The 142,417-nt window shown below is 41.9% G+C and overlaps 11 protein-coding genes and 1 pseudogene across 12 annotated transcripts; 5 read left to right on the top strand and 7 right to left on the bottom strand.

Annotated features, from left to right (window-relative positions):
- The first annotated feature begins 2,333 nt into the window (after window positions 1–2,333).
- On the top strand, window positions 2,334–6,227 carry fbxo28 (F-box protein 28). The gene is made up of 5 exons (XM_033979819.2): window positions 2,334–2,827; window positions 3,310–3,419; window positions 3,945–4,083; window positions 4,296–4,491; window positions 4,654–6,227. The coding sequence occupies exons 1-5, from the start codon at window positions 2,639–2,641 to the stop codon at window positions 5,133–5,135; spliced, it is 1,116 nt and encodes a 371-aa protein (XP_033835710.1). The 5' UTR covers window positions 2,334–2,638; the 3' UTR covers window positions 5,136–6,227.
- An 876-nt stretch (window positions 6,228–7,103) lies between these two features.
- On the top strand, window positions 7,104–11,908 carry degs1 (delta(4)-desaturase, sphingolipid 1). The gene is made up of 3 exons (XM_033979724.2): window positions 7,104–7,328; window positions 8,842–9,584; window positions 9,754–11,908. Exons 1-3 carry the CDS (start codon window positions 7,247–7,249, stop codon window positions 9,898–9,900), a joined length of 972 nt encoding a protein of 323 aa, XP_033835615.1. The 5' UTR covers window positions 7,104–7,246; the 3' UTR covers window positions 9,901–11,908.
- Window positions 11,909–11,955: 47 nt separating this feature from the next.
- nvl (nuclear VCP like) lies at window positions 11,956–25,439 on the bottom strand. Its single transcript, XM_033979871.2, has 24 exons — window positions 25,364–25,439; window positions 24,461–24,536; window positions 24,210–24,280; window positions 22,986–23,038; window positions 22,687–22,777; window positions 22,532–22,592; window positions 22,150–22,323; window positions 21,973–22,063; window positions 21,837–21,910; window positions 17,261–17,395; window positions 17,091–17,192; window positions 16,881–16,998; window positions 16,665–16,809; window positions 16,230–16,494; window positions 14,519–14,740; window positions 14,169–14,273; window positions 13,976–14,038; window positions 13,782–13,901; window positions 13,261–13,360; window positions 13,007–13,113; window positions 12,611–12,687; window positions 12,452–12,543; window positions 12,225–12,310; window positions 11,956–12,069 (listed from the first exon to the last, which is right to left on the bottom strand). The coding sequence occupies exons 2-24, from the start codon at window positions 24,515–24,517 to the stop codon at window positions 12,025–12,027; spliced, it is 2,454 nt and encodes an 817-aa protein (XP_033835762.1). The 5' UTR covers window positions 24,518–24,536; window positions 25,364–25,439; the 3' UTR covers window positions 11,956–12,024.
- An 18,747-nt stretch (window positions 25,440–44,186) lies between these two features.
- On the bottom strand, window positions 44,187–45,088 carry LOC117382852 (uncharacterized; annotated as a pseudogene).
- An 8,044-nt stretch (window positions 45,089–53,132) lies between these two features.
- On the bottom strand, window positions 53,133–63,565 carry LOC117382460 (zinc finger protein 432-like). The gene is made up of 12 exons (XM_033979644.2): window positions 63,486–63,565; window positions 61,568–61,764; window positions 61,442–61,501; window positions 60,470–60,544; window positions 60,265–60,363; window positions 60,073–60,187; window positions 59,270–59,988; window positions 58,895–59,182; window positions 57,279–57,417; window positions 56,790–57,158; window positions 56,007–56,090; window positions 53,133–54,251 (listed from the first exon to the last, which is right to left on the bottom strand). Exons 1-12 carry the CDS (start codon window positions 63,487–63,489, stop codon window positions 54,079–54,081), a joined length of 2,322 nt encoding a protein of 773 aa, XP_033835535.1. The 5' UTR covers window positions 63,490–63,565; the 3' UTR covers window positions 53,133–54,078.
- Window positions 63,566–65,111: 1,546 nt separating this feature from the next.
- Window positions 65,112–67,216, top strand: LOC117382851 (uncharacterized). Its single transcript, XM_033980091.2, has 4 exons — window positions 65,112–65,354; window positions 65,534–65,836; window positions 65,963–66,058; window positions 66,820–67,216. The coding sequence occupies exons 1-4, from the start codon at window positions 65,112–65,114 to the stop codon at window positions 66,922–66,924; spliced, it is 747 nt and encodes a 248-aa protein (XP_033835982.1). The 3' UTR covers window positions 66,925–67,216.
- A 638-nt stretch (window positions 67,217–67,854) lies between these two features.
- On the bottom strand, window positions 67,855–76,425 carry LOC117382464 (tetraspanin-7-like). Its single transcript, XM_033979647.2, has 8 exons — window positions 76,345–76,425; window positions 74,176–74,364; window positions 72,051–72,125; window positions 71,571–71,666; window positions 71,076–71,231; window positions 68,172–68,255; window positions 67,993–68,062; window positions 67,855–67,895 (listed from the first exon to the last, which is right to left on the bottom strand). Exons 1-7 carry the CDS (start codon window positions 76,423–76,425, stop codon window positions 67,994–67,996), a joined length of 750 nt encoding a protein of 249 aa, XP_033835538.2. The 3' UTR covers window positions 67,855–67,895; window position 67,993.
- A 9,436-nt stretch (window positions 76,426–85,861) lies between these two features.
- creg1 (cellular repressor of E1A-stimulated genes 1) lies at window positions 85,862–91,651 on the bottom strand. Its single transcript, XM_033979646.2, has 5 exons — window positions 91,323–91,651; window positions 90,407–90,598; window positions 86,978–87,097; window positions 86,674–86,787; window positions 85,862–86,546 (listed from the first exon to the last, which is right to left on the bottom strand). The coding sequence occupies exons 1-5, from the start codon at window positions 91,437–91,439 to the stop codon at window positions 86,391–86,393; spliced, it is 699 nt and encodes a 232-aa protein (XP_033835537.1). The 5' UTR covers window positions 91,440–91,651; the 3' UTR covers window positions 85,862–86,390.
- A 521-nt stretch (window positions 91,652–92,172) lies between these two features.
- Window positions 92,173–106,437, bottom strand: setdb2 (SET domain bifurcated histone lysine methyltransferase 2). 2 transcript variants are annotated; one of them, XM_033979645.2, is made up of 11 exons: window positions 106,175–106,437; window positions 105,463–105,576; window positions 105,179–105,265; window positions 105,040–105,116; window positions 104,514–104,747; window positions 104,091–104,410; window positions 93,897–94,129; window positions 93,565–93,752; window positions 93,032–93,139; window positions 92,502–92,590; window positions 92,173–92,421 (listed from the first exon to the last, which is right to left on the bottom strand). In XM_033979645.2, the coding sequence occupies exons 1-11, from the start codon at window positions 106,206–106,208 to the stop codon at window positions 92,214–92,216; spliced, it is 1,692 nt and encodes a 563-aa protein (XP_033835536.1). In that variant the 5' UTR covers window positions 106,209–106,437; the 3' UTR covers window positions 92,173–92,213. The 2 variants fall into 2 exon arrangements, with proteins under 2 accessions (XP_033835536.1, XP_055083348.1); XM_055227373.1 differs by having other exon boundaries at window positions 105,040–105,098.
- Window positions 106,438–110,105: 3,668 nt separating this feature from the next.
- Window positions 110,106–120,154, top strand: LOC117382730 (uncharacterized). The gene is made up of 7 exons (XM_033979961.2): window positions 110,106–110,187; window positions 110,357–110,589; window positions 110,726–110,860; window positions 110,946–111,133; window positions 111,219–111,298; window positions 111,381–111,464; window positions 120,003–120,154. Exons 2-7 carry the CDS (start codon window positions 110,491–110,493, stop codon window positions 120,152–120,154), a joined length of 738 nt encoding a protein of 245 aa, XP_033835852.2. The 5' UTR covers window positions 110,106–110,187; window positions 110,357–110,490.
- Window positions 120,155–129,702: 9,548 nt separating this feature from the next.
- f7l (coagulation factor VII, like) lies at window positions 129,703–139,208 on the top strand. The gene is made up of 9 exons (XM_055227250.1): window positions 129,703–129,788; window positions 130,991–131,184; window positions 132,434–132,458; window positions 133,393–133,506; window positions 135,747–135,887; window positions 136,835–136,923; window positions 137,202–137,322; window positions 137,605–137,906; window positions 138,023–139,208. The coding sequence occupies exons 1-9, from the start codon at window positions 129,722–129,724 to the stop codon at window positions 138,287–138,289; spliced, it is 1,320 nt and encodes a 439-aa protein (XP_055083225.1). The 5' UTR covers window positions 129,703–129,721; the 3' UTR covers window positions 138,290–139,208.
- Window positions 139,209–141,065: 1,857 nt separating this feature from the next.
- LOC117382849 (putative claudin-24) lies at window positions 141,066–141,950 on the bottom strand. Its single transcript, XM_033980089.1, has 2 exons — window positions 141,573–141,950; window positions 141,066–141,392 (listed from the first exon to the last, which is right to left on the bottom strand). Exons 1-2 carry the CDS (start codon window positions 141,948–141,950, stop codon window positions 141,066–141,068), a joined length of 705 nt encoding a protein of 234 aa, XP_033835980.1.
- Between the last annotated feature and the right edge of the window lie 467 nt (window positions 141,951–142,417).

Below are 142,417 nucleotides of genomic sequence, written 5' to 3'. Positions count from 1 at the left end.
ATGACACATGAGTGATGTGAAATGGAGCTGTGTAGATCAATGCCTGTGCGTGCCAGACATTTTTCAATGATTTTTTTGGCATCAGTGCGCCCCCTGTGGCCAACTGTGAAAAATGACCCATGTCCGTAATAATTTTTTTTGCTTCGGATGCTTCCAATTTGTTCCCTAAATTTCGTAGGATTCCGATAATGTTGACATTTCATGTTTATGGTAGGGGGCGCTATAGTGTTCATTTTGATTAGACTTTATAGTGCATTCCATACCCCCATCATGCATATGTGATGTGAATGTGGGTTCTGTAGAACAATGCCTGTGGTCGTGAGATGACATAGAAAAAATAGGAAACAAAGGCGTTTTTGGCGGCAGCATACAGACGAACGGCGTGGAATTAGCCAAAAACGTGGATATCGTATGAAACCCCATGTGTGTAGATGTGGCATGTGAAATCTGAGCTCATGTAGACCAAAAACCTGGGACTAGATATGCTTTGAAAACACATGGCAAAAAATGGCCGACTTCCCGTCCGTCATAGAACAGTACTTCAATTCATTGTTATGCTTATTTCACCGTGTTGTATCACTGTTCCGATTTTTGTGCATGTATTCCAAAATTTACCAGCCTCTCCCATAGGTGTCAACTTCTAGGCGGTGCCATCGAGTCGGAGCCCATGGGACATTTTTTTGTCAAAACAATGAGGATAAGTGTAGTATTTACTGTTACATATAAATTAAAAATCCCAGTTTTATTATAGGTTTTCAATTTTAGCATTATCAAAATAGTAAGGGACAGTTTCAGAAATATTTTGCTGTACTTTGTCATGTCTAAGAATCATTCAGGATCCAGTTGGTTTTCTTGTTTTGGGATTTACTTTGAGATAATTTAATGGAAATGGGGATACCTTTGTGAACGGAGTGAGGGAGAAGATCAATTCTTAACATCTTCTCTATCTAGATTCTAGACAATCAGACACCAGTCAGTAGTCAATTTGTAACTGCTTGGAACCACTATTGTTACTCTATTTAAAAACAGATTGTTTGGAATTTCTCTCTCCAAAAGTATATAACTAAAACATTGCATAATTACATATATATTTTTTATTATAGCCACATGAGCTTTATTTCTATTCTATAATAATCATAACTGGATAAGACACTCCCCCTCTGTCCCGGGGCGAGATCGACTAGTGGCCAATCCAGGTACTGCAGTTCCCAGGAGCTTAGGCCCAGACATAATTCTTCCATAGAGCACAATGCATTTTTGGGGAATTCACCCTGCCAGAATTCGGCTGTCAGGGCATCCGCAGCTTTCACAAAGGTCTAATTTTGTAGGTATTCTTCTCTATCTTCACAGTATGAACATTAAAAATATTTAAATCCCCAAAGCGCCTAAAAGTTAGCTTTGTAAGATTCAGCCTTGCCCACTATGAGCCCGCACTAGCCCGTACTGAGGAAGTAATGCCCAAGAGAGAATTATTTTGGGGACCATGCGGCAATGAGTACAGGCCATTAAAAACAATACGACACCATCTTGGGTTCACCTTCCAGATTTTATACTTCCATGATCTGTGTGGTATCTGGCCTGCCATTTGTTATCAGGTCCATGTTCCCCTTCCTATCTTTTGTAAGGGTTAAGGCACAGAGGTGACAAAGGTCATAGGCTCACACTGAGAGGTATGGGTGCAATATATTGGAATTGCTAAGTCTTGGGACCTAACGCCTGAAAAAAAACATCATGTGTCAAGGGGCCGTCCTATAGTTCTATGGTTCTGTAGACAATAAATATAGGTGAGTTTCTTTGTTCGTGGTCTTTCTCACATTGGCTCAGAGAATACCCACACTCTGTCTGTAATTGGCATATACTCTGTAATAAATAGCATTACAGTATCAGAGCTTGTCTTTTGGGTCATTTCCTGAATATATCCCACTCCGGACCACCGGGCTACTACTAAATGTGAGCTGCGGTATGCAAATTAAACTACATCTGCATCCACAACTTTGTACGATGGATCTATTCAGATATCTGGACAAGGTACTACTGCTTAGAACTGTCTCGAGTTGGACTAGTGGCCACTCTTTGGTACTACAACGAAAAACTTCCTGCTCAGAAGTGATTTTTCTCATAGAGCGCACACTGCTCCTGTTCGGCTGACAGGGCACCTATGACTTTCAAAAAGGTCGAATTTTGTGGCGATTTTGACCTTTTTTCAGATCATAATATTTTACTTAGCTCAAAATCCTTTAGGTGTCTTAAAAACAGCTTTTTAACCGTGAGCTTCGGCCTCGCGTTCCTCCGCTCTAGCCACTCACTCTGATTGGCCACAGCTGTCACATGGTGCGAGGACCCGTGGTCCTTGTGTGCGTTAGCCTGCGTTCGCTTGGTCGGTGGGTAGGAAAGCCACAGGACGTACCTAGCTGCTAAAGGCTAATCTAGAGACATGCGCCATTGAGCTCGACCATGGTTCTGCTCGGCACCTTGACTTGAATGGGCAGCCATATTTAGGCCCTTGGGCCTGGTCTGTACCTGGGAGTACACGAGTACAGATCTATGGTTCAGTGTCTGCATAATGGGAATTGAAAAACGGCCATTGATCAGGCCCCCCAGTTAAACGTCACTTCCGCCACCCCCTTAACAAACCAAGATGGCGGCTGTGGTGGAGAGAGTTGATGGATGTGTTGGGTCGTTGGATTCGAACACGATTGCGCCCAGACAGTCGGGTTCTCCCGCGGACCCATCCCACCAAAATAACCCGCTGTTGGGATTACCTATTGTGGCAATAGAGACGATTCTCAACTTTCTTTCTTACGATGAAATCAGCCTTCTGCGTTCGGTAGGTGACAAAAACAATCCAGATGCAGGAACAAAGTTAATGCTAATTACAAGCATGTTAGTATTTTATACTGCGCACCATAGACATAGCCCTAAATAAGATGAAAATGTATGCAGCGCACTGTGTTAGTGTGAGTGCTCGTCAGTGAGCGTTGTGTCATGGCAAATAAGTGTGGTGCCAAAGTTCCCCAATGCTGCTCACGACTCCTGACTCCAGGGTTCTCGTGATGAAAAATAGCGCTTGTTGGGATTCAAGAACTCATGGTGATACTGTACTGGTTCTCTGAGAAATCGGCTTCACATTTTCTCCCCGAAAAGTTTCGGAAATTTGATCTGCTTGCTCGACATTCCCACTTATGTCGGTTCCGTCTGAATGATAATTGCTATTTGGGGTTCTTAACTCACCTCAGTTTAGACGGCGTGTATACATGCAGTACGTCTGCTCTGGTTGAATGTTTTGGTGTTTGTCTGCCCCTTCGCCAGGTGTGTAAACGCTTGGACATGATCTGCCAGCGTTTGCTGAACCAGGGCTTCCTGAAGGTGGAGAGGTACCACAGTCTCTGCCAAAGGCAGGTCAAAGCCCAGTTGCCCAGGTCAGTTACTGCACTTATATTTGACCAGTATGGGGGCATGATTAAATTACTTTTTGAGTTTTTTTGTTTATTTGTTCATGGTCAATGGTATAAGGATCTCTATGTTTTTGGGTTTTTTTTAGAATAGCTAGCGTCAATAACCAAGGTAGTTGAGACCTAAAAGAGAGCAAAAATAGTCAGCTGTATTCAACTTAAACAGACTACAAGACCATAAGAGCAGAACATGCAGAATGTTGATGTCTTGTCTTGGGATTAGGAATGAAATCATGAAGTCTTTGCTCTACTTTTGTGGATAAAGTGAAATTTTCAGATGTTTTGGATATAAAGTTATAAGTGTTACACTCAAACTATATATAAACATGTCTCCTTTACTATGTAATTATCTACTGATTAATTCAAATGTGAAATTTGCAACTGTTATTGATAAGGTTATAATGGTCTTTATGTTTATGTTTAACCCATTTAATAAAGATAATCTACATGCTTACGCAATTTAATGATGAAATGCTTTTTGATTTCTTGCAGACGAGAGTCAGAGAGGAGGAACCATTCTTTGGCCCGTCATGCAGACATCCTGGCTGCAGTGGAGACTCGGCTCTCTCTTCTCAACATGACCTTCATGAAATATGTTGACTCCAACTTGTGCTGCTTCATACCTGGAAAGGTCAATTCCTTGTTTGTGAAATTCCTACAGCACAGTTGTTGAAAATAAGTCCAACATCACAAATTATATCATTCACTATTTTCATAAAATAAATGACTTGCAAGAAAAAAAGAACCAAGAATGGCTTTCAGAATAATTTTATATATCACTCTGCTTAGCGGGATAGTCGGAATCAAAACTTCTGTTCATTTTGTTCTGCACTTTACCAACAGGTCATTGATGAGATTTACCGTGTGCTGAGGTACGTAAACTCTACTCGTGCTCCTCAGCGGGCACATGAGGTGCTACAAGAGCTGCGAGACATCTCCTCCATGGCCATGGAGTACTTTGATGAGAAGATTGTTCCCATCTTAAAGAAGAAGCTGCCAGGAGCTGAACTCACTGGTCGTATAATTGGCACTGTGCAAGGTAAACTAAGACTTACAATATTTTTTATTGAAAATTGTCATTATTGTAATATTGCTTGTGTTTTTCTATTGTATTATTTACTTAATCAATTCCTAGTATCATTCCGTGTATCTATAAGGTTTGTCCAAGTTTGATTTCATCCTAATCGAATGTTCATTTCAGTGGCTGGTCCTTCCACCTCCCTGACTACCATGTCTCTTCTGGCCAAAAATACGCCATCCCGCTCAGAGATGACCAAAGTGCAACAACAGGTGAAAGTGAATGGTGCGTCCATGACCGCTCTGCGCAGAGAGATGCAAGAGATCCGTGTGAAACAGCTGGAGCAACAGAAACAGCTGCAAGACCAGGAGCAGAAACTCCTGGAGCAGAGTCAGGTGATGGCAGAGCAGAATGCACGGCTTGCAGAGCTGGAACACAAGCTCCGAGAGCTGCTGGACAGTAGTGCAGCTGCAATGGGGGGGTCTCAGCCTGCCTCTGCTGCCCCCTCCACATCCACCTCCTCCCCTGCAGGTAACGTGGCCACTGTAATATTGGCAGGAAATGCCAGTCCATCTGTGGCCACAGACCAGGATAGACCCCTCAAACGCACACGTAAAGGCTCAGAGCTGCCCCGGCACTCGAAACGCCTGCGCAACAAAAAATAATAATAAAAAAACAAAGCCGTTGGACTGATCACTCGTGTACTCGACACATCCCCCACCCTCAGAAGTCATAAGTCCCCCCCTCCCAAGTCAATGTTCTGTCATATTTTCCTGACCACTTCTTATCGTTTTTGTATGTGTTTTTTTTCTTTTTGATAATTTGGATGAAATGTCATAGATTGGCATTTTGCAACTTGTCTTTTGCCATGTGCAGAAAAGCACAACTAATCTCTTTTCATGATATTGAAAGAACAACTGCAGCACTGTTGAGAGTACTATCCTTCACGGTGGTGTGCTTGGGCCACGCGTGAACACGACGGCATACTCTATACAGCCACTCTTGGTCTCAAAATAGTGAACCAAGAATTCAGTAAATACAACTAAATTTTGGGCATACTGAGGCTGTTCTGTGGAGATGTCTGTGTAATCAAGCAGTTGTCAAGGTCTGATCCATAGTAAAAGCCAAAGTTAGAGTTTCACTCATACAACATTTTGTCCAGTTGACAGAATTAACTTTGGCTTTTACTATGTTCTGTGGAGCGCACCAACTATGTGTGGGACTACCCTAAGAGTCACCCAGCGTTTTGTGCATGGTCTGTGTCCAGTACCTAAAACCTAAAATTGACTGAATAAAAAGGTTACTGCCTATAGTTCAAATATGGTCCCTCTGTACAGCAGCACTACATCACCTGAATATCATATGTCATAGACTTGTTGCCGGTGGGATTACTTTAGAAGGGTCAAATTTCTCTTCAGTCTAATAATTAATTTTTTTATTTTTTTTTATTTAGAAGGCTTTACTGGCATGGTCATTTTGTGAAAAAGGTTGAGAAGCAGTTGACATAAATGTGTGAAAACACAGTATGCAGTCATATATATAATCTAGTGTCTTATTTTGAGACTGCGTCTCAGTTTAGAAAACTGTACTGTAATCTCTGTAATTTAAAACTGTAGATTGTGAATGATCTCATTTATGTATACCAAGAAGAAGTATCTTCAAAGTTTGCCTATTTGTGGCCAACTGTGATTTTGTTGCACACTATTGTTAAAATGTACAAATGGGAAAAAACAAATAAAACAACTCATCAATTGATAGTCTCTATTTACTATATTTGTTAAGCTTTTAGAGCCTTGACCTATTTTGATGAACAAATCGAGTCAAATGTATTTATAAAGCACATTTAAAAACAATCACTGCTACCCAAAGTATAGAACTTTGGGCAGCAGTGGTTGCCCAAAGTGCTATACAATATAAAGTACAAACTTACACATCAAAACATGAACAGGGTTGTGAAATATACAGTTGAGCCCTTTTTAAACATTTTTGGAGATTTTCATATTTAGATGGTTTGGACACATAGGCCTAAAAAAAGTGTTTTGTTTTTTTTTTTGTTAGAGCCAAGTGTCTGAAGACAAAAAAACAGATGTCACAAGAGGGCATCTGAACTGCCAATGGTTAGGACTGGAGCAGTCTATAAGCCAATAACAGATGGGGTCAGCCCAAATTATTATTGTTAAATGCAGATTTTTGCTGAAATATAGTGAGTTGTAGGGTCTACTCACATTGCATGTGTGTGTACATGTGAGTGAAACAGTGAGACTGCATGTGTCTGTGTGTAGGTTGTATGGTTGGGGTGGTTGGGTAGAAAGGCAGGTGGGGCTGTTTAATGACTGTAAAGCACGTTGTTACATTTTTGTATGAAAAGCGCTTTATAAATAAAGTTTGGTTTGATAACCACGTTTAACAATAGTCTACATGTTAATGTATATTTTTGGATATTGCTTTGAAAGTAGAAATATAATAATTAAAGGAAAACTTTGTTCCCCATTATCTCGTATGACATCTAAAAGAGAAATGCTATAAAGAAGCCTCTTGGTCTTTATTTCTAAATAAATGGAATGCTTTTCATAACTACAGTACTGCGAAGTGCGGGAGGCCTCGCCCTCTTCAGGCGGGGGCGGTCCCAGGCGCCGCCGCTCCGAGCAGCAGCGACACGAATTACACGGGAACGGAGACGTGTTCAGGGTACAATCAATGGTGAGAAGACACGCAAACACCTAAAATTCTCGGCCAACAGCTATTTACCTGGAAAAATACTTAACCGAACACCGCCATGGGTAACCGTGTTCCGCGTGAGGACTACGAATGGGTGTACACAGACCAGCCTCACGCCGACAGGAGGAAACAGATCCTCGGTAAGCTAACTTTAGCTTCGCCTTTAGCAAGGTTCACATAAACTGGAAATATAATATTAATATGTATATTAATACAGAAGTAGCGGCACAATTGACTTTGTACGCGTAACTAGGTAGAACATTGGGAACTAAATATATTGTTGCGTGAATTTGTTTGATTATTGACTGCAGTTATGGAGTACTAGTGCTAGCTAACGGTTTTTTTAAGCAAGACAGGAAAATAAATATGTCAACGAGGTCAGTAAAACAGAACTTTTATGCACTGGATTAGTTTAGGGTATATGTCACACATAGAGATTTACACTGGCCTTTAATATTGAGTATTAAAATGCACATTTTCTGCGTTGTTTGAAGATTTGACGTGCAGTTGCCACTCCCTGAAGCAGCGCCCTGTTACGTGACTGCACGTGCACTTAACGGACTTCAACCACTTACACTACACTGACTTTCATGCAGACTTTTACGCAGAAATGTGTGGTTTTTAGTTATTTTTGTTGTATATCTAACTCACCATGTATTGTAAGAAATTAACTGACCTTTCTGCTCTACGATTGAATAACCCAACTGTACCGAAACAGGGTTTAGTGCGGACCAAGCATTAGAGTTAAATTATTGACTGTGACACTGGCGGAACAGTGTGTGGATTGAGTGGGGCCTGATATCTGTATTTGCGTGTTTAGCAGTAGTCACATGGCACTCTGCTTTTGAGGGCCTGCTGGGCCTTGTGTGACTGCCTGTTTAACATGAGTAAATACAACAAAATGTCACTGATTACCCCGCCACAGGACTATGTTTATGTGAGAAGGAGTCAGCAGTTCTCTATAAACCAGAAGTCTCAAACTCGCGGCCGGAGAGACGATATTTTGTGGCCCACAGGACAATATTTAGTTTAATGTTAGTGTAGCATTACCATGTTGCATGTAGAAAGTGCCATCAAATCAGTAAACTCCAAACACACGTATCACTCGCACTGTGTCCTCCCGTCACAAAAGACTCAATAACAATGTATATCCATAAAATCCACAAGAATTAGCATATTCCCTCATGTATGTTAAAAGCAGCGATGATGTTTGAGAAGATTTTAACTAACATTTTTATTGTGGAATACCAGATGTGGCCCAGCGTCACCCAAACTCCGGCTCCTGCGGCCCCCAGATAATTTGAGTTTGAGACCCCTGTTCTAAACGTATTATTTTTTAATTACATTGTTTTGCTAAACTATCAGCTAACGTGTGTAATCAGTCAGTTCTTGCTGCGCTGTGTTGACTTGTACCAAGGTCATCTGGAATGGCCTACCTGTTGACTTTCCACCAGTCAACCTGTTGTAACAAATAATAAAGTGTAGATAAAGCTGTGTTTTCATGCACACTGACCTCTAGAACACCTGTCTCCAACATGAAGAACTTGATTTTGGAGATTTGTACCTCCCAACCATTTCTTCTTCATGATGACGCTATATTTGTTATAAAAAAAATGAAAATATCTGAAAACTAACCTTTTTTTTTTTTCACAGCCAAATATCCAGAGATCAAGTCACTGATGGGCCCTGACCCAAGGCTCAAATGGATTGTGTGTTTGATGGTTGCCATCCAGTTTCTAGCCTTCTATCTGATCAAAGACCTGGACTGGAAGTGGGTCTTGTTCTGGACTTATACATTTGGAAGCTGTGTCAACCACTCTATGACACTTGCTATTCATGAAATCTCTCATAACACAGCTTTTGGAAACAACAAGGCAATGTGGAATCGTTACTTTGCTATGTTTGCAAACCTGCCTATTGGCCTGCCATATTCAGCCTCTTTCAAGCGCTACCACCTGGACCATCATCGCTACCTGGGTGGAGATGGGGTGGATGTGGACATCCCCACAGAGTTTGAAGGCTGGTTCTTCTGCACCCGTTTTCGCAAGTTCATCTGGATCATTCTGCAGCCACTTTTCTATGCCGTACGGCCACTGTGCATCAACCCCAAGCCCATCTCTCAACTGGAGATTACCAACCTACTCATCCAGACCAGCTTCAATGTTCTACTGTTCTGGCTGTGGGGGGCTAAGCCTGTGGTCTACATGCTTGCTGGCTCATTGTTGGGGATGGGCCTGCACCCCATCTCTGGTCATTTCATTGCAGAGCACTACATGTTCCTTAAAGGCCATGAGACCTACTCATATTATGGGTCACTCAACCTGCTGACGTTCAATGTGGGCTACCATAACGAGCACCACGACTTCCCAAGCATCCCCGGACGCAGGCTGCCCATGGTAAGTGCATGATGCGAGTATCTGACCCTAGTCACTTTCCAACCCATCCTCTTAATCTTTTTCATATGCCATTAAACTATCTCTAATGCAGTGGTTTTATGGCCAATAGTTAGTGCAACACAGCAGTATTAGCCTCTCAGTGTTGCATGTTTGTTACATTTGTTCCCAGGTAAAGAAGATTGCTGCAGAGTACTATGAAGGCCTGCCCCAGTATACGTCGTGGGTCAGAGTTCTGTACGACTTTATCATGGATGACACACTTAGTCCATACTCCCGCGTCAAGAGAAAACTCAAAGGAGACGTTAAACAGGAGTAAACCGAAAAAATACCAACCCTCCTCCTCTTACAGCTCTGTTCTGCCACAGTCTCACAGAACCTGGCAGACTTGAACTGTATAAAGCAGGCTGAGTGCAACATCTAGGGTACAAGCCTGAGTGACACAATTGCAGGACTAAAGTCAATTCTATTCTGGGACTAATTTATTGCTTTCACTTTTTTTTTTTGACACTTACTAAAATATATGATGTAACTAGAGCATTTAATCTTTAACATGTTTGCTGCCATCCATTTGTCGACATGTTTTGACAAATTTAGATAAATTAAGATTAATTAGAATGTTTTAAAGGCAAAAAGTTAAGTAGCCCAAACACCTGTTGAACTTTGAACTTGTGTCCATTGCTGCCACAGCTGTTTTGAAAGATAAACTGAGTGGACTCTTGCTGATTGTTTGAGCTGTTTTGATGACCCCATGCACATGTCCAGGTGTTACTGATTAAGTGCCTTCTGTTCATTCCTCAGATGTATGTATTAAAAAGATTTAAAGTCGCATGTACGAGTTATGTTGTTCAGAAGCATTTGTTCCACTTTAATTTAGTTTAAATTTAAACATACCCAGCAATTTAAATCTATATCTTTAAATAATTTGTCTCTCAGTCTCACTTGAACAACTTAGTTGGATGTAAAAATTTTATTCTATGTAAACTAATAAAATTATATTTATTTTACTTTAGATGCATTTGTCAATATGCCAGGTACAAAACAAAATTTATATGCCTAATCCCTTTTCAACTAAAATATGTTCACAGCTTCAGAAGCCTCCTGTTCCACTTGTAAGGATGTTTTCTCCCTCGTGTATGCTCTTGTTTGTTGTGAAGACCAGCTGATGCAAACTGCTCTTGATGTTTAAGACTAGTCATAACTTAAATCAATCGTGAGAAGACACGCAAACTCATCCACTTGAATCTTGAGCCCTCTGCACTAATAACTTTTGTGCCCAGTGTGGAGCAGGCATAATCCTGGGACAGCATTATAAACAAGTGGACCGTTAGATGCTTTAGGGTAGTATTGTGAACAGCTTTGTGAATGAGCAGCTTTTATGCAACCATCAATCTTCTTCTGCTTATCCTGTGCTGGGTCACAGGGGTAGCAGTCTAAGCAGGGACTCCCAGACTTCCTCCACCCCAGACATGTCCTCCAGCTCTTCCGGTAGGACCCCAAGGTGTTTCCAGGCCAGCTGAGAGACAGTCCCTCCAGCGTGTCCTGGGTGTTCCCCGGGGCCTGCTCCTGGTGGGACATGCCCAGAACACCTTCCTAGGGAGGCATCCTGAGCAGATGCCCGAGCCACCTCAGCTGGCTCCTCTCGACTTGTAGGAGCAGCGTCTCTACTCCAGGCTCCTCAACCTATATCTAAGGAAGCACCCAGCCACTCTGCGGAGGAGCTCTGGGTAGTGTCCTTTCGGTCATTACCCAGAGCTCATGACCATAGGTGAGGGTAGGAATGTAGATTGACTGGTAAATCGAGAGCTTTGCCTTTTATGCAACCTTTTGTTAAAATTACTGTAGATCAGAGTCAGATTGAGCTGATACTAGGAGGAACGAGAAGAGGCCTGCACTCTGATACAGTGCTAGTGCATGGGCATCTGTTAGACCCAGCATTGTAGCCTTGTGAATGAGCAGCTTTTGCACCAATCCTGATCTGTTCCAAACTGTAGCAGTCAGACAGAGCTGAAGGGGAGGGGTGCGCGAGAGCCTGGGAGTGCATCCGGATTGTGTGGCAACAGTGGCAGGTACTGTTGTGACTTGAATGAGAATGAATGAACATCCCGTTCCGATGTATAAGCACACACTCAAAAATACCTTTTATATGGTTTAGAATTGATCAAGTTTGTCAACTACATTGTATTTTCGCATTTGAGTGCTTGTATGCAACTATTATGTGGGTTCTGCCAAAGTGACTTTGTCCCAAACCCACCTATTATTTCAGCAACGTCTGACTTACAAATTAAACACTGTTAAACACTCAGGGATTGTGCATGTCTGGGCTGTTTTTAGTTTCTGTTAAACAGACTTGAGACACATAAAAAGTACAAACAAAACTTGTTATGGCTTATTTTAATAAAAAAATATTGAAGTTTGCCTTGTGGAGTAGGAGATCTGGGTCTTATGTGCTGAGAGACTCCTGGAGCCGCTCATACATCTGACGATCCTGCACACAGCACATTTATAAATCTAGGTTAGAAAATGCAGACGAATGATGACTCGACCCACCACATCACCACTACTCCCTGAAGTAAAAAAATAAAATGATCAGAAGCACAAGTCAGGCCAAAGGTCACAAGAAAAAAAGATAGAAAAACTTACCTTTTTAGACACCGAGGGACGAACTTTCTTGAACGCATTTTCAAAATTCTGCTTATTCACTTTGATGTTAACTACATGGTTCTGACCTGAGAACAAGAGATACTGATCAGTATGCTTGATTTTATTAGTCCTTTACTTAACCACAAATGTTCCTCTGAGATTTACATGCACCTAAGTGCAATTTTCCACTTAGTCTTAGATTGAGAATAAAGCCAGCCCATACTCACCATCTGTGAGCAATGAAGAATTGTGGGCCTTGAGATAGGTATTTAGAGCATTGACAGACGCCTCTCTCACTAAAGCGGTAAGGTCGGCTCCACTAGAACACAAATACTCGCTTATTTATGTTCATCAAACCTATCATGGGTCACTTAGGGCACACTCACGTGAAGCAGTCACAGCGCTCGTCAAATGCTATGTCTTCCAAGTTGACGTCTTGGTCCAGCTCAGGCCGGGTCCCCCCCTGAAAACACAGCAGACCAACAAGAAGGTCTTCAATAAATTATATTTTTTGGTGTTTTTTATCAAATGTAGAAAATTGCACGTGAAGCAGATTTTTTTTAGCGTAGTGATTATTCCTCTTAAATATATATGCTTTGGTTCAGCAGATGAGTGGAAAGAGGAGTGTAGAGCATAATAGATGGAAAAGTGATGATTATGAGAAAACAGTCAACTATGATTGAATGCAGCACAGAATGTGGAGCAGTTGGGAGGCAGACCCACAGGCAGAAAGATTAATCAAATGATCTTTTTTTCAAAAGGGAGTGTCATATTTAATGTACCTTGGTAACAGTAAGGAGAATGGCATGCCGATCAGTTGCCGGTGGCAGACCCACGTACAGAGTTTTATCAAGACGACCAGGTCTGAGTATGGCTGGGTCAATAATATCTTAAAAAACAAAACAGTCTTTTCAGGCCTATTATACAGGGATTAAATTAAAGACATTCCAAATGTTTGGATGACCCACCCCAAAAAACAGTCCTAATTTAAAGTAGATCTGCAGCCACACAGATGTGCCCAGAACACATAACCCACCTGGTCTATTAGTGGCAGCCATGATGTACACTTGCCGCCGTGTTTCCAAACCATCCATCTCAGTCAGCAGCTGGTTGACCACACGCACACTTGCCCCGGACTAAGAAATATGAACAAAAAATTAAATCATAAAACAGAATTCATTACCTTGTAATTCTGTTCAGAATTTATACAAGACGCTCAATTATCATGAAAAATATAAAATCTGTTAACTGGACAAAATGTAGGAGTGAAGACGTTTCGCTTCTCATCCAAGCCGCTTCTTCAGTTCTGGTCAGATTACTGGTGAACACGGCCTTATAATTACCTAAATGGAGGCGCTAACTACATTGAAACTGAAAACACCCATTGTTTACAGTTTGTTTGTAGGCTAGGTTACAGTTTGTTTGTAGGCTAGGGAACTGTAAACATAGTTTTATAGTATCTTTTATGTGTCAAAATTCTACAAAACTCACTTGCCATTTTCCCATATGCAGTATATATATATATATCACAAAATGTATCCAGTTATGGATGTGTACCTCGTTTCCGGATCGTCGAGGGCATAAAGCATCAATCTCATCAAAGAAGATGACACATGGAGCGGAGTTACGTCCCCTCTGAAAGACCTGCCTGACAGCGCGCTCGCTCTCTCCCACATACTGCATATACACAGACAGAGCCCACTGAGTCACAGCACACAGGCACACCGATGTCAGACAGCACTGTGACTTACCATGTTCAGCAGCTCTGGGCCCTTGACAGAAATGAAGTTCAAGCCTGACTCATTGGCCAGAGCCTGTTTCAGGACAGGAGAGCACAATTAAACTATTGGCTTCAGCCTTGTACATAATCCCACTTCTCCAAAAACAGTTGCTATAAATTATGAGTAACCATGTTTAAAACTTTACAGTGTGCATAGGTTTCACCTTAGCAAGTAATGTCTTGCCACATCCTGGTGGTCCAGCCAGCAGTACTCCTGAAGGAGCACTAAGCCCCAAGGCCTTGAACTGTTCTGGGGAGCGAACAGGGGCCTGTCAAGTACACATATATAAAATGAGTTCATGTTTTATATATTAAAATTTTATTAATTGTAACTGAATATTTATGGAGGAGGGCAGGAGGCAAATCCAACCAGTGAGGTGCTTGTTGAAACATCTAATAAGCAGCCCAAAACACTAATATTTAAATTATTTGACATAATCTGTCTATATTCTGTTTGCGGTGTGCATTGTAAAGTTGTTACAATGTAACTTGTAAGTGTAATTTTGCATCTCACCAATATGGCCATGGTGAGTTCGTCTCGGACATCCCTTAATGCCCCAATGTCATCCCACGTCACATCGGGGACAGTGGCGAAGCCCTCCCTTTTGGCCGAGGGCTGGACACTGGGAAGTGAAGACTTAAAGTCTGACATGATGATGGACAGTCCAGATAGCTCCTCTTCTGACAACCGCTCTGAATTCTTCAGGAGCTGCAACAAGTGGCAGAGCTCCCCCTGCTAATAATAATGATTATTATGACATTAGACTTGTAACACCCAGCTACACCCATCAGGGTGGATGTTCACACTGCATGATCACTATCTGATCATTACTTTGTTAAATGTATACACACACACATATATACACACACGGACAAAAATTATTAGTAGCCTTTGGTTAATGAAGAAAAACTCACAATGGTCACAGAAATAACTTGAATCTGACAAAAGTAATAATGATTAAAATTTTTATGAAATTTAACTAGTTGCTTTTCAAGACATTGCTTTTCAACAATGCTTCAACAGAAAATTAACTCATGAAACAGGCCTGAACAAAAATGATGGTACCCCTAGAAAAGACTGAAAATAATGTGACCAAAGGGACATATTAATCCAAGATGTGTCCACTAATTAGCATCACAGGTGTCTACAATCTTGTAATCAGTCAGTGGGCCTATAAATAGGGCTACATGAAGTCACTGTGCTGTTTGCTTCCTCTGCTGACATGGCGTGTACCACACTCATCATGGACCAAAGGAAAGAGTTGTCTCAGGAGATCAGAAAGAAAATTATAGACAAGCATGTTAAAGGTAAAGGCTATAAGACCCTGTCCAAGCAGCTTGATGTTTCTGTGACTACAGTTTCACATATTATTCAGACATTTAAGATCCATGGGACTGTAGCCAACCTCCCTGGACATGGCTGCAGGAGGAAAATTTATGACAAATCAAAGATACGAATGGTAACAAAGGAGCCGGGAAAAACCTCTAAAGAGATAAAAGGCGAACTTTAAAGTACAAGGAACAACGGTGTCAGGTTGCTCCATCATTGTTTAAGCCAAAGTGGAGTTAACGGGAGATGACCAGGGAGGACACCATTGTTGAAAACAAGTCATTAAAAAAAGACAGATTGGATTTTGCCAAACTACATGTTGACAAGCCACAAAGCTTCTGGGAGAATGTCCTATGGACAGATGAGACAAAAATGGAACTTTTTGCCAAGGCACATCAGCTCTATGTTCACAGATGGAAAAATGAAGCATATCAAGAAAGAACACTGTCCCTACTGTGAAACATGGATGAGGCTCTGTTATGGTTCTGGGGCTGCTTTGCTGCATCTGATACAGGGTGTGCCTTGAATCTGTGCAGGGTACAATGAAATCTCAAAACTATCAAGGGATTCTAGAGAGAAATGTTAAGAAAAGTTAAGGGTACCATAATTTTTGTCCAGGCCTGTTTCCTGAGTTAATTTTTTTAAATTATTCTGTTGAAGCATGGTTGAAAAGCAATGTCTGACTTTCATTGGTTAAATTTTATTTGTTATTACTTTAGCCAGATTCAAGTTATTTCTGTGAGTTTGTCTTTCATTAACTGACAGTTGCCAATAATTTTGTCCACATGTATATGGACAAAACACACACACACCCACATTATTTTTAAAGATCTGTGGCCTTTTGAGTTCTCAATTTGTTATGTAGTGTCCCATAAATCTAATGCTGGCAATCTACCTGTGCAGGTGTAGGCTTGACATCAGTCGACACAGTGGAATCTGAGGGGCACTCCCGTGATTTCTGACTGTTGTCTGTCGACTCCTCTTGAGTCTGGGCTTCCCTTGAGTGAGTGTCCAGGAAAGCTCTGTTGACAGCGCACATGGCTGCTTCTCGACACAGTGCCATCAGGTCTGCCCCAACATACCCTGGAGTGAGCCGCGCCAGCTGCCCATAATCAATATCCTCAGACAGCCTCAACTTTCGACACAATGTCTTCAGAATTCTGAAGCACAGTACGTTACAGATGCTGATCAAAAGATCCATATACTGCGGGTAGTATGCTAGACATTTTAAGTATATTTGTATCATAAACTATACTATATATGCTACTTGTCCCACTGTTGTAAACTCATTTAATTCTGTGTCTATCCTACACCTAAGAGTGTGTCTAACCTGAAGCGTGCAGATTCGTTCGGGATACCGAGGCAGATCTCTCTGTCGAAGCGCCCTGCTCTGCGTAATGCAGGGTCCAGAGAGTCAGGACGATTAGTAGCTCCAATCACCAGTATCTGGGCTGTTACTGTTAAACTGTTCAGGTCTAGATATAACAACAAATAACTTAGTTACAGCTCAATCTCAATATTATGATGTCTATAAAAATCAGCATACCATCCATGCAGGTGAGGAGCTGAGCCACAATTCTCCTCTCCATGTCTTTGGAGGCCACCTCCCTTTTGGGAGTGATGGCATCAATCTCGTCAATGAAGAGGATGCACGGAGAGGCACTCTGTGTGAAACCAAACAAGCTGCAGTTGAAAGAAAACCCAACAATACTATTAAAAATAATACTTAAAAAACTATTACGGAAGACAGACTGACCACTGCATTGTCAAAGAGCTCCCTCATCTTCTGTTCTGACTCTCCTGACACTCCTGACACCAGCTCTGGAGCAGACACTTTTAGCAGGGGCAGCCCAAGCTCCTAATGGTAGTAGACAGATATTACTTTTATCCCATATCTCAATAAGTAAGTAGTTGCAGTTTACTCACGCCTGCAACAGCCTGAGCCAGCAGAGTCTTTCCACAGCCTGGGGGCCCATGGAGCAGGAAGCCCCTGGGAGGAACCATTCCCAGCTGCTGGTACAGCTCTGGGTGTCGCATGTGAAGGAGCAGCTTACACACATCCTGTAACGTGGAAAACATTCAAAAGCAGGTAGTATGCAAAAGATTAGAATACAGTGTAAAAATACACATCAGTGTTTTAGTATCATGTCATGGCTGTGGAAAAATCACTGAACCCCTCCAAAAAGACGAAATTTAAGTCGTGAGACCTAATAAAAATGCGTATGACAAAATGATGCACACATTGCATGAACAGAGGAGACAAGTTCAGGAAACAGAGCAGAATTATGTTTGTGCAGTGGATATAGACACAACAATTAGTGACTTGGATAGTGACTTGGATAAATTAAAATGAATGTGAAATCTTCAACAATTAATATACTACATGACTGGGTCAAATAATAACTCATTCTTTGACACGGAGGATGGGATTTGGGAACAAAATGACAATGACTGTACCCATAATATACTGAATGAGACTGACCCTGACAATAACCTCTTCAGTGCACTGACAGGAAACTGTAAATATCATGACTTGAAAGAAAGTATCCTGCCTTATAAAGATAATCTATAATACATTTTAATAGTCGGAGTTTAAACGCACATTTCCTTGAAATACAAAATTATCTCCAGCAACTAAATGTATCATTTGACATTATTGCTATTTCTGAAACATGGCTGCGAGATTAATCAAATAATGAATTTATTTTGGACAATTACATAATATATAACACTAAAAGGAAACATAAAAGTGGTGGGGGTGTGGCCATTTATGTCCATCAAAGTCTTAAAAGCAAACAGATTGACAACATGTCAGTAGCAATTGACAACCTTTTCGAATGTATCACTGTTGAAATTGAAATGTGCAAAACTAAGAATTTACGGGTGAGTTGCATTTATAGGGCTCCTGATTCAAATATAGACCTTTTTACTGAAACAGTTGAAAAGTTATTTTCAAATCCTTATGAGAAAGATCTAATTCTCTGTGGGGACTTCAACATTGATGTGTTGAAAGCGAACTCTCAGAGCCTAATTGAACATTTTGTTAATACAATGTATAGTATGATGCTGCACCCGAAAATAACCAGACCAACGAGAGTGACTGTACACAGTGCTACATTAATTGATAATTTTTTCACAAATATCATCAATGAAAATGACTAGTGGAATATTAATCAATGATATTACTGACCACCTACCGATTTTTATGCTTTTTGAGGTTAACATCAAAAAAACATTCCAGTATGATACAAACACAGGTAATTATAGAAGGAAAGTGTCAAGTGAATCCATAAATGCTCTCAAGCAAAGTCTTAAGTCTCAAAAATGGGGAAAAACTCTAAACGCAAGTGACGTAGACACTGCATATAATAATTTTATAATCGATTTTAAATCATGTCTTGACCTCCATTGTCCTATGTTAAAAACAAAGCATATCAAACAAAAACAATGTAACCCATGGATGACGAGTGGCCTGGTTAACGCCTGTAAAAAGAAAAATATGCTATATAAAAAATTCATTAAGACTAAAACCAAGGAATCTGAAAATAGATACAAAAAGTATAAAAATAAATGAACAGATATAATGAGGAAATGTAAGAAAAACTACTATAGGACTTTGCTTGACAGCAACAAAAACAATATTAAAGGTTTCTGGAAAGTATTAAATGAGATCATTGGTGCAAGGCCAAAAAACAATTGCATTGCTGAATATTATAAACACAATGATAAGACAATCGTAAACATGCAAGAAGTGGCTGAAGGATTCAATAAGTACTTTGTCGAGATTGGGCCAGAACTTGCCAAATCAATTCAACCGCCTAGCAATACCCAGGGTGGACAAGCTGCTTTCTGCAGAAATCTAAACTCGAGTTCCTTTTTCCTCAGCCCTGTCGATGAGCTGGAGATCCTGCAGGTTGTGGGTCAGTTCAAGGGCAAAAAATCACAGGATTGTGATGGCTTGGATATGAGCTTAATTAAACACGTCATACATGAAATTGTTAAACCATTTAAAAACACATTTGTAACTTGTCTTTTGTAACCGCTAGATTCCCATCAAAAATGAAAATTGCAAAAGTACTGCCAATATTTAAAAATGGTGACAAACATTATTTTGTTAATTACAGACCTATCTCTCTGCTACCTCAGCTATCAAAAATTCTTGAAAAACTTTTCAGTGATAGACTCAACAACTATATCAATAAAAACAATCTTCTACACGAAAGCCAATACGGCTTTAGAGAAAACCGTTCCACTTCTCTTGCAATGATCGACTTGGTTGAGGAGGTGAGCAATTGTATAGAAAAAAATAAATATGCTCTTGCAATTTTTATTGACCTAAAAAAGGCATTTGATACGATTGATCACTCGATCTTAATCCATAAATTAGAAAAAAAATTGAATACGTGGCTACCCACTGCATTGGCTCATATCTTATCTATCAAACAGAATGCAATTTGTCCAGATGGGCAAGTATTCTTCCACTCTGAGGCACATCACTTGCGGTGTGCCTCAGGGTTCTATACTTGGCCCAATTCTCTTCCTACTATATATCAATGACCTGTGTTCGATCTCCAAAAAGCTTAAATTGGTGCTCTTTGCCGATGACACTACAATTCTGTGCTCTGGGAAAAACCTGCAACAGTTGATGGAAGAGGTCTCCAGGGAAATGAATAAACTAAAAGAATGGTTTGACTGTAATAAATTGTCGCTAAATTTGAAAAAACTAAATTCATGGTACTAGGTAACAATAAAATTGACACTGAACTCAAGATGACTATAAATAATGAAATCATTGAATGTGTGAGTGAACATAATTTCCTTGGAGTTATTCTTGACCATAAACTTTGCTGGAAGCCTCAATTAACTGCAGTAAAAAACAAGATAGCCAAATCCATCGCAATTATGAGGAAATCTAAATGTTTGCTGGATGAAAGAGCATTTTATACTGTATATTGTACATTAATATTGCCTTATCTTAACTACTGTATAGAGGTGTGGGGAAATACTTATAAAACAAATATTAATATTATATCCATTCTTCAAAAAAAGGCAATACGGATAACTCATAATGCTGGGTACAGGGAACATACAAACCCTCTGTTTCTTAAGTCAAAAATAATTAAATTTGAAGATCTAATCAAATTCAAAACTCTACAAATTGTATATAAAGCACGATACAATCTGCTCCCAAATAATATCCAAGGCATGTTTCAAATTAGAGATAATAAATACAATCTGAGGGGACAAATGAATTTTAAGAAACAGTGTGTTCGTACTACCCTAAAAAGTATGTTCATTACCCGACGTGGAGTTGATCTTTGGAATGAATTGGAAGAAAATTTAAAATGTAGTAACTCTCTAGTAAACTTCAAACGACTGTACAGATTAAACATATTCAAAAACTATGCTACTAAAGAAGGATCATAGTAAAACTATGAATACTCATCAATTTGTTGGTTGTTAACAATTCTCTGTCATTCATTATCTACTGCCGCAATGTACTTTGTATGAACTGCAATTTAGCGAGTCTTTAATCTACGTACACATTATGCGCACACATTACATGCATGCACATGCACACCCGGTGTGCATGTGTTTGAATGATACACACATACACTTTACTTGCATACACATGCACATGCACACCCGGTGTGTGTGGGCATGTGTATGGATGTTATACACATACACACTACATACATACACACACACATACGCACGCACAGATGGTGAAGGAATGTATCTATGTTTGCTACTGCAATGAAATCTCAATGGTGTGACTTAGTTAAATATGGGGGGTAAGCGCTCACAAGTATTTTACTTCTGCTTACTCCTTTTGAGCATTGTACAAAACTTGGGATTTGGGTGTACACTGTTTTGTTTTTGTTTGTTTTTATTATGTCTGCTCAAATAAACAATATTCATTCATTCATTCAACAGAACCAGGGCTCTGCTCACACCAGAGTATCTCAGGTTTTCCATAGGTCTGTACTGATGTATGGTAATTGAATTACAGGTTTTGTTTAAAAATGTCAAATGAAACAAATTAAACTGTATATTCCCAGTTTCCCTTGTTCAAATGTAATTATTGAGAGAAAATATGACTTATTTAGATAGCTCCCAAGTTCAGAAAATGTATGTTCTGAAAAAAAAAAAAAAAAAGGAGTAATTGTAACTGACAGCTTGTTTTATTCAATAGCTCATTCGTTATTAATAATTATTATTGCAAGTGCCAAGTTAAATCATAATTTAACAAATGTTAACTGAGAACTTTTGAGTGAAAAGGTTGTTTTGGGATCTATGTGTGAGAACAGGACATTCCTATCTGAAGGAGTGTGGTTCCATCACACAGCGTCTTATGTGCTGGTATGCGTCTTAATGGGGGACATGAAATGGAAATTACTGCTTGGCAGAAATTACGCATGTTTAATGCATGTGTCCGTCACGCCCCAAAGAGAAGAAATAACATCCTAATTCTACATTTAAAATGTGTTAAGGCATTCACCTTTAATGTTTCTTCATTTCCTCCAACATCTTCAAATGTCAGAGCAGGATACTGCAGTTCAATAGATTTTTTTGCTAAACAGAAACAGGGGTAAGAAAACCACCAGTTGACAAATCATTAAACAGGAGCAGAATACCTTTTTTGTTAACAGGTTGAGAGTCTTCAGATTCAGTAATTGCATTTGTCCTCTTTCTGGACTTCTTCTGAGACTTTCCAGAAACATTCTTCTAGTCACAAATTACAAGGGTTTCTCATACAACAAAAATTCTATGTCAGTTTAAATACATGGGTAATAACAGTTCTGGCTGCTTACCTGAACTGTATCCTCGCCACACAGGTCAATGAGAGATGTGATTTTGTTGGGGTCTTTGTCGATAAACCAGCCCTGGTTGGTGCTCAGTGGGGCTGGGTTGCTACTCGTGCCTTCTGTGGACTCGGCACCTTTTCTGTACAGGCTGGTTAGAGAGCTGTTTATATGGTTGGTTTGCTGTGGGGCAAAACAGAACCCTCAGACTTAGCGTTTCTGACTGATATAATATATATATATATATAAATATCAGAGACTGTAGGCTCTGTTAAGACTGCAGCGTGTTCTCAGCAGCAAATATTTTTAGAAGATTTAGTGTTACTGATTTTTATTAACTCCATTAAAGGCACAGTATCATTATTTCCTTCAATAAGCCATAACTCCTTACCATATTCCCCAGAACAATCTCATCTTCCTCGTCGCTGTCAGACAACATGTTGGAGCTCTCTCTGTGGACACAAAGATTATTTGTATAGTACGTTGTTACCCACACACACACCACAGTAACTGGCACTAGAACTGTGAGTACACTAGCAGCTTTACCCGATGTTGCTCTGGCTGTGCTTGGCTTTTTTAACCAAGTGTTTGCTTTCCAGCTCATTGAGGTCAGAATCCTGAGTAATGGACCGGTACACTGCAAAATACAGAGCACAGTGGTTTTATATTTGTACTGAACATACATCATCTTGTGTAATTACACAGACAAACTCATCTTTTCTTATTGGTTTAGGTTATATCTTACAGGTCTAAGCCTTTGGCTGTTTTTAAGTAAAATAATCAGACTAATATTAGAACAAACTGACCAATACCATTACCATTAGATACCATTAACATATGATTACCTTTTTCCACCTGTATCCTGAAGGCTGTCTTATTTCTTCTGCCATAGTCCATTCTTTGGAAAAAAAATAAACAAAACAACAAACAATAAACTCAAAACTGTGAAATCTAGGTCTATGGGATTAATATATTACACAAGCAAAAGGGTGTGGTTGAATAGGACCACTTATTGTGTATGTGCAGGTTTAAAAGTTTTGTCCAGATATATTTTATTGGATACACATTCTATTTCTAATGCATGCTTAAGGGTCCTGTATTGCACAAAACTAACTCTTGTGAGCTTTAACCCATGTTCTAATGCTCCTCAAAAACATACCTGGAGTTTTGTTTAGTTTCATTCAGACATGTTTGAGTAACTGTTTATTATTAGTCTGTCTACAACTCCAAAGCTTAAAATTCTCTGTTCCATTTCGTGATATCACGTAGCTTACATTTAGTTCACTCAAGATTGGTAATTCCAGGACGGTGGAGCACTTCCTACATTACCACATGACATTAGAAGGTGGAAGAGTGTCTTCTGTTTGAGAGAAGAACTCTAAATGCAGGGTTTGTATGTTAAACATGTGTGAATGAAACAAAACACAACTTCAGGTACGATAATGAGGAAACTTTTTTTTTTTTTAAAGAAAATAGCGTAATATGGGGTGTTTAAGTTGTCTTGGTCTTGTCCTGGTGGACGTTGTTGGAAAGTCAGGAAGGGGTACTTGGTGTGAAAAGTGAGACTTACTGGTGTACGTCAAACAAAAACTAGTATTAATAACCCTAATGGACTGCAATACCCTGAGAGGAATGTGAGGAAGCTGACAATTACTGTTCAGATGCTAAAAAAGAATTGTGGGTGTAATTAAATATTAAACCTTGGATACTGCTCTCAAAGAGAATTACATTATATTTTCTTTTCAGTTTTGAATGTAAGTGGCGACAGTGGCTCAGTGGTTAGAGTGTTGGTCCCCCAACCCGAAGGTCGGAGGATCGAGTCCCGCTCAGACCAAGTTGTGTCCTTAGGCAAGACACTTCACCCACATTGCCTAGTATGAAAGTGGTGTGTGCGTGAATGATAGGTGGTGGTCGGAGGGGCCGATGGCGCAGATTGGCATTATTATTATTAATTTTGGACACCATATTTAGATCTTTATCTCTAGATGGGAAAAAACTAGCCTTCCTGAACAAAGCGGTTTTCCCACAAATTGAAGATAATTTACAAAAGGTTTGACTCTTGCACTTGCCCATATACTTTCTGCAGCTCCTGAGCCACTTGCGACAGATCCACATACTGACTGCTGCTTGATGCCAAGTGCTGAAAGAGTTGAGCATAGCATTACACCTGCTGATATATGGAATCATATATTATTACTAAAAAGAACACTTTAAATTCCCAATTATGTACTACTACTTGCGTCCTGGTGTTAGCTCTTACATGAAGCACTTCAGCTCTGTATTTAGTGAGGCTTTAAACACCCATGACAGCCTATGGTACCTGTTGCAGCCGGTGTCTGAGCCGTGGGTCCACACCTCCTCCGCTCCTGTTCCTCATGAAAGGTGCTTCTCTTCACCTGTAGATGTCCAAATCTCAATTAGTGATGGGACTTTCGGATCTTTTAGGGAATTGAAATATTTTGGATCCATTCATTCAAAGAGCCGTTCAAAAAACTTCTACAATGTATTTATATGACAGAAGCCAAAGTGAGAACTCCTTTTTTAACTACAAAATAATCACTGAGATACACGACCAAGGCTCAGATGTGTTTGAAATGGGTCAAACTGAGAGTGGGAGAGTGTTTACCCTTTGAAATTATGAATAATCTAAATAAATTGCTGCACTACAATAATAATAATAATTTTTAAATCTAACTGATATTATGGTGCCACATATACAGCTCTCACTCGTGTTTCCTCGGCTCATGTGGTGATTCTTGTGATGGTTTAGGGTTAATTAGTAAAAAATACATACAAATTAGAAGGAAAAAGATTCAGTTCTTTAAAAAACTCTGATCCGGAACGGCGGGAAAAAATAAAAATAAAATAAAATCATAACTAGACAGATTACCCAGTACTGGAAGAGGTAAAATGATTGAAAAGCAAAGTAAAGAAGAAATCAGCAGGAGCAAGAGAGGATGCACGCTGCACTCTTCAGAAGTTTTACTCTTTATCTAGACCGAGAACCAAGTGATCTTAGAAAAAGGAAAGCGACGAGTCCAGATGCAGCAGGAACATTCAGACAGTCTCATGTGAACCAGGGGCAAACACACGAGCAAACACACGAGCCAATGAACAAAACAAAACAACTAAACAACAAAGTGTGACCCCGCAGAGCTGCAGGCTGAGCCCGGGCCGAAAACTGTGGCAAAAGCTGCTGCGCTTCAGATGTATAAATGCATACCTGGTGTTTGTAGACACTTTAGAGGCGAGCCTGGTGTGGGATTATCGTAGTGCGAAAACTACAGCACTGCGGAAACAAAAGCCACTACATCCAGGTCCTCATCTTCTTGCGATTCCCCACAGTCTCGAGGCACAGTGCTGCCTTTGCCGGTTGGGAGGGTGCACAACAGCTTTTGTCTACTCGCAAACATTATCATGTGCTTCTGTCCACTGTCTACTCCCCTGGTTAAATACAGAGTATGCCACTGATGATAGCTCAACTGTGAGTAGGTAAGGCTTGGTCACTTAATTTCCATTTAAAAGAAACAAGTAAATGACTTTGTTCACTATCCATTGATCTGGTTTTTGGCCATAAAATCAATAGTCTGCATAGGTTTTATAGTGACAATAGAAACCAGGAGGTTTAATATTAACAGCATTGTGCAAATGCTCTTAATCTCACATATTCTGAGTTTCTTATTAAAGCAGAGATAGGTCACGTCTCATTTCTTTCCTCACCTCATTCTCTCATTGATTCTTCTCCTCAATTCTGCAGGAAATAAGAGAGGAAGTCCCAGCGGAGACACAGCAAGGAGAGAAAAGATGAACAGGAGGAGACCAAAGCTGAGGGTTAATGAGAAAGTCTTTTCTCATGCGCTGGTTTTGTGTGTAGTGTCCAAGTAGCAGTCATCTCTCAGCCAATTATAGGTTTCATGTGGGACTGCTGACTAACTGACAATCCGATTGTGAGACACTATGCAAGTTGGCCTATTGAACTATCTACAAATGGGCCTGAAGCGTGAAGACAGTGCCCAGCCAACATTACATTGTGGGGCCTAGGTAGGTATAATATATGGGGTTACGTGGGCTTCTTAAATGAGCCCCAAGTGGGGCTTATGTGGGCCTCTTCAACCCAGGTATCACCCATACAGGTCCCACTTTACATTGCAAAGGTGAATGCCTCTGGATTATTTGACTTTTATTTATTTATTACAGATTAGTGTATTATTAAGTTGTTAAGCTTTTTTCTAGGGTCTATGGAAGGAAAAAATACATCAGCATACAGCTTCGACAACATTTTAACATACTGCAGTGTTCTGGTGTAAGGAAATGAGCTCCATTTCTTCTGGTTGTTTATTTTCTGCTACTGTAGGCCATAACCGGTGTTGGGCATCTTACTTCAAAAATGTAATTAGTTATAGTTACAAGTTACTTCTCCCAAAAAGTAACTGAGTTAGTAACTCAGTTACTTATTATGTTAAAACAATAAAAACACAACATATGTGAACCTTTACAGATTGCAGAGGCATACATAGAAAAAAAAGAAAAGCTTACACAGTTTCACTGTTACACTGAACAAAGATATTTAAAGACAAACAACCTTCACATATCAATATGGCTTTTTTTATTCAAGCTTTTGGAAATAGTAGATAGTAGCAGAATTCTAATTGCTTAATTAAAACTGAAAAAAGCAAAGATGTATAAGAAAATTTACTTTTGTTAATATAAAATTTGCCAAATATAATAATAACGAATCACGTGAGGTTACACTCAGAGGAGGCGGGGCCTACCGCAAATAACGTGACTGTTACGCTTATAGGAGGCGGGCCTACCTACCGCTAATAACGTAACATTGCACACAGAGGAGGCGGGGCTTGCAGTGAATCATGTTATGTCACATACAGAAGAGGCGGGACTTACAGCAAATAACAGGATGTTACACTCAGAGGAGGCGGGGCCTACAGCAAATAACGCAACATTGCACTAAGAGGACGCGGGCGTACCGCAAATAACATGAGTTACACACAGAGGAAGTGGGGCCCTCAGCAAATAATGTGACATTACACTCAGATGTGTGTAATAACATGCTTCACTGTAGGCCCCGCCTCTTCTGTGTGCAATGTTACGTTATTCGTGGTAGGCCCCGCCTACTCTGAGTGTAAAGTCACGTTATTTGCTCTAAGCCCCGCCTCCTTTGTGTGTAACATCACGCAAGTCGCTATAGGTTGCGCTTTATCTAGCCGTGTCTCAATTCAGGGCTGCATATGTAAAATGTGAACAGGTGGATTACTACTGCCTAAACATTCTTTACTCCATGTAAATGAATTAGTTATTATCAAAAGAGACAAATAACTGTCACATCTCGCAATATATTCAGTATAGATAGAAACAGTAAAACACAAATTATCTCATGGTCATCATGGACAAATTGTGTTTTGGTCTTTAAACATTCTGCTTCTTGTCACACACTTCAAATCAGAAGACTTTTATTGCCATCGTTTATGAACACGGTTCACAAACTAGGAACTCACTTTGGTGATAAAGTGCAAGAGAAAGTGAAAGTGAAATGTGAAGTACATATCTATTCTCTGTAACTGGAACATTACCGTGGTCCACTTCTTCAATGATAAATCGTTTAGGTGTTCTTCAGATAAGATTAAAAGAAACTACCTTTACACTACATTTCAATTAAATATTTTTTAACTTCTGCAAGAAATTAGAAGTGAAACCCAAACTTTATGCACACACTGCCCTATTAGGGCACATAAGGCCATGATGAACCATAGATGCCCCACAGGTCTTCTGCAGGACCACCTTTTCCTCAGTGAGACTCCTCTCTCTGTATGATACATCCCTTGTCAAGGAGGACTTAGCTAGCTCTGTCTGCTGCACAGTGGAATAGTGGGCCTAGTGTTGTCGCTTTAAAGTCCTGCAGAGTCAAACCTGTAATGACAAACACATTAAGAAAGTTACAAAACTATTACAGGTTAGGATGAAATCAGGCACTTCCGTGAAGGTCCACTTTAGGGCACACTTCAGGCAGATCATTCACATAAAGGCAGAAAAGAATTGGCCCCCAGGATTGTTTCCTGTCTTAATTTCACTTGGGGTAGATATTCAATGACCACAAATTGCTCTGTACCATGCAGATATGATTCAAACCAAGAAATCCCCTGATTTGAGAAATTAAAAGACAATCAGTTTGAGTGAAGGTCATAATTTACAGTATCAAATGCATTCTTTAAGCCTAGGAACACTGCACCCACCAAGTTTCTCATTGTTCATCCAAAGGATGAACAATGTTTTTCATTAATGCACAGATGGCCGAAGATTTATTTCCATCCAGTGTTGCATTCATTTTTCACCAAGATCTTGCATTGATAATGGTAGAGTCTGACCACTGCGCAAAGCCTTCTCCAGCACATCCCAAAGATTCAATGGGGTTAAGGTCTGGACTCTGTGATGGCCAATCCATGTGTGAAAATGATGTCTCATGCTCTCTGAACCACTCTTTCACAATATGAGGCTGATGAATCCTGGCATTGTCTTCTTGAAATATGCACGTGTCATCAGGGAAGAAAAAAATTCATTGATGAAATAATCTGGTCATTCAGTATATTCAGGTAGTCATCTTACCTCATTCTTTGAGCATATACTGTTGCTGAACCTAGACATGACCAACTGCAGCAACCCCAACCTATTTGCTTTGTTAAATCCAGGTGGCGACTTTTTTTTTGGCCAGGCAGTGTAAAAACAGTCAAGCTGATGTCACGCAGCCAAATGCTGCTTAAAACCTTACTCTTAACTGTCCCATGCATTTGATCCGTGCATTTGACCTGGTTACGACAGCGTGCAGTGTATAAGCTCTGAGATGAATTTGGCACAACTTTACGGTTCAATTCAAGGGGGCTTTAGCTATAACATGTAGAATTTCATCAAGAGTGCACAGTTTAAACAAGTAAGCTACATGTAGCCGGTTCATATATATGTATAATTACACAAAATGGTACTTTTGTTTATTACAGTTTAGTTCATACCTGACATTCGATTTGATGTGCAGCTTGGTCCTCCAGCTGCTTTTTCTGTGTTTTACTTTCTTCTTTGTGTGACCCTCGCCTTGCCCCTGGTATAAATTTGGGGTTAGACTGAGCCTCTTCTCTTTACAAATCCAGTATTGGGAAGAGGTCAGTCATCTATTGCAATTCCAATACTAAAGTGTCCTTTCATTATTATTTTTGCTTTTACTTACATCTGTAATTATGTATTACTTGTATTTAAGTTAATATTCGGCTCATTTGTTGTTCCGTTGTTTTCATTTATTTATGTGGGCAAGTGCAGAGATGCTAACCTTTGACTATTGTTTTCTCTCATGTAGTGTGGGCTGGACCGACAAATAGCGGTACATGTTCATACAGTTTTGTATTTTTGTGAAACAGGTATGTTGTTGCCCTTTACAAATCCGGTATTGGAAAGAGTGTGGGCTGGACTGACAAGTAGCGGCACATGTTAATACAGTTTTGTATTTTTGCGACACAGATTAAAGGAGAGTGCCTCCAAAAGTTCCTGCTATGTCTGTGGCTCCTTAGCACCTCACAAAACAATACAATGCAGAAGTCCACTTGTCACATATATACTTGGGCTGCAATTATATAGGCTAACTGCAGTTCTACTCTACTGCCTCTTAAAGATGCCTTTTTTGTTTAATCTATTTACAATGTATTAAATTATTAAATATATTATTAAATTATTTTATACATTTCTTGGCCTTAAAAAAACAAAAACTTACTGGTACATATGGGTTAGGAAAAGTTAGTAAAAACAATATTTACTCCTGAATTGGAAATAAACTGCACTAAAGTGTTTGAAAGTAGACTAATTGGCCTTTTACAAATGCATGTGTTTTAGGTTTGTCAGTTGCCTCAAAAGCATTAACAAACCAAAGAAGATTGCAAGAATTTAAAATGTTGGAGATGAAATTGGACTTTCAAAATGAGAAAATTAAGAGTTAAGAGGACATGACCTCTTAAAAGAACAACTGGGAGCAGGTAATCAGCCTTCAAAAAATATGGGGTGGACTTTAATACAATTATTATTACTGCTCCAATTGCCAAATTGTACATAATGTTCTCAGAAAGAAAGATTCAGGGAAGCTAATAACGTTTAAAACTAAATGTATTAATGCTTTAACAATGTACATTATGAAAAGGTAAAACATGTAAAGGTCTGAAAGGTTAAGGAAACTCCCGCACACTGTCTCACTCTTACAACGTTTGTTCGATTTGACCTTTGACCTCAAGTATGAAGACAGCCCCTTCTGCTCCCCTTATATAAGTTAAGGGACCACCTCCTTCAGTTTAATCAACCAATAGCAAACAACGAAGTTAAATCTGTCAACTGGACAAATCTTGTAGGAGTGAAGACGTTTCGCTGCTCATCCAAGCCACTTCTTCAGTTCTGGTCAGAATGCTGGTGGCCACTGCCTTTTAACCCATAAGGATCCACGGTGACAGTGGTGTAATGTCCACTTCACGTGGTCTGGAAACCTTTTTACATTTTTTTTTTTTTTTAATATGTGTAAACTCCCAAAGTGACTCCCAATCAACATATTGTGACATCACAAGATTGATCATGTGATTTTTTTTTGGTCACCACCCCTTTTTCAAGATGGCAGACTAGAAGCAGAACACATGTCCCAAAATTAGGAATTCTCCAAAAGTTGATTTGCATTATTGAAATTAGTTTATTAGAAGTTAGTGAGTACATTTATATCAAAATTAAGTTGAAAAAAATAAATAAATATGCAAAACACATCAAATGAAAAACGTGGTTGCACATATGTCACTTCGGGCCTTAAGTAATAAAAAGGCCACAAAAAAACACATGTTACATATATGTCACATTATCTTTTTTTACCATTAAAATTGAGTATTTCTTAAATATTTATGTTTGAAATAACATGTTATAAATTATATATATATATATATATATATATATATATATATATATATATATATATATATATATATATATATATATATATATACACCAAAAATTCTTTCACCTCTTGAATATTTTTGAAAATTCATTACTCCAGTAATGCTGAGTCTACTTAGGGATGAAACAAATCTGTACAGTGTCCAGAAATCTGATACATATTCCACTGTTAATGCGAATGTTAACGAGCTTGAAATATTGATTGGGATGTACCTGTGGATGGGACTTTGTAAACTTCCAGGAAACAGAGCATACTGGGAAGTTGACACTAGGTGCTCCATGGTGGCTGACAACATCCCACAACGTCCCACAATCGCTTCAAATATTGTTGACCTCCCTTCATTTCACTGATAATGCTGATATTACCAACAGACAAGAAGGGGATAAGTGCTGGAAAATCCGCCCATGGCTTCACATGTTTCGGATACAGTGCTTGGACATTCCACCACCTGAGTTCAACTCTATTGATGAGCAAATGGTGGCTTTTCGAGGAACCCACTGTCCAATAAGACAGTTTGTAAGGGGAAAACCAAACCCTTGGGGGCTGAAAATCTGGGCTCGCTGCACATCTTCAGGAATGCTATGTGATTTTGATGTTTATCAAGGTGGTACAGGACAAAAAACCTTTCTTGGCATTGGGGGTGATGTTGTGGTAAAGTTATGTGAAACACTGCCATCCATCCACAACTACAAAGTATTTGCTGACAACTTCTTTTCCTCAGCACCACTCGTACTCGAGCTTCTGAAGTGGCAGATCTACTTTGTTGGTACAATCCGTAGCAATCGCTTGGCTGGTTGTGAGCTTGAAAATGAAAAAAGTCTGGCCAAGAAAGGAAGAGGATCAGTTGATGAAAGGGTGGAGAAATATGATCGGATGGCAATCATAAAATGGTATGACAATAAATCAGTGACACTGATTTCTTCTTGGTGTGGTGCTGATCTGCCCGACATGGCCCAAAGATGGAGCAAGACAAAAAAGGAGTTTGTGCAAGTGAACAGACCATGGATTGTAAAAGAATACAACACCTTCATGGGTGGTGTAGACCTCCTGGATGACTGTGTGGCAAGATACAAGTACCACATGAGAGTTCGGAGATGGTACCTGTACCTCTTTTGGCAAACCATAACGCTTGCCTTTGTCAATGCATGGCTGCTGTATCAACGTGACTGCAAACTTCTGGGAATCCCAAAGCCACTCAAGCAAAGAAGGTTTCAAGCCAAAGTCGCAACAAGTTTGATTCTCATTCAAGCACAAAGAGGTTAAATTTGTTGATAGAAAACGTTAAAATAAAATGCAAGAGGAATGTTGTTTTATTGGAATATATATGCAGTTTTCTATGATTTCACATTGTGATGCAGAGAATAAAGAACAAGGTGATAATCTTACAAAAAAAGCCACAAAATTTTGTCATAAAACAAAAATAAAATTAAAGTGCACATCTTCTAAAACAATGCTCAAAGGCCCAATGTGACATATGTGTTACATTGGAGATCTCAGACACTAGGGGGCGTTTTTGAAAAAAAAAAATGTCATAAATGTGTTATTTAGCCTCTAATCAGTCTGGGCTATGTCCACCATAATTTTCCTTTAAGGATTTAGGTGTCTGGGTTTTTATGGGTTAAATCTATCTGAGGGGAGGGGCTAACTACACTGAAACTGTAAACAGCTATTGTCTCTAGTTTCAGCTGAAACTACCCTATTCAGCCCTTAACGACCCTGCTATTGTTCTCATTGTTCTGGGTCTGAGGATGGAGTTGTAGATGATGGAGAGATTATGTCTCAGGCCCCCATTTCTGTTTAAGGAAGGATTCTCTTTCCTAACAAAAATGACAGGAGGAAAAGGGATGGACTCAGCCATCCTGGAAACAGGGAATACTGGGTGAAGAATTTGTCAGACCGTGACCTTACCCAGTCAGAGAGAGAGGTACTTTCCAAAGGACTGAACTTCTCTGTAACTTCCAATCAGATCCCCACAGTGGACTACATTACAGCAGCAGAAACAGCCATTAGAAACAATAAGTTTACAGAGGCATAAGCTGGTGACCTGAGACTGAAAGTAACAGCCGCTCTGAGCAGCGCCAAACCTCCTCCCTCCAACATAACATCAGAGGAAAGGAACGCTCTCACTGCTCTAGAAAAGGACCACAGCATCAACATTTTGCCAGCTGACAAAGGGATGCACCGTGATCCTGAACTCAGCTGATTACGAGGCTAAAGTGAACAGCCTCCTCAGTGACACCACCACCTATGAACTGCTGAAACGAGACCCCACCAGTGGGTACAAGAAGAAAATCATAGACTGCTTGCAGAAGCTGGAGAAGGAGGAAGCCACTGATAGACAGCTGTATTACAGACTCTATCCTGGTGATTCCATTCCTTGTATCTATGGCCTCCCTAAGATCCACAAAGAAGGAATACCTCTCAGACCCATTGTATGTAGTGTGGATTCTATCACATACAATGTGGCCAAACATCTGAAGACCATCCTGGCTCCTCTGGTGGGCAACACGGAGCACCATATTGAAAACACAGCTAAATTTGTGAGCAAAATCAAGCATCTTCAATTTTTTTTTTTTTTTTAAATGAATATTTTATTTCAGGAAGAGCACATATTACAGGCACATTTTTCCAGTACAAGTATTGTATAAAACATTATTGATCAAAGCCCCTAAGAAAAGTGCTTGTCAAAACTATACCATAGTCAATTAGTCTCATCCCATTTTAATATAATAAAGGAGTAGAAAGGAAAAAAAAACAAAAAACAAAACAAAAACAAACAAAACAAAAAAAACCGCCAAAAACTATTTACAACAACTGGGGAGCTTACATGGAAAAATAAAGTGTAGTCAAACATTTATATATGCATTATACCATAAGAATATAAATCTTCACCCAAAATGGAGAAGTCACAGAAAGTCTGTTCTAATTGGAGCGATATACTTAATCCACTTGTTCCAAATACAATAAAATTTGTTCCTTTGAATGTTTATTGTGTACGTTAGCCTTTCCATCTTAAATATTTCATTTACTATATCAATCCAGCCATCCACTGAAGGCGGAGCAGAATTTAGCCATTTTTTAGTGATGTTCTTTTTACTTGCTGCCAGGAGGGCTTGCAACAGCTTTTAATCACTTCTCCGTTCCAAAAGAGCAACCCTACCTAAGTACAAAGTTTCAAAGTTGAATGGCATGTTCACTCCAAAAACTAAGTTTAACCGCACATGGATCTCACTCCAATACAGTTTTAATTTGGAGCAAGCCCAAAATATGTGGTAGTGATTCCCCTCCTCAGAACCACACTGTCTCCAGCATGCCGACTTATTGCTCCCCTGTGCCGGAGTTCTAAAATATCTAATAATGTTCTTCCAGTAGTGTTCTCTCCAGGACAGGGATGCCGTCGATGACCACTGGAATGACCAGATGCTGTCCCAGTCCTCCTCAGTAATTTTAATTGTTGCCTCCTTTTCCCATTTCTGTTTCACATATAACGTATTACACTTGTCAGTCACATAAAGTGCATTGTATACTTTAGAAATCATTTTTTGGGTAGATAGCCCATATGCCGATTTCAATATTTTAAAAAAGGCTTCTTCAGATTGTGTAAAATTTGTTATACTGCAATTTGAGTTAAAATAATGTCTGATTTGCAAGTATCTGTAAAAGTCATTTGCCCGCAGATTGTATCCACTTTGCATTGCCTGAAAGCTAAGAAAAGTGTTTCTCTCTGTGAATGACAAGTAGGTGGTCAAACCCCTGTCTATCCAAGATTTAAAAACACAATCGCTTCTGTTTGGGGGAAACTCTGTGTCATAAGTACACCATCTAAATAGAGTTATCATTTTCTGAATTTGAGTTAAATTTACCACCTTTTGCCAGATCTTCAAAGTTAAATTCATGCAACAGTTGCCCATTTCACCCATCTGTGACCATAGATTATTATCACCTATAAAGGCCTGCAAAGGGAACTTTTTTATCATTTTAAATTCCATTTCCTTCCACTTTGCTTTACAATCATCATTGCACCAATAGAGAAGCGGAACCAACTGAGACGCATAGTAATTATATATATTTTTTTCTTATTTTGAAGAACACCCAGTGACATAGAAACACATACAATATTTACAGCTTACTATTTACAGAGAAAGTTGTGTTGATGTGTAAAAGTGTTGGGGGGGGGGGGGGGGGGGGGAAGTACAGTACGGTACCTGCATTATTCTGTCTTGGTTGGTTTTCTTTGTAAATATGTGTGTGTGTGTGTGTGTGTGGGTGTGTGTGTGTGTGTGTGTGAGTGTATGAGTGTGTGTGCGGAGATAAAGAAGTAATACTAATAATATTAATAATAAAAGTAAAGATAACAATAACAGGTTTTATTATTGCTGTCATACTCAGTGTTGGTCAATATTGCTCTATGTTAGTTTTGTGGTCCTAATGGTGGTATTGGTTATTTAGATTTAAATGTAAAATGTGTGTGCATGCGTGTCCTGTACAATGCATTAAAAGAGGCAAGGTTTTGGTGAGCCCGCACTCAAGGAGCAGTACCCCCTAGCAACACGCCCATTTCTTGCTAACCCTAATCTTTTTATGTATTTGTTGTCAATTATTATTATTATTGATTAATAATTAATTTATTATTATTAATAATTGTTATTATTGTGTATTTATATATATATATATATATATATATATATATATATACATACATACATATATATATATATATATACATATTATATATGTGTGTATATTTAAATTATTATTTAATAATTCATGTTCTTTATTTTAATATTTAATATGTGTGTTTATATTCATCCATTTATTTATCTCCATCAGAACCACACATTAATTCAATAAATAAATTAGTTAATGAATAAGGCAATAATAATGACAATAATAGTAGTGACAGCAACAATAGAAACGTGTACATACAATGAAAACAATAACACAACAATAATAGTGGTATACAGCAATAGTGGTGGTATGATTGCAATTATTGTAATAAAGTTTACATAATGTCGTGTGTGTGTGTCTTTGTAGGAATGGGGGTGTGTATAGGAGTGTGCGTGGCATTCTCGTAATTACTATGTTAATGGTGTTATAATAGTCTATTGGTGGAATTTATGTTGTTGATATTGATGACTGATTGAAAACAATATTGAAGTGGTTTATGAATGGTGTCCAGGTTTCCATGAAAGACGGTATGTCATCCTCAAAGTATGCTGTCGTTTGAGAGGTTGAAATGTGATGGATGAGCGAGTTAGACCAGTGTTTGATGTTTATTGACTGTTTTGATTTCCAGTTTTGTAGAATTATTTTCTTGGCGATAGTTAGAGATGTCAACAAACTGTTTTTATATTTAGGTGGTATGGTGAAAGTTGTAATAATGCCAAGTAAACATAGGGATGGGGAGGGAGGAATTCTGCAGCTCAGGATGTCTGTGAGTTTGTGTGTAACTGTGTTCCAAAAACCCTGAACTGGTGAACATTCCCAGAGTGCATGTAAATAAGTGTCTGTGACTCCCATGGTGCATTGTGAACAGGTGTCTGTGTCTGTTAGTCCCATTTTGAATTTCTTGTATTGGGTGATGTGTGTCCTGTGGATAACTTTGTATTGGATAAGTTGTAGATTAGTGTTGGATGTCATTGAGAATGTATTTTTGCAAATTTCTGTCCAGAGTTTGTATGTAGATGGTGTATCTATATCTGTGTTCCATTTGAGTTGTGGTGCATGTATTATATTGTCTGAATGGATAAGTTTGTATAGTTTGGAAATGAGTTTCTTTGGTTTCTTGATATTCTTTATGTTTTCTAATAGTTGAGGGGGATCCAGGGTATTATTAGTTATATTAATCTTGCTTTGGATAATGGATTTGATTTGTAAGTATTGAAAGCGATTATTGTTGTTGATTTCGAACTGTTCCATAAGTTGTGTAAATGTTATGAATTTATTGTTGTGGAATAAGTGGTGAAGGTGAGTGATGCCTTTTTGTTCCCATGTGCGATAGTGAAGTGGGGTATTATTCATGTGAAAGTCAGGGTTGTGCCAGATGGGGGTGTATTTACAAGGTGCCGTGGAAGAATTGGTTAATTTTACAGCTTTCCACCAGGCTGTCAGAGTTGTTGAAATGACTGTGTTCTTGAAGCAGTTATGTTTTTTGAGAGTAGTATTCATTGAGGGTATGTCTGCCAAAGAAAGATTTTTGAAGTATGACTGTTCCAAAGAAATCCATGTGTTATTATTGTATGTTTGTCCTGTCCACTTAACTAGATATTGTAGTTGATTTGCTAAGTGATAGTGGATGAAATTTGGTGCTTCGAGGCCGCCTTGTGCTTTGTTTTTTTGTAATGTTGAGAGTTTGATTTTTGCTTTTTTGTTCTTCCAATAAAAGTGTATCATTAATGAGTCTAGTGTCTGAAACCATTTGTCCAGAGGTGTAGCTGGGATGTTTGCAAATAGGTAATTCAATTTGGGGAGGATTTTCATTTTTACTGATGCTATTCGTCCTATTAGTGAAAGTGGTAAGTTTGTCCATCGTTCAAGGTCGTTTTCTATTGTTTTAAGCAGACGGTTATAATTAAGTGAGAACAACTCTGACAGCCTGGGGGAAATGTTAATGCCTAAATACTTAATGTTACCTGTGTGCATACCAGGGAATGAATCCTGAGCTGCAGAACTTCCTCCTTCATCTGAGAGAGGGAGTATTGTTGATTTGTTCCAGTTGATAGTGTAATCTGATATGGATGAGAATGTATTTATAATTTTGAAAGTTTCGTGTAATGATTGCTGTGGTGTTTGTAGGTACAGTAGAATATCATCTGCATATAGGCTGATTTTATGATGTGTGTCCGAGACGTATATTCCTTGTATGCTGTTATTTTGGCGTATTGCTACTGCAAGCGGTTCAATGAATAAGGTGAACAGCGAGGGAGAGAGCGGGCATCCTTGTCTAGTGCCCCTGTGCAGTGTGAACGAAGGTGAGGTGATACCATTAGTTGTGACTGTGGCTCTAGGTGAGGTATAGAGTGTCTTAATCCAGTGGATAAATGACTCCCCGAAGCCAAATTGATGGAGTGTTTGGAAAAGAAATGTCCAGTTTACCTTATCAAAAGCTTTTTCTGCATCTAATGAGGTTATGATTGTCCTGATATTTGATTGTTGAGCGATATTGATGAGGTTGAATAATCTACGAAGGTTGTCTGAAGAGTTTCTATTTTTGATAAATCCTGTTTGGTCGGGGTGAATTAATAGTGGTGTAACTTTTTCTAGTCGGAGGGCAAGTGCTTTTGTAATGATTTTTAAATCTGTATTAAGTAATGAAAGAGGTCTATAGCTGGTGGGTTGGGTTGGGTCTTTGTCTGGTTTAAGTAATATTGTTATGGCTGCTGCATTCATATGAAGAGGGATTTGAGATGTATTTTTTATTTCAGTCACTGTCCGGTTGAAAAGTGGTGATAGTAAATTCCAAAAGTGCTTATAAAATTCAGGGGGGTATCCGTCGGGACCGGGGGCTTTGTTGTTGGGCATCTGAAGGAGGGCTTTATGGAGATCTTGCAGTGATAATGGTGCATCTAAGAATTCAGCCATATCGGAGGGTAATTGTGGTAGGTTTATGTTTTGGAAAAATAATTTAATTGCTGTTGGATTGGATTCTATTTCTGATGAATATAAGTTCTTGTAGAACATACGGAATGTGTTATTAATTTCTTGTGGATCATGAGTGATTTGATTTTCAAAGGTCTGTATTGATGGAATTATTGATTTGTCTTTTTTTCTTTGAAGTAAGTTTGCAAGATATTTACCAGATATATTATGTTTTTCAATAAGTTCATATTGGAGTTGTTGCATAATAAAGTTGTTTTTTTCCTGTAAAATTGTGTCTAGTTGTAGTTGTGTGTTTCTCAATTCAGGTATATTTCCGTTTTCTGTCAATGTTATTATCTTTTGATGTAATTGTTGTTCTAATTCTATTTGTTTTTTCTTTTTTTTTTTTCTTTTTTTTTTTTTGAGACGCATAGTAATAATGTCTTAAGCAGGGAAGGGCCATGCCTCCTTTTTCTCTTCTTAATTGCATTGTACTATACCGCACCCTAGGTTTCTTACCTTCCCAGATAAAACGTGATATCTGTTTGGCCCACTCCCTGAAATAATTGTCCGGTACTTCCACTGGGAGTGTTCTGAACAAGTATAGCAATTTAGGAAGTACGGACATTTTGATGGAGTTCACTCTAGAGGTCAAACTTTAAAAGGGGATGAGACTCCATCTATACAAATCCTCTTTGATTGCTAATGACAGCGGTTCATAATTTATTTGAAACAGATTTGAAAGATCTTTAGTCATTGTGATACCCAAATATTTCATTCCCGTTGCTTCCCAGTTCAAATTATATCCTTCCTGTAGCTTTACTGAAGCAGTGAAGTTTATGGCCATCACCTGTGTTTTGGCAATATTAAGCCTGTAACCAGATAAATTCCCAAATTCTTTCAACATAATCATCAGCTCATTAAATGACTTCTCAGGATCCTCCATGTAAACTAGTACATCGTCTGCGAACAATGCCACCTTATGTTCGACCCCTGCCATTGTCACCCCTTTGATCTGGGGGCTTTGTCTTATCCATTGTCCAAGAGGCTCAATAAATAAAGAAAATAACAGCGGAGAAATTGGGCAGCCCTGTCTATTTCCCCTTTCCAACTGAAATGAATCTGAGAGATCACCGTTAATTTTTATCTGTGCAGTTGGTTTTGAATATAGAGATTGAATCACTCTGATAAATTTGCCATGAAAAGCAAATCTGTCCATTACTTTATAGAGAAAAAGCCACCTTACAGAGTCAAAGGCCTTTTCTGCATCCAGCCCCACTATTAATGCTTCAGTTTTTTGACGTGTTACGTGTTCTATAATATGTAGTGACTTCCTGATGTTGTCCAATGTTTGTCTTTGATGAATAAATCCTGTCTGGTCTAGATTAATTATCTCTGGCAGAATATTTTCTAATCGACGTGCCAATATGGAAGTAAATAATTTATAATCCACATTGAGGACACTTATAGGTCTATAGTTTCCACATTCTTGTTTGTCTTTATTTTCTTTTGGGATCAGTGATATAATGGCTTCGCACCATGAGGGAGGTATTTCACCTGTTTGTAATACCCAGTTAAATGTCCGCAACAACAGTGGTGCCAGATTTGCTCTCAGGCATTTATACCACTCTCCTGTGTACCCATCAGAGGCTGGGGATTTACCAGACTTCAACTTTGTTATGGCAAGGTTAACTTCTTTAATTGTGATTGGTTTCACTAACATCTCATTTTGTGAATCTTGGATTTTGGGCAGCTCAAGGCCATTCAAAAACCTATCGATACTCTTCTCATTAGCTGCTGGTGGTTGAGTATATAATTCTTGATAGAATTTCCCAAAACATTCTTTAATTTTCTCCCTCGAATCTATCACCTGACCAGTAATAGGATTTTTTATCTTATAAATTGTATTCTCCCTTTGTTGTTTTCGTAGTTTGTAGGCCAAAATTTTTGCCGATCTTGCTCCAACCTCATAGTGTTTCTGTTTCAAAAACGTCAGCTTTCTTTGCACTTCTAAATTATAAATCTCATCTATTTGTTTCTGTACTTTCTTTATTTCAGCTCTCAACTGGACATTGATGTTTTGGCTGTCCCTGTTTTGCATCTGTTTCAATTTTGCCTGTAGATCTGCCAGACTTTGACCCCTAGTTTTTTTCATGAACGCTGTTAGGGAGATAAGTTTCCCTCTTAAAACTGCTTTTAATGCATCCCATAAGATTGTGGGCTTAATTATACCATCATCGTTAAATTCCAGATATTCTTTAATATCTTTTTTAAGTTTCTCTACTGTTGTGGAGTCATTGAGAATATTTGAATTAAGTTTCCACGAGGTTCTCTTTGTATCTTTTTTTAAATCTAGCAGCAGGATTATTGGGCTATGGTCTGATATATCGATCGTTAATATTTGAGAATCCTTTATCTTAAGTCTATCAGAGCTAAAGACAAAGTAATAATCAATCCTTGAGTAAATTGAGTGTGGGCTAGAAAAATGTGTATAATCTCTAGTTATTGGGTGCATATCTCTCCATACATCTATAACACCCAGCTCCTCCATCAAGGATCTAACTTTTTTTGTTAGTGGGTTACTCTGGGTGCTCCTCCGCGATGAGTCCAGGTTTGGGTCTAGCCTGATATTAAAATCTCCGCCACAAATCACCAGACCATGGGACGTGGCCATCAGCTCAAAGATGCTTTTATAGAAGGGCCAATCACTCCCTGGTGGGGCGTGTCAGCTTTTCCCGGAGGCACACCGCAAACAAAAGTCCAGTAGGCTCAAGTAGATCCATAAACCAGGTTCTTTTATTTCGGTACAGGCATCATTCAAACTGATTCAACACCATCTCTCCTCTCCTCTCCTCATTTTACATCTCCAGAGTGGGCTCTATATACTAGTAGTACACGTCACATTCTCTTAATGATTAGCTTAGAATATACAGACATGTACATGTTATCTGGGTTCAATGAAGACAAAGTGTGCAAAACATATATTCTTATCTGATCTTTCTTGGGAAACTTGCATGTGTTAGTACAAAATGCATAGCATAGCACTTCCACGTCCATGTATGTATGAGTACATCATGACATATCCCTGCCACACTGGCACCCCCAAATCATACAGGTCAAAGTATAATATATCAAGTATAATAATATCATGTTACATGAAACATTAATCCCACAATCCCCCCTTTTGATCACATATCACATGTGATCATAAAACCACAATTAAAAACAAAACACTACTTTCACATAATAATGCATTCAACTTAAAGTTCCCCTAATGAGTAAAATATTAGCTTTAGCTTTAATCACCCCAATTACAACACAACCCAGCCCTTAGACTAACATAAAACATAAACCAACACATGACTCTCGGACAGCAAATAAGAAACAAGGAGCACTTATTGGGACTTAGAATTTGTATTTATATCTTTTAAGACAAATGATCAATCTACATAGTTTTATCAAACTTAGTCAATTGATTCGGGACATGAGAATTGAGACCTTACGGATAATAACGAAATTTGTGTTGAGGGAGCTTCTTCATTAGGGCAGTGGCCCTGCCCATGTCTTCGACCTCTACCAGCAATCTAAGACATGGGATGACACAACATCCAATTATGACTAAGATAAGAAACATTTTGTAGAGCCAATTTGACCAAGTGTTTTCAGATACGCCAGAATTTTTAGCAAATTCCATGGACAAAGACTTAAGGTGGTTCAGAGCCTTAGTAATACTCCCATCAGGAGAGGTTTTATTTAGTATATAAGTACAGCATTCTGCTTCAAACTTGATACATATTTATTCTTCTTTGGCAAGTAACATATCTAAGGCAATCCTTTGGGTTTGGGTTTAGATTGATAAGACAACAACCTCTTAAATGCATGATTATTTCTTGAGTTAACTCTGTATGGCAATTTAATTTGTTTTAAATTTAGTGAATTTGCTACACCTTATAGTGAATAGAATAATTAACATAATTGATGCACAAACACCTGACCATGTTTTTGATTGAATGGCATACAAACGTAAATTTGCACATAACCACCAAATATCTGCACAAGCAGTATTATGGCAGAAAAGCAAATTCTCTATAATTATCAGAAGATAAAGTCTAATAACAGAAATCGTCAGTAAAACTTTCCATTTAATTTTTATCATTACTTCTTGTGTCTATATGTATAACTGCATCTTTAAGGAAACAAGTAGCCATTCCCATAGTCCAAGATGGTACATCTTTTAAAGCTACTACTGGTAATTTATTGTGTAAGTGATAGCATCAGTTTTATCAAATGATTTTTAGTGAAGAGGTTAAGTATACAAGTCAGGTCTTTTTCATTAGAATATGGTATTGATGTAGTATTTGAGCAGTATACTGTACCCATTTTAGCCAAGTATTTTCATTCATTTCATGTTTCAGTTTTGTTTGTTTCAATTTGTTTCAATTTTATTTCTCTGGTTAAATCATTTTCTGGAGCAGGTTTATTAGGTTCAAAATTGTTGTTTAGATGTAGTCTTCAAAATTTAACTTTAGTTTTCTATTGCAGGGTACAGTATCAATTTTGGAACACTGGAATCCTATGGAATATTCCAGAGTCATAAAATGTAGGATTTTTAATAGATAATATTAAAGGATTGCATCGTTGAGTAATTGATTTGCTAAGAAGCATAATTTTCCTATTTTTTGTTAAAGTAATTCTCTGTTGTAAGTCAATTTCAAAAGTATCTTTCTCTTTATTATATTGTCCATTGGTACTGGTTATAACTCTGGCGATCTCTATAACTTTATCATCGTAAACATTATTTTTGTCAGACATGTGTCCTTACAGACAATTTGTACATTTATTGCATAATCTATAGCAAGTATATCTCGCACACAGTCTAGCACTTCACATACTGTAGATTGAATAATATGTTGCAAGTTTGTCCCTTATAACAATATTTTACAAGTTTTGGTGTCCCTCTCTTTACTCTTTTCAGTGCCCATTGTCTCTTACCTGTATTATTGGTTGTCAGCTTGGTTTAATCGAGGCTTGCCATTTTGATTGTTGGCTGTCCGAGGCCATTCTCAACACTTCCATGAATAAGGGGAATGTACCACACACTAGAACAACAGAAATTAGCATAATAAAGAATACACATGGAAAATTTTCTAAACATTTTCCAAAAAATATGGCCTATACTCTCCTTTTCCTTCGTCTACGTTCCTTTTCCTTCGTCTTCTTCTCCCCCTTTTCTCCTCCTTCTCCGGAGCCCTAGTGGTAGCAGGTGGTCTGGGTTGCTCCTCAGGATCACCGTGTCCAGTGATGTCCGGATTTGGTCGACTTTCTTCATCCTTCACAAGTGTTCTCTTGACAGTGGCATTTATTTGTTCACAACTCCTTGACTTATGCCTTGTGGAATCCCAAATTGTGGAAAAACATCAGCAGTTAGGTGTTTGACTGCTTTCTTCTTTAAGTTCAGTTTGGTATTTCTGCAATTGTAACTTCACAGTAGTTAGTCCCCCTTTTTTTCCTGTTCTTCAGTCTCCTTCTTTGTGTGAGTTGGTGGTAATGTTTGTTTAGGCTCCTCACTGAAGCAAGGGAGGGGCAGCTCAATCTCCAGGCGGCCATTGCTGGCTTTCACATATCTCTGAGCCTCCTTGGACACTTGTTGCACAGTGCTGTGCACAGTCACATTGAACTGGTCGATGACGTGAATAAACATATCCACAACAGACTCAAAGACAGGGTTCAGCTGTTCCATATCCAGGGTGGACACTCGGTCTGCAATGTCCTTCACAGCGGTCACCACTCATCTGTATGCTGCGTTCACATTGGCCAAAAGACCATCCAGATAGTCAGACTTGATGGAATCGACAAACTCTTGAGTTTTGTCTACAACCGCTTTCAGGGTCTCGCTGATCTTGACCAGCATAGTATCCAGGCTCTCCATGTTGTTCATGAAGTCCACATTTGGTCAGAGATGCCTTTGCCAGTTATTTCGACATTGTCGATGATTTGACCAACGGTCATCACATGTCCGATTGGCATGCGCAGCTCCACAGTGTTAAAAGTGTCCACAAAAGCATTGTAGTAGTACTCCATGTTGTCATAGATAACTTGGATGGTGGTGCAAAGAACAGTAGCAATGCTGGTGGTCAGATCCTTCAGAACAACAGGCAGGGTGGTCATCTCCTCAGAGCCAGGAAGACGGAACTGGGTCTCCCTGAGCACTTTGATGGCAGCATTCAGAAAAGCTTGGACATTTTTCTGGAACTCAACAATGAAGTTGCGGAAAAAGATGAAGAGCTGGACGTCGTAGTTAATGTCAGCGTTGTAGGCCTCATTGATTCTGGCCACAATAGTGTCTCTCCACTCCAGCACATTGCTTATCAGTAGGTTGTTATCAGTGAAGCTTTACAGAGAGGACAGGACAGCGGGGTACTTGAACTCAAACAGCATAGCTTTGGGGCCTCCATGTTGTAGGCCACCTGAAGAGTCATCCTATCACTGTCTTTGGGAGTGGAACGCAGTACCAGGATGTCAACATCAGCATCTGTGTTGTCTTCATTCCAGCTTCGTGACCTTTGCTTTTCTTTGATGTTTTACTGCTAGTTATTTCTAAGAGTTGGATATATTCCCACAACAGGTTCTCTCAGGAGTTCTCCCTTTAAGATCACCCCCTTCTCCTTGTAGTAGTAATCATTTCTTGATTATGCCTTGAATGATGGTCTGGTTTTCTCGAGCCTTCTTTAGATCTGTTTCTTCGTGAAGTGCCTTATTTTTCCAGAACTCTATTAATTGGTTTAACGTGATTTAATTGGGACATTGTGACATTTTAGTATTTTGTTAAACTACCTTCTCAGCTGCTGTATAACAATTTGGATATTGCTTTGATTGTATTCAAGACGTAGAGTCTATGATTTTTATAGAATAAGTCACTATTTAATAAACAGTTTACTTAGATAGCGTGCGAAATCTATCTAGGAGTCAGCATTGCCTTATTATAGTTCTTAATTGAGATTATTTATTTTATTTGTTTAATTATTTTTATTATTATTATTTTTAATTAACAATCTTAGTATTTTCTTAATTTTATTTATGCATTATTATTTATTTTATAAATTTAACAAGCTTAATATTTTCTTAATAACAGTTTTATTTCACATTTATTAAGCAATTATCTATATCTTCTAATAACATCTAATGATATCAGCTGTTTTCTAAATTCTTATTTATTTAGTCAATTTATTTATACTAAATATATATTTGTATACTTTATACGACTATGAATAACACTCTATAATAACTATACCCCATCTGGCCACAACAAGATACAGTCACTAATAAATGCCATCCAATTTTATCCTAATTTAATCATTTCAACTGTCTTCTCTATTTTGTGTTTCAACATCCCAATTTGAGCTAGAAGCTGAAACAGGAGGATTTAAGGTCATGACCTTAGCGTTCCCTGTCAAACGCAAACACAACAATATAGCCATGACCAATATGGATCCTAAAGTTTAGAAGATAGCAATAAATGTAGCCAAAGTGTAAATAACACTTCCCTTCTTCTTTTAGATCTTTTAATATTTTAGTGATATTTGCTAAATTTGACGGACACTGGTTTATATTTCTGGCTTTTTCAATAATTTCTCTCACCATTTCATTCTTTAGTTTTTTAATTATAGCCTCTAATTTTGTTTCTTGTGTGTATTTTGTTTCAGAAACTGCTCCAATAGTAAGCGTAACCTTTTCCATAAGAGTGCCAATTTAGGTTTTTTATCATTTGGACGTCAAACAGACTATTTTCACTAGTATTAATTCATGTCATACCGAGGTAAATAGGCTGCGGTTTAGTTAAATCTGTTAAGCCAATTCCATCTATTAATGTTTCTGTGTTACAGGGCTTGTATATAATGCCAATCTGAATTATTGACCCTTGATCAATTTTACAATGGCAAGATAATTCATGTCCATTCTGGGTGTAATTCATTTGGACAGGTTCGTTTCCTTGAGATCTTATCATGTTGATAAAATTGCTGCTAGCGTTACATATAGTTTTTTGGGTACCACATTTTTATGTAAACTTGATTAAAAGTTTTGTTTTCTTTTTAGTGTAAAGTTTAACCACTAAGTGTATTTTTTATAAAACTTGCTTTTTTTCTCTTTTCGTGCTAAGCCATAAACACGGAAATGATTAACTTTTTTCTAATCACACTTTACCTGATCAAAGTCTAAACTTGCTACTTATTAATTCCAATGCTTTTTTTCTCTCTTCGTGCTAAGCCATAAACATGGAAATGATTAAATTTGTTTCTAATTACACTTTACCTAATCTAAGTGTAAACTTACTACTTATTATTCATTCCAGTGCTTTTTTTCTCTCTTCGTGCTAAGCCATAAACACGGAAATAATTACTAATTTTATATAGTATAACATTATAACAATTAATTGCACAGAATGCCCCAAGAGCACATCACATTAATTTAGCATTAAACCAATTGACAGAAATTCTAAGAAAAAGGCCTCTGTCGTACCGTCTTTCTGGAGATCTCGTTTTTGCGATGTCTTTCTCAGGCGTTCTGTGGAGGAGATGTTTCGCCTGTGCCTCCAGGATTATCACGTCGGGGTCACCAAACTGTCAGCTTTTCCCGGAGGCACACCGCAAACAAAAGTCCAGTAGGCTCAAGTAGATCCATAAACCAGGTTCTTTTATTTCGGTACAGGCATCATTCAAACTGATTCAACACCATCTCTCCTCACCTCTCCTCATTTTACATCTCCAGAGTGGGCTCTATATACTAGTAGTACATGTCACATTCTCTTAATGATTAGCTTAGAATATACAGACATGTACATGTTATCTGGGTTCAATGAAGACAAAGTGTGCAAAACATATATTCTTATCTGATCTTTCTTGGGAAACTTGCATGTGTTAGTACAAAATGCATAGCATAGCACTTCCACGTCCATGTATGTATGAGTACATTATGACATATCCCTGCCACACTGGCACCCACAAAAACATACAGGTCAAAGTATAATATATCAAGTATAATAATATCATGTTACATGAAACATTAATCCCACAGGCGTATACATTTATCAAAGTTATATCAATGCCCTCTAATCTACCAGTAATCTTAATAAATCGTCCTCCCTCATCTATAATCTCAGACCCATGTTCATATGTCAGTTCACTAGATATTAATGTGGCAACTCCTCTTTTATGAGCCTGTTTGTATGATGAGGCAAATACATATTTAAAACCTTGCCTCTGAAGCTTAGCGTGCTCTAACCCAGACATATGTGTTTCCTGGAGAAAAGCTATTTGGGCCTTTTCTTTTTTAAGTTTAGAAAGAATTTTAGATATCTTAATTGGATTTAATACCCCATTCACGTTAAAAGAAATGCATTTCAGTACATCACTATGCATATTTCCTTAGTCTAGTAAAGTAAACAACTCCAATCAGAACTATTGTGTAGCTACCCCTTTTAACAAAACAACAAAGATGAACATAAAAACTACAACTAAACCTTGTAGTAGTTAAAACAATTAAACTGTGAACATTCATACCCACTTCCAAGGATGAGGTCCCAACTCTATTGGACCTCGGCTCCAGAGGATATCCTCTTTGGCCTGCTTGGCGTCAAGGGCCCTCTAAAACAGTCATTTTACTATTGTCCCCGACATTAAATATTTCACGTCCTGCATCCAAGTTCTTAAGTCCTTCTCAAAATATATCCATTCCATACCTGTCCATTATTGCTCCATCAATTGCTGGTACCTTCAGATACTTCCCGCCTGAACACCTGTAGCTTTTCTTTAAAACCCCTTTTACGTCGTCCTGGCGCTGGCATCCAACTGTACCGCTGTAGTTTCTCCAGAGAGGAAACCGGGCGCTCCACCCTCGTTATAGGTAAACCTTTATCAGCCAGATCTGACGCAGCCTCCTCTACTGAATCATATATCTTCGTCTCATCCTTCAGGAAGACCTTGAGTCGAGCTGGATACAGTGTTTGAAATCTTATGCTGTTTGCTTTAAGGACAATCCTGATCTCTCCGTATTCCTTTCTTCTTGCCAAAACATCTGGCGCGTAGTCGTGATCCAGGTTGATTTTGCTCCCCTTCCATGTGAAGCCTTTCCTTTGCCAGGCCGCTCTGAGCACTTCGTCTTTGATCCGGTAACTTTGGAATCTGATGATTATAGATCTGGGCTGGCTGTCCACCGGGGGTCGCGGCGCCAAGGCTCGATGCGCTCTCTCGATTAGCAAATCTTTAGTATTTGGGAGATCCAGGTTTTCACACAGCAACTGCTCCACAAACGGGATAACTGATAGAGCCGTGGACCCCTCAGCCCCCTCCGGTACACCGTAAATTCTTATGTTCTTCCTACGGGAGCGTCCCTCTAAGTCAGATACTTTTAGTTGAAGTTGCACTTGTTGCTTCACTAATTCAGTAATGATGTCCTCCGCCCCCTGCACACGATCATCGATAGTTACAAACCTTTGCTCCACTTCGTCCAATCTCACATTTGTCTGTGCAATATCTTGTTTTAAGTCGCCAAATTGTTTTTTATTCTCCTCTCGCATCTCTCTAATTTCCTTCAGGATTAATGACAGTTTATCCTCGCCGCCGGCCTCACCGCTGCCCTCATCTTGGCTAACAGAGTTAGCGTCTTCATCTTCAAAGTTTTTCTCGTGTAGTGGAGCGTTCCTCCTTTGACTTTTCTTGGATGTCATTTTCTTCCCCTTTTAACACATTCCTAGTGTGGCAGAACACGCTTCATAAGTTCGTTTAGGGGATTTTTTAAATCAATTTGTCGCTGCGGACTTTTCACGCTGCCATCACTGGTGGTGAAGCGATCCGCATCTTCAATTTGATTCAGATGAGACCATGGTTTCTTTTGATGTGACCTCTCTTTTCACTTGTATCCCCACATCAGTAGCGGTGGAGGCAGCAAAGAGGAGACTACTGCAGGATACTAAGCTAGAAGAGAGAACTAAACTCACACCGGACCAAATCTGCAAACTGCTGGAAATTTGTCTCAATACCACATATTTCCAGTTTAGAGGAAACTTCTACAGGCAAATCCACGGCTGTGCCATGGGCTCACCTGTCTCTCCTATCATGGCTAATTTATACATGGAACAATTTGAACAGGAGGCTATGGTCTCATTTCCAGGTACTCCACCCACACATTGGTTTCGATATGTGGATGACAACTGGACCAAAATCAAAATTCAGGATCTGGAGCCTTTTACTGCACATATTAATGCTGTGGATCCTAACATCAAGTTCACACGGGAAGAAGCCAAGGAGAACAAACTGGCCTTTTTAGATTGTGCAGTGGATAGGAGAGGACAGGCGACTCCAGGTAGAAGTTTACAGGAAGCCTACACATACGGACCAATACCTGCTGTTTAATTCACACCATCCACTGCAGCACAAACTCGGAGTGATCCGGACACTACACCACAGAGCTCAAGTGGTGCCTACAAACACAGAGGGAAAAGTAAAGGAGGAGCAACATGTGGAGAAAGCCCTCTCTGCTTGTGGATATCCAAAATGGGCCTTCAATAGATCTAAGAGAGCTAAAAAACAGGACAACAGGGAATCTGAACCTAGAAGGAGAGGTGTTACCATCCCTTACACTGCGGGTGTGTCTGAAAAACTTCAGAAAATCCTCAGACAGTATGAGATTCCTGTCTTTTTCAAACCCACAAACACTTTAAGGCAAAAATTGGTTCACCCTAAGGACAAAATTCTGGGCCATAAACAAAGTAATGTGGTCTACTCCATTCAGTGTAATGAAGAGTGCAGTGAGCGTTACATTGGAGAAACTAAACAGCTGCTCCATGTACCAACACCCACGGGAGAGTTCCTCTGGACCCCAGTCCGCCATGCATCTCCATCTTAAAGCCACTAACCACTCCTTTGAAGATAGTGCAGTTCAGATCTTAGTCAGAGAAAAGAAATGGTTTGAGAGAGGAGTTAAAGAAGCTATTTTTGTTAGGAAAGAGAATCCTTCCTTAAACAGAAATGGGGGCCTGAGACATAATCTCTCCCCCATCTACAACTCCATCCTCAGACCCAGAACAATGAGAACAATAGCAGGGTCGTTAAGGGCTGAATAAGGTAGTTTCAGATGAAACTGGAGACAATAGCTGTTTACAGTTTCAGTATAGTTAGCCCCTCCCCTCAGATAGATTTAAAGGCAGTGGCCACCAGCATTCTGACCAGAACTGAAGAAGTGGCTTGGATGAGCAGCGAAACGTCTTCACTCCTATAAGATTTGTCCAGTTGACAGATTTAACTTCGTTGTTTGCTATGAATCAGACCTGGACGACGGAGGGTCTACACAGACTTAATCAACCAATCACAATGGTGAAAACAGACAGGAACGATTAGACCCGATATACACGCAAAATTGTGCATAATTCATTCAATTGAGTTAAAATGCATAGCTAGAAATATAGCTAGAAAAATATAAAGATTATTATCACTCGGAAAAAGTATCAGTTATGTACCATAAATTTGACATAAAAATAAATAAATAAATGATGCCCACAACAAGTTCACATACATACACAAACAAATAGCACTCTTCATTACATCATAGCATTACATTAAACAATAGTTCATCCTTTAAGCCTTTTGGACTAAGAGTTTGTAAAGTAAAAATCCAATAGGCTTCGCATCTTTTTAACGCACGGACGTGGTCGCCCCCGGAGCAGGCACCTGTTCAATCCCGCAGAGGCGAAGTGACGACACGTCATGTTTAAACAGATTAAAATGAGTGGCAACAGGAGAGTCCGGATCTTGGCGTCTTATTGCGCTTTTGTGCTCACTTATGCAGACTTTGAGTTTTCGTGTGACTTTTCCCCACATATGCAAGGCCGCATGGGCAGCGCAATAGATACACCACATGGGTTGACGCGCATGTGATGACACTCCTGGTGGGAAATTTCTTTCCAGTAAAAAGATGGCAGAAATGAGAAGTCTTGGTGTTATTATGGCACTGTGCGCAACTGCCGCATCTATAATTACCATTAGGAAGAGGGGTAATGAGAGTTTGCGCGTTTCTGCCGTGAGAGAAGTTTGAATGTACCAAGGCGTCTCTCAGATTTCTGCCTCTTCTATACGTGAACATCGGTGGGTCTTTGAATATTTGAGTCAATTCTGGATCAGTCTTTAAAATGTGCCAGTGTCTTGTTTTTAGGAAGACAGGTCTGCCATCTGTCCAGGGACAACAGATGAAAAATAGCCTTTTGGCTAATTCTGGTGCATTTGCAGCAATGCTATTAATGTACACTGTCCCTGTCAAATAAACCAATAAATAAATCCAATGATGCCTATTTTTACACAGATCCATTGCATCTCTTTCAACCAATCTACAAAATGTGTTGATGGAAGAATTTGATACTTGAGGGCAGAAAGTGTTTTTCGGTCTAAAGGGGGTAAGAGATTCTTTTGAAACATTCTGATGTCTGAAGAAATATTTTAACTTTATTTGTCTAAAAAATGTAAATAAATCAATCTGTAAATTGAAAGCATTCACGGGTTTCTGAGGGACAAAGGAGAGAACTTTGGATAGAAGAGAGCTGTTCTTGTGTAAGCTCTTTTTTGGAAATGTTCGTTACGTGTCCTGGTTTGGCTGCGCCTGTCTCGCCACGTTTTACCCGTCACGGCTGTAGAGGTGGGATCCGTGGTATTGGTCCACCATCTCTTTGTTCCAAAGCCACACTAAATGTAGACCTCTCCAACCTTCTAGATGACCTCTCACCTTCTAGACCTCTCACCTACTAGACCCCTCTCACCTTCTAGACGTCTTCTAAGTCAATATTTTCATTCAAGTACAGTCATGTCAGTGTTAGACAGTTTACCTGCAGAAACACACAGCTCCGTCACCTTTGTGTCTCAATTTAATGGGATGACTGGTCGAGAAGGGTCACCAGATCCTGTGTCGGGGAAGTTTGAGGGAAGGGGAGGGGAGCTGTGTCCTGCAGCATCACAGCAGCCTCCAGGAGGACCCAGGTGAACTCTGGAGACACAACAGGAAAGGCTCTTCTAAGCCTCACTCTCACTCTGCTCTGTTGGTATTTCCTCAAAAGGTCCACTACCATATATGTTGTAAAAAGTCTGTAGCATCTCAGAGGTCCATAGGTAGCTCCTTAGCTAGCCTCTTGCATACTGTCCATGGATGCAGGAAAAACTAACAATCCAACAGTTCTTTACTTGTGTTGAACTGCACTGGCTGCAGTTGATATGCTAAAAACTGAGCGTAAAAAGTTTCAAAAACTGCTCAGTGTGTCAGCCAGGTAGCGTCAAGAGCAGCTAACCTCTCCTTTGGTAAGTAAAAAATATTATAGAGCCTTATAATGTCAAAAAATGTATTGTTTCACATGATCAAGATGGCTATTGGCTCTTAACATACACTGCCTGGCCAAAAAACAACAACACAGATGTGCTGGAGAAGGCTTTGCGCAGTGGTCAGACTCTGCCATCTTCAATGCAATATGGTATATGCATGGTGAAAAAAATAAATGCAACACTGGATGGAAATAAATCTTGACATTGCAGAAGCTTATGGAAACAATGCCACAGCGAATGCGTGCCATAATCAAAGCTAAAGGCGGTCCAACAAAATATTAGAGAGAGTGACCTTTTTTTGGGTGGTAAATTTTTGGCCAGGCAGTGTATAAATGTAATGTAACTGTGGTGTCAGTGCATTAGTCTGAAGTCAGGCTAAAATAAAACCATAGAACTTCAACCTGACTCTGTTGTGAGGAGCACACAGCGTGGGCCAATAGTAACAGCTATACAGCTTATCTGAACCGTTATAATCAGATTAGATATACACTCTCACTACAAAACCCAGAGTCTAAACCATCACAAATGTGTTGAAGTCTGTTTGTTGTAAAAAAAACAAAACAAAACACCCAAAACAAAACATTTACACTTTTACATGTTCACATAACATTCTATCACTCAGACAGGTCAGCAGGTCCCTCACACCGGTCTGTGGATTTGCAGGTCCCTCACACAGGTCTGTTGGTCCCTCTACTTATAATTATGTCTATTTATAATTCATTCTATTTTGTACAGTTCATTATACACCCACAGCTTCCAAACCAAAAACAAATGGGTTAGTCCAGGTTGAGTCCAGGTTGAGTCCAGGTTGAGTCCAGGTTGAGTCCAGGTTGAGTCCAGGTTGAGTCCAGGTTGAGTCCGCGATGAGTACAAGATGAGTACAAGATGAGTACAAGATGAGTACAAGATGAGTCCTGGTTGAGTCCTGGTTGAGTCCTGGTTGAGTCCTGGTTGAGTCCTGGTTGAGTCCAGGTTGAGTCCAGGTTGAGTCCAGGTTGAGTCCAGGTTGAGTCCTGGTTTAGCCCTGGTTTAGCCCTGGTGTGTTCTCAGGTGTCTCCTCAGGTGGTTGGTACAGGTGTAGGCTTTTGGGCAGTGAGGGCATTGAAATGGTCGAACATTGAAGTGCAACCGTAGGTGTCGCTTTAACTCAAAATTTCGACTGAACTTCTTCCCACATTCTGGACAAGCGCACGGCTTCTCTCCTGGAACAGAGGTTCACTTGGATCATAATCGGTTTACAGGGGGTCTAAAGGGTCTACATCAGTGGTTCTTAACCTTGTTGGAGTTACTGAACCCCACCGGTTTCATATGCACATTCACCAAACCCTTGTTTATTGAAATTTTATTTTTATATATATATATATATATATATATATATATATATATATATATATATATATATATATATATATATATATATATATTTTAATCTTTTTTATTTTATTTTTCAAATTCAAGACATATGTATGTTTTACTGGTGCACAGAATGAATCGTGCATTAACATCACTGTGTTCAAAGAATAAAACCAATACAATGCATGAACTAACAAATTACATACATACCTTTTTACAAAGACATGACCTTTTTTAATACTACCACACTGAAATTATTTTAATTTTTAACCTTATGTCACTGCATCAAATAGATTTCTGTGACGATTTCCTCTCAGGATTTTCATTATACATCTACGGACAAGCTTATTAGCGCATCTTGAGGGACGGGCGACAGTTTTACATCGGAGAAGATCCACCTGCTGCCCTGTGCACACAGCGTCTGAAAATCAGGGCTGTCTTTATGCAGGACTGTGAGCTGTGTCTGTGTCTGTGAGGCGTGAGCAGTGTTTGTTTTTAACATTGTTCCGCGAGTGTGACGCTTATTTTGATCAACGAAAAATATGAAAATATATTGTAAATATATTGTATTTTAATATTTCAAGATCACAATAATCTTCCAATTTAAACTACAATAAAAAAGAACTAACACAAATAAAATACACTTCAATTAAATACTTGAAATTTATTTTCCCAAGCCATGGAGAGCCACAGTATAAGGATGAAAGAGCCGCATGCGCGGATTGCCGACCCCTGCGCTAATGAATATTTACTGCAAATCAGTGACTTCTGCTGTTGCGTTTGAGAGACCAGGTCAGAAACGCGTGGCTTCACCTTGGCAAGTGCCACTCTCATGTCATTTTCACAGCAAAGTCTGTTCCTTTTCTTCGTTTTTTTATGTCGTTTTATGTTTTTATGCCGTTTAAATGGCTCATTTAAGTTGGGCAGGTACTTCGATAGACACATCCAAGGGTGCATTTGTTGAATTGGGCCAACGTCTGAAGACGCTCGCAGTCCGCGAATCATTTGAGTCGGGTGTGTGTCTTGACCTCCGCCGAACCCCTGAGACTGACTCACCGAACCCCTAGGGTTCGATCGAACCCAGGTTAAGAACCACTGGTCTACATGAATCACAATGACACAGCAGCCTGTGTTAAGTCCATCTGCACACGTCCAGAAACAGAGGCCATCATTTTTAATATATGTATAATATACAGACACATACATATATACATATACACATACAGATCACATCTTAAATAAATGTCCAGGTAACATATGTGACCTCTGACCTCACCTGTGTACTTGTAGCCTCTGACCTCACCTGTGTGCGTGTGCCCTCTGACCTCACCTGTGCACGTGTGACCTCTGGCCTCACCTGTGTGACTTCTGACCTTACCTGTGTGAGTGTGATCTTTGACCTCACCTGAGTGAGTGTGACCTCTGACTTCACCTGTGCACATATGACCTCTGACCACACCTGCGCACATGATCTCTGATCTCACCTGTGTGCGTGTGACCTCACAAGTGTGCGTGAAACATCCAAACTCACCTGTGTGCATGACCTCTGACCTAACCTGTGTGACCTCTGACCTCACCTGTGTGCGTGCGACCTTTGATCTCACCTGTGTGTGTGCGGCGGTGAGCTCTCAGTTGAGTTGAGACAACAAACCTCTTCCCACACTCTCGACAAACATACGGCTTCTCCCCTGAAAAAGATTCACCCGGATCATAACCGGTCTACAGGGGGATCATAAATGGTCTACAGGAGAATCATAACCGGTCTACAGGTGACCTACAGGGGAATCATAACCAGTCTACAGAGCGTCTACGGAGGGATCATAACTGATCTACAGAGGGTCTACAGGGGTATCATAACTGGTCTACAAGGAGTCTACAGGGGGATCATAACCAGTCCATAGAGCGTTTACGGGGGGATCATAACAGGTCTACACAGGGTCTACAGGGGGATCATAACCGGTCTACAGAGGGTCTACAGAGGGTCTACAGGGGGTCTACAGGGGGATCATAACCGGTCTACAGAGGGTTTGCAGGGGGATCATAACTGGTCTAGAGAGGGTCTGTTGTACCATCTCTGTTCCAGTATCTCTGTTCTAGCATTTCTGTTCTAGAGTCTCTATTCTAATGTCTCTGTTGTACCATCTCTGTTTCAGTCTCTGTTCTAGTTTCTGTTATAGCGTCTGTTCTAGAGTCTCTGTTCTAGTATCAGACCTGTGTGTGTGCTGGCATGAGCCTGCAGGTCTCCTTTAGGGGAAAATCCTTTATATATTTCTGTACTCTTCAGTACATCTCAGTATACCAGCTAGTTTTAGCATAATAGCATATATTTTGAATATAATAGTATATATTTTGTATATAACAGCATATATTTTGAATAGCACATATACCTGTGTGCGTGCGGGCGTGCGCCTGCAGGTCTCCTCCGGAGGGAAAGCCTTTGCCACAGACGCTGCAAGTGTAGGGTTTGTCCCCTAGGTGGCGTCGCAAATGAACTTTGAGGCCGGCGTTGAAGGCGAAGCCCCGCCCACAGAGCGTGCATGTATACGGGCGTTCTCCTGTGTGCGTGCGGACATGAGAACGGAGAGCGACGCGGCTTACAAAGCCCCGCCCACATGTGTGGCACAGGAAACGCTTCTCGCCGTGAAGTTTGGTGTGAGCTGTCAGTGCAACTTCTGACGCATAACTCCGCCCACACACATCACACACAAAGGGACGGGGCACGTGAGTGCGCTGGTGTATGCGCAGAAGGGTGGAGCCTAGGACAGAACACAATACACTTAGACTCTCCACCTGTATATGGTGATCCAGGTGTCTGGTACAGGTGTGTGTGTGTGGTACAGATGTGTGGACATTTAGAGACATTAGGGTGGTGCTACCTGTGAAGCTCTGTTCACAGTGGAGGCAGTCATAGCGTGGCTCCTCACCCTTGAGTGCGTGCTGATCCAGGTGAGACAAGAGCAGAGTCTGGTGTTTAAAGCGCTCATCACAGAGACAGCAGCTGAACGAGGGACGCTCCTAAACAAACAGACTCAAGTGACTAACCCGAGTCAGTGACTTACTGTAGCAACAAGCACCAGGTACAAACCAGGTCAGGACCAGGCCAACTCCAAATTAGCTCCCACACCTGTGTTAGACCACTCCCACACCCATGTTAGACCGCTCCCACACCCATGTTAGACCGCTCCCACACCCAAGTTAGACCGCTCCCACACCTGTGTTAGATAAACTGCTGTAACTTGTGCTGTCAGGCTTGTTATTCTGTCCTTAAAATGTTCGTATTAAGCCTCTCTACATGATCCTGGAGTTATTATTTCACTATTTGGTCTGTTATTAATGTTCATATCTTGATTTTGGGACAAATCAGTTGCCTTCTTTCCCCCAAGGTCATTCCCACTAGCATTAGCAACAGCATAACTAATCGCCTGCCCCCTGCCAAACCAGTGGTGTGGGTAGGAAGAAGAGTTACTGTTGCTGTGTTACTTGCGGCCGCTCCAGATTAGCCGTTTTAACTGCTAGCCTTGATGATCTTCATTTGGAGCGAACGCTGTGAATCTATGGTGGACTCACGTCTAGGCCGCCCTGCATTTCTGCAATGTGTTTCCATGTGACAGTGTAACACGAATCTGGCATTGATGTGACGTGTGACACGAAACATTCAAAGGCACTCACAGACCGCACTATATGCCCTGGTATTTTTTATTTTTGTTCGACGTGTATCCACAGCATCCATGACGCATGTCGGAGCCATCTGCCCTCAAATGCAAAGGTGTCACACTAGAGGTGTCCCACTTGAGACATCCCACTAGAGGCGTCTGACTGGAGGCGTTCCACTACAGAGGTCCCACTAGAGACGTCCGACTGGAGGTGTCCCGCTAGAGGTGTCCCGCTAGAGGTGTCCCACTAGAGGCGTTCCACTAGTCCCACTAGAGATGTCCGACTAGAGGTGCTCCACTAGAGGCGTCTTACTGGAGGTGTCAAACTAGAGGCGTCCCACTAGAGGCCTCCGACTGGAGGAGTCCCACTACAGGCGTCCCTCTAGAGGCGTCCGACTGGAGGCGTCCGACTGGAGGCGTCCGACTGGAGGCGTCCGACTGGAGGCGTCCGACTGGAGGCGTCCGACTGGAGGCGTCCGACTGGAGGCGTCCCATTAGAGATATCCCACTAAAGGAGTCCCACTAGAGGCGTCCCATTGGAGACGTCCAATTAGAGGCATCCTGAAAAAGCCGTCTCACTGGATACGTCCCTCTAAAGGCGTCCAACACAATTTGGACATCACGGGCCAAATGCAGCATCACACACAGGCTCCCACACATTGGACAGACATCAAATAGGCACAAATACTATAATAAGCAAACTGCCCTTACATTATTAATCCGTAATGAATCCTTAATGAATCCACCATGTCAGGTTCATCACAACCCTGCTAGTGTTGCTACAGCTACTACTACTACTGCAGTAAATTATAAGTCTAACATTTGAATGTTTAGCTCACCTGTACAGCCTCCTTTACTGCCCCCTGCTGGGTGTCCCCTGTCCTGGCTCTGAGCCCAGTCTTGAGTCCAGTTCCAGTCTTGGATCCAGTCTCGTTCTTGGGTCCGGGTCCAGTCCCAGTCTTGGGTCTGGACTGGCCCAGGGCTGGGAACTGGGCGCGGTGAGTCCTCAGGTGTGTAAGGAGTTCGACTTTGGTCTGAAATGAGGCAGGGCACTGGAAACAATGCAGCGCTCTGATTGGATGAGAGGCGACAGAACATGTGCGGTTGCTCTCCAGATGTTTGAGGACCTGTAGAGGGAAAGACCTGAGTTAGTCCTGGTTCAGGCCTTAGTTTAAGGCCCCCAGTTTAAGACCGGGTTTAGATGTTTTGTTTACCTGATTGCGGTAGAAGAAGCACTTTCCACATTGGGGACATTTCTGAGGCAGACGGCGAGGATTCTGGGACAGTGAGTCCTGAGGAGCCTCTGAGGATGCTGCGTCTGATTGGACAGTCACAGCAGAGGAGGAAGGCGCTGGTTGGTCCTTTGTAGGGGCAGAGGTTAGCTGTGATTGGTCAGTCCTCTGATTAATCACAATCTCCACCTCACAACCAGGATGTGTCTGATTGGTCATAGAAATCTGTTTTCTTTTTTTGGGCTTTGACAATTTGGACTTTGAGGGCTTCCGATTGGTCGGGATAGACCCAGGAGAGCTGTGATTGGTTGGGATGAACACATGAGAGCTGTGATTGGTCGAGACAGACACAGGAGAGCTGTGATTGGTCGGGATGGACACAGAAGAGCTGTGACTGGTCACCTTGGACAAAGGAGTGTTCTTGGTAGGAAAGAGGAAATATGGTGTCTGTTTGAGTACAAGGGGAAAAGCGAAATTCTGGTTCAACAGCGTGACCACCGTTGTTTGATTGGCCGTTGGAAGCACAGGTTTGGGCTCTAAAGACTTCTGATTGGTACAAGTCGTCAAATTTCGTTTCTGATTGGTAGGTTTTAGTGTCTCTTGTTTCTTGTTGGTCGTTTTGGATACCTCATTCATCCTCTGTAAACTCAGTAGCTGTTGCCAAGCAGATTTCAGAACGACCTCAGGCTTGGACTCTGGAGCTGCACACAAAAGAAATTACAAAATCAAACCAGTTAGGATCCTTCTCTAGATTGGTTAGGACCCAATTCTAGACCTGTTCTCACCTGGACAAGTAGGATTGTGTACTGAGCTGTGATTGGCCAGAAACTCCTTGAGCTGCTGACTTTTCACTTCCTGTAAACAGTCTTTGAGCCAGTCATCTTGGAGCATGGAAGAGACCTGCAGAAACAGGAGTCACAGTGATGGTGTTTACCTAAATCAGAATTTGATTAAATGATTGTTTTAAATAAATGTACCTTTGCAAAATCAGGGACAGGAAGTAGCTGCTGGAGGCGGGACAGGAAGTGACATAAAAGCGACTCCAAAGCAGCATCAAACTCACAACCAAAGACTTCCTGTGACCACAACAATAAACGTTTGAACCAAAAACATCAAACTACAGCGACACGGGTTTATACAAACATACAAATATAGATTATGAATCCAGATGTGTGAACTCACTCTGAGCGTCTCTGGATCCAGCCCTTTTGACACAGCGTCCTTCAGAGATGACATGGATCTGTCCCACTCACCATCCTACAGACAGATAGGGTTAGAAATAGAGAAAGTGACAGAGAGACACACAGAGAAAGACACAGAGAGAGAGCCAGAGACACACAGAGACACAGAGAGAGAGAGAGAGAGAGAGAGAGAGAGAGACAAAAGGAGACACAGAGTGAGACAGAGACACAGAGAGAGAGAGACAAAGACACAGAGAGAGAGACAGACATAGAGCAAGAGACAGAGAGAGACAGACGCAGAGAGATAAAGAGACACAAAGACACAGAGATTGACACACAGAGAGACAGAGACACCGAGCGACACATAAAGACAGACACAGACACAGAGACACAAAGAGAGACACAGAGACAGACAGAGAGAGACAGAGACACAAAGAGCGAGAGACACTCAGAGAGACAGAGAGAGAAACAGACAGTGACACAAAGACAGAGAGACACGCATAGACATAGAGAGACAAAGATGGAGAGACACAAAGTGAGAGAGACAGAATGACACAGAAATACACACAAAGACACAGAGAGAGACAAAGAGACAGACACAGAGGGAGAGACAGTGAGACAGAGAAACAGAGAGACAGACAGACACACACACACACACACACACACACACACAGACAGAGAGGCACAGAGAGAGACAGAGACACAGAGAACCATGTAGAGACACTGAGAGAGAAACCCACAGAGGCACAAAGAGACACAGAGAGAAGGAAGCATACAAAGAGACAAGAGAGAGACACACAGAGACAGGGACATGGAGAGACAAAAGGGAGAGAGAGAGAGACACAGAGAGAAACGCAGAGGAGGAGGAGCGGAGGAGGTGCGGAGGAGGAGCGGAGGAGGAGCGGAGGAGGAGCAGAGGAGGAGCAGAGGAGGAGCAGAGGAGGAGCAGAGGAGGAGGAGAGGTCAGACTCACTGTCACAGGAGACACTTTGCTCCGGTCCAAATGAGAAGGGTCTGGATCTGAGAGAAAGATCTGGACAACACGAAAAACAAAACTTGCTTTAGTCCTGGTTTAGTCCCAGTTTAGAACTGGTTTTACCTTGGTCCTTAGAGCCAGCAGCAGGACGGTCTTCTCTTTGATTGACAGTAGATCGGGGACTGACTCTGTTGCTGCAACAACACACTCCTCCAATATCCCATAATGTTCATAGGCCTGTTGCTGGGCAACACGCCACATTGCGCCTAGCAGTAGACGCAGGGGCGGGGCCTGCAGCCGCAAGTGAGACAGGGGCAGAGCTAAAGTACAATAAAAACACATTAGATTCGTAATTACTATATTTTCCGGACTATAAATTACACTTTTTTCACAGTTTGGCCGGAGGTGCAACTTATATGTGAAACTATTAAAATATATAATTTCACATCTTCGTTATTGTCACACTGACAACTGCGCGAGGGTACTCTAGGCTTGTGTAACAGTATGGCAGCCATGCGGAAGCGGAAGTGGCACTTCATCTACTTACGGAGTTGGCAGAGTTGTTCAGAAGTAATACAGAGGATGAAGAATTCAATGGATTTAGTGATGTGGAATGAGATTAAGAGTAAACTTGTTAGCTTGTTTTTATGCTTTAGTTATCTGATTAACTGTTAATATCTTACATTAACATACCAGACACTTATTCAGTTCGCTGTCTATGCTTCATGTAGTGTTTACGTATATGTTAGGTAACAGTTGATTATACATGTTACAGTTCACTTGTTTGACCACTAGATGGCGCTGTTACGTTTGTAATACCTGTAAGAAAATGTACTTGACGTTTTCTTTTATACATTTCATATTTCCCCTTCATTTATAAGACCATAAAGGTGAATTTTTCATTTGGAACAATATTGTAAATGTTTAGTTTATAATAAATCTAGTTTAAGGTCGTGAAAACAACTTCCTGTTTTTCGGTTCATCCTTTTATGCTAATGCAAAGTCTTACACGACAAAGCACTATTTAAGAAACAATTGAAAAGTAAAATATAAAGTTTTCAGTTCACTGGTTTGTTTACTAGCAGGCCAAAGTGGTATGCTTGTTTTTGATGAAGAAGTACGACCACAGTAAACATCAGTAAAAAGAACACTGTGTCTCTCCTGTTTGTGGACATAAACATACAAGACACGTATTCAGTTTGTCTATGTGTTAGCGTTGGCGTGCTGTACTGCTATTCAGCCTTCTTTATTTTATTGTGATTATTCTAACTTGCCTTTAAAGATAAAATGTCTGTTCTTGGTCTCGGATTTTGTAAAAATACATTTCCCCCCAAAAATGTGACTTATAGCCCAGTGTGACTTGTATATTTTTTTCTTCATTATTACAATTTTTTTCGCTGGTGCGACTTATACTCTGAAGCAACATATAGTTCGGAAAATATGATATATTTTTATTACACTATAATCTCAAGGATTCTCTACCCTTAGCACCTCCTCTACCCACACACCCCCTCTACCCCCAGCTTCTCCTCTAGCCCCAGCCCCCAACTAACCCCACACCCCCCTCCTCTCTGTAGTAAAGTTACATGCTGCAGGAGACGACCATTGCTTTCAAATACCTTTATTTTTTTAAGAGTACTTTTGGGCTTCTGTTACTGGACCACATTGAAAGCACATGACACGAGTACACGGTGCCTGCTAAAAGTCTTTCGTCTTTACGTGTGGAAATCTGGTGATAACGTACACTTTATACAGTCTGTGGTTTTATGTACAGTGAGTCTATGGCTAGAATGCAGCAATCCGAGCTGTATGTACCATACACAAACACATTAGAATGTCTATAGTATAATACCTAGACATATAAATCAGAATGCCTAAATACATTAGAATGTCTATGGTATTTACAATAAAACTCTAAAAGGAAGACTCATCAGAAGAGGACTCGGGTCACGCTACGCAAATGTTCGAGTGTCGCTCCCAACTCAGGTTAAAACCGGTCCATTCCGCGCTAAACTACTGTGTAAACCCGTCCCGTACTCACCCATGCCGGACCTGCGGGCCCCGCTCTTTTATTGTTTTCAAAAGAGTTTAAAGATTGGAGGAAATCACCAGAAGGCGCTAGCTAATAGTAAAGCAGGAAGTAACGGACGAAAACAAACGCCTGCGCAGGCGCATCAAAGCCTTCAGGTCATTAGGTCGTCGCCATGGTAACCAATAGAACATGCTGTGAGTGAAGAATCCTGCTCAAGAACTCGGATAAACACATAATTTTAATGTTCCCTTTATACTTTGACTCGACCCAACTAACGTTTTAGGTATTAAAATATACTTTCACCGAAACAGGCGGAAAGTAAACAGAATAATTATCAATGGCTGTGTCCATATGGTGCACTGACACACAACACTATTACATTCTGAGAAAAAGTCCTGACAGAATCAGTCAGACAGAATACTGGATTATTATGACACAAATACACCATTAACCATTAACGTCACTTTAAACACTTTTTTGTGTTATGAGGCGGGGTTGATACAGTCTACATTGACATTCGGTTACATTTAGTGATATTTACACTGCCGCACAGATATTTACACTGCCACACAGTTACATGGCCCTTCATAACGGCCATTTTGCTGATGTGGCCCTCGGTGAAAATGAGTTTGACGCCCCTGCTCTAGACCTTATACACCCCCCCCCCCCCACAATAGTTTCTATCCAAAATTAAGGCGTGTGTATTTAGAGATTATAGTTATTTGTGTAATATAAAATATAATGAAATTATAATCATCTGTATCTGACAGTATAAAACATGCAGGAAATAAACATTCATTTTACTCTGCTGTATTTCATTTATTTTTGTAGTATTTTGCAGCAGTAGTCCTTTTACAGTGGTACTGGTCTTGACATAAGCAATAATCTGGTTATAATCCTGGTCAAATCCTGGTCTAATGGGATTGTGTCCAAGCGAGAGCAGCGACACTCTACAGGTCAACTACAGAGTACCCCGGCACCAGGTCCAATCCGGGACTAAACCAGGACCAAACCAAGACTAAACCAGGACTAAGCCAGGACCACACCGGGATCAAACTATGACCAAACCAGGTCCAACCCAGGATCAAACCAAGACTAAACCAGGAGCTGAGAATAACTCGGAACCAGAATTTCAATCTGATTTAAAGGATCTCATGGATTTTATTTGTGGACATCACAGTGGAATTGGTAATTGTTTAGTTTGAGATGCAAATCAAGTCCAAACTAGGTCTAAATCAGGACCAAACCAAGTCTAAGCCAGGTCCAAACCAGGTCTAAACCAGGTCCAAACCAAGTCTAAGCCAGGTCCAAACCAGAGTCTAAACCAGGGTCTAAACCAGGGTCTAAACCAGGGTCTAAACCAGGGTCTAAACCAGGGTCTAAACCAGGGTCTAAACCAGAATCTTGAACCAAGACTGACCAGGAACAAACCCATCCTGTATTTATTTTTCAGGCTCTTCTTCAGAGGACAGTGTTTTTATCTTTTATAATAATTTCCTTCTTGCAGATGGTCGTGGACTATAGGTCATGACTGAAATAGCTTTAGCTTTAGCCTTTAGCTGCAGTGAGATCATTAGCTCCGAGCTATTTTCTGCTTGGCACTGAGCGGGTTTAGCTTTTTTAATTCTTTTTAAAATGGACCCTGCCAAAGAGGAGGTGTTTTCGGACCCAGAGGAGACATCAGATCAAAGCCAAGACCAGGACTCTGCGGAGGAAGAGGATGAAGATGGCCAAACCTTTAACACCTGGATGCAGCGCTGCAGAGGAGAGACCACAGAGGATGAACCTGTTCAGGAAGTGATTGTGCAAAGAGGAAGTACAACTGGTCTGGACCCTCCCCCTCCACAAATGGGCCGCCGGGCCTCCCTCCCCTGTCCGGTAAGACACAGGTCTAAAGCATGTCTAAAGCAGGTCTAAAGCATGTCTAAAGTGGGTCTAAAGCAGGTCTAAACCAAGTCTAAACCAGCTCTAAAACAACGCTCTAGCGCCTCTCTGTGGTTTTAAATGTTGCTCCATAGCGCCTTTCTGTGGTCATATGTGGTCATGTCTCGTTGCAGTCCACTCTCTCCTCCATGACTCTGTCTCGGCTCCATGTCTCAACTGCGGCTCCAGTAACGGCGAAACTCCTCTTGCGCCGCTCATCTTCTCGTCGTTTGCTGCCATCACCACAGGAAGTCCCGCCCCCTCCAGGAGAGAGAGAGAGGAGGAGTTCGCTAGCCCTGATTCACGCCCCGCCTACCATCCAAGAGAGACCTGCCCCCCTCGACCGGGTATCAATCCCTCAACCCAAACAAAGTTCCGAGAGACCCAGCCTCCTGGAGAGGAGAGGTCACTTTAGGAGGAGGAACGTCATGTCTCTGGTACGGACCACACCAGGATCCTAACCGGATCTGAGAGGAACCTGGACAAGGATCCTGTTCAGATCTGAGAGGGGTCCAGACCGGACGGGGATCCCGACTGGCTCTGAGTTTGTGTTGTTGTTCCAGAGCGATGCAGACAGTGTGTGTTTGATCTGCCACAACGACCTCAAACACGGAACGGGAACCAGAGAACTGCAGTGTGCACACAGCTTCCACAAGGAGGTACTACTACTACTACTACTACTACTACTACTACTACTACTACAAGTGCTAGTACACAAGTACACAAGTACGACAAGTACTACTACACGTACTATAAGTGGGATTACTACTACAAGCACCACTGCAAGTACTACAAGTACCACTACAAGTACTACTACATGTACTGTAAGTGCTACTACTACAGGTAGTAGCACTTATAGTGCTACTGGGGAGCCCCCCTAGGAGTATTACTACAAGCTCAAGTATTACTTGTAGAACTACTTGTGTGTATGTCCCACAATGCACCAAGAGCCAAACATCTACACCAAGAGCCAAACAAGTAATACAAGTAGTACTTGTAATACTATGTGCAGTAGTACATACTACTGCACATACTACAAGTACTACTACTATAAGTATTACAAGTACTACTTCAAGTACTTCTACTACTACTACTACTACTACTACTACTACTACTACTACTACTACTGCTGCTGCTGATACTATTACTATTATTACCTCTATTGCTACTACTACTGCTATTACTACTGCTACTGTTGCCAATGCAGTACTAGTATTTGTCAGTACTCTATGATGTTGTACTAGTATTTAGCAGCACTCTGTGATGCAGTAAAAGTATCTGAAATATTTGTTGTCTTTCAGTGTATAAAGGAGTACCTCTGCAGTAGCAGTAGTAGTAGTATAGTATTTGGCAGTAGTACTTGTATATGTCAGTACTCTGTGATGCAGTAAAAGTATCTTAAGTATTTGTTGCATTTCAGTGTATAGAGGAGTACCTGTGGAGGAAACGGCAGTGTCCCACGTGTCATGTTCAGGTGTCTCTGCCTCAGAATCTGCTCTGGACCTCCACCCTCAAAGTACCCTAAACCCCATGTCCCACAATGCACCAAGAGCCAAACATCTACAGCTTCCAGCATGTATCGGGCACACCAACGGTGATACATTTGGGGAAAAAAAATACAGAAAAAAGGATCTCCAGAATAAAGCTCCTATGGTGCAGTTGGGCCAAAGTACCGTGAACTACAACTCTCAGGATTCAATAGGAGAAAGGTGCATCAGCTTCTAATGATTAAATCTGTTAAAGGCATGCATTTATTTACTGACGTAGGTCTGATTACGGATTATAAATGGACTTAAACTACATGTCCCAGGATTCCTCAGGGCAGTGTTTGAATAAAGTGATTTTCTTGGGTTTGTTTCTTTCACTGTTTTTTATTTATTTACCGGACTATATGTTGCTCTGGGGTATAAGTTGCACCAGAGAAAAAATGCATGATAATGAAGAAAAAAACATATAAATTGCACTGTACTATACATTTTTTGGGGACATTTACTTACTTAAAGGCAAGTATTAATAATAACAATAAAATAGAGAGTGAACAGACTGAATAATAGTACAGCACGCTAACGTAACACATTTATATTTATTCAGCTACATGAAGCATAGACAACGCACTGAATACGTATCTGGTATGTTAACGTAAGATATCAACAGTTAATCAAATAACTAAAGCATAAAAAACAAGTTAACAAGTTTATACTCTTATCTCACTCCAAATCACTAAATCCATTGAATTCTTCATCCTAGATGAAGTGCTACTCCCGCATGGCTGCAAGCCTTGAGTACCCTCGCGCAGTTGTCAATGTGACATTAATGAAGATGTGAAAATATATATTTTAATAATTTCACATATATCGCATCTGAGTATAGGTCGCACCCTCAGACAAACTATGAAAAAAAGTCCAGAATATATACGGTAAATTCATTAAATTTAATCAAATCAATATTACACCAAAACTTCAGAAATCCAGATTCAGTCTTGTCTCCATCACAGATCTGTGGAAGGGAGGAAATATTAATCCTGGTGTAGTACAGGTTTAGTCCTGGTTTAGTCCTGGTTTAGTCCAGGGTTAGTCCAGGTTCTGGGTCTCACCTCAGACCATCTGATACTGGTTTGTGTTGATGAATCTGGACAGACAACAGGCCACAGTGGTTCCAATCAACTGAAAAAACAAAAGCATGTTTATCTGTGTCTATCTGTAATACTGCCGTTGGCCTGTATAGAGAATAGAGAGCTGCTGTTGATCTGCTCGTGACCTGTAGGGGGAGTACCTGAGAGAAGGCGATGCCAAATGTAACGCTGGCAATGATCCCGAGGTTTGTGTCGAAGAATGCAGTCACCAGTTCAAAACAGCCCTGAGACACATGGGCATATATATAGACAGAGTATATAAATATAAACATATTGAACATATATAAAAAATATACACATATATACACATATATGACATATAGCTCACTGGTTAGCTCAACGGTAAGTCACCTAACTTTCACGTGGGTGACCCGGGTTTGAATCACCCCAGGGCGCAATAAGCAATTACCATTTACCAGTGTGGATCTTTAGGCAAGACCCTTCATGCTACTGCCTACCTCATACAATGATGAGTGCAAATGAAACTTACAAGATGCAGGCTCAGACGTTGAACGGCCAAACAAGGCTTCAGGGGAACCAGAGCACCTTGATGCTACTGGAACAAGATGGAAATGGGCGAGATATGAGAACAAGGCTCTGTTGGAATGCTACTACTCCAGTGACCTGAGTCAGTGGTTAACGGGATGTGTGTGAAAAATGGTTACTTGGTTATAATGGTTACAGCTAAGCAAGTAGTAGCTCAGTGTTCCAACATCCACAAACGGCAAATGCTATCACAACTTGAGATTGATAAGGTACAACACAAATGCTACGGCAAGGGGGAGCCAGGACCCCAGGTCAGGGGGGAGTACATCAACTCCTCAACCGGACTGGGACTGGGTACAAAGCCCCAATCACACTGAGCCACACAGCGACTGACCTGAAAGATAAGATCATGGCCAACCCTGATGCCAGTTACGGAGGCCAAGTGAAGGCCATCTGAAAGTCACCTAGAAGATGTGAATGCAACATTGAGAGCGATCCCTACCTCAACCCTCATAGAAACCAATGAGCTCTACATGTAAGATCCATAAGTATATCACCAAAGGATGATGTGCACTAGACAAGATCGAAGGCTAGCACTCCATCTCACTGGATGAAGTACTGGATCTTGGATGTTTCATCCTGGACTGTGGTTCTCACACTCACTAGTCCTCTGCCTCCTTCCTTAAGGCTCAAATACAGTCTCAGGGTGCTGCATTTGGGATAGAATCCTCCATGCATGGTCAGTAGCTTTCCAGTCTTAATGTCTGTGATCTGTAACTCCTCCTTTGGAGAGCTTATGATTTCTGCTGGGTATCTGATTACTGGCAAGGTGTAGCTGTTTATTGCCTAGGTCTTGTTCTTGCTATTGAGCTTACTCCTTAGGACTTGCCTTACTTGTCTGAGGTATCTGGCCATGGCTGCTTTCCTTGTTTCCTCTTCAAGGTTGCCATTTGCTTGTGGTATACCAAGGTATTTGTAATTGTCCTCGATGTCTGCTATTGTCCCTTCTAGGAGTGAGACGGCTTCTGTGTGGCTACCTTTCCTCTCTTTGTCACCATCCGGCTACACTTCTCAAACCCAAATGACATTCCAATGTCTGTGCTGTAGATCCTGGTGGTGTGGATCAGTGAGTCATGCTCACTCTTAGCGTACAGCTTGATGTCATCTATGTAGAGGAGGTGATTGATGGTGGCCCCATTCCTGAGTCAGCATCTATAGCCAGTGTTGCTGATGATTTGGCTGAGGGGCTTCAGAGCTATGCAGAACAGCAGTGTGCCTCCTTGGTATATGCCACTTTTGATGGTCACTTGTGCAAGTGGCTTGGGAGGTTTTCCACAACCTCATCAAACTTGCAATGAAGGCTCTCAGAGTCTTGTTGATGTTGTACAGCTCCAGGCATTCAGTGATCCATGTGAGCGGCATTGACTCATAGGCTTTCTTGTAATCAATCCAGGCAGTGCACAGGTTGGTCTGACAGATTCTGTAGTCTCGGGCGACTGTTCGGTCTACCAGGAGCTGGTGTTTGGGTCTCCTGGTATCTTCTGTGCTGTGCTCATGCATTGAAACCCCAAGGTCAAGGTGGGAAACACCTCCAAAAGTAGTGGATAATAGTTGAGCCAAGATCCTGTGGGACTTCAAGATACAGACAGACAGAATGGTGATGGACCAACTGGACATTGTGGTGGTGGACAAACAACAGAGCAAAGCCATTGTGGTGGACATTGCAGTACCAAGTGATGAGAACATCAGGAAAAAGGAGTATGAGAAACTAGAGAAACACCAGGGGCTCAAAGAAGAGCTGGAGAAGGCCTGGAAGGTGAAGGCATCAGCGGTGCCCATGGTCATCGAAGCACAATGGGGCAGTGACCCCCAAACTGGAGGAGTGGCTACAGCAGATCTCAGGAAAAACATCAGACATCTCAGTCCAGAAAGGTGCAGTACTAGAAACAGCAAAGATACTGCACAGAACTCTCAAGCTCCTAGAGGTCCCGAGTGTGGAAAAAGAGGGGATGAGACCACCTGCAGAGGATGAGGATGATATATATATATATATATATATATATATATATATATATATATATATATATTTATTTATTTATTTATATAAATAAATATATATATATATATATATATATATATATATATATATAAATAAATAAATATATATATATATATATACATATATATACACACACACACGTATATAAAATATACAGTATATGCAGATTATAGAGGGAATATACGTATATACTCAGACATTCATACATGTTTATATGCATTTATACATGCAGCTTATACTAAAATATAAACTTCATATAAACAGGAAGATAACAGATGTGGATTTAACAAAAATAAAAGTGTTGGGTTTAAAATGTTCTCTTTAAAAACCTATTTTATATGTTGTGCTTGCAGGTTGTGGGCTGGATTCCCTGGCTGTTCAGTGATCAGACATAGGGTTGTGTGTTGGATTCCCTGGCTATTCGGTGATCAAGCAAGGGGTTGTGAGTTGGATTCCGTGGCAGTTCAGTGATCAGACAGGGGGTTGTAGGTTTGATTACCTGGTCGTACACTTTGTCGCCTGCTCGTGAGGCGTTCCGGAGGTCGTCTCGTTCACAGTCGTTGATTCGGACGCAGCAGGAGACCGGGACTCCTCCATTTGGGAAATACGAGCTGTGTAGCCAACTGCTGAAGTTTGACACGCCACAACAGTGCAACTACAAGTATACACAAGTACAAGTATGTGTGTACTACAAGTATACTCAAGTATAGGTAAGTGTGTACTACAAGTATACTCAAGTACAGATATGTGTGCACTACAAGTATACACAAGTACAGGTATGTGTGTAGTACAAGTATACACAAGTACAAGTATGTGCGTACTACAAGTATACACAAGTACAAGTATGTGTGTACTACAAGTATACACATGTACAAGTGTAGTACAAATATTCACACGTACTCAGGGGTAATCCAGATACTGCAAACTGTTGTTAGATTCCTGAAACTGAGCACATATAAAATAGTAATAGCAGTAGTAGTAGTAATACTGATACCTTCCTCTGGAGGTCGTCGACGGCCAGGCTGCGTTCGTCCAGAGCGTTGTATTTCTGAACGGCTTCAGAAAAAGAACTAAAAAAACTGCCTTTAATCTGAAAAACACAAAGTCACTGTAGTACAAATACTATAGTACTGCAAATACTACAACAGTGCGAATATTATAGTATTGTACATACTGTAGTGCTGTATTAATGTAGTACTGTGGCACTGTACATACTGCAAGACTGTAATGCTGTAGTACTGTAAATACTGTAGTCCTGTACATACTGTAGTGCTGTAGTATTGTAATACCGTAGTACTGTACATACTGCAGTACTGTAGTACTATACATACTGCAGTACTGTACATACTCTAGTACTGTAGTACTGTAATACTGTAGTACATATAGTACTGCAGTACTTTAAATACTGATACATTTACACTGATATAAACACTTGAATCCTGCACAGTCTGATGTGTCTTTATAACAGACAAACCTCGTGACGAAAAATAAAACCAGAGATTCCAGCGATGAGTTCAGTCAGAAACACGAGCGTCAGCAGCACAGCAAACTACAGGTCAGAGGTCACACAGGGGTCACACGGGGTCACACAGGGGTCACACAGGGTCACACCAGAGGCGTAAGGGCAGCATGCTAGTGAGTTTATATATAAAACCCTAACCCTATACAGACAGATATAGAGCAGAGACTGGTCGGGCCAACATCAGTGGTTCTTAACATTTTCACAGGGTCAGGGCTAAACCAGGACTAAACCAAGGCTACAGTTGTTCCAAACTGGAAAAATGAGTAATCACTGGAGGGAGCCAAATATATGGGTAGATATAGGTATAGAGGTTGTAGAGGCTCTGGTCATTAGTTGTGTATTAACACATATGAATGTGTCAACATTTCTCTGAAGTATCCCAATAATGATGTTCTGTCAATCCCACAAAAACATACTCAATTAAGGTTTAAGTTAAGTTTAACTAAACCACTGAGCTAATATATGATGCTGATGCTTGGTTATAAGAGCATCCATATTTAAGTTATTACAGATGTTTCAAAAATTCTGATTATTGAATTGAATTACTTAGGACATTTTTTTTATGTGACTTTTGAAGAATGTTGGGTCTAGGATAACTCCAAGGTATTTAAATTGTGGGACCAGATCAAGTTCTACTCCATTAAGAAAGACATTTGATTGCTTTACTTCGGTATGAGGTTTTGAGAAGTACATACAGACCGTTTTGTGGTGTTTAACCAGAGGCACAAGTCCTTAAGCCAGTTATGCACAGATGATAAGGCAGCTATGAGGTCATCAGCAGACAGTCCCAACACAGGGACTCCTATCAAGTAAGCTCTTTATGATTTTTGTTAACACACACAGGGCAGCGGCTGTAAAATGATCGGTACAAAAGCTAAACTGTAGTGGATATAATGAGGGTTTGGTGTTTTCTAAATGATCAGTGAGAGTGAGTTTGACCACCCACTTCTCAGCTATTTTAGATATAACAGGAAGTATGCTTACTGGCCGATAATTAGCCATATGTGTTTTAGCACCTGATTTCAAAACTGGTGTTACCGTAGCTACTTTCCAATCAGTTGGTACAACTGGATGTTGGAAGGACATATTGAGGAGATGGGTGATGATTAGATGTGTTTTAAAAATTGTTTTATCAATCAGTCTCTAGTTTTCATCAGATCATCAGAACATTCTTTGTTCAGCCTTTGTTCAGTTACGCTTCCCTCTAGTGGAGAAGGTTGATAATAATATCTTTAACAGTTTTGTTGACTTGACTGTTACAGAACTGAGGATCATCTCTGGATTTTCTGTTCAGGCTTGTTACTAAAGAGCAAATCTATTTTGGTTTTTGAATGTCTTGTAACTTAGAGTGTCCATAGTATGCTTAAATTTTTTTTCTGTCCTTCTTACAGTCCCAATTCACATTAAAATCACTGATCACAATTATTTTGTTGGACACCTTGTAGTTTGTGAAAACAATGCCAGAATCAGGAGATGAGCTTGAGAGCCTGGTTAGAACAGAGCAGCCTTAAATTATGCCTTAAAGGGCATTAAATGTGCAAAAGAATCCTGTCTCCTGTGACAAACATCTGTGCAGAGTACATACTGGAGACCACAAGGTCAAGGACAAACACCTCCAAAAGTAGTGGAGAATAATCAAGCCAAGATCCTGTGGGACTTCAGTTACAGACTGACAGAATGGAGATGGACCAATTAAATACTGTGGTGGTGGATAAACAACAGAGCAAAGGCATTGTGGTGGACATGGCAGAACCAAGTGATGGGAACAACAGGAAAAAGGAACATGAGAAACTAGAGAAATACCAGGGACTCAAAGAAGAGCTGGAGAAGGCATGAAATATGAAGGCATCGGTGGATGTATATATACAAACACACACAAACAGTAAAAATGATGCAGTCCACTTTCAGACCTAGTTTATGTCTAGTTTAGCCCTAGATTAGACCTGCAATAGTCCTGTTATAGACCTGGTTTAGATCTGGTGGTACTTGGTGTGAAAAGTTTGAGAGCTTCTGTTCTATACTGTATTAGACTGAGCGGGACTCAGATGTTTTCATATAGGATTTATTCTGAACTGACCGTGCGAAGCATCCAGCAGCGCCCCCTGCAGGTGGCCCAGCAGCCAAACAGTGACAGCAGCACGATCCCGCCGCCAGTGCCTGATAACACGAAGGGAACTGCAGAGGGCGTCCTAGAGATCAGCACCGAGTATGGACCAAGCATCAAAATCCACCACAGCCCCACAGACAATAACACGATTCCCGAGACCTGGAGACACAAGACTAACAGTATAAAATGGAACCCTGGCCCCTGCCAATAACACTAACCCTGACCAACCCTAACTCTGACTAACCTAAACCCTGACTAACCCTAAATCTGACTAACCTAAACCCTGACTAAGCCAAACCCTGACAAACCTTAACCTGGACTAACCCTGATTAACACTAACCCTGACTTACCCTAACCTTGACTAACCTTAACTCTGATTAACGCTGACCCTGACTAACCCTAATCCTGACTAACCTTAACCCTAACGCTAACTCTGACTAAGACTAACCCTGACTAATCTTAACCCTGACTAACGCTATTGCTAACCCTGAATAACTCTATCCCCGACTAAGCCTAAACTTGACTAACCCTAACCCTAATTAGCTCTAACCCTGACTAACCCTAACCCTGACTAGCACTAACCCTGACTACCCTAAACCTAACACTGACAAATCCAAACCCTGACAAACCCTAACCAACCCTTACTAACTCTAACTCTTAGTAACCTAAACCCTGACTAACCTTAACTAACCCTGACTAATGCTAACCCTGACTAACCCCAACCCTGGCTAAGAATAATGCTGTCTACCATAAACCTAACAATGACTAACCCTAACCCTGACTATCACTAACCTTGACTAAGCCTAACCCTGACTAACGCTAACCCTGATTAACACTGACTAATCCTAACCCTAACTAACTCTTAACTGCCCTAAACCTTACACTGACTAATCCAAACCCCGACTAACCCTAACCACCACTAAACCTGACTAACTCTAACCCTTACTAACCTAAACCCTGACTAACCTTGACTAACAATAACCTTGACTAAGCCTAACCCTGACTAATCCTAACTTTGACCAACCCTAAACCTGACTAACCCTAGCTGCTAACCCTTACTAGAATTACCTGTAACCTTCCCTGAATAAGCCTCCCTTTGTCCCTTAGTTTAGTGGACTCCGGTCCTACAGACTTGAACCAATTTATTTATTAGAATGTATACAGTATCCACACAGTTCACTAACCCTAACCCTCAGTCACGACTGCGTCCTGCACCAACAAATGTCATCTATGTTTTAGCCATTGGTTTTAACTGTACCAAGTGCCAAAAGCACAGTGTATTTTTTGCCCGGTAAACAGAAGAGTTGAAGAAACAGTTTCCCCAGTTTTACTAACCAATGTCTATTTCATTGTTGATTTTCTAAAATTCTTTTGGTTAAATCAATTCTCGTGCTGAGCCATAAGAGGCAACTGCTGATGTGATTTTGGGATTTACAAAAATGAATTGAATTGAATTAACCCTAACCGTAACTTTGACTAACCCTGACTAACCATATCCCTGACTAACCCTAACCAAACCTGTCTAACCCTAACACTGCGTAACCCTAACCCTGCTTAACCCTGCCCCCTGCCAAACCCCAATCCTGATTAACTCTAAAACTGCCTGACCATGCCTAACCCTAACCCTCACTAACCATAACCCTGACTAACCCTGACTAACTGTAACCCTAACTAACCCTAACCGTGACTAACCCTAACCCTGCCTAACCCTAACCCTGACTAATCCTGACTAACTGTAACCCTGCCTAATTATGCCTAACTATGCCTAACCCTGCCTAACCCTGCCTAACCCTGACTCTGAAGACATAGAAATAATTTGAAATGTAAAATTATGAGGCGCAGGACTTGGAAATATGTGGCCCATCCTGAAACAGAGAAATAACTGCTGGTCACGTGACATGGGTCAGGTGGCTGGGGTCAGGTGGCTCAGGGGTTCACATGACCAGCATCTTGGTGTGAAGTGTCTCATGGAGCACAAGGATGAAAACAGAACTGCTCCAAAGTGTAATATTTTTAAATAGAGAAGCAGACAGGAGCAGAATCACTGTTTCTACATTAAACTCATGCCGTACTTATGAACCCATGTAGAAAATTAACATACTTATAAACCACTTATAGATCCATATAAAAGTGACTCACCCAGAAGACGAAGGAGTAAACCAGGAGCAGAGTTTTCAGACAGAAAATCAGGGGTTTGGTTTGAAAACGCCTCCGAGACATTTCTTACAAGTGGTTCTCAATGCACACAGATTCTCTATATTTACTGTTTCTTCACTTCGCTCCTCCACAAACTCCGGGCTAATTCTTCTGAAATATTCTGAATGTCTCCCTAAAGCCCAAACCCTGCTGAATGCTCCTCGCAGTTCCCCTCCTGCTCCTCCACAGTAGTTCTGCAGCGCTCCAGTCTCCTGAACAGTCACAGCAGCGAACGCCTCAGCCTTTTGTGAAAAAAAAACAATTATCACTTCTACGACAGAATGTGGGCAGTGAATGCCACGCCACTTGAGCTTTGCAAACAACATGCAAACACTGTAGTCTTGCTTTGACCTCATTTCAATTCTGTGTTCAGACATGGTTAAATTCTGAGTCCAGTTTAGACCTTGATTTAGACCTGGATCAGACCTGGATCAGACCTGGTTCAGTCCTGGTTCAGTCCTACTTCTTGTGTAACTTATTTTCATTTCAAGTGCATTGAACTTGTTGTGTTCAAATGTTTATTACAATTACATAGATTATACGAGTATATGGGTTGTATGGGCTATTGGGGTAATATGCATTATATGGATTACATGTATTATTTTGGTGAATATGTGTTATTTGGATGAATATGAACAAAATCTGCTCAAGTCTTGATTTTTATGAAGTCAAAATGAATATGACAGAAACAGTAAAGGGTTAAATAAAAATCTAATTGAGTTACAGTATTCAGAGAGTATTCAAGCATTCAGAGTATTACAGCATTCAGAGATTATTAGTCTTCAGAGTAATACAATATTCAGAGTATTATAGTATTCAGAGAGTATTACAGTATTCAGAGTATTACAGTATTCAGAGATTATTACAGTATTCAGAATATTCGAGTATTCAGGATATTACAGTATTCAAAGTATTACAGTCTTCAGAGTATTACAGTATTCAGAATATTCGAGTATTCAGGATATTACAGTATTCAAAGTATTACAGTCTTCAGAGTATTACAGTATTCGGATTATTCGAGTATTTCAGTTCAGACCAGAATGGTCCACGGTTTGTATGTCCTTGGTTTAACTATGTCCCCTCTCTGTAACTGCTGCTGTCAGACTCATCATTTTTGGTCTTAAATAGTTGTATTAACCCTTTCTACATGATCCTGTTTTTTTTTTTTTTCCACTATTGTGTCCGTGATGCAAGATAGGAACATTAACAATAGAGCAATCTGCTGCCTTCTTTCCCTGAGGCTGCTCCCACTAGAGCAGAGGTGTCAAACTCAATTTCACCGAGGGCCACACCAGCAAAATGGTTTGTCGCAAATTTGCAAAGATATAAAAAATATGTCTGTGTAAATGTGTAACTCCTGATAAACTGACATTTTAAGACAGTCATACATTTAACTTTGCCTCGTCGCGGGCCACATAAAATGACATGGCGGGCTGCATTTGGCTCCTGGGCCTTGAGTTTGACACATGTGCACTAGAGTAAGCAACATGTTTGATTGACAGTGTTGTTAAGTAGGGAAGTGGAAGGGGCATTACCTTCAACAGCTTTGCTCCAAACTGGCTCTTTGGTTGCCATGATACTCATGATCGGAGTTCCAAATATGGAACTCAGCTTCAAATATGGAACTCAGTTTGGCCCCTATAACTGCAAGCCTCGATGAGCTTCATTTGACATGAGCTGAACGCGGTGGTGATGTCACACTCACTTAATTCACTTCTTTATACAGTCTATGGGTCTAAACCAGAGGTCCCCAACCTTTAGCTTCCTTTTTCTTGGAGGTTGTAGACTCCTCTTTTGGCTCCTCAGTTGGCCTTTTCCCCTTTGTTAAAAAGCTCTCCAAAGACTTTTGTTTATGACTCATTTTCACTCGCTTGTGGGTCTACTTTTGTACGATATGTCTGATGCGTTATACGTGAAAGAGCATATCCAGCACAGATATAATATACCTGCCATTGTATCAAATGGATTTCTGATTCCTATCAGGATTTTCATAATATGCCTATGGACAAGCTTATCAGCGTGTCATGGGCGACGGGTGAAAGTTACGTCGGAGAAGATGCGGTCGCTGATAAATTATTTGCTGTTTTTGTGCGGCCCGGTTGCAAATGCGTAATGGACCGATACCGGTCCCCGGCCCTGTGGTTGGGGACCACTGGTCTAAACCACAACTGACCCCGCACACAGACAGTCACATGCATGAGACCGTCTGTGAGACTGTGTGTAGACCGTCATGTGTGAGACCGTGTAGTCCGGGCTAGTTCCAGGTTCGTTCTGAGTTAGTTCCGGGTTTGAGTTAGTTCCAGGTTAGTCCTGGGTTAGTCCTGGGTTAGTTCTGGACTAGTTCCAGGTTAGTTCTGGGTTAGTTCTGTGCGAGTCCTGGGTTAGTTCTGTGCTAGTCCCAGCTTAGTTCTGAGTTCGTTCCGAGCTAGTTCTGGGCTCGTTCCGAGTTAGTTCTGGGTTAGTTCCGGGTTAGTTCCAGGCTAGTTCCAGCTTAGTTCTAGGTTAGTTTCAGGCTAGTCCCAAGTTAGTTCTGGGTTAATTCTCTCCTTGGAGGAGTACAGGGCCATGTCATTGGGCTCCTGAGCAGAGACTCCTGAAACTCAGTGGAGATGTCTCCAAACCCTGGGGGTCTTGTAGGTTCCTGGTACTTAGGTCAGAAGAATCCTATCTGGACTGTAGTGGAGGTGAAGAGGCCGATGCCCTGCATGAACACTCCCTTTATCAGAGAAACATATATATAAGCATAAATAAACAACATGCATATGCATATACATATATATATATATATATATATATATATATATATATATATATATATATATATATATATACATATATATATATATATATATATATATATATATACATATACATACATACAGCATATATTCATATATGAACGCCTCCTCCAACTGTGTTTGATATATCTACATCCATCTATAACAAGTATACTACATGTTTTTCTTTATGTTTAATCATTTTTATATTTTAGATACAAACAGAATAAGCAAACCGTTTACAACAAAATCCACACATTACGTGCTTGTAAGAGCTCTACCTCACAGTTTGCTCTGCACTAGTAAATGTAATGTTTGACTAGAGACAAAAATTAAAATAAAAAAGCCGTTTCAGTAATACTATTACAATATTTGACTGGCGCTTCATTAGGATTTGCCTTTATGTATAATATGCCTTTCTACGTGTTTTCTGCTACCTTCTTATCCTCCAACGCCCCCCGCAATCCACCAAAGTAATGTTATCATTGTCTTTCAGTCATTGTCTCCAAACAAAAAAACAAAACAAACAAACAAACAAACAAACAGGGACTCTTACAGTTCTCTTCTACTCACCGATTGATACAGCGTGAAACCAGAAGGGTACGAAAGAGGAGGGAAGGCAAAGGAGCATCCTCACAGAATGTTATTCCTCACATATGCCATGGCCTCCGTAGCACCCCGAAAGCGCTTTTCGATACCATCATGGTTGATCCGCAGCAGAGCCGGATGGAGGATCCCCGATGACAACTGGACCCTCTCCTCCTCCCCGCCTGGCCCTCCTCCACCCGCCTCCCTCCTCCTAGCCCGGCTCTCCTCCTCCTCACCTGGTCTTTCTCCTCCTCGCCTGGCCCTCCTCCGCCGCCCTCCCTCTTCCTCGCCTGGCCGATTTTTCTTGTTTTGTCTGATTTTCCTGTTTGTTTTTGTGTGTAGGCAGCACGGTGGCTGAGTGGCAACACTCATGCCTCACAGCAAGGTTTGGTTCAATCCCCGGGCCGTCCAGGCCTTTCTGTGTGGAGTTTTGCATGTTTCTCCCCGTGTCTGGATGGGTTTCCTCCGAGTACTCTAGTTTCCCCCCATCAAGCAAAACATGAACACCCTTCGAGACAACTGTTGTTGTGATTTTGGGCATTACAAAAATAAAATGAATTTAATTGAATCCCGTAGCGCACGTTGTCCCGTCCCCGTAGACGTTTTCTGACGTCATTCAAGGCCGATCTGGCATGAGCCACACTCGGCGGTTAGTCGGGGAAGATAAGGATGGTAGAACTATTGTAGAGAAGAGGAGCAGCATCCTGGGCGCAGCGGAGGATGTCGAGGCAATCCTGATAGTAGTGCAGTTTGGCTATAATCGCTCCGGGTTTACCCTTTACTCGATTCGATGGTGGGATCTGTCAATCAAAACATCTTTTTCAAGATCTCTCTGAGCAATTTAGATACCAATAGTGGTGTGCTCGGGGATTCCTCGGCTACATTCAATATGCGGATATTTGATCTGCGCATTTGTCCCTCCATGTCCAAACACTTATCCTGAAGAACCGCCATTTTTTTCTCTAGTTGCTGGACAGTGTTGCAATGTTATGATTTGGTCTGAGCATCCTAGCAGCAGCAGCAGCAGCAGTCCTGCCTGTACACTTGTATTTGCACAGATTATTCGCCATTTACACCCGTGGATGGAAGCTCAAATGACGTATCCGAGTTTAAGATAGTACATATGTGTCAGAGTTACAGTCAAACGCCAAATAAAACGGCTTTTTTGCAAATTCGTGCAGAGTGCACTAAACCAACCTTCTCCATTGCCTGCTCACTAGCTCCCCCATCACAGTGTCTAAAGCAGTGGTTCTTAACCTTGTTGGAGGTATTGAACCCCACCAGTTTCATATGCACATTCACCCAACCCTTCTTTATTGAGAAATATGATTTTTTTCAAATTCAAGACATATGTATGTTTTACTGGTGCACAAAATGAACCGTGCATTAACATCACTGTGTTCAAAGAATAAAATCAATACAATGCATGAACTCACAACAAATTACATACATACCTTTTCACAAAGACATTACTTTTTTAATACTACCACACTGAAATTATTTAAATTTTTAACCTTATGTATTATAATAATGAACTTATTGTATTTATTTATTTTTTAAACATTTTAACACACACCGTAACTCCGCAACCAATTGTGCTCTCATGTAAATTCAATCGGCGTCTCAAAGCAGAGGCATGGAGCTCTTTAAATAGGTTACTGTCATTACGGTAATGTGCTTACGTGGTCTCTCGAAAATGTCCAATCAGAGCGCAATTGTCGCTGGGATCCTCCCAGTCAACGCTGGGGCATCACTCTGGCTGTGTCTCATGCTGTGTCTCAATTCACGCGGGTACTTCGATAGGCACATCGAAGGGTGCATTTGTCAAATTGGGACACGGGCTTCTGGAGACGCTGCAGTCCGCAAATCATGAGTCGGGTGCATGTCTTAACCTAGGTTCCATCGAACCCTAGGGGTTCGGTGAAGGTCAAGAAACACTGGTCTAAAGAAAGTTTCGTCATCGTGGTATCGGGATCAGTATCGAGTGTTGAATCTGTTCCTTAGGATCAAAATCAAGGTTGAGATTTTAGTATAGTGACAGTTTTATGGAGGCATTTTAAAAAGTAAAATGTAAAAGTCTGAAATTTGAGTAAACCAACAACAACAAAACAAAAGTGTCACATTTTTACTTTCATTTTATTGCAAAAAAAAAAAAACAAAAAACTCACAAAGGTTTGGCTAGAAAACATCAAAGATGAGAGAATCGGAGAATAGGAGGAAAGCTTCAAAGTGCCCCTGAAAGCTTCAAAGTGACTCATTCGTCTACTTATGTTTTGGGATCAGACTGTGCTAAATATTCAGAGTTTTTGAAGAAAAGTACAAACTAAAAAGTTGTAAAATCCACAAGTATTTGAGAGTCTAAAACAGAAATCCCTCTATCACCAAAACAGAACTCCATCTAAAACACAAGGAACACACTGGCTCCTTACACCTGCATTTCACTAAATAAATGTGTTTTCTTTATTTGTACGAGTCTGATCACAACCTGTCATTTAGACAGCTGTGGGGCATTCAGACAAGTGTGAGGTGTGGGCCCTTGTTTATATTATGGTTGCTTGATTAGTTATGGAGTTACCACTGTGTATGTCACATCTGCTGCTGTGTCCAACTAGGAAGTAATAATAATAAAAGTAGAAAAAAACTTAACTTAAAATTTGTTTTTAAACTCTTCAATCTAAAGATGTGATAACAATACATCTACAGTCTCTTTGCTGTTGCTAGTACTGCACTTTTCTGAGGTGTCTGACTGAGGTGTGAGGTTAGCGGTCAGACCAAAGCTGACCTATAACAGATTCATAAAGTGTGAAGTCAGAGGTCAGAGCACACTGGTTCTTTGGACTTGTCTTTTATTACAAACTGAAGTCATGGAGTCACTTGAGCACAAATGGACAGTGTGGGTGTGTAAGTTTCGTTGGGTTCTTCATCTCAGTGACATAGAAGCGCTCACGACACGCACCACTGCGGCACAAACATGGCACTTCCTGCACCCCCGTCTCCATTTCCCGTGCTGCGCTGTTCACTTCCTGTGAGAGGGCAGAGTTATAGTCCCAGGTGAGCTCTGTACCTGCCTTCAACGCCCTGTGGATGAAAAACTACTTTAGTCCTGTTCTAGTCCTGGTTTAGACCCCAGTTTAGTAATGGTTTAGTAATGGTTTTACCTTTTGGTAAAGAAGGAGATGTTGGGGAACTTTTTGTCATGTGAATCAGTGAAAACATTTTGAACAAAAAGCGTCGGGTCACATGAGTGCTGCAACAAACAGAATATGAAGATATAAATACAAAATATAAATAAATATGAGTATAAATAAATTATGAGTGTGTGTGTGTGTATGTATATATATATATATATATATATATATATATATATATATATATATATATAGTGTCACAACATTAAATGTTGGTACTTTGTGTTCTATTCCCATGTGGCCTTATACCTCTAATCCCTCAGTGGTCCAGGTAGGTTCCATAGTGGTCCATGGCTGTATACTGGTTTATGTGCCTTATATTTACAGCTCAACATCATTCTAACCATACTCAGGAAAGGTTCATTTCTATCAATAAGCCTTTTTTTTTGTATCGATCCCTGTGAAACATGAGGATCTGGTTTCGATACTCGTTTTAGTATTGATTAGGATCTGATTTTTGATTTTTTTTCAATATTTTTGTTGGAAGGAGAGGGACATACTTACATTGAAGAAGCGGCTCACGTTTCCCTCTTTACTGGCGTCGATCAGGTATAAGTCGTTCACTGTGGTCTGCTCTGCTCCTGTGAGCCCAAATGGGGGCGCTGTCTGCTCCTGCAACAGAAACTGTGCATTTAAACATGGAGGGCATCTGACACACATGGAGGGCATCTGACACACATGGAGGGCATCTGACACACATGGAGGGCATCTGACACACGGGAAGGGCATCTGACACAAGGAAAGGGCATCTGACACATAGGGAGGGCATCTGACACACGGGGAGGGCATCTGACACACAAGGGGAGGGCATCTGACACACAAGGGGAGGGCATCTGACACACAAGGGGAGGGCATCTGACACAAGGGGAGGGCATCTGACACACAAGGAAAGGGCATCTGATGCACAGGGAGGGCATCTGACACACAGGGAGGGCATCTGACACAAGGAAAGGGCATCTGACACACAGGGAGGGCGTCTGACACACAGGGAGGGCGTCTGACACACAGGGAGGGCGTCTGACACTCCCACTCCTCACCTGTCCTGTGACATCACTTCCCCTTTGAATCACAGGTACGTGGGCGGAGTCAGTGGAGGGGGGTGGGGTAAGGGGCGACGGGAGCCACTCAGTGACGAGCTGCACCTCGTCATCAGAGGCAAGCTCTGCCCTCCTCTGCTTCAGGGGTGGAGCTTCAAGCTGTCCGTCACTCTTCTGTAGCACCACGCCTTCAATGGAACGGCAACAAAGTGAACTGGCGCCATTTTAAACCGGTGCCACTAACACAGGACTAAACTAGGATTGAACCAGGACTAAAATGGGACCATAACAGGTCTAAACCAGGTCTAGACCAGGTCTAGACCAGGGCTTACCTGCGTAGATACAGATGAATGTTCCCTTGTCAAGGTCGTCTTTACAGCGTACACCCCAGCCCTGCTCTGGTTTCTGCTCTGGTTTATTGAGAAATATGATTTTTTTCAAATTCAAGACATATGTATGTTTTACTGGTGCACAAAATGAACCGTGCATTAACATCACTGTGTTCAAAGAATAAAATCAATACAATGCATGAACTCACAACAAATTACATACATACCTTTTCACAAAGACATTACTTTTTTAATACTACCACACTGAAATTATTTAAATTTTTAACCTTATGTATTATAATAATGAACTTATTGTATTTATTTATTTTTTAAACATTTTAACACACACCGTAACTCCGCAACCAATTGTGCTCTCATGTAAATTCAATCGGCGTCTCAAAGCAGAGGCATGGAGCTCTTTAAATAGGTTACTGTCATTACGGTAATGTGCTTACGTGGTCTCTCGAAAATGTCCAATCAGAGCGCAATTGTCGCTGGGATCCTCCCAGTCAACGCTGGGGCATCACTCTGGCTGTGTCTCATGCTGTGTCTCAATTCACGCGGGTACTTCGATAGGCACATCGAAGGGTGCATTTGTCAAATTGGGACACGGGCTTCTGGAGACGCTGCAGTCCGCAAATCATGAGTCGGGTGCATGTCTTAACCTAGGTTCCATCGAACCCTAGGGGTTCGGTGAAGGTCAAGAAACACTGGTCTAAAGAAAGTTTCGTCATCGTGGTATCGGGATCAGTATCGAGTGTTGAATCTGTTCCTTAGGATCAAAATCAAGGTTGAGATTTTAGTATAGTGACAGTTTTATGGAGGCATTTTAAAAAGTAAAATGTAAAAGTCTGAAATTTGAGTAAACCAACAACAACAAAACAAAAGTGTCACATTTTTACTTTCATTTTATTGCAAAAAACAAAACAAAAAACTCACAAAGGTTTGGCTAGAAAACATCAAAGATGAGAGAATCGGAGAATAGGAGGAAAGCTTCAAAGTGCCCCTGAAAGCTTCAAAGTGACTCATTCGTCTACTTATGTTTTGGGATCAGACTGTGCTAAATATTCAGAGTTTTTGAAGAAAAGTACAAACTAAAAAGTTGTAAAATCCACAAGTATTTGAGAGTCTAAAACAGAAATCCCTCTATCACCAAAACAGAACTCCATCTAAAACACAAGGAACACACTGGCTCCTTACACCTGCATTTCACTAAATAAATGTGTTTTCTTTATTTGTACGAGTCTGATCACAACCTGTCATTTAGACAGCTGTGGGGCATTCAGACAAGTGTGAGGTGTGGGCCCTTGTTTATATTATGGTTGCTTGATTAGTTATGGAGTTACCACTGTGTATGTCACATCTGCTGCTGTGTCCAACTAGGAAGTAATAATAATAAAAGTAGAAAAAAACTTAACTTAAAATTTGTTTTTAAACTCTTCAATCTAAAGATGTGATATGAAGCGTGTCCGAAGCGAGTCTGACAGAGGTTTGACTCTTCACAAGATCACAACAGAAGGCAACGTCTGTTTCATTGTTGATTTTATAACTTCCTGTAGATTACATCATTTCTCCTGTTCAGCTCTAGGGGGCGACAGCTGCTGTGATTTTGGGCACAACAAAAATACATCGAATTGAACTGAAGTCACATTTTCACTTCAAATAACAAACAAATAAAAAAAGTAGGGAAAAAGTGTTTTTTTATGTTTTAGTTGTTTTTTAAACTCTTCAATCTAAAATGTGAGGCGGGTCTGGCGGGTGTGTGGCGAGTCTGTGGCGAATCAAGGGCGGGTCAGGCGCGGGTCTGGCGGGGGTCTGGCGCGGGTCTGACTCTCTTTCAAATCACAACAGAATGCACTGAATTGAACTGAAGTCACATTTTCACTTCAAATAAACATTCATTCATCTATGTGATTGTTTTTTTTTGCTAAATGTCGAAAATCCCACAAAAACTGAAGATAAAACATTTAAATACATTGTAAAAATCATTGATAAAGTGACAAAGGATTTTAAAATGCCGAGGTCCCTCTGAGAAGCCTACATTTCCTGTCATGCCACAGTACTTCCAGTTTAGGGCCTGTACTTCCTGTTGAGGACCCGTACTTCCTGTTGAGGGCCAGTACTTCCTGTTGAGGGCCAGTACTTCCTGTTGTACTCCGGAGATGCTTGGAAATATTCCTCTGGACTCACGGTCTTCACCCCCCCGAAGTAATCCAGCACCCAGACCTGAAACCAGACCAGAACCAGGTCTAAACCAGGTCTAAACCGGGTCTAAACCGAGTCTAAACCAGGACTACACCAAGACTGAACCAGAACTAAACCAGGACTAAACCAGAACTAAACCAGGACTCACCAGGGTAATGTTGAACTTGGCAAAGAACCATCCGTGGTCATGGGGCCAGTCCATCATCTCTGGATGTCGACTGAACAAAGCCTTTTTAGCAAAGTCCGCCTCCGATCCATTTATCTAGAGACCAAAGACCGGATCAGAAACTTGGACTAAACCAGGTCTAAAACAGGACTAAACTAGGTCTACAACAGGACTCCACCAGGACTACACCAAGACTGAACCAGGACCAAGACATAATCACATGAGCCACACAGGGTTAGGTCAGCAGTAGCAGTAGGAGCAGTAGCAGTAGCAGTAGTAGTAGTACCTGCAGTACAGATCCAGACAGGATGACATGGGCACACAGGGGGCTCTGGGGGTCATAGCCCGAGTCTCTGCAGAAGTCTGTCTGAGCCAAAGACATGGACAAGGATGAGACCGGACTCACCTGCAATGTAGATTAAATACAACATTAAATACTACAGAAAAATATGTACAGTACTACAAGTACAACAGAGATACTGCAGTACTAATGAAATAAATGTACAGTGAAAGTACAACACAGATACTACAGTACTAATGAAATATATGTGCAGTACCTACAAGTACAACACAGATACTGCAGTATTAATGTAGTACTGTACATATATTTCAAGTACAACAGAGACATGGACGACAACAGGCTCACCTGCAAATATACAAACAATACTTACATGGGGTACGGAAAGTATTCAGACCCCCTTAAATTTTTCACTCTTTGTTATATTGCAGCCATTTGCTAAAATCATTTATTTTTAATTTCTCATTAATGTACACACAGCAACACATACTGACAGAGAAACACAGAATTGTTAAAATTTTTGTCTTGAAGTGACTCCGTTGTTATTTTAGCTTTGTGCTTAGGGTCACTGTCTTGTTGGAAGGTGAATCTTCGGCCCAGTCTGAGGTCCTGAGAACTCTGGAGAAGGTTTTCGTCCAGGATATCCCTGTACTTGGCCGGATTCACCTTTCCTTCGATTGCAACCAGTCGTCCTATCCCTGCAGCTGAAAAACACCCCCACAGCATGATGCTGCCACCACCATGCGTCACTGGTGGGACTATATTGGACAGGTGATGAGCAGTGCCTGGTTTTCCTCACACATACTGCTTAGAATTAAGGCCAAAAAGTTCTATCTTGGTCCCATCAGACCAGAGAATCTTATTGCTCACCATCTTGGAGTCCTTCAGGTGTCTTTTAGTAAACTCCATGCAGACTTTCATGTGTCTTGCACTGAGGAGAGGCTTCCGTCGGACCACACTGCCATAAAGCCCTGACTGGTGGAGGGCTGCAGTGATGGTTAACTTTCTAGAACTTTCTTCCATCTCCAGACTGCATCTCTGGAGCTCAGCCACAGTGATGTTTGGGTTCTTCTTTACGTCCCTCACCAAGGCTCTTCTCCCCCGTTTGCTCAGTTTGGCTGGACAGACAGCTCTAGGAAGGGTTCTGGTCGCCCCAAACGTGTTCCATTTAAGGATTATGAAGGCCACTGTCCTCTTAGGAACCTTAAGTGCAGCAGAAATTTTTCTGTAACCTTGGACAGATCTGTGCCTTACCACAATTCTGTCTCTGAGCTCTCATGATTCACTTGCTCTGACATGCACTGTGAGCTGTAGGATGTTATATAGACAGGTATGTGGCCTTCCTAATCATGTCCAATCAGTATAATCAAACACAGCTGGACTCCAATGATGGTGTAGAACCATCTTAAGAATGATCAGAAGAAAGGGACAGCACCTGAGTTAAATACATGAGGGTCAGAGCAAAGGGTCTGAATGCTAATGGCCATGTGATATTTCAGTTTTTCTTTTTTAATAAATCTGCAAAAAATCAACAATTTCATGTTTCTCTGTCAGTATGAGGTGCTGTGTGTACATTAATGAGTAAAAAAAATTAACTTAAATGATTTTAACAAATGGCTGCAATATTACAGAGTGAAAAATTTAAGACCGAATACTTCCTGTACCCACTGTATATGTACTATATGTACCAGTATGTGATAATGAACTTAAGTACAATACTACAGTTAAATTAAACATGTGACATGTGACCACGAGCCCGTGTGACCGCGAGACCATGTCCCCATGAGACCATGTCACCATGAGACCATGAGCTGACTCACTGTCACAAAAACTTTAACAAACATTTAAAATGTCAGAAAAACTGAACAACCTCGACTAGGGATGGAACGATATATGATAATATCACTAATCGTAATCAAAAACGTCCGCAATTAATAGTTTGTGGTATTTTTTAGTAATCATGATCATCACACATGATTATAAACATCTTTACGGCACCAGATTGCCTCATGTTTCTGGCTTCAATACAATGTTTAGATGTTAGTTCTGGTATGGTATTTGCCCATCATAACCATGAAACTTGGCTTCTGTGCCTATGGCTCATAGTTAGTGGGCAGGCAGTGGATCTCATTTATATCCTCCACTTAAGAAGGCTAAGTCTGATGTGTGGAATTATTACAGCTTTGTAAAACAAGACGACAAGGCGATGAGCCGAGCAGAGCCTACCCAAAAAAAGTTGTGGCTCCAAGGGCAAACACCAGCAACTTATATGCAAATTTGCGAGACAACCATCCTGCATTGTTTGACTTGAGCAGAAAGTATCCATCGTAAGTAACATAACATGAGAAATAAACTATTGAATGTAGTTTGTGTTAGTTTGGATTTGTATGAATAATGAATATTAAGTGTTTGTGTCAATTTTGCTATTGCTAGGTTAGCGCTAGCTGTATAGCATTTTGCACATCTGATGGTTGCAATGCCAGCATATCCTTTTCTGGAGGCTTTCTAGTGTTGGTTCATGTGTTTTGTTTTTTAGTCAAGAGTTATATATTTGACTCATTTATTCATCCATTGTTAATTTCTTCTTTTTTTTTTTAATGAATATTTTATTTCGGGAAGAGCACATATTACAGGCACATTTTTCCCAGTACAAGTATTGTATGAAACATTATTGATCAAAGCCCCTAAGGAAAGTGCTTGTCAAAACTATACCATGGTCAATTAGTCCCATCCCGTTTTAATATATTAAAGGAGTAGAAAGGAAAAAAAAAAAAACAAAAAAAAACAAAACAAAAACTATTTACAAGAACCGGGGAGCTTACATGGAGTGTACTCAAACATTTATACATGCATTATACCATAAAATATAAATCTTCACCCAAAATGGAGAAGTCACAAAAAGTCTGTTCTAATTGGAGCGATATACTTAATCCACTTGTTCCAAATACAATAAAATTTGTTCCTTTGAATGTTTATTGTGTACGTTAGCCTTTCCATCCTAAATATTTCATTTACTATATCAATCCAGCCATCCACTGAAGGCGGAGCAGAATTTAGCAATTTTTTAGTGATGTTCTTTTTACTTGCTGCCAGGAGGGCTTGCAACAGCTTTTAATCACTTCTCCGTTTCAAAAGAGCAACCCTACCTAAGTACAAAGTTTCTCATTGTTAATTTCATTGTTCACTTGCAGCAAAAAAACAATAAAAGGTATTTGCTCAGACACCTGCAAATTGTATAGTAATTGAAGTTTTAGTGACTTAAAAAACAAACAAACTGTAAACCTTGGTTTAATAATTATCATGATAATATTGTTAATTGCGATCATTTTGGTCAAAATAATTGTGAGTCTAAATTTGAATATCGCACCATTCCTAACTCCGACCAAAGTCCTGGTCCTGGTCTAGTCCTGGTCTCACCTGTAGGTCCTGCACAGAGATCTCCATGGGGGTGAGGTACAGGTACGGGACTCCGGAGCTCTGGAGTTCGGGGCCGTCGCTGATGGAGAACACGTTGGAGAACGGCTGGCCCTCGACCGGCGCTCGTGTCGCCACGGTCGCCAGGGATGCCCAGTCGCACAGGTGAGTCACGAACCGAGCGACACGCGCCACCTGTGCCAAAACAGAACAGAACAGAGAGTCAAATGCCATTCCATACTCCTGTGTGTCAGACGCCCTCCCATCATCCTATATCCCACTGTGTCAGGTGTGGTGTGGAGCCATATTCTGAAGAATATACTGTGAGGTCAGGGATTCCAGGGATGGGAGAGGAACCTCAGACTCAGGAGGAGCAGTGTGGTTTTAGTCTCAGACATGGAACACTGGACCAGCTCTATACATTCTTTTTTTTCATAATTGTGGTTCATAATTTCAAGGGATTCGTTTTTTTTAATCAAACACCATTCATAAAACACGGCTCCCCCTAGCTGCGTTTCAGAACACGGTTCCACCTAGTGGCACTTCTGAACACAGCTCCCGCTAGAGACGCTTAAAACGGCTCTCCCTAGAGTTCTTCAGAATATGGCTCCTCCTAGCGGCACTTCAAAACACGGCTCTCCCTAGAGTTCATTTTAACACGGCTCCCCGTGCCGAGCAGGGCACAGCCCGTGGAAGCTACTATAGCTATATTTTAGTATTAGAGATAGGATTAAGTAATGGTACATTTACTCAAATAAATAATCGAGTAACATTTTTAAAAGTTTGTGTCGAGAAACTGTAGGTTTCATTTTTACAAAAACAAGCAGAATATTTGAAACTTTCTACATGTTTGTGACGATAACGAAATGGTCACACAGATACAAGCTAAAGAGCGCAGTAAACGCGCTAAAGACCAAACCTGGTCGTGCGGGGGGATGTGGACTCTGCAGGCGGGGACACAGGACACCCAAGACCTGGGGAAGCAGCACAGAACCCCGAGGACCAGCGCCAACCGAGGACGGACAGGAGCGCTCATGATCGGCTGTGAGTTTGAGCACGAGTCGGTGAAACCACCGCTGCTAGAAGTCAGAAAATGCAGTGTCCAAACACGAGACGGACGTAAACAAGTCCCACATGTGTCCTCCTGATAAGACACCGGAAGCAGATAAAGACAAGGACACTTTCACAGTAAAAGCACAAAGAGCAGAAGGAGACTGAGGCGCAGGCGGCCTGTGACCGGGAAACAGTGCTCACTGACGCCTTAGGCTCTGAGAGGTGTCGTCAGAGAGAGGAAAGTCCCAAAAAGAAGATTAAATAGAATTTAAATCTACAGTCTATGACTTAAGCTTTAGCTGTGATACTGGGAATAAAATGAGGATTTCAAAATAAGAGACTTTGTTATGAAACGTGAACTGCGATGATGCCCGTGGTCACGAGGCGGAACTACGTGTTCATCCAACGCGCAAAAGGTTCATTTCCCTGTTCAGTGTCCGCTCCATAGACTGTATATAAACTTCTATACCTCTTTATGCTGTCTTTATACAGTGTATGGTCCGCTCACCGATTATAAACAGTAAAGACTATATATAAAATAATCTCATCCATTTTTTGATAAAATCCCGAGCGCGTTGAGGGTTCTACAGTCTCTTTGCTGTTGCTAGTACTGCACTTTTCTGAGGTGTCTGACTGAGGTGTGAGGTTAGCGGTCAGACCAAAGCTGACCTATAACAGATTCATAAAGTGTGAAGTCAGAGGTCAGAGCACACTGGTTCTTTGGACTTGTCTTTTATTACAAACTGAAGTCATGGAGTCACTTGAGCACAAATGGACAGTGTGGGTGTGTAAGTTTCGTTGGGTTCTTCATCTCAGTGACATAGAAGCGCTCACGACACGCACCACTGCGGCACAAACATGGCACTTCCTGCACCCCCGTCTCCATTTCCCGTGCTGCGCTGTTCACTTCCTGTGAGAGGGCAGAGTTATAGTCCCAGGTGAGCTCTGTACCTGCCTTCAACGCCCTGTGGATGAAAAACTACTTTAGTCCTGTTCTAGTCCTGGTTTAGACCCCAGTTTAGTAATGGTTTAGTAATGGTTTTACCTTTTGGTAAAGAAGGAGATGTTGGGGAACTTTTTGTCATGTGAATCAGTGAAAACATTTTGAACAAAAAGCGTCGGGTCACATGAGTGCTGCAACAAACAGAATATGAAGATATAAATACAAAATATAAATAAATATGAGTATAAATAAATTATGAGTGTGTGTGTGTGTATGTATATATATATATATATATATATATATATATATATATATATATATAGTGTCACAACATTAAATGTTGGTACTTTGTGTTCTATTCCCATGTGGCCTTATACCTCTAATCCCTCAGTGGTCCAGGTAGGTTCCATAGTGGTCCATGGCTGTATACTGGTTTATGTGCCTTATATTTACAGCTCAACATCATTCTAACCATACTCAGGAAAGGTTCATTTCTATCAATAAGCCTTTTTTTTTGTATCGATCCCTGTGAAACATGAGGATCTGGTTTCGATACTCGTTTTAGTATTGATTAGGATCTGATTTTTGATTTTTTTTCAATATTTTTGTTGGAAGGAGAGGGACATACTTACATTGAAGAAGCGGCTCACGTTTCCCTCTTTACTGGCGTCGATCAGGTATAAGTCGTTCACTGTGGTCTGCTCTGCTCCTGTGAGCCCAAATGGGGGCGCTGTCTGCTCCTGCAACAGAAACTGTGCATTTAAACATGGAGGGCATCTGACACACATGGAGGGCATCTGACACACATGGAGGGCATCTGACACACATGGAGGGCATCTGACACACGGGAAGGGCATCTGACTCGAAGGGAGGGCATCTGACACAAGGAAAGGGCATCTGACACATAGGGAGGGCATCTGACACACGGGGAGGGCATCTGACACACAAGGGGAGGGCATCTGACACACAAGGGGAGGGCATCTGACACACAAGGGGAGGGCATCTGACACAAGGGGAGGGCATCTGACACACAAGGAAAGGGCATCTGATGCACAGGGAGGGCATCTGACACACAGGGAGGGCATCTGACACAAGGAAAGGGCATCTGACACACAGGGAGGGCGTCTGACACACAGGGAGGGCGTCTGACACTCCCACTCCTCACCTGTCCTGTGACATCACTTCCCCTTTGAATCACAGGTACGTGGGCGGAGTCAGTGGAGGGGGGTGGGGTAAGGGGCGACGGGAGCCACTCAGTGACGAGCTGCACCTCGTCATCAGAGGCAAGCTCTGCCCTCCTCTGCTTCAGGGGTGGAGCTTCAAGCTGTCCGTCACTCTTCTGTAGCACCACGCCTTCAATGGAACGGCAACAAAGTGAACTGGCGCCATTTTAAACCGGTGCCACTAACACAGGACTAAACTAGGATTGAACCAGGACTAAAATGGGACCATAACAGGTCTAAACCAGGTCTAGACCAGGTCTAGACCAGGGCTTACCTGCGTAGATACAGATGAATGTTCCCTTGTCAAGGTCGTCTTTACAGCGTACACCCCAGCCCTGCTCTGGTTTCTGGTCCGGTCTCTGGTCCACTTCTTGTTTCTGGTCTGGACCCTGGTCTGGACAGGCTCTGGTTCTGTAGACCTGCAGACGGACCCTCAGACCCCTCTGAACCACTCGGTTCTGACAGAGACCAGGATCACAGCCACACCAGGGACCACACTCAAAGATACTGCAAGAGACGAGTCCTGGTTAAACTCTACGACAACTACACCCCAAACTCTAAATCTGAAATGTGACAGAGCTGCTACAGTTTAATCACAAATATAAAAGTCACAACTATGACCAATAAAATGAAATAAAACAAAATTAAATTAAAACTGCAAGCAGTGATAAAGGCCCTCGCTACCCCTTGCGACCGCGGGGTACATGCCACAGCGAATATCCTGCCTTCTGTTCCAACTTACATCGTCCCTCCCCCCTGCATTTGGTCTTTGATGCTGCTGTGCTCGAACCTTAACAGTGAGTGGCCAAGGGTACTGATCTGACGTCATTTCCGGTGAGTGCATTGTTTTGCGAGTTGAATATCTAGCGTTTCTCTCCTGAAATTTTTAATCCACGAATCCTTACAGTTTTAAAAGCAGTTTCTAACATCTACACTAGTGCCTGAATACTTCGTTAAACCACCGAAGTTTCATTCAGCATCTATTGCTCCGTACTTCGTGGATTAAGCCCCTCTATCTCTCGGTTCAGCCGGAACTAGCCTAGCCGACTAGCATCATGGCTAAACCTTCCTCCTCTTCTCTCGCTCTTCCCTGCCCTGGTTGCCATATGTGGAGTGATGACCCTGGCTTATTTGACGATGATAGGGACAGCTGCGTTAAGTGTAGTGTAGTGGCAGTCCTGCAGGCCAGGGTTTCAGAGTTAGAAACGCGGATCCGCTCATTGGAGGCTCTGACCCCGAGTTACAGTCAGGTAGCAGCAGTAGGGACCGCGGACCGCAGTAGCTTTAGCGTAGCTAGCGAGACTAGCCCCCCAGCGCAACCCGTGCAGCCGGGATCAGACCAGGACAGGTTTGTGGCAGGGCTGAGAATAGGACTGTAGCAGGCCAGGGACATAGGGTTGAGAGTAGAGAGCTCCCCGTCCAGAACAGGTTTGCTCCCCAGAGCTGGACCCAGGACACTTTAGTCATAGGGAGCTCCACAGTCAGGGACGTGGAACTGCCTGCAGCTTCCACATGGTGTTATCCTGGAGCCAGACTGGGTGACATCGAGGGGAATCTTAAGCTCTTAAAGAAAAGTAAGAATAGGTACCGCCGGATCGTTATACACGCGGGGGGTAACGATACTCTGCGCGGTCAGTCAGAGGTGGTTAAGTTACAGTCTGTGAATTGGCCAAGTCGATGTCGGAGTCCGTGTACTTCTCTGGCCCCCTCCCAACCTACACCAATTGTGAAATATACAGCCACTTTTCAGCAGTCAACCAGTGGTTGACCAATTGGTGCCCGCAGAATGGTGTCATCTTCATAGATAATTGGAGGGCATTTGAGGGGAAGCCTAGGCTTATACGTAAAGACGGCATCCATCCCACGCAGGCTGGCTCCGCCCTGTTAGCTCAGAATATGATTGCTAGTCTAGATTGACCAGGTAAGACTAGCACGCAGAATAGCTCAGGGAAACATAGCTATAGTGACGTTAGGGAGCAGTTTAGACCAGTGAGGCACAGCTCAGTCAGCGAGAACAGCTCCAAACAGACAGAGACTGTGTGTGCCCCACGTACAAAAAGTACAAATAAACACCCCTAAACTCTGACAAGGAAGCTGTCAGATCTCATAACTTAATAAAAATAAATAAATGTGCCGCAAATAAACAAAATTATAAGTTTGCTAAACATCAGGTCTCTTTCCTCCAAATCTCTTTTAATAAATGAACTAATTGGCGACCTTAATACTAGCCTGCTTACTGCTAGCCCTAACTGAAACATGGCTTCGGGAAAATGATTATGTTAGACTAAACAAATCTACACCATCAAGTCAAATGAACTTTCAGAGTGCCCGGAGCACAGGTCGAGCTGGTGGTGTGGCCGTCATCTCTCATTCCAGTTTAATTCTCAGCCCCAAACCCAACTATACATACCTCTCCTTTGAAAGCCTCACACTCTCCATTACGTGCCCCAATTGGAAAAACCAAAAAGCTGTTATATTTATAATAATTTATCGACCTCCAGGTCCATATGCCGACTTCCTGACAGAGTTTTCTGATTTCATTTCAAGTTTAGTTTTGAATTGGGAAACGATTGTTATAGTTGGAGATTTCAACATACATGTTGATAACGGCAGTGATTGCCTCAGTAATGCTTTTGGCGCGCTCCTGGATGGGATCGGTTTCACCCAGTGTGAATAAGCTGACTCACTGTCACAATCACACTCTAGATCTCGTTCTAATCTATGGTATTGAGATTAATGATCTAATTGTCCTTCCTCAAAACCCTATACTCTCTGACCATTTCTTAATTACCTTTCAATTTATACTAAAAGACTATCCAGCCCCGCAGAAAACTATATGAAAAGAACATTATCAGATAAATCGGTTACAGAGTTTAAAGAAATTATTGAGCCATTACTAAAAGATATGTCATGTGACAATGACAATAATTTTAATCCAATTGTCACTGATCAATTGGTTGACAGAACAATGCTCACCTTAAAATCTGCTTTCGATGTTGTAGCTCCGCTAAAACAGAAAAGCATTAAACCAAGACCTCCGGCTCCAAGGTATACGTTACAGCTCAGGACACTCAAACAACATGTAAGACGCACAGAGAAGCTTTGGCGCCGCTCGCGCTCTGAGCAGTCTCTGAAGGCATGGAAGCTCTGCCTGCTCACTTATAAGGCCGATCTGCGGAAAGCCCGAACCAGATACTATTCAAATCTAATAGAAGTAAACAAAAATAACCCCAGATTTCTGTTCAGCACTGTAGCCAGGCTGACAAACTCCCACACTGCTAATGAGTCTCTTATCCCCTCGAACAGTAGTTGTGATGACTTTCTTCAATTCTTCGATTGCAAAATTACAACCATTAGAGACAAAATCAACAAAGCTACTCCAAAAATCAGCTCTGAGCTAATCCAGTCTGTAATGCCAATATCCCACATGGATCCTCTAATAATATTAGATAAATTTACTCCTGTTGATGAGGTGGAGATTACCTCAGCCATCATGTCGTCCAAACCATCAACCTGTATGCTTGACCCTATTCCAATCAGACTCCTCAAAGAAGCCCTCCCCCTAATAATAGATTCCATCCATAACATAATAAATATGTCATTAGAAAATGGCTATGTTCCTCCGTCCTTTAAGTATGCTGTGATTAAACCCCTTTTGAAAAAACCTAACCTAAATCCTGATGAACTAGCCAACTATAGACCTATCTCTAATCTTCCCTTCCTCTCAAAAATTCTAGAACAAGTGGTGGTGAAACAGCTCTGCCGCCACCTGCAGGACAATAATATATTTAAAAAATTTCAATCTGGATTCAGAGCTCACCACAGCACAGAGACTGCACTGCTTAAAGTAACAAATGACTTACTACTAGCTGCTGATAACGGGCTGGCTTCAGTCCTGGTCCTACTGGACCTCAGTGCAGTGTTTGACACCATTGATCACAACATTCTACTGCAGAGGTTAGAATGTGACATTGGAATCAGAGGGACCACCCTCAAATGGTTTAAATCCTATCTATCAGATAGGTACCAGTTTGTTAGTATAAACCAGAGCACCTCTCCCTGTTCTAAAGTAGCCTGTGGTGTTCCACAAGGATCTGTGCTTGGTCCAATCCTATTTACTCTGTATATGCTGCCATTGGGTAACATTATCAGAAAACATGGCATTAATTTTCACTGCTATGCTGATGACACTCAGCTGTACTTATCAATGAATCCAAATCAGACTGATCAAATAGATAAAGTCAGTGCCTGTGTGAAGGACATCAAAACCTGGATGACCTTGAATTACCTGCTCTTATATCCTGAAAAAACAGAGGTCATTGTCGTTGGTCCCAAAGGTCAAAGCTCTGTGGGACCATATAATCTCACTCGACAATGTGAATATAGCTTCTAGCCCTACTGTAAAAAATCTTGGAGTCCTATTTGATCAAAATCTCTCATTCACAGCCCATATAAATCTAGCTTGTAAAACCGCATACTTTCACCTGCGAAATATAAATAAAATTAGAAATATTTTACCTAAAAACGATGCTGAAAAACTCATCCATGCATTTGTTACTTCCAGACTTGATTACTGTAATTCTCTGCTTGTCACCTGCCCCAAAAGTACTATAAGGAGCCTCCAGTTGGTCCAAAATGCAGCGGCCAGAGTCCTAACAGGAACTAAAAGAAGAGACCACATCAGTCCTGTACTAAAATATCTGCACTGGCTTCCTGTCAAGCTTAGAATCAAATTCAAAGTCCTCCTCCTGACATACAAAACCCTAAACGGTATGGCCCCATCCTATCTGCAAGATGCTATTGTCCCGTACCAGCCAAACAGAGCACTCCGCTCTCAGAATGCAGGACTATTAGTGGTTCCTAGAGTGTCCAAAAGTACAGTGGTAGGGAGAGCATTCAGTTACCAAGCTCCTGTGCTATGGAATCAACTCCCTGCTGATGTTAAACAGGCCCCCACAGTCTCTGTATTTAAGACCAGGCTTAAAACCTTCCTCTTCGGTATAGCTTATGACCAGGTTACTTAGTGAGGGAGTTAGGGAGTGACATTAAAACCCAGGATAAGATAGGCTGCAGTAGGAGATAACTAGCTGGGGGAAGTATGGCAACCTGAGCACTATCCTCTGCTTTGTCCTATTTTCTCATCAGCAATGCTATTCACATATTGTCCCCTGTCCCACTCCCCCTGTGGAGTGTAACTCTTACAGATGCCCCGATGACAGCTGGACCCTCTCCTTCTCCCCGCCTGGCCCTCCTCTACCCGCCTCCCTCTCCTCCTCGCCTGGCACTCATCCTCCTCGCCCGGCTCTCCTTCTCCTCACCTGGTCTTCCTCATCCTCGCCTGGCCCTCATCCGCCCCCCTCCCTCCTCCTCGCCTGGCCGATTTTTCTTGTTTTGTCAGATTTTTCCTGTTGTTTGATTTTCCTATTTGTTTTTGTGTGTAGGCAGCACGGTGGCTGAGTGGCAACACTCATGCCTCGCAGCAAGAAGGTTTGGTTCGATCCCTGGGTCGCCCAGGCCTTTCTGTGTGGAGTTTTGCATGTTTCTCCCTGTGGATGGGTTTCCTCCGGGTACTCCGGTTTCCCCCATCAACCAAAACATGAACGCCCTTCGAGACAACTGTTGTTGTGATTTTGGGCGTTACATTGACACTGATTTTCAATTCAATTCATTTTATTTTTGTAATACTACTCCATTTCAATGAGACCATTTATGACATTTTCATGCCTGCACGATTGGAAATAGAGGTATGTCTACATTAGCTTTTTTGTTCAGTATGATGTGTGGAATATGTGTGCCAAATTCCAATGGTCTATGGCAAAATCTTTTTTTTCGTCCCAGTTCAACATTTGTCATAGAAATACATGGGTTTTGTTTGACACTGCCATGGAAACATGCTTGCAAATAGTGGTATGCTCTCATTGGCTTTTTTGTTGAGTATGTCAAGCCAGATGTCCTTGCCGAATTTCAAATGTTTATGACAATGAAATTTTTTTGGTCCCATTCAAACGTTCAAGGGGGCGCAGTGGAGCAATATAAGGTCTGACCTATGTAAATTGTATATCATTGTGTTCAGACCAGGATTTTGAACTAAACGTATATTAATGCTGGGAAATAGGACATTGAATGTTTTAGTTACGCGCGTTTTAATAATTTAAAAATGGCTTTTTTCTTTGCAGGCGGGCCACACCCACATTTTATGACTTGGCAAAAATCAAGAGAGTAGCCTAAAATCCCACATGGATCTAGTTCATTTTGACAAATTAGCAAGTTTCGTGAATGAAAATCGACAGCATAAAAAATTCAAATGTGAGTTAAAATTTTGAAAAAATGTGGTTCCGCCCACAATGGCGGACTTCCTGCAGGGTTTAGGATGGGGTCATAATGTGCTATGGTTGTACTAAATTTCATTTGTCTATGATGAAAAAGGTCTCTCTTTGCCGTAATGTATTTTGATTTTTGAGATGGCGCGACTGAGTCATTTTTGGCCCTCGCCACTCACAAAGTGATGTCGAGGGGCATTGTTCTTCCTGGGTTTCTTCTTATTATTATTTCTCTGCCAAAACGATTGCAGTTTTCACCCCCTGAATGTCGACGAAAAGTCCCACATATAGGTATAGGATCGACCGGCTCGGCGAAAAATTTCATAAAATTGGCATCGCGACAATGTTCGAAGCACACCGGCAGCACAGCACCACCTAGAAATTTTGAGATTTTCAATTTAATAGGGAGGCCCGACTCAGATTTTGACGAAATTCGTACCAGTGATAGAGCTCATAGAGAGAAGCAAAAAATATAATTATAGCGCTGCCCTATGACGGACAGGAAGTCGGCCATATTGGATCAAATATTCGCCACTTCATTCGCAGCGAGTTTTCAAAACGCTACTAAAACATCCACGTTTTGTCCGAATTCCACACGGTTCGCCCATACGCCGCCGCCAAAAAACGCCTTCGTTTCCTGTTTTTTCGATGTCCTCTCACAACCACAGGCATTGCTCTACAGAGCTCACATTCACATCACATATGCGTGATTGGGGCATGAATGGAATGCAATATTAATTTTAATCAAAATGAACACTATAGCGCCCCCTACCATAGGGGTGAAACGAAATTCGGGGAATAAATTGGGGGCATGACGTGGACAAAAAAATTATATTACGGGCATAGGTCATTTTTCACACTTGGCCAGCAGGGGCGCAAAGACTCCAAAAAAATCATTGAAAAATGTCTGACACGCACATACATTGGTCTAGACAGATGAAATTCACATCACACATGTGACATCAGGGCATTAATAGAATGCACTACTAATTTTAATCAAAATGAACACTATAGCGCCCCCTACCATAGGGGTGAAACACCAACATTATCCAATTCCTATGAAATTTGGAAATTTGTTTTTAAAACAAAAAATTACATTATGGCCATGAGTCACTTTCCACGGTTGGCCACCAGGGGCGCAAATACAAAAAAAAAATCCATTGAAAAATGTCTGATACGCACATGCATTGGTCTAGACAGCTCAAATTCACATCACACATGTGATATGAGGGCATTAATAGAATGCACTATTAATTGTTATAAATATGAACACTATAGCGCCCCCTACCATAGAGGTGAAACGCCAACATTATCCAATTCCTATGAAATTTGGGGAATCAATTGGTGGCATGAGAAGAACCAAATAATTACATTATGGCCATGGGTTATTTTCCACGGTTGGCCACCAGGGGTGCAATGATTTGAAAAGAAATTGGCACTTGGCACTTTGACTTGCATGTCTATGAATCATATCTACTCCTAGGTTTTTCATCTGAATGAGCTCAAACTCCACATGACACATCTATGCAATTTGTTGTATAGCGCCTTGATTTGCATATGATTGTGTTTAGCCCGTAAGTCTGCATAAACACCGTATTAGTTTTTTCCAAACAAAAAATTTGTGAAAGAGAAATATTTTTTTTAAATATTCAAAAAATTGCGATTTAGTTGAAAATTCAGCATGACCACACTCATATTCGAAATATAATTGATAATCTTTAATCACGCATGAATTTAGTGGGTTGTCCTTTCATTATTTTTTCCTCAGGGTCTTCAGTGACAATTAGAGCTTGTCGAGTTCTAATTTCTGATACCACTCACTGCCATGTCGGGGCATGTTTACTACTTTTACTACTTGATTTTTGCCATTTTCCGGACTCCGAACACAGTTTTAATGAGTCCCTCGCCGGGCCCTAATAATGGAAAAAAAAATGTCACCCATTATTTTTCTCCTAAACCATAACAGCTACAGTCATCTGATTTTCTCACATTGCGCCCCTGTGAATTTTTTCACATGTCCACAACACATTGCCTTCTGTGAATTTTTGAAAATGAAATTTCAAGAGGCGCTAGAGAGTCATTTTGTTGGATAGTGCCATGATTTGCATATCATCAGCTTGTACATCTGCACGAACACTGTGTTAACTTTTTTCAAACATTTTTTGTTTGAAAAAAGTTAACACAGTGTTCGAGAGAGATTTTGTTTTTTTAATATTCCAAAAATTGTGATTTTGTTGAAAATTCACCATGGCCACACCCAAAGTCATATTCAAAATGTAACTGATAGCCTTTAATTATACATGGGCTTAGTGGGGTTTAGCTAAATTGGAAGTGTTTGTGAGGAAAACTGTGCGAGGAGATGTCCTGAATGTGAGGGTGTGCGCTTTTGTCATTCACAGGTTTGATCCAATATGGCCAGCTTCCTGTACAATTTAGGGCAGGACCATAATATAATTTTTGTTGTGTCCTGACATGTTGTATTTTTTGATGCAAGTGTGATATTTTTACGTTGACGTTTTTCCAGGTTGGGTTCCCATTGGCCCAATGAAAATCAAAGTTTGAGGGGGGCGCTACCGAGTCGTCTTTCAGTATTTTTTCTTGGGGTGTTCAGTAACCCCAGTCTTGTTGAGTTCTAATTTTTGATACCCCACACTGCCACATCGGGGCGTGTTTACTACTTGATTTTTGCCATTTTCGGCACTCCGGACACGGTTTTAATAAGTCCCTCGCTGGGACGTTGTCCCAGGCTTGGGCCTAATGAAATTAATAAAAGCAGGTGACAGGTAAACCACGGGACCCTGCAGACTCATGTAACCTCCTAGGACCTGGCGTCCACATATGTGGACAACACATTTTGGGTTGTCTAGGCCACAATGCAAACTTTTAGAAGAAGAACAGCAGCATACAAGAACAGCAACAATGTAAATATATTCAATTTAGAACAATTTTAAGAGTTTAGAATGTTTACAATATTTTTTAAAAATTGTTTTTTGTAAAGGCACATGTCTGCTGCTCCAGTCAGTAGCACTTCACATGAGCCACATTGTTCCAAGAGGTACAATTATTTCTGATTTTGTTTTTACATTCAAGACAAATGTCGCTGTGTTTAGGGTCTTAATAAATAGTTTTTGCAAATCATTACTCAAATGTTTTATCAAAGTGATGGAAATGTCCACATATTTGAACATTCGTTTTACATCACTTTTCTCAGAAACTACATAATGTAAAAAGATAATTCTTTGTATTTACACTCATCAGGTCCTAGTCAGCCAAAATAACAAAGAGAAATTAATAAAGCATGGCATGCAAGAGCTCGGGTCTTATTAAACCACAGGACCCTGCAGACACATTTAAACCACAGGACCCTACACACACATCTATCACTGATAGACACTTTGGATTGGACACAGAGGAACTGAACCTTTCTCTCCTTAAAGAACATGATTCGGTGTGTGCGGAGGAGTCCTTCAGAGCCTCCTGTCGTTAGCTAAGAGGCTAGCTAAGCTCTGCACAGTAAACAACAAAGACACTACTTTCAGATTCAAGATAAATTGAGCGAAAAAAATATCTCCACAGACAAAATTAAGACACAAAAAATAAAATAAACACATCATCTTTTGTTCTGCTCTGAGTTCTGCCTCAGAGCCTTAGTCGGAACAGTGGAATGTTCCACAGTTACTATGGTGACACAATGTACACGCCAGCAAACACTGAAAAAAATGTTTTAAAATGGTCTGAAAGACAAGAAAAAAAATCCAAAAGTGATTTAAAGAGCACATTTTGAGGAGCCTGTGAAGAGTCTGAGCGTTCATGGTCCAGTTTAGGGGTTTGTGTTTACAGAAAAAGGTGAGAGTCACTAACTGAAAAACTGTTAACTAATGCTAATGCCAATGCTACCTAGCTTGTGACTGTAATATTATTTGAGAGGAACTTGTTAAGCAGCACAAATCAGCTCACCTGCAGTAGTTCAGATGAGTCATTTCTTTATGGTCAGATTGTGTTAAAACAAAGCTCAGATTAAAGGGTAACAGAGCTTCAGACAGAGCAATGCATACAGTTAGCATCACACCCCCAGAGAATGTTGAAGAGTATCTGTTAGTACCACCACTACTACTACTATCACTACTTACGACTACTATTTAACGTACCCGGGGTGTTTTGGTGCTCTGAGGCGTTGATGCTCATACCCTCCGCCCGCATTCAGTCCTGCGCAGGCACAGTCTCCACAGTGCCCCCTGCAGTCACAGAAGGCGGAGTACAGGTGGTGGGGACGGGACAGGAAGCATCCACGCGGCCAGCGCTCACGCCTGTACCTAAACACCGGAGGGCGCTCTCCGTCTGACACACACAGCTCCACAGGCACCAGTTCCTGACCCCGACTCAGGTCTGGACCAGAGACTGGACGAGAGAGCAGACTGGGACTGAAGAGCTCCACAGAGACGCATGGGTTGAAGGAGAACAGGTCCAACTGAAACAGAAGAAGATGTAAACCCAGGACTGAACTGGGACTGAACTGGAGCTAAACCGGGTCTAAACCAGGACCAAACCAGGACTAAACCATGGCGTCTGACCTGCAGGTGGTGGAAGCTTTGGGTCTGGAGCAGAAAGTCCATCACAGCATCAGGGTCAGAGAGGCGGCGCCCGCATGGTGCCAGATACAACACGCCGCTTTCTGATGGGTCTGTCTGCTCCCTGCCGCGCTCTGATTGGCTGGAGCGGTAAAAGCCATACACCAGAGGGATCTGCAGAGGATTCAGTGCCCACAGCACAGACTGAGGTATGCTGGGTAATGTAGGCACACAGGACTACAACAGAGAAGCAAGAACACAGTCACAAGCATCAGACACCCTCCTGCTGTGGCAGATGCCCTCCCCTCCCTGTGTCAGATGCTATACCTCTGTGTCAGATGCTATACCTCTGTGTCAGATGCTATACCTCTGTGTCAGATGCTATACCTCTGTGTCAGATGCCATACCCCTGTGTCAGATGCCGTTCCCTCCCTGTGCCACATGCCCTCCTTTCCCTGTGTAAGACACCATTCCCTCCCTGTGCCAGATGCCCTCCCCGCGCATCAGATGCCTTCCTCTTGTGTCAGACCTTGCCGCAGCAGTGTTCCTGGTACACAGGGGGTGCTGGATGACCCGGAGACAGAGGAGCTGTGGAAGGGGCAGTGTCTGTGAGAAGGAGAGAGTCAGAGGTCAGGGGTCAACTTTAGAATTAAACAGGTGAGACGTACCTGAGCCAATCACCACCTGCACAACAGAGGGCGGGGTCACAGACAGCCAATCAAACGCCTCCAACAGCTTCAGACTCTGCACCAGATCTGAACCAAAGAGACACGCTCAACAATAATCCTACTGCTGCTGTTGCACTACTACCATTACTACCAGTACTGCTACTATTACTGCTACTAACACTAATACTACTGCTGCTGCTACTACTACTAATACTACTGCTACTACTTTGTCTGTGCGTGTCTGTGTGTGTGTATGTGTGTGTATGCGTGTGTCACACGTGTACCTTTGTCTGAGGCTGGCTCGGTCTTCAGGCGGGTCTGGAGCAGGTTCAGATGGACCAGGATCTCAGAGAAGACCGAGTCCACATCCTGAGTAGACCAGAACAGCCTGGCCCTGTCTGGACAGGTACAGGTAAAACCAGTACTAAAACAGTACTGAACCAGAGTAAATCAAAACTGAACCGAGACTACATCAGAACTAAACCAGGACTGAACAGGGATTAAATCAGAGCTGAACCAGGACTGAACCAGAGACTAAATCAAAACTGACCCAGGACTGAACCAGAGAATAAATCAGAACTGAACCAGGGCTGAACCAGGACTAAATCACAACTGAACCAGGACTACATCACAACTGAACCAGGGCTGAACCAGAGACTAAATCACAACTGAACCAGAGACTAAATCACAACTGAACCAGAGACTAAATCACAACTGAACCAGAGACTAAATCACAACTGAACCAGAGACTAAATCACAACTGAACCAGAGACTAAATCACAACTGAACCAGAGACTAAATCACAACTGAACCAGGGACTGAATCAAAACTGAACCAGGCCTAAAACAGCACTAAACAGGACGAAAAAGGATCTAAACCAGGACTAAATCGGGTATAAACCAGGACTAAACCAGAGACTAAACCAATTCCACAAAAAGATTTACTATTGGACTTAACTACGGCTAATTACAGATTAAATCCAGTGTGGTTTCTCACCGATCTGAGACAGTTGTGAGTCCGCCTCCTCCATGTTTTAGCCGCAGATGCTAACGCTCCTTAACGCCACAAAAGTGCCTTTTAAAACCATTTAAAGTCTTCCAGACCGTCGTACAGCCGTGAATACATCAGACGTAAACCACTACAGCCTAAACGTGCGTGTAAACTCTCACGTTTATCACATTTATCACGGTTAAAAGATTCATAAAACACATAACAAAGACACACCAGCGCGTTCATTTGGCCTGCGGCGGCCCCCGTACAAAATATAAACAAACGAAAAACACTTTTATTTTAACTTTAACTGTTTTTTTTGTTTTTGTTTTTTTTTTTTATAAATCATCACTATGGATGCAACATTTTGAGAAAGCCTGGATCATTGTGCTGCTTTAATACAGTGTTGAAAGATAAAATATCTTTTAAAGTCTCATTTTATTGGCTCTTACTCTCCTGAACTTACAGAAATAGCAAAAATTTAATTTAGGTATTTTTTTTGTAAAAGATTAAACACGTTTCCACCCATTAGATAAAGTTATACTTTTATGTTTTTTCATAAAACCTTAAATCAGCCGAGCAGCTTTTCCGGCCTGCTTCACGTGAATTTCCGGCGTTTTATAAGACTTAAACAAACGTTGTGTAACAAAGATCAGGCCAGGCAAATACGATCCCAGACCAGGTGAGCCCTGAGCAGTTGAGTAATTTACTCTATCACTGCAACACAATGCAACAACAGGAATTACACGGAGGTTTAAGTTTAATGTTTGAGACGTAACGGGATTGACGCTCTAGCGTTTCAAAATAAACTCCTCACCACAATACCATACTACCAGTACTGCTATTATTATATGAATATAAAAGAAACGAGCATGTCATGTTAGAAACAGATCTATAACAATAATATACTTAAAATAATATACTTTGGGCGTAAATTAGGTGAAGCTGTAGTGATTTCAGTGTTTAAAAAGGACCATCTGTTTATTGTTACGACACCGTCATTCATATGTAATAATGCAGGCCTGGACCATACCTACGCTCCTCATGGCTAACAGACTGTTAGTCTTGAGATATAGAGATATATATATATATATATATATATATATATATACACTGCCATAATACTTTCATAATACTAATATTTAAGTCTGACGACTCCAGAAATTCGATCATAATAAGATTGATATGCATGTAAACATCACTGTCACATGTAGTATTATTATATTTGATCATGTCTGTGCAATTCCTCAGTCATCCAGGTCTGATCCATAGTAAAAGCTTAATAGTAATAGTTAAATCTGTTAACTAGACAGGCTGTCCAGTTGACAGATTTAACTTTGTTTTTTGATTTGATCATGATGAATTATAGTTTACATCAGATGCCGTCCGAGAGGGAACCTTGTTTAAATGACACGTAAATATGTAACTCTGATGTGAGCAATGTGATTACATTCTTTTACTTTACTTTTTTACTGTTTAAATGCCTCTCCTCTGATTGGCTCACAAGTCTCTCTTCTCCTCTGATTGGCTCACAGAGATGTCCATCACCTGCTCCGTCTGCTCCGCCCTCTGGGGTATGTGTGCGGGTGATGCCATGGCAATGCCCGTGCACTGGTTCTACCAAGTGGACAACATTAAGTCCCAGTTTGGGTCTTGGATCTCGGACTTCAGAGCCCCCAAAGAGACCCACCCCTCCAGCATCATGAGCCTGTCTAACCCAGGTTAGAACTATAGTGCTATGAAAAAGTATTTGCCCCTTCCTGATTTCTTACTTTTTTGCACGTGTGTCACATTTAACTGTTTCAGATCATAAAAAAAACAAAATAAATATTAAACAAAGATAACCCAAGTAAACATAAAATGCAGTTTTTGTGTGATGATTTTATTTGTTAAGGGAAAAATATTATCCTGTGTGAAAAAGTAATGGCTCCCCTTGTTAAATGATGAGGTAACTGTGATTAATCGATATTATTGTGGAAAGCTGAGTTCAATTTCATGACCACATCCAGGCCTGATTGGTGCCAGTCCTTTCAAATCTAGGGATCACTTAAATAGAACCTTTCTGACAAGGTAAAGTAAGCCATATTGAACCCAAGACATCGAAAGAAATTCAGGAGCAGTTACGAAAGTAATTGACATGTCTCAGTCTGGAAAAGGTTACAAAGCCGTTTCTAAATCATTGGGACTCCAGTGAACCACGGTGAGAGCCATTATCCACAAATGGAGAGAGCATGGTACAGTGGTGAACCTTCCCAGGAGTGGCCAGCCTACAAAAATTACCCCAAGAGCACAGCGACGACTGTTCCAAGAGGTCACAAAGGAAACCAGAACAACATCTAAACAATTGCAGACCTCACGTGCCTCAGTAGAGGTCAGCATTCATGACTCAACCTTGAGAAAGAGAGTAGGCAAAAATGGCAAGCATGGTGAGTTCCAAGGCCAAAGCCACTGCTGACAAAAAAGAACATAAAGGCTTGTCTTACTTTTGCCAAAAAAATATCTTGATGATCCCCAAAGCTTTTGGGAAAATATTCTGTGGACTGATGAAACAAAAGTTGAACTTTGTGGAAGGAGTGCATCCCCTTACATCTGGCGTAAAATAAACACAGCATTTGATAAAAAGAACATCATGCCAACAGTGAAACATGGTGGTGGTAGTATCATGGGCTGCGTCAGGACCTGGACGACTTACGGTTATTGAAAGAACCATGAACTCTCCTCTCTACCAACAAATCCTGAAGGAGAATGTCCGGCCATCAGTTCCTAACCTCAAGCTGAAGCACACTTGGTTTTTGCAGCAGGATAATGATCCAAAGCACACCAGCTAGTCTGCTTCTGAATGACTTAAAAAAAAAAAAAAAAAAAATGAGGGTTTTGGAGTAGCCTAGTCAAAGTCCAGACGTGAACCCATTAGAGATACTGTGGCAGTAAGAGGCAGTTCATGCTCGAAAACCCTCCAGTGTGGCTGATTTAAAACAATTTTCCAAAGAAAAGTTGGTCAAAATTCCTCCACAGCGATGTAAAATACAGTTATCACAAATCCTTGACTGCAGTTGTTGTTGCTAAGGGTGGTTCAACCAGTTATTAGGTTTAGGGACAATTACATTTTCACATGGGCCATGTAGGTTCAGATGGATTTTTTCCCGCCATAAATAAAATCAGCACTTAAAACTGCATTTTGTGTTTACTTGTGAGTTATCTTTGTCTAATATTTAAGTTTGCTTGATTTGAAATGGCTTAGAGTTACAAAGGTGCAGGAAAAAGTATGAAATCGGTAAGGGTGCAAATGCTTTTTGACAACACTGTGGATAGCTAACCCGCTAGCCGCCGCGTTCCAATCAGGAAGTGAGCATGTGCACCATTTAGCTCCACTGACTCTGGCTCCAATTCAGTCTCTGTGTAAAAACTGTTGCTGTCAGACTCGTCATTCTCACCTTAAAATGTTGCTATTAACCCACTCTACGTGATCCTCCGGTTTTTATTTGACTATTTTTGTCCAGACCAATCAGGTGCCTTCTTTTGCTTCCGCTAGGTTTTATTGACAGTGTTGCTAAGTGACCACTCCCTGCTAAACTAGTGGTGTGGGCAGTACCTTCAATAGCTTCACACCTGATTGGCTCTTTTGGTTGCTATGATAGTTGCAGTCAGAATTCCAAATATGGAACTTGGCTCCAGATTAGCCACTGTAACTGCTAACCTCGATGAGCTTCATTTGGAGACGGCACACTCACTCAGTCCACTTCTTTATACAGACTATGGTCAGAAGCTAGTCGGGCTGATCCTGGTCTAGACATGGTCCAGTACTGGATTGGTCTTGGATTAGGCTTGATTTAGTGCAGTTCTATACCCGTTTTAGTCTTGCTTTAATCCTAGTTCTGACCTGGTTTTTATGTTTTCAGCAGGGAGCGGCCGAACCTCCATTTTGTCTCAGAAAGAGCCGGAGGTGATCGGGACCCTCATCCTCCACGATAAGCTGCACCTGTGGAGAGACCCAAGCGGAACTGTGCACTACCACCAAGGTCTGGAGCTTCAGTCCTGGTTTAGTCCTGGTTCAGTTCTGCTTCAGTCTTGATTTAGACCTGGTTTAGTCCTGGTTCAGTCCTGGTTCAGTTGTGGTTTAGTCCTGGTTTAGTCCTGGTTCAGTCCTGGTTCTGTCCTGGTTCAGTCCTAGTTCTGTCCTGTTCTCAGGTCTGGATGCAGGAGATAACACTTTAAACGTGCTGGTGTCTCTTCGGGCCGCTCTAAGTCTGGTCCAGACTCGGTTCAAGGACTGTTCTGGTCCTGAAGCTCGGGCTGTCGTTCTGAAGGACTACGTGGACTTCATGACCACCCCAGTGTCTCACCGGGACTCTTACGCCGAGTCCTGGCACCGGGACTTCTTCAAGGACTGGAGTATGGACAGACCCACCTCACCTGAGCAGGTAACACTAATATTACGACTACTACTGCTACTACGATCTCTGAAACCTCCTCTACATTGGATCCTCCTGGAGAATGACTGGTCACAGTTTATGGTCTGGGGCATAGATGGACAGGAGCCAACTTCCTCTGTTCTAGATCCTGAGTTTTGCCGAGGCTCGGAGTTGCAGAAAGTTGAAAACTTGTACGGACTCACAGCTTGACTCCATCGGCTGCTTACCCATGATCCTCCCCTTCGTGCTGCTGTCCGCGTCGGCCAATCAGGAGACAGCAGTGAGTCCCTCTGTCTCTGCCTGATCCGTACTCACATTCACTCTGTCATCTCTGGACTGTACTTGCATCCATATTGTCTCGTCAGGTGCGCGCAGCGGTGGAGATGGTGACGCTGACCCACCCGCACCCAAATGCACTCCAAACGGTGGCACTGTATGCCAAAACACTACATGCCGTGGTGGGCGGGGCCTGTCTGCAGGTACAGTCTGAGTGCGCTCTGAAGGCTCTCGGCCAATGGGAAATCAGCGTTAGCTACAGCAAGGAAGCCCAGAGGTGAACCAGGACTGATCCAGAATTGAACCAGGACTGAACCAGGACTGAACCAGGACTGAACCAGGATGACTCTGGTCATGTGCAGGTTTCCTGTGGGCTCTGAACAGAGGCTGAGGGTTCATCAGAGGGCAGTGGGAGAGCTGGGCCTAGCCTGCTACAGCTCAGGTGAGTGTGGACCCTGTAGAGTCTCTACTTTAGTTCACATTTAATCCTGGCTTAGTTCTTAATCCTGACTCTGCGTGTGTAGGAGCCCTGAGCAGCCTGTTCCACCTGGCCCATGAGTTCCACGACAATCCAGTAGGGGGCATTCTCACCAACACCAACTGTGGAGGTCAGAGTTATAACTGTTTCTATTAAACAAGTAGTACGTTTATGTTCAATGCGTACAGGTCATTACAAAGATATCAGATATGATTTGCATTGAACTATGCCAGGCTTCTAATTTCACTAAGATCATTATATTCAAGATGTGACATAAACAGGCATAATCCTGTTTCCAAGTTTGGACATTTTTTAGGTTTAAAATTTTACTTCCTTGTTGTAAATCATGACATCACAGTAGAGAATACCATAACTGTTATCTAGCAGCCATGTGGTACACTGGGCCACTGTGTTTATTATCTGACAGAATTCTCCCAGTGTGATGTCATCAATGTGACATCATCAGTGTGGGACTCCCGACTTCCTGTTCTTCACAAACTGCGTCATGATTTAAATATAAATTATAGTTTTACCTGATTCTGTCAAATCAGATAAAACTACAATTTTACACAAAGAGGTTTATCCTCAAGATGAAGGAGAAATGAGAGAATTGTGTTACTTGTGTATTTTTATTGAAGAGAAAATAACTTCCACTGGACTCCGATGTAAAAAAGATTAATTGTGACCCTGTTACAGTTCTCGAACATAGACATGTGGAGCCAAAGCATACAACTCTGCTGAATGCAGAATGTAGCAGTCTCTTTTAGTGATTGTCTAACTCAGCCTCTTGCAGGAGAGGAGGCAAATCTTCATAATGGGCCAGTCCAGTGTACTTGTCTTAGTTTTGACTCTCACTTGACCATCCCAGTCTTGTCTGGGGTTATTTGGACCACTTTACCTGTGACCCAGGAAATGCATGGGGAAGAGTTGTCAACGATGATCACAATGTCTCCTATGGCAAAGTTGCATGTTGGACGAGTCCATTTCTGCCACTCTTCTCTCGTCCACCGCTTCCAGAATATGTCAGACATATACTGAATTTGTTTCCATCTTTTCCTGGCATAGAGATCCCGTCTATCAAACAGTCCAGGAGGCAGGGTGGGTGTGGTCTGGAGGTGGTTGGGTGTAAGCACCTCAAGATCGTTTGGGTCACTGGATGCCTTAGTTATCCATCGACTATTGATAATGGCTTCTTCCCCACATAGCAGAGTGTACAGGCCGTCTTCGTCCAGTGTCAGCAGTTTCAGAGTTGCACTCATGATTTTCTTTATGGACTTAATTAATCTCTTCTAAACACCTCCGTCGTGAGAACCAGTGGGAGGGTTGAAGATCCATTGTTGTGTTGTTGAAGCCAATCATCAATCTTGGAGACATTCCTTTCTTCCATGGATCTCCTGAGCTCCTGTTCAGCATTGTCCGAGCAGAGGATCTTTATTTGGCCTCTTTTAGCTATAAAGTGATGAAGAGAGGGATAAATTAGTAAGTTATAAGTAGTCCACTCCTGTCTTAGTAAATGGAGGGTCGTCTGGCAGGGCTCTGTCTCTAAAAAGGTCGGCCATTTGTTGTTGTCCTGCAACTCCTTGTGCACATCTACAGACTATGCATCTTGAGAGAATCTTTCTTATTGCTGAGTTGGTACCAGGAATCCAATACTTAGTTCTCAACTTAGACAGTGCGTGATTGCGACCGCAGTGAGCCAGATTCTTGTGTATTTCTCTGATGATAAGTCTTGTAACATGAAGATCTTTGTTCAATATTGATGGACGTTTTGACTCTTCAGGTAATGCAGCTCTGCTGAGCCTTTCTCCAACCCTGAGAATGTCCTTTTTGATTACTGGATTCAGCTTGAAAACACTACCACTTCTTTTTATGCCTTGACCTTGTCTGATAGCAGCAAGCTCCATTGAAAAAACTTTGCTTGGCAGTAGCGAATAATCACTTCCTCAGTTGCTGTGAGGTCATCCATTGTTAACTTGGTTTGAAACAGGTTTTCCTTGAAGCTGTTTATTTCCTTTCCAACTTCAGCTTGAGTTTTAGTAGTAGTAGTAGCAGTAGTAGTGCTGTATCCAAAACGTGGCTTTGCATAAAGTTCTCTGCCTTAATTCCCCTTGATGCGAAATCTGCAGGGTTATGTGAGGTATTGACGTACCTCCACTGATTTGGATGGGAACACTTCAGGATAACATCTACACGATTAGCAACGAAAGTATGGAATCTACTTGTATTACGAATGTATTTAAGAATCTTGGTATTGTCTGACTATAAAACTGATATCTGGAGTGGTAGATGTACAGTCCCTGACAAAAGTATTGTCGCTTATCCATTTTGTAGAAACAAAAGCTTATAACCTGACTTTAAATCAATCGATTGGTTTTTAGAAATGTCTCATATGAAAGCTAAAACCCTCCCAAATTATGCTCAGTATACTAAAATAAATTTGCTTCACTGAAGAAAGATTGATCATTTAATGAACATTTAATGAACACAGAAAGGTCAGATTTTGGCAAGGCAAAAGTCTTGTCGCCTTGTCATATGATGCACCCAATCCTAGATTACAGCCTCACCTGTGATCAGTTACTGATCAATCAATTAGTGGGTGTGTATATAAAGAACCCCAGCACACCAGACCTTCACATCAACTGCAACTTGACCTCTGATAACATGCCTAAGATCCACCCTGAGACCAAAGCGTTAATTATTAAGAGGCTGAAGACCAGATCCACTGCTGAGGTGGCTGACACCTTCAATGTGTCTCAGCGTCAAGTACAAAGAATAAGAAAAAGATCTGAAAAGACTGGAGATGTTTTTGACAAGCCCAGGTCCGGCAGACCCCGCAAGACAACTGCTCGGGAGGACCGTTTGTTGATTCGAAAATCCAAGGCCAGCCCCTTTTCCACTGCAGCAGAGCTCCACCAGGCCTGGTCACCTCAAGTCCCTGTGTCAACCAGAACAGTTTGTAGAATGTCTCGAAATGGCCTCCATGGTCGAATCAGTGCACAGAAACCAGCACTAAACAAAAGGCAATTAAAAAAACGTGTCGCATTTGCCAAGGCCCACAGTCTGCTAAAAGGATGGATACTGGAAAAGTGGCAGAAGGTGGATTTCTCAGATGAATCCTCGGTTGAATTACATCACAGCCACTGCAAATATCGCAAGAGACCTACTGGAGCCCGCATGGATCCAAGATTCACCCAGAAAACAGTTAAGTTTGGTGGCGGAAAAATCATGGTCTGGGGTTACATACAGTATGGGGGTGTGCGAGACATTTGCAGGGTGGAAGGCAATATCAATAGACTAAAATATCAAGAAGTATTAGCTACCTCTTACATTCCCAACCATAAAAGGGGTCAAATTTTGCAGCAGGATGGTGCTCCATCGCATAATTCTATCTCTACATCAAAGTTCCTCAAGGTGAAGAAGATCAAGGTGCTCCAGGACTGGCCAGCCCAGTCACCAGACATGAACATCATTGAGCATGTCTGGGGTAGAATGAAAGAGGAAGCATGGAAGGCAAAACCAAAGAATCTTGATGAACTCTGGGAGGCATGTAAGATTGCTTTCTTTGCTATTCCTGATGACTTCATCAACAAATTGTATGAATCATTGTCGAACCGCATGGATGCAGTCCTTCAAGCTCATGGAAGTCATACAAGATATTAAATATGGATCTCACAGTACCACGACTTAATTCACTGACGTTATGCAACATATTTTTGTATTTGAAGTAAATTTATTTGTTCAATTTTCTGTAGGCGACAAAACGTTTGTCTTGCCAAAATCGGATCTTTCTGTGTTCATTAAATGATCAATCTTTCTTCAGTGAAGCAAATTTATTTTAGTATATTGAGCATAATTTGGGAGGGTTTTAGCTTTCATATGAGATATTTCTAAGACCAATTGATTAATTTAAAGTCAGGTTATAAGCTTCTACAAAATGGATAAGCGACAAGACTTTTGTCAGCGACTGTAGTTCGGATCTCAATGCTTTGTCCTTGCAAGCTGCCATAGTGGCTGCAGTCAGTTCCATGCACGGGACTGTCATGAGTTTCAGTGGGGCCACTCTTGCCTTTCCTAACACAAATGAACAGTGGACATGGTGACTGCTGTTTCTTTGTAACAAGTAACTAACTGTCCCGTAGCCTTCTTCACTAGCATCGACAAAGTGATGCAGCTGGTTGCAGACTGCCTCACCAAAGCCCACAGGCTTAAAACATTTTGGGACACTAATGTTCTCCAGTTGGTGACGCTGATTCTTCCAATCAAACCATTTATGAGCAGGATCATCTGGTATGACAACATTCCAGCCAATTTTCCGTATGCAAAGTTGCAGAATCTTCTTTGCCTGAAGGGTAACTGTGCTAGGATCCCCAATGGATCATAAACTGAACTAACAATGGATAAGATGTTTAGCCTGGTGGGAGCTTTGTCTGACAATATGATCCTGAACCTGAAGGTGTCAGACTGAATGCACCAATGAACTCCCAAAGCTCTTTCAATGGGAAGTACATCCTGATCCAGATCAAGGTCTTTAACTTCTGTTGCTCTCTCATCTTCTGACAGCAGACAGCACTGCTCTGTTGTTGCTTATCCACTTTGTGAGTCTGAATCCACCTATTTGACATACTGCTCTCAAGTTGTGGTATAGCTGCACAACTTCCAACCAGAGGGCACAGAGTTTAGACATCCATGTATAAAATGTGGAGCACTGTGTCAACTGCTTGACTGTTGAACTGATCTCTGTTGTCTTCAGCGCATTTGCGCATGGCAAAGCTGGCGCAACTTGCTGACAAAGTAGCACCAAACAGGTTTACCACCATTTTGTACTCAACCATTTCTGGAGTGATGTCACCAGATGTCTACTACAGAAGGTCAGAGTCTTCATCAGGCCCCTTGACCTGGTGGAACATTGCCTCTATGCCCGTCTTAAGGGCTACTTCCTCTTGTCTGAATCTGATAATGACACCGATAAGAGTACTTGTAAGATTTTGTCCCTGTAATAGCTTTTGATTTAACGTCCTGGTACGAGGCTCCATAGTCAAACACTACTCTGAGTTTGTGCTTCTTGGGGTGATAGACCCCATGATGTGGCGGGTACCAGACCTTACCATCAGCGCGACTGAGATCTTTCTTGGGTACTTTAACAGCATATCCTTTTTCAATAATGTTCATGAACATTGAGTATTCTGTGTGGAATGAGGAATTTTTCAAAAACGTCTGCTTTAAGTTCATAGCATGTTTCTCAGCCACTTTGCAGTTGTTACGCATTTGAACGTATTTGTTTCTCAGTGGCAGGGAGATGCTGTAAGTTCCTTCCACAAGGGCGGCTAACTGTTTAACCAGGTCAAGAAACTGCATGTCCTCTCTTGACATTTCCTGCTCCTCATCATTTCCACATTCAGGGAAGTCACTCTTAAACTGCTGACTCAAGAGCTTCTCAAGTGTGCTTACTGAAATGTGATTAACTGAAACCTGTATCAGTCCACTTGTTGCACCTTGAGAAGCTTTTCCTTTGAGGACCTGCCAAGGTTCAATAGCTTTAGGTGCATTAGTTCCAATAAGGAAACCAATCTTAGCATCAATCTTGGAGATAGACACTTGTTGAAGGTAGGGCCACTTGTTCACGTAATGTTGTGAAGGAATGTTTTCAGTGGATGCTGGAATGTGACTGTGACTATACATGTCTGGCAGTTCCAGAAAGTCATTGATGTCTAAACTGCTCACTTCCAATCCAGACACAATTTAACTACTGTTGACTCTTTCTTCTCCCATAGTTTTTAATAAAAGGTTTGTGTTTATACCGGCGAGACTAAACTCTTGCATTAACTCTTCGGTACAGAAGCAGGCAGTACTTCCAGGGTCGAGGAAAGTGTGAGTTTGCATCAACTTTTTTCCTCTTTTGGATTTGACTTGAACTGGTACTATAGCCAAGATGTGCTCTATGTCTTCTACATTATGAGCTGATGTATCCATTCCCATAAATCCATTCACAGACACATCCTACTGTGCTACACTTAAAGACTAATCTTTAAGTGTAGCACAGTAGGCTGTGTCTGTGAGCAAACCTGGCAACTCATTTTCCCCTTGCATGAGTTACTCATGTGTCCTTGTTTTAGGCAACTGAAGCACAGACCTTTAGTTCACAAGAAGTCAGCCTTTTCTTTATGAAGGGATTTCTTCATCTTCTTGCACTGTTCCATTACATGCTCGGCACCATGACAAAAGAGACAGGGCTTAGAAAATGCACAAACCTGCTTGCTAGTAGCTTTACTCTTTGCTTATCTTCTTGGTTACTAGTGATAGTTGCTGCTGTAGTGAAGCCTCTTTGTTAGTACTTCTCCTTAGCAACCTGTCATCCACTTGATCTTTGACTTGGTTCCTAGCTGCACCATCCTTAATGTCTCCATACAGTGGGTGCAAAGCTTCTTTGGCTTGCTTATTGACAAAATTCACAAGGTCTTCAAACTTGGCTCTGCATTGTTCCCACTCATGTATTCCACATGCAAATGTTCTCCAGCTTTCTCTCAGTTTGTATAGAAGCTTGGCAATGATAGCACGCATGTTAGCTGTGTCCATGTATTCCACATTCCTCATCATATTACAACATCTTGTGAGATAGAGGCAAAAAGTGTGGAGAGATTCTCCGTCATCTGACTTGAGGGTGGGCTAGCTCAGAGCTTTGTTGATGTATGCCACTGAAATCTTGTAGGCATTTCCAGTGTTCTACCAATAGTTTCTTGGCTTCATTATACCTATGTGTGGGATCCATGTGTACTCCTAATCAACTCCCGTGGCTGTCCACTTGTGTACTGCTCCAGGTATTACAATCTGTTGTTGTTACTTTCAGTCTTGTCCTCCATACCATGTTCAAAAAGTCGATACTCCAACGCATCAACGTTAAACACAGGAATGTTCTCAGGTGGCAAGGTTGCAGACTTTTGCTGTTTCGTTAGTACTAGTACTTATTGTTAACGTTCTGCAATCCATCTCCTATCTGTGATAGTCTAGTTTTGGCAACACTTGTTCTTGGTGCACTTTGGAGGGTGTTAATATGCTGTGCATGTCTTTGTTGTGTGAGGGGTTGACTCACTCGGTGACTGGTTGAGAGCTGGCAACTTTCGATCTGTGCGTGATTCAGCATACACGTTCATTCCATCATGAATGCTTTGGCGTCGCATTCTTCAAATTCACTGAGAATCTTGAGCTTCACCTCATTTTCTGCCAGTGCTGTTTGTATTTCTAGCTCCTTCTTTTCTCTTTTGAGTTTACCTTCCGTTTCCTCCAGCATTTGTTTCTGTTTCAAAGAAGATTCCTTGATAAGCAGTGTACCTCGCTCTATCTCAGCTTTCAGATGAGTAGACAAAGCTCCTGATGCACGAGATGAGTGAAAGTGAAGATGCCTTGGAGCTCTTTGAGAATGATGCATTGGAAATGCTGTCTGATGATTGCAAAATGTCCTTTGATGTATGCAATACAATCTCTTTAATCCGAGTGTAGGCTGTTTCAGCAAAGGTCCTAAATTTTCTAGCCTTAGGCTCAAAGCAGGATTCTTGATCATGTTCATATCATATTGATGGAGCAAAATCCTCCATCAACTGTTTAATTTCCTCTAGGCAGGAATCATCTTCATTTTCCGTTAATTGGTGCACTTGCGTCACTGTGCTGTGTTAGCTTAGCTAGCTTAGCTTTCCTTAGGTTAATAGCACAATGTAGCCTTTCCTCGTGTGCCCTGAGTTCAACTTTAACAACCTTAGTATCTGCAAGAATGCCTGGGTTATCTTCATCCAACTTAATTCTTCCAGTTAGCAGGTAGCTTGGCTAATAGCTCACTTAACTGCATCGCATTGTCAAAGTACCATTTTACTCACGTTCTTTACAATTGCAGCGACTCCAGTTCCTTTTCTTGTTGCCTCAAATCCATCCACAAATGTCCATTGATCCACAATGAGCTGGTTTTCTTACAATGTGTGGCTGTGTGTAGCTTATCCATATAAATCAAATATTAATGTAAAACAGCACTTATTAACATTAAAATATTAAGACTCTAAATTTGCATGTATTACTAAACACAAACCAAACTTGGCTCTCACAAACTGCATTTTAAATAGAACCCAGGACAAACATGAGTCATTACAGAGACACGAGCCATAGCCTAGGGCCTGGAGGTTCTAATCTGTGTTCTGGTTCTAGTTCTCTGGATTCTTTGGTTCTGGTTCTCTGATTCTCCTGTTCAGATTCCCTAATTCTCTGGTTCTGGTTCTGATTCCTTGATCACCTGGCTCTGATTCCCTGGTTCCAATTCTCTGGTTCTGATTCCCTGATTCTCTGGTTCTGATTCTCACGTTCTGATTTTCTTCTTCTGATTGTCTGGTTCTGATTCCCTGATTCTCTGGTTCTGATTCCTGGATTCTGATTCTCTGGTTCTGATTCCCTGACTCTCTGGTTCTGATACCTTGGTTCTGATTCCCTGATTCTTTGTTCTGTGATTTTTTGGTTCTGATCCTCTGATTCTCTGGTTATGATTCTCTGATTCTCTGGTTCTGGTTATGATTCTCTGATTCTCTGATTCTGAGTATTATTTTTTGACTCTGATTTCCTGATTCTGATTGATTCTCTGGTTCTGATTCTTTTGTTCTGATTTGCTGGTTCTCTGGTTGTTGTGGTTCTTCAGGGGAGAACTGCAGCCGTGGGGCCGCGCTTGGAGCTCTGCTTTGGGCTTCAGCCGCTCACAGAGATCGCACCCTCCCCCAGAGCTGGACCACAGCCATGAGAGACGCACGCGACCTGGTACCAAGGATCATACAGGGACTGGACCTGGACTGAACCAGGACTGAACCAGGACTAGCTTAGTGGAATGTTGTTTACAGAAAAATCTCATGTTTGTTTTTATTTCTGATATTTCTTTAATGAATGATTTTTTAAATTTGAATAAATGTAATGAATGAACTTGTGTCTGGGTGTCATCTCTGGAGTAGACCTGGTCTCTGGTTCAGTCCTGGTTTAGACCTGGTTTAGACTTGGTTCAGACCTGATTTAGTCCTGCACAGTAAATTTTCCATTGTGAAATTAACACTTACAGAGTACAATTTCTCTCTGTTTCTGAGTGTATTTGGTTTTTATCTGTACAGAGTAAGATTTACTCTAGCTTCAGAATAGAAATATTCTCTGTCAATTTTACTCTTTCAGAGTAAGCAGATGACACTGAGCAGTGTTTTCAGAATTTTACTCTAGCGGAGTATTTATTCTACCCAGAGGAAATAATACTAAAAGCAGTGTTTATTGTTTACTCTCTTGCAGTGCTAATAATGACACTTATTAAGAGGTTTTTAATCTCAATGGGACTTTCCTGGTTAAATAAAGGTTGAATAAATAAAATAAATTAACTTTTATTAATGATCTGGGTTCACAGTAAATAACAATATTTGATCATTTACAACTACAACTAGCATTAATTATTCACTGTTTTATTGTTGTAAATATTTATTTGGTTCCCCAGAAGCACGTGACCCCAGTCCCAAGCTAGAGCGTGGCAGACTTAAAGCCAACTTAAACATGCCTAGTTAATCACAGGACCATTGTGACCATTATTGTTACTGCTGTTAGTGTTGCCAGTATTGTTTTGTGCTTTTTCCCTCCCTCGCCTGGCTGATCCTGGAGGTGGGCGGAGTTCCTGGCTCCTCTCGCGCGCACCTGCATCCTATCAGCGCAATCAACGCCACCTGCCGTGGATAAGAGGAGCCAGGACAAGACAGTCGGTGCCAGATCGTCTGCATGTCAAACATTCCTGCTCCCTGGACCATCCCAGCTCCTCTGCATCTGGCTCTGCTCCTGACCCCGTGTTCCTGCTCCGGTATTGTACGTCTTGTCTCCACCACCTTGTCTCGTCCTGCACCCCGGCTAGCACCTCGCCTCCCGCTCTGGTTCCCGCTCCCTGCCTCCGTTGCTCTTGGCTCTGTCCCTGTTCCTGTCTCCCGCTCCAGTACTGGTTACTCCCTGTTCCTGTCCCTGCTCCCCGCGACGCATTCCCGCACTCTGGCTCACACCCGGCACCTCGCTCCTCGCCGGTCTAACCTGTACTTGTCTGACATTTAGGTCGTATTCACACTAGCACTGGTTAGTACGCTTTAATCCAACTTGAATTTGGTTAGGTGTGAATGCGCAATCGAACTCTGATACGGTCCAAAAAAGCGAACTCTGGTCCGCCAAAAAACCTAGGTCTCGCTCCGGTTGAAGTGAACTCTGGTACGGTTCGAATGCATATGTGAACGCCAAGCGGACCACAGGCCGCTCCAAAGACAGGAAGCGGATTACATGCAGAGCATTCTGGGTAAATAAAGCCAAAACAAACACGGGTGCAAAGCTAGCGGAGCGGAGAAATGGCTCGTGGTCAGACATGGAGTGAAGAGGAGGTAAAAGCCCTCATAGAAATATGGTTTGACAAAAATATATGTCAGTTAAAATAGAGCATTACTAAAACCTGACGCCACGCCATTTTGTTTACATTTCCCTGCGGAAAAGAAGTTGCGTTGTATTGACCAATAGACGAGCGGCATTTCTTCTTCATGGTTTTTTGTCTCGTTTCCTTCCATGGTTTTTGGTACAGCGCCACCACATGTGAAGGATTAGACAAGCTTCTCAAAAGGTTTGGTTCATTTGACAAAAAGCAGTGTGAAAGCAAACCGCTCCAGTTGAAAATGTTAACAATGTTTCAATTTTGGTCCTGAATCGAACCGAGTCTACTGGACTATTAAGTGTGAAAACGACCTTATATAATATCTAGAACTGGGACCTACTTGAATTTATTCTCCATATTTGCTCTGCTTACATGGTGGCTGATGAGTCTGTAGTTGTTTGAAATAAATCAGAAATTGTAAAATGTATTGTAAATGAAATTGTAAATGCAGTGGGTGATTTTCACGTTCATATTGTTGGGTCTTATTGTAGATAGTTATTGCTGCCATATGCAGCTCTTTCTGCATTCTTTGTTGTTTCATTCTTTTCTTTCTGTTTAGCCTGTACATATGCATATATGGCGTGTTGTTTCAGTTCATTTAGGCGAGCAGCATTGCAGCCAATGTAGGTTTTCTTCACAGCTGAAGAAATGTCTGTTTTTAGTCCACTGATGAAGTAGTTGCACAAGTATGTTTCCCAAACATCCTGAGTCACACCTAAATGATCAGATCTTGTAAATCCACAGTGGGTGTTATACACTTCTATTAAATGTGTGAAAAATTCTTCAGGGTCCTCACTGTCTCTTTGTTTGCAGGATTTGATTTTGTCAATATCGATAGAGGCAGGAAATGCTTTTGTGATACACATTTGGACAAAATTGTTGGCACCCTTAATGAAAGAAAAACCCATGATGATCACAGAAATAACTTGAATCTGATTTTTAAAAAAAATTATAATAAATAAAAATTCTATGAAATTTAACCAATGAAAGTTACACATTGCTTTTCAACCATGCTTCAACAGAATTATATTAAAAAAAAATTAAAGTAAACTCATGGAACAGGCCTGGACAAAAATGATGGTACCCCTAGAAAAGACTGAAAATAATGTGACCAAAGGGACATGTGAATCCAAGGTGTGTCCACTAATTAGCATCACAGGTGTCTACAATCATGTAATCAGTCAGTGGGCCTATATATATGGCTAGAGGCAGTCACTGTGCTGTTAGGTGACATGGTGTGTACCACACTTAACATGGACCAGAGGAAGCAAAGGAAAGAGTTGTCTCAGGAGATTAGAAATAAAATTATAGACAAGCATGTTAAAGGTAAAGGCTATAAGACCCTCTCCAAGCAGCTTGATGTTCCTGTAACTACAGCTGCACATATTATTCAGAAATTTAAGATCCATGGGACTGTAGCCAACCTCCTTGGTCATGGCAGCAGGAGGAAAATTGATGACAAAGAGACGGATAATACGAATGGTAACAAAAGAGCCCAGAAAAACTTCTATAGATATTAAAGGTGAACTTCATGCTCAAGGAACATCAGTGTCAGATTGCACCACCCGTCGTTGTTTGAGCCAAAGTGGACTGGGAGACAACCAAGAAGGACACCATTGTTGAAAACAAATCATAAAAAAGCCAGATTTGAATTTGCCAAACTACATGTTGACAAGCCACAAAGCTTCTGGGAGAATGTCCTATGGACAGATGAGACAAAAGTGGAACTTTTTGCCAAGGCACATCAGCTCTATGTTCACAGACAGAAAAATGAAGCATATCAAGAAAAGAACACTGTCCCTACTGTGAAACATGGAGGAGGCTCTGTTATGTTCTGGGGTTGCTTTACTACTTCTGGCACAGGGTGTCTTGAATCTGTGCAGGGTACAATGAAATCTCAAGACTATCAAGGGATTCTAGAGAGAAATGTGCTGGCCAGTGTCAGAAAGCTTGGTGTCAGTCGCAGGTCATGGATTTTACAACACGACAATGACCCAAAACATGAAAGATGCCATCTATAAAAGGCACCCTTCAAACCTGAGACAACTGGAGCAGTTTGTTCATGAGGAGTGGGCCAACATACCTGCTGAGAGGTGCAGAAGTCTCATTGACAGTTATAGGAATCGTTTGATTGCAGTGATTGCCTCAAAAGGTTGTGCAACAAAATATTAAGTTAAAGGTACCATTTATGTCCAGGCCTGTTTCATGAGTCTATCCATCCATTTTCTTCCACTTATCCAGGGCTGGGTCGCGGGGGCAGCCGTCTAAACATCGACTCCCAGACTTCCCCCACGGCAGACACGTCCTCCAGCTCCTCCAGTGGGACCCCAAGGCATTCCTAGGCCACCCGAGAGACATAGTCCCTCCAGCGTGTTCTGGGTCTTCCCCAGGGCCTCCTCCTGGTGGGACATGCCCAGAACACCTCCCTAGGGAGGTGTCCAGGAGGCATCCTGAGCAGATGCCCGAGCCACCTCAGCGGGCTCCTCTTGATGTGTAGGAGCAGCGGCTCTACTCCGAGCTCCTCACCCTATCCCCTGGCCACCCTGCGAAGGAAACTCATTTTGGCCACTTGTATCCGCGATCTTGTCCTTTCGGTCATTACCCAGAGCTCATGACCATAGGTGAGGGTTGGAACATAGATTGACCGGTAAATCGAGAGCTTTGCCTTTGGGCTCAGCTCCTTCTTTACCACAACGGACCGATACAGCGACCGCATCACTGCAGACGCTGCACCGATCCGCCTGTCAATCTCACGCTCCATCCTTCCCTCACTCGTGAACAAGACCCCGAGATACTTGAACTCCTCCACTTGGGGCAGAGACTCACCACCCACCCGGAGAGGGCAAACCACCTTTTTCCCGGTCGAGAACCATGGCCTCGGATTTAGAGGAGCTGATTCTCATCCTAGCCACTTCACACTCGGCTGCAAACCGCCCCAGTGCCTGCTGCAGGTCTTGGCTCGATGAAGCCATCAGGACAACATCATCCGCAAACAGCAGAGATGAAATCCTGTGGTTCCCGAACCAGACCCCCTCCGGCCACTGGCTGCACCTAGAAATTCTGTCCATAAATATAATCAACAGAACCGGTGACAAAGGGCAGCCCTGGCGGAGTCCAACATGCACCAGGAACAGGTCTGACTTACTGTCGGCAATGCGAACACAGCTCCTGCTCCGGTCATACAGGGACCGGATAGCCCTTAGCAAAGGGCCCCGGACCCCATACTCCCAGAGCACCCCCCAAAGGACACCACGAGGGACACAGTAGAATTCCTTCTCCAAATCCACAAAACACATGTGGACTGGTTGGGCAAACTCCCATGAACCCTCGAGGACCCGATGGAGAGTATAAAGCTGGTCCAGTGTTCCCCGACCGGGACGAAAACCACACTGTTCCTCCTGAATCCAAGGTTCGACCTATCGGTCGGATTCTCCTCTCCAGTACCCTGGAGTAGACCTTACCGGGAAGGCTGAGGAGTGTGATTCCCCTGTAATTGGAACACACCCTCCGGTCCCCCTTCTTATACAGAGGGACCACCACCCCGGTCTGCCACTCCAGTGGTACTGTCCCCGACCGCCACGCGATGTTGCAGAGACGTGTCAGCCAAGACCCACAACATCCAGAGACTTGAGGTACTTGGGACGGATCTCGTCCACCCCCGGAGCCTTGCCACTGAGGAGCTTGCTAACCACCTCGTTGACTTCAGCCAGGGTGATGGACGAGTCCGCCTCCGGGTCCCCAGTCTCTGCTTCCTCCTCGGAAGACATGACGGGGGGATTGAGGAGATCCTCAAAGTATTCCTTCCACCGCCCGACAACATCCCCAGTCGAGGTGAGCAGCTCTCCACCCGCACTGTAAACAGTGTTGGTGAAGCACTGCTTTCCCCTCCTGAGGCATCTGACGGTTTGCCAGAATTTCTTTGAGGCCGTCCGATAGTCCTTCTCCATGGCCTCCCCGAACTCCTCCCAACCCCGAGTTTTTGCCTTTATGACCGCACGAGCCGTGGGACACTTGGCCCGCCGGTACTCATCGGCTGCCTCAGGAGTCCCACGAGCCAACAAGGCTCGGTAGGACTCCTTCTTCAGCTTGACGGCATCCCTTACTTCCGGTGTCCACCACCGGGTTTGGGGATTGCCGCCGCGACAAGCACCACAGACCTTACGACCACAGCTACGAGCGGCCGCATTGACAATAGAGGTGGAGAACATGGCCCACTCGGAGTCCATGTCTCCAACCTCCCCGGGATCAGGGAGAAGTTCTCCCGGAAGTGTGAGTTGAAGACCCCTCTGACTGAGGGCTCTGCCAGGCATTCCGAACAGACCCTTACAATATGCTTGGGTCTCTTTGTCTGACTTTCATTGGTTAAATTACATAGACTTTTTATTTATTATTACTTTTGTCACATTCAAGCTATTTCTGTGACCATTGGGAGTTTTTCTTTCATTAACCGAAGGGTACCAACAATTTTGTCCATATGTATAGCTGTGCAGATATTGTTTACAGCTTCTCTATGCAAAGCATTGGAGTCATGTTTCCAATCAACATGATTGCATCACAGTTCAGTGTTCTGAAGTTGATCAGCTATTTTCTGCCATTCGGTTTCAGACATTTCAGTTTCATCTTCAAAAAGAAGAGGCTTGTGCATCGTTTTTCTGATGTATACTTCAGTTTAGTCTTTCTAGTAAAAACATTTTTAAACATGACACAGAAGGGAGGGGGAAAATAGCACAATACAAATGGCAGACTGGGATCTTAACAGGTTTAGACCTTGTTTAGACTGGTTTGGATCTTTTTTGTTCCTGGTTTAGACCTGGTATAGACTTGGTTTGGACCCGTTTAGACCTTCTTTAGACCTATTTTAGTCCTGGTTTTGACCTGGTTTATTCCTAGTTTATTCCTAGTTTAGACCTGGTTTAGTCCTAGTGTAGACCTGGTTTTGACTTAGTTTAGTCCTCTTTAAGACATGGCTTAGTCCTGGTTTAGACCTGATTTAGACTTGGTTTAGACCTGATTTATTCCTGGTTTATTCCTCATTTAGACCTGGTTTAGTCCTGATTTAGAGCTGGTTTAGAGCTGGTTTAGAGCTGGTTTAGACCTGGTATATTTCTGACATAAACTTGGTTTAGACCTGGTTTAGTCCTGGTTAAAACCTAGTTTAGACTTGGTTTAGACCTGGATTAGACCTGGTTTAATCCAGGTTTAGTTTTGGTTTAGAACTGGTTTAATCCTGCTTTAGACCTGGTTTAATCCCGGTTTAGTCCTGGTTTAGTTCTGGTTTCGACCTGGTTTCAACCTGGTTTAGTTCTGATTTAGACCTGTTTTGCTCCTGGTTTAGTCCTGGTTTAGTCCCACTTTAATCCTGGTGTAGATCTGATTTAGACATGGTTTAGACCTGCTTTAGAAATGGTTTAGACCTGGTTTAGTTCTGACTTAGACCTGTTTTACTCCTGGTTTAGTCCCGCTTTAGTCCTGGTTTACACCTGGTATAGAGCTGGTTTAATCTTAGTTTAGACCTGGTTTAAACCGATGTAGACCTGGTTTAGTCCTACTTTAGACCTGGTTAAGACCTAGTTTAGACCTCGTTTAGACCTTGTTTAGACCTTTTTTGTTCCTGGTTTAAACCTGGTGTAGACCTGGTATAGACCTGGTTTGGACTGCTTTAGACCTTCTTCAGACCTATTTTTGTGCTGGTTTAGTCCTAGTTTAGACCTGGTTTTGACTTAGTTTAGTCCTCTTTTAGACATGGTTTAGTCCTAGTTTAGACCTGGTTTATACCTGGTTTATTCCTGGTTTAGACCTGGTTTAGTCCTGGTTTAGTCTTGGTTTAGAAATGGTTTAATCTTAGTTTAGACCTGGTTTAAACCGATGTAGACCTGTCATGATCCGCACTGTCCGCTCCTGGTTTTCCTCCCTGTGTGCTCTTCTCCCTCCCTCACCTGCCTGTACCTGGAGCTGGGCGGAGCTCTCGGCTCCTCCCGCGCGCACCTGCTCTCCATCTGGCTAATCACCACACCTGCCGTGGATAAGAGGAGATGGGGGAAGACACTCAGTGCGAGATCGTCTGTTTGCACTCACCCTGTCTGTGCTGTGTTTGTCGTCTTGACTTGTTCCTGTCGTCCCTGTGTTCCTGTCATGCTCCGGCCCTGGATGTCTCCTGCCCGTTCTGCCCTACACCTGTCTGGTCTGCCTGTCGTCCTGTGGTCCCTTCATGTCCTGTGTTCCCGTTTTTCTGTGTTCCTGCTCACCTGCTCACCTCCGGATCACCCGCTGTTCATACTTTGTTCCATTTTTACAATAAATACTGTAAATCTGCCCCGACTCTGCATCCCTTGGTCCGCTACACACACCCGTTACGACAGAACGATCTCTCCAACTATGGACCAAGCAGACTCGGGGTTCATCGGACAATACAACCTGCCCACCCTGCTCACCTGTCTGTCTCCGGTTCACGGGCCTGTTCCCCGCTTGCTGTCCTGTTCCAACCGGTCCACTCCCAACCTGTCCTCCCCTCGCCTGGACCTTTGTAGCTCCACTGGACACCGTTTCCCGTCCAGGGACCTCCTCGCGTCATCTGAACCTTGCCTGGACCGTGGTAGCTCCGCTGGACACCATTTCCTGTCCAGGGACCTCCTCGTGTCATCTGCCCCTTGCCTGGACCGTGGTAGCTCCGCTGGACACCGTTTCCCGTCCAGGGACCTCCTCGTGTCATCTGCCCCTTGCCTGGACCGTCGCAGCTCCGCTGGACACTGTTCTCCGTCCAGGGACCGCCTCGTGTCCTCTGCTCCCTCGCCAGGACAGTTGCAGCTCCGCTGGACATCATTCTCCGTCCAGGGACCTCTTCGTGTCCTCTGCCCCCTCAGTGGGACCCTCGCAGCTCCGCTGGACTCAGCTTTCCGTCCAGGGAGCTCGTTGTGTCGTCCGCCCATTTCCCGGACAGTTGTTGCCCCACTGGACAGTCTACCGGCCCGCACCAGTGACATTTTTGGTTCAGGTTTAGACCTGGTTTAGAGCTGGTTTAGAGCTGGTTTAGTTCCGATTTAAACTTGGTTTGGACCTGGTTTAGTCCTGGGTTAAACCTGGTTTTGACTTGGTTTAGACTTGGTTTAGACCTGGTTTAAACCTGGTTCAGACTTGGTTTGGACAGAAATGGTTTAGTTCTGGTTTAGACCTGGTTTAGACCTATTTTAATCCTGATTTAGACCTTTTTTAGTCCTGGTTTAGACCTAGTTTTGACCTGGTTTAGACCTGGTTTAGACCTGGTTTAGACCTTGTTCAGACTAGTTTGGACCTTTTTAGGTCCTGTTTAGATGTGGTTTAGTCCTGGTTTTGTCCTGGTTTAGACCTGATTTTGCTCTTATTTAGACTAGATTTAGACCTATACTTTTCTGGTTTAGACTTGGTTTAGAACTGGTTTGATCCGGGTTTAGTACTGGTTTAGAACTGGTATAATCCTGGTTTAGACCTGGTTGAATCCTGCTTTAGACTTAGTTTAGTCCTCTTTTAGACCTGGTTTTATCCTTGTTTAGTCCTGGTTTAGACCTGGCTTAAAGCTGGTGTGAACCTGCTTTAGAAATGGTTTAGAACTGGTTTAGTTCTGATTTACACTTGTTTTACCCCTGGTTTAGTCCTGGTTTAGTCCTCATTTAGATCTGGTTTAGACCTGGTTTAGTCCTGGTTTAGTCCTGGTTTAGACCTGGTTTGACCTGGTTTAGATCTGGTAGACCCATGTCTGATCTTGTGCGTCTCTGACATGTTCTGTTTGATTGACAGCTGATGAAAGCAAGAAACCACATTTCTTCCTGTTACTCTAAATACAGCGGTTGGTTCATGTCCTGTGTGCCTGTATTTGGGCATCTGTGCCCATATTTAGGCATCTGTGCCCTTATTTGGGTGTCCTGGTGCTGTTGATTCTGGACCTGGACTTTGCTTAGATTAAAATGGCCGCCTCAGTCTCTCGAGCTTTCTGCGCTGTTCTTCTCCTCCCAGCATGTACTTGGGCCTCAGGTAAGTCCTGGTAATTTGGTTAGACCTAGTTTCGTCCTGGTATAGTGCTGCTTGGGATTTGGGTTAGTCCCTTGTTCAGAGCAGTGTTTACAGTTTTGGGTTATTTTGAATGACGCTGTTTCTGCCAAAGTCCAAAAATTGATTTTCCTGTCCCCCAGGTTTAAACACTGTTAGTTCTACTACTACTTCTACTACTGTGTGCGTATGTGTGTGTGTATATGTATGTTTGGGTATGTGTGTGTGCGTGTGTGTGTATGGTGTGTATGTTTGTGTACATGCGCATGTGGGGGTGTGCGTGTGTGTGTATGGTGTGTATGTGTGTGTACATGCGCATGTGTGTGTTTGTGTGTGCATATGTGTGTATTGTGTGCATGTGTGTGCGCGTGTATCATTTGTGTGTGTCTGTGTCTCATGTGTATGCATGTGTTTTGTAACAGGCAAATAGTAAAACGGCAGATGTAAAACAGTCGTCATGTGACTGACCGTGGAGCGAAAAGGCTTCTGAGGACACTGCTCCCAGAAGTCAAACATTTATAAAATAAAAATGAGAACCATTGTACCAAATGACATCACAGCTTCTGTAAGAGATGACATCATGACTTTTGTACCAGATGACATCATAGAAAAAGACATCAGTTCTGGTCAAATTGCTGGTGGCCACTGCCTTATATCTATCTAAAGGGAGGGGCTAACTACACTGAAACTGTGAACAGCTATTGTCTCCAGTCTCAACCTTAATGACCCTATTCAACCTGTAATGGCCACCTTTTGTTCTCTTTGTTTCCTGTTTGTTTTGGGTCTGAGGACAGAGTTGTAGATCGTGAGAGATTATGCCTCAGGCCCCCATTCCTCTTTAGATGACATCATGGCTTTTGTAACAGATGATATCTCGGCTTCTATAAGAGATGACCTCAGGACTTTTGTAACAGATATCATGCTTTGTAACAGATGATATCATGGCTTTTGTAACAGATGACATCAGGGCTTTTGTAACAGATGATATCATGCTTTTGGAACAGATGACATTATGGCTTCTGTAACAGATGACGACATGCTTTTGTAACAGATGACATCATGCTTTTGTAACAGATGACATCATGCTTTTGTAACAGATGACATCATGCTTTTGTAACATGCTTTTGTAACAGATGACATCATGATTTTGTAACCAATTATATTATGGCTTCTGTGTTTTGTTGCAGTCTTCTTGAATCCAGCTCGAGCCCACTCAGTCCTGGGCAGGTCTGGACCTGGTTCAGACCCAGTTCTGGTCCGGACTCGAAGGGCCAACTTGTTCCTGGAGGAGATGAGGACTGGAAACCTGGAGCGAGAGTGTGTGGAGGAAAAGTGCTCCTATGAGGAAGCTCGAGAGATCTTTCCTCAGAAGCAGCAGCTGGTCAGAACAAAGAGCACACAGTCAGACCACAATCAGACGAGTGACTAGACTTAACTAAAGATTTCTGTCCTCAGAAGCAGCAGCTGATCAGAACTAAGAATATCAATGCTAATGGTAACCCACAGACTGTATATATAACAGATGACATCATACCTAACCCTCTACCAGACGTGTTCCAAACAGGAAGTGATCATGGGAGTGATTTGGCTCTATTGACCAATTTAATTTATTTTTGTAAAGTCCAAAATCACAACAGCAGTTGCCTCTTAGGGCTGAACATGAATCAATTTAACCAACAAAAAGTTAGAAAACCAACAATGAAAGAGAAACAGAGAAAACGAGCAAATGGATAACTGTCCCAGAACATCCCCTGTCCTTAGACCCTCCTTCTCCTCCTCCTTCTTCCTCAGTGGGATAAAGAGAAACCTCGAGGAGAACCACAGTGAAGGAGAGATCCACTCCCATGTACGGACAGCTTGCAGACATGTCCAGGATTAATGTGCATCCATTTGCAGATAGAGTTCGAGTCTGTAGGGCCAAAGCCACTCAACTAAGGGACAGAGAGGGGCCCACTCACGGCAGGATGGGAGTCACCCCAGCGAGGCGCCGGGTCCATAGAACAGGATCAGTACACAGGAGGGCATCTAGGGTGTTCAGCGGCCAGGCATCTGAAGGGAGGGAATTCACTTTCTATGTAAAAACCATGGCCCCTTTCGCTGTAACTGTTGCTGTCAGACTCATCATTCTGACCTTCAAATGTTCATATTAACCCGCTCTACATGATCCTTTGTGTTGTTACTTCACTCTTTTGTCCTGAAATCAAGATATGAACATTAATAACAGAACATTCAGGCGCCTTCTTTCCCCAAGGTCGCTTCCGCTAGCATTAGCAACAGGTTTGATTGACAGTGTTGCTTAGTATTTGCTCCCTGCCAAACCAGTGGGAATGGTGGGAAGGGGCTTTACCTTCAAAGCCTCACTCTCAAAGTAGCTCTTTGGTTGCTATGATACATGAGGCCGGGCTCCAGACTAACCCCTATAACTGCTAGCCTTGATGAGTTTCATTTGGAGCTGAATGACGTCACACTCCTACTGTCTCTCTTCTTTATACAGTTTATGTGCTAACCTGACTCACCCTACTGACCATAGACCATCAGTACTGCTGACCAGAGACCGGGACCAGAGAAGAGGGACTGTTTAAACTGACCAATCAGAACCAAGCAGTGACTTACTCTTTTTTTTGTTTCAGGAGGCCTTCTGGACCAAATACCAAGGTACAATACAACTTCAATTATTCAATTTGAACTATATTTATTCTCTTTACAAAAATATTTACATGTTTATGATTTCCTCAGTTGCACATTTCAAAATTTTAACAAATTTCTTCCCATTTTTTTTGCAAGGTAGTCAGTGGAAATCAGTAGAATCAGAGGCAGTCAGTGGAGTCAGAGAGAGTCATTGGGAGTCAGTGGGAGGCAGGGGGACTCAGAGGAAGTCAGTGGAGTCAGAGAGAGTCATTGGGAGTCAGTGGGAGGCAGAAGACGTCAGAAGGAGTCAGAGGAAGTCAGTGTGACTCAGAGGGAGTCAGTGGGATTCAGAGGAGTCAGAAAGAGTCAGATCGAGTCAAAAAAAGTGAGGGAGTCAGTCGCTGGGAGTTAATGGGGGCCAGTGGGAATCAGTCAGAGTCAGGGGGAGTCAGAGAAGTCCTTGGGAGTCAGAGGGAGTCAGTGAGAGTTGGAGGGATTCAGAGGGAGTTAGTGGGAGTAAGAGGAAGTCAGTGATAGTCAGAGGGAATCAGTGGGCGACCCCACGGTAATGTTGGAAATCTTGAAAGCTTTTAAAAACAAAATATCTACTCTATGGGTCTGTGCTTTGTAGTGCATATATGTACGTGTAATGTACTACATATATGCAGTACATGTGTGCATTTCATGTATGCAGTACATGTGTGTAGTACATGTGTGTAGTACACGTAAGCAGTACATTAATGCATTACATGTATGCAGTACATGTGTGTAATATATGTATGCAGCACATGCATGTAGTGCATGGATGTAGCTCGTGTATGCATTACATGTATGCAAAACATGTATGTAGTACATGTATGCAGTATATGTGTGCAGTACATGTTTGTAGTACACATGTGCAATACATGTGTATGTAGTACATGTAGTAAGTAAATGTAGTAATTGTGTGTTGTGTTTTGAGCTGGTGACCCGTGTGACTCTGCCCCCTGTCAGAACGGTGCTACGTGCACACGCCATGTGCACAGCTTCACCTGTAAATGTGCACCTGGTTACCATGGACACCTGTGCGATAAAGGTACTAGTGCTACTACTAATATACTGCAAATACATCTGTGTTATATATCTTTGTTATATCTGTGGTTTATATTTGTGTGTTATATCTATGTTATATCTGTGTTATGTCTGTATTCTATCTGTGTTATATCTGTGGTTTATAGCTGTGTTATATCTTTGTTATATCTGTGTTATATATCTATGTTATACTGTATCTCTGTATTATATCTGTGTGCTATATCTGTGTTATATCTGTGTTTTATATCTGTGTGTTATGTCTGTGTAATCCCTCAGTCGTCCAGGTCTGATCCATAGCAAAAGACAAAGTTTAAATCTGTCAACATGACAAATCCTTGTAAGAGTGAAGACATTTAGCTGCTCATCCAAGCTGCTTCTTCAGTTCTGGACAGAATGCTGGTGGCCACTGCCTTATATCTATCTGAAGGGAGAGACTAACTACACTGAAACTGTAAACATCTATTGTCTCCAGTTTCAGCTGAAACTACCCTATTCAGCCCTTAACGAGCCTGAGATTATGTCTCAGGCCCCCAGTCCTGTTTAAGGAAGGATTCTCTTTCCTAACAAAAATAGCTTCCTTAAATCCCCTCTCAAACCATTTCTTTTCTCTGGTTAAGATCTGAACTTCACTATCTTCAAAGAAGTGGTTAGTGGCTTTGAGATCGATATGTACGGCCGACTGGGGTCCAGAGGAACTCTCACGCAGGTGTTGGTACGTCATCTTATGGAGTACCTGTTTAGTTTCTCCAATGTAATGCTCACTGCACTCTTCACTACACTGAATGGAGTAGACTACAATACTTTGTTTATAGCTCTGGGTTTTGTCCTTAGGGTGGACCAACTTTTGGGTTTCTGGGTTTGAAAAAGACAGGAATCTCATACTGTCTGAAAATTCTCTGAAGTTTTTCAGACACACCCGCTGTGTAAGGAATGGTAACACCTTTCCTTCTCGGTTCAGATGCCCTGTTGTTCTGTTTATAAGTGAAAAGAGAAGTCACATCAAGTGAAACCATGATCTCATCTGAATCAAATTGGAGATGCTTGATTTTGCTCACAAATTCTGCTGTGTTGTCAATATGGTGCTCTGTGTTGCCACTTGTATCCCCACATAGTGATGGAGGCAGCAAAGAGGAGGCTACTGCAGGATACTAAGCTAAAAGACAGAACAAAACTGACACCGGACAGGATCTGCAAACTGCTGGAAATTTGTCTAAATACCACATATTTCTAGTTTAGAGGGAATTTCTACAGGCAAATCCACAGCTATGCAATGGGCTCACCGGTCTCTCCTATTATGGCTAACTTATACGTGGAACAATTTGAACAGGATGCATTGGCCTCATTTCCAGGCACTCCACCCATTGGTATCGATATGTGGATGACAACTGGACTCAGATCAAAATTCAAGATCTGGAGCCCTTTACTACACATTAATGCTGTGGATCCAAACATCAAGTTCACATGGGAAGAGGCCAAGGAGAACAAACTGGCCTTCTTAGATTGTGCAGTAACAATACGAGAGGACTGGCAACTCCAGGTAGAAGTATTCAGGAAGCCCACACATACTGACCAATACCTGCTGTTTGATTCACACCATCCACTGCAGCACAAACTCGGAGTTATCCGTACACTACAACACAGAGCTCAAGTGGTGCCCACAAACACAGAGGGAGACATAATCTCTCCCCCATCTATAACCCCATCCTCAGACCCAGAACAATGAGAACAATAGCAGGGTCGTTAAGGGCTGAATAGGGTAGTTTCAGATGAAACTGGAGACAGTAGATGTTTACAGTTTCAGTGTAGTTATCCCCTCCCTTCAGATAGATATAAGGCAGTGGCCACCAGCATTCTGACCAGAACTGAAGAAGCGTCTTGGATGAGCAGCAAAACGTCTTCACTCTTACAACGATTTGTCCAGTTGACAGATTTAAACTTCTTCTTCTGCTATCTGTGTGTTATATCTGTGGGGTCTGTCTGTTTTACATCTGTGTTTTATATCTGTGTTTTACATCTGTACGTTATATCTGTGTGTTATATCTATGTATTATACCTGTGTGTTATATCTGTGTGTTATATCTGTGTTATATATGTGTGTGATCTGCTTCTTTCACAGCATGTTTATTACATTTGATCATGCTTATATTTGATGATGTTGTTGTTTACTTTCTGTTATATATTTATTATAATTAATTATGTTAATATTTTATCTTCACGCATTGTTGGGTATCTGTTTATCCTCAGCCAAGTCGACGTCGTGGAGCTGCAGACACAGAAATGGCGGCTGTGAGCACTTCTGCGCAGACTCTACTGAGCGCGCTCAGATATGCTCCTGCGCAGATGGATACAGGCGAGATCAGGACAACACCAGCTGCATTCCTAATGGTCAGAAACACTTAGCGGACAGGGGCAGACAATCAGAGTGCAGCGCACAACCAGCTGACAATGACACAGCAATGTAACATTATATATATATATAAAATAAATAAATAAAAAGAAAGAAAATAATACTAATTCAATGCATACTGTTAATTATGGTGCTCCACAGCATCCCCTGACTCTAGAATAAAGTTCCCATTAATTTTTCCCATAAACGTTTTGAAAAAATTCACTATTAAAATGTGATTACTGTAGTACTGTTACTGTAGTACTTTTACAGTAGTACTGTTACTGTTGTGCTGTTACTGTAGTACTGTCACTGTAGTACACTGAAGTGTTGTTACTGTAGTACACTTACTGTAGTACTTTAACTGTAGTACTATTACTATTGTACTGTTACTGTAGTACTTTAACTGTAGTACTGTTACTATAGTACTTTTACTGTAATACTGTTACTGTAGTGCTGTTACTTTATGCTCTTACTGTAGTACAGTTACTGTAGTATAGTCATGTAGTCCTGTTACTCTAGTACTGTTATTGTAGTACAGTTACTGTCGTACATTTTATGTAGTACTGTTACTTTATGCTCTTACTGTAGTACAGTTACTATAGTGCTGTTATTGGAGTATTGTTACTGTAGTACAGTAGTACTGTTACTGCAGTAACACAGTAGTACAGTACTGTTACTGTAGGACTTTTAATGTAGTACACATCTGCAGTCTGTTTGTCTCCGTCTAGTGGACAGCTTGTGTATTACAGCTGTGTTTCCCTCTAGTGGACAGTGTCTATTAAAGCTGTGTCTCCCTTTAGTGCACAGCTTGTGTATTAAAGCTGTGTCTACCTCTAATGGTCAGTGTCTATTAAAGCTGTACCTTCCTTTAGTGGACAGCTTGTGTATTAAAGCTGTGTCTCCCTCTAGTGGGCAGTGTGTGTATTAAAGCTGTGTCTCCTAGTGGCCTTCCCGTGCGGGCGTATTCAGATGTACTTCGCTCCTAGAGTCGTGAATGGACAGGTGTGTCCCAAAGGACACTGCCCCTGGCAGGTAACTACAAGACTGCAAGAATGCTACAAAAATACCACAAGAATTCTATGAAAATACTACAAGAACATTACAGTTCTATTATTACTAATATTATTAATGCCTGTGTTATTCCTCAGTCATCTAGGTCTGATCCATGGTAAAAGCCAAAGTTAAATCTGTCAACTGGACAAAACGTTGTAGGAGTGAAGACGTTTAGCTGCTTTCAGGTTTGATCAGATTACTGGTGAACTAATATTATTATTTCCCCCTTCTCTCTCTGTCACCCCCTGCTGTCGTAGGCCTTGCTGACAGAGAATCATGATTTCGTGTGTGGAGCTGTGGTCCTGAATCCTCGCTGGGTACTGACCGCAGCTCACTGTGTCCAGCCTAAACCCAATGGTGTGTTCCACATCACTGTTGGTAAGGCCTGGTTTAGTTCTGGTTTAGTCCTGATTTAGTCCTAGACCTAGTTCATTTCTGGTTTAGACCTGGTTTATTTCTGGTTTTGTCCTGGTTTAGACCTGGTTCAGTCCTGGTTTAGACTGGCTCAGTTCTGATTTAGACCTGGTTTATTCCTGGTTCAGACCTGGTTTAGACCTGGTTCAGACCTGGTTTAGACCTGGTTTAGTCCTAGTTCAGTCCTGGTTCAGACATGGTTTAGACCTGGCTTAGACCTGGTTCCTAACCTGGTCTCTGTTTCAGGGGAACACGACCTCTCACTGCCGGAGAACACAGAGCAGAAACGACGTGTGGTCAAAGTGTTGGTTCACGAGGATTATAACCAGACTTCCTCGGACTCTGACTTGGCTCTGCTCAAGCTGGTGCGGGACGTGAAGCTGGGCCGATATGTGATCCCGGTCTGCCTCCCAGGACCCAGAGGCCAGGGCTCGGGTCCGGGTTCAGGTCTGGCCCGGACTTTGGCTGCTGTCCGGGTCTCGACAGTGTCCGGATGGGGGCGGGTGGCACAATTTGGGCAGCCATCAGATATACTACAAAGAGTCAATGTAAGTACTTCTCCTGTAGTGAGTAGTAGTAGCAGTAGTAGTAGTAGCTGTAGTACTAGTAGTAGCACTAGTTGTAGTAGTAGCAGTAGTAGTATAAATATTCTTTCTCCCCTCAGGTCCCTCGCGTCCGCACTCTGGACTGCCGTGCTCAGACAGGTCTCAACATCTCCAGGAACATGCTGTGCTTTGGGATGCGCTCTGGGGGTCAGGACTCATGTGAGGGCGACTCGGGGGGGCCCTTGGTGACCCGCTTCAGGAAGACGTCGTTCCTGACTGGAATCGTGTCGTGGGGGCGGGGCTGTGCCGAGAGGGGCCAGTACGGTGTCTACACCCGCGTCATCAACTACCTGCCCTGGATCTACCGCACCATGGAGCGAAATTAGAGCCAAAATGTCCCCAAAATAAGGGTGAAAATAGAGCCAAAATGTCCCCCAAATGAGAGAGAATTCAGAGCCAAAATGTACCCCAAATAAAAGTGGAAATAAAGCCAAGAAGTCCCCCAAACAAGAGAGAAACTAGAGCCAAAATGTCCGCCAAATAAGAGTGGCAATAGAGCCAAAATGTCCCCCAAACAAGAGTGAAAGTTGTGCTAAAATGTCCCCTAAATGAAACTGAACCTAGAGCCAAAATGTCCCCCAAACGACAGAGAAATTAGAGCCAAAATGTCTACCAAACAAGAGTGAAAGTAGAGCCAAAATGTCCCCCAAACAAGAGTGAAAGTAGAGCCAAAACGATTAATAATACATACATAGTTTTATTGGTTTCTGGCTTTGCATAAACAAACGAATAACAAACATACTGAAAACCCCACTACAATTTTTACATTTTTCAACATAATATATTTTAAGATTTTTGCCGTGAAAGTGTCAGGATGCTAGCCAACACTGCAAACATGTAGCTTAAAATGCCCATTCCAAACAATACTTTCTTTCAGTAAAATTTTGTGATACACATTTATGATTATCAATATAAACACTATAAACTGCTCACGAATCTAATGTTATTCTTAAAATCAGCTGCTGCCAAAGTGTGCACAGGTTAGCTAAAGATACAAGGTGAGCACTATGACTATGTTGTTGTAAAAGAGGGTTGGTTCTTAGTCGATTTACCCAGGTCAATAAAGGTTAAATAAAATAAAATGATAGACTACAGTCACTAGAGTCAAAATGTCTGTCTGCCCTGCGGTGCACATGTTAGATCTATTTCTTTCACTGGACGAGCTCTTTATGTTTCCACTGCTTCAAACCTGCTCTGTTCATCGTTTATGAATAAAATATTATTAAAAAAAATGAAATATAGTGTAATGTCAGTGTAATGTCAGTGTGATGTCAGTGTGATGCTACAGTGTGATGTCACAGTGTGACGTCACAATGTGATGTCAGTGTAATGTTACAGTGTGATGTCACAGTGTAATGTCACAGCGTGATGATACGGTGTAATGTCACAGCAGGATGTCAGAATGTAATGTCAGTGTAATATCAGTGTGATGTTACAGTGGGATGTCAGTGTGATGTCACAGTATGATATGAGTGTGATGTCACAGTGTGATGACACAATGTGATGTCAAAGTGTAATGTCACAAGTGTGATGTCACAGTTTAATGTCACAGCGTGATGTCACAGTATAATGTCAGTGTGATGTCCCCATGTAATGTCAGACTGTGATGTCACACTGGAATGTCAGTGTGATGTCACAGTTTGATGTCATATTGTGATGACATGATGTTATAGATCAAACTTTAGTGTCACGTTTAAACTGCGTGAAGAAAAATCCTTCATAAATATTATTAAGTGTGATTGTGTTGTTTTAGTCCTGGTTTAGACTTGGTTTAGTCCTGATTTAGATCTAGTTTAGACCTGGTTTAGACCGGTTTAGACTTGGTCTTTGGTGCTTGAGATTGATTGAGAGAGATGACAGTGATTCTAACAGGCTCCAGTAGGACTCATTAAGGATGTAGAGGTATTGTTTAGTCCTGGTCTTTGGGGGGTCCTGGCTCAGATCCAGGCACAGGTCCAGGTCCAAGTCCCAGTCCACAGCGGGGTCTTTCTGAAGTGTGTGACCACAGGTGGCGCTGCAGACCTGCCCATTCAAACAGCAGGAGACTAATGACTTTCTAATGAGTCTCACACAGAGTCCTTTGTGTGAGGGACAAAAGGGCTCAGAGCAGACACATCCGGAACCGGGACTGGACAGGGACCAGGACTGGTCCAGGATGGGACTGGGACCGGGACTGGGACCGGGACTGGACCGGGACTGGACCGGGACTGGACCGGGACTGGGCCGGTACTGGACTGGGACTGGACCGGGACCGGGCTGGGATTGTACCGGGACTGGACTGGGACTGGACTGAGACTGGACTGGGACTGAACCGGGACTGAGATCGGACCAGGACCGGACCAGGACCGGACCAGGACTGGACCAAGACCAGGACTGAGACCGTACCAGGACCAGACCAGGACTGAGGCTGGACCAGGACTGAAATGGGTAGAATAGGATCAGACTTGCAGCCGTTCTGACCAGGACCAGGCCCAGATCTGGAGCAACACAACACAAACTGGAGGAGGTGCTATTGTCTTTGGTGCAGTTTATTTACATTGGTGAACACATGTACATGATTACAATCAGCCGACCAATCAGAGCAGCCGACACAGCAACAGCCAGTCAGAAGCAGTGTGTGGAGCAGCATCAGAGACAATAGACATGACCTCCCATACACCTCCTGTGCTCTCATGTGAGGAAATGTCCACACTGGGATTTAAATCTTTTCTAATGTAGTTTCCTCATCACAAACATACCTGGTGTTGTGCTTTGCGTTCCACCTTGTGACGTCATGTGGTAATACAGCAAGTGTTTTTAAACTCCATACACCTTGACTAGAATCATTTGGATGATTTTAGACCTGGATTTGCCAATCTCTACTGAACTAAAGGCAAAAGGAGGTGTTAACTTGAAAACTACCAGTTCATGACATCACAAGGCGGAACAGAGCATTTTGAGCTTTGGAGATGTAGACAGGCCAATAATAAAGGATTACTCAAACATGAATTAAACAAAACATAACTCCAGGTATGTTTTTGAGGAGGGAACAGCATTAGAACATTGAGTTTACAAGAGTCAGTTTGCATAATAAAGGACATTTAAGTGGTGTCCATTTTTGTGTCAGACGTACTCCTGCCTGGCCCCGTCCCTCTGCACCATAGACCTGCCCCTCTGCGCTGTAACCTCGCCCTCTTCCCTGCAGGAGCTCCATAGTGCCCCCACAGTCAGCATGTAGACTGCAGCCGAGGTCCAGCCCAGAAATAGCCCGATCCCCAGGTCCCATCGAGGAATCATCTCCAAAATGGTGTCCTCCTGATACCGCCGGATTGTCACATACCCTGCCCACGACACGGGACATGCCTCCAGAACCGCTGACAACACGCACAGCACCGCCCCGCACCCACGCAGTCTGCGCTTCAGTGCCCCAGAAGCAGCCACGCCAAAGCACTGAGGAGACAACAACACAGGAGATCACCTAGAGAAGCAGAGTCAGAGGAGCAGAGGAGCAGAACCAGAGGAGCAGAGGAGAAGAACCAGAAGAGCAGGGCCAGAGAAGCAGACCCAGAGGAGCAGGGCCAGAGGAGTAGAGGAACACACAGGAGCAGATAGGAACAGACGGGGGCAGACCTTGGGCATGTGCACCAGTCTCAGTCCAGGAACAGTGACAGCGATGGCGGCGGCTCCGCTCATTAGCGCCCCCAGAAGGAGTCCGCGGCCCAGCAGGAGGGGGAGGGGTAGGCTGAGGAGGGAGCTGTGAGGTTTACAGCTGAAGACTGAGTCCTGGACCACACACCCTGACCACAGACTCACATGGACCTTCTCCAACTCCACCAGCTCCAGATGACGCTCCATCCATGGACTCAGACAGCACGAGAGAGCCAGGAGCCAGGAGCAGAGCAGGAAGGCCAGGGACAGCAGTTCCAGGAGGGGGCAGGGGACAGGGACAGTGGGAGAGGAGTAGGGGACGGGGGGGGTGGGGGTAAAGGGGGGGGCTGACCGGGGCATCTGGGTAAGACCAGCTGAGAGAAACACACACAGGAAGAACAGATCTGATGTTAATTTTTGGTCAGTTTGAAGGACGTGGATGACCACATGGATTATGTCCACATGGATAATGAAAATATTGATAATGACCACATGAATAATGACCATATGAGTAATGACCACATGGATGATTACAATATTGATAAGGATCCCATTAATAATGACCACTTCGACAACAACCGCATCAATAATGACATCGATAATGACCACATCGATAATGACCAACTCAATAAAGACCACACTGATAATGACAACAAGGACAATGGCCAAATCGATAATGACCACATCCATAATAACAACATAGATAATGGCCAAATCGATAATGACCACATGGATAAACCACATCAATAATGATCACATGGATAATGACCACATAGATAAAGATCATATGTATAATGACCATATGGATAATGAGCACATGGATGATG

The sequence above is a fragment of the Periophthalmus magnuspinnatus genome, chromosome 15, assembly GCF_009829125.3.
Source record: "Periophthalmus magnuspinnatus isolate fPerMag1 chromosome 15, fPerMag1.2.pri, whole genome shotgun sequence".
Classification (NCBI taxonomy): domain Eukaryota; kingdom Metazoa; phylum Chordata; class Actinopteri; order Gobiiformes; family Gobiidae; genus Periophthalmus; species Periophthalmus magnuspinnatus.
This window is presented reverse-complemented; position numbering and strand designations above follow the sequence as displayed.

Coding starts and splice junctions, on each gene's coding strand:
- fbxo28 (XM_033979819.2), top strand. CDS start 2,639: ATGGCGGCTGTGGTGGAGAGAGTTGATGGATGTGTTGGGTCGTTGGAT. Junction 2,828..3,309: donor AAATCAGCCTTCTGCGTTCG/GTAGGTGACAAA, acceptor CCCCTTCGCCAG/GTGTGTAAACGCTTGGACAT. Junction 4,492..4,653: donor TATAATTGGCACTGTGCAAG/GTAAACTAAGAC, acceptor TGTTCATTTCAG/TGGCTGGTCCTTCCACCTCC.
- degs1 (XM_033979724.2), top strand. CDS start 7,247: ATGGGTAACCGTGTTCCGCGTGAGGACTACGAATGGGTGTACACAGAC. Junction 7,329..8,841: donor CAGGAGGAAACAGATCCTCG/GTAAGCTAACTT, acceptor TTTTTTTCACAG/CCAAATATCCAGAGATCAAG. Junction 9,585..9,753: donor CCGGACGCAGGCTGCCCATG/GTAAGTGCATGA, acceptor ATTTGTTCCCAG/GTAAAGAAGATTGCTGCAGA.
- nvl (XM_033979871.2), bottom strand. CDS start 24,517: ATGAGGAACAGGAGCGGAGGAGGTGTGGACCCACGGCTCAGACACCGG. Junction 21,911..21,972: donor TCAACCTGTTAACAAAAAAG/GTATTCTGCTCC, acceptor GTTTCTGTTTAG/CAAAAAAATCTATTGAACTG. Junction 17,193..17,260: donor TGGCTCAGGCTGTTGCAGGC/GTGAGTAAACTG, acceptor TACTACCATTAG/GAGCTTGGGCTGCCCCTGCT.
- LOC117382460 (XM_033979644.2), bottom strand. Junction 61,502..61,567: donor TGCTGGCTCTAAGGACCAAG/GTAAAACCAGTT, acceptor CGTGTTGTCCAG/ATCTTTCTCTCAGATCCAGA. Junction 59,989..60,072: donor ACACAATCCTACTTGTCCAG/GTGAGAACAGGT, acceptor TTTTGTGTGCAG/CTCCAGAGTCCAAGCCTGAG.
- LOC117382851 (XM_033980091.2), top strand. CDS start 65,112: ATGGACCCTGCCAAAGAGGAGGTGTTTTCGGACCCAGAGGAGACATCA. Junction 65,355..65,533: donor GGGCCTCCCTCCCCTGTCCG/GTAAGACACAGG, acceptor GTCTCGTTGCAG/TCCACTCTCTCCTCCATGAC. Junction 65,837..65,962: donor GGAGGAACGTCATGTCTCTG/GTACGGACCACA, acceptor TTGTTGTTCCAG/AGCGATGCAGACAGTGTGTG.
- LOC117382464 (XM_033979647.2), bottom strand. CDS start 76,425: ATGTCTCGGAGGCGTTTTCAAACCAAACCCCTGATTTTCTGTCTGAAA. Junction 71,232..71,570: donor TCGACGACCTCCAGAGGAAG/GTATCAGTATTA, acceptor GTATACTTGTAG/TTGCACTGTTGTGGCGTGTC. Junction 68,256..71,075: donor GCGACAAAGTGTACGACCAG/GTAATCAAACCT, acceptor CATGTGTCTCAG/GGCTGTTTTGAACTGGTGAC.
- creg1 (XM_033979646.2), bottom strand. CDS start 91,439: ATGAGCGCTCCTGTCCGTCCTCGGTTGGCGCTGGTCCTCGGGGTTCTG. Junction 90,599..91,322: donor ACATCCCCCCGCACGACCAG/GTTTGGTCTTTA, acceptor GTTTTGGCACAG/GTGGCGCGTGTCGCTCGGTT. Junction 86,788..86,977: donor TGTCTGGATCTGTACTGCAG/GTACTACTACTA, acceptor TTTGGTCTCTAG/ATAAATGGATCGGAGGCGGA.
- setdb2 (XM_033979645.2), bottom strand. CDS start 106,208: ATGGAGGAGGCGGACTCACAACTGTCTCAGATCG. Junction 92,591..93,031: donor ACGTGAGCCGCTTCTTCAAT/GTAAGTATGTCC, acceptor TGTTTGTTGCAG/CACTCATGTGACCCGACGCT. Junction 92,422..92,501: donor ATCTCCTTCTTTACCAAAAG/GTAAAACCATTA, acceptor TTTCATCCACAG/GGCGTTGAAGGCAGGTACAG.
- LOC117382730 (XM_033979961.2), top strand. CDS start 110,491: ATGACCACCCCAGTGTCTCACCGGGACTCTTACGCCGAGTCCTGGCAC. Junction 110,861..110,945: donor CGGCCAATCAGGAGACAGCA/GTGAGTCCCTCT, acceptor TTGTCTCGTCAG/GTGCGCGCAGCGGTGGAGAT. Junction 111,465..120,002: donor CACCAACACCAACTGTGGAG/GTCAGAGTTATA, acceptor GTGGTTCTTCAG/GGGAGAACTGCAGCCGTGGG.
- f7l (XM_055227250.1), top strand. CDS start 129,722: ATGGCCGCCTCAGTCTCTCGAGCTTTCTGCGCTGTTCTTCTCCTCCCA. Junction 131,185..132,433: donor TTCCTCAGAAGCAGCAGCTG/GTCAGAACAAAG, acceptor TTTTTGTTTCAG/GAGGCCTTCTGGACCAAATA. Junction 133,507..135,746: donor TGGACACCTGTGCGATAAAG/GTACTAGTGCTA, acceptor GTTTATCCTCAG/CCAAGTCGACGTCGTGGAGC.
- LOC117382849 (XM_033980089.1), bottom strand. CDS start 141,950: ATGCCCCGGTCAGCCCCCCCCTTTACCCCCACCCCCCCCGTCCCCTAC. Junction 141,393..141,572: donor GACTGGTGCACATGCCCAAG/GTCTGCCCCCGT, acceptor TTGTCTCCTCAG/TGCTTTGGCGTGGCTGCTTC.